A 144179-nucleotide genomic window follows, 5' to 3' on the forward strand; every position below is an offset into this window, starting at 1 on the left:
CAGACCCAAGAAGACTAGAGGCTGGAATCACAGCCAAAGTGCTTCACCTATGTACTGAGAACAGTGTCTGAATACTTGGGTCAGTGCAATATTTTAGTTTTTCATTAAAAAAATACAAAGATTCTGGAAAGTTGATCTCTTTACCCCTCCCACCATTCTTGCATAACCCTCTACTTCCACCAGGCTTTGACTCCCCCCTTAACATAAGGACAAATAAGGGTAGTTCAAAAATATACCACTTACTCTCATTGAACGGCATAGTAACATTCCCCACCCTTCAAGAAAAATATGACCTACCGCCTTCCGAAATATTTCATTACCTACAACTTAAAAAATTTTGTATCCTCTCTCCTCCGAAATAGAAACTCCCCAATAATCATAACTCCCTTTGAAAAATTCTGTCTTAAATACCCGCGAGCAAAAGGCCTTATCTCACAAATCTACTCGAAGCTAGTACATTCTTCGTACCATGCACAACTATCTAATGTATCTCGATGGGAACAATATATAGGCAATTCCTTAGAGGGGGACGAGTGGTCTCAGATATGGAGATCGACCAACTGTGGTGCCCTGAATACACTAATGTAATGTAACATCATATAAAATTCTACTGCGTTGGTATTTAGTTCCCACTAGAATAGCACATGCAGTTCCAGGCTACTCCAGAGATTGCTTCCGGGGGTGCTCCTCCCCAGGAGACTTGTTCTACATATGGTGCTCCTGCTCTTGAGTCAAAAGACTCTGGATTAGGACATATTCTCTAATTTATTCGGTAACCTATCATAACCTGGGGAAAAAAAACATGGGAAGCCCTGTTAAATGAGAGGATCGAAAATATATGCCCATCTTCTAGAAAACTAATCTCGTTCTTTTTTTTAGCTATGAAGCAAACTATCTCTAAATCTTGGCAAGGCTTCCCTGAGGTTAAGCGCTGTATGAACTGATATCTAATTAATGAAAAACTAACATCAATAACAGAAGACATGTATGATAGGTTCCTGAGCATTTGGACCCCACAGATAGATTATGCCCTCCCTGTAATGGGGGTTGGCCCAACAACCCCTCTATAAGTCCAAAACCCAAAACATAGTCTTACAGCTCCCTCCACCCCTTTTGGGTCGTCATCCTGAGAGAGAAGAATCCCCCTCCCTCCTCCTCCCCTCTGACCTTCATTGGCCCTGGCCAGACCATTGTTAACAGTAAATTGCTACTACTTGAAATACTGCAGAAAACTCTGGTTACATTGGAACACCAAAACTTGGTATTGTTTATCAAACCAGATCAAATATTGTTATGTGATAGCTTTTTTATAATACGCCAACATAATTTTTCATATTGCTATTTATTTAGGTAGATACATTTTTATTTAAAAAAATGAATAAATACAAAGGCTCCATATATAGTGGTTCTAGTAGTGCGCATGGTATGATGGTATTATTGGTAATATCAGTTATTATATAATGCATTTTGTTCAAAATCAATATGAAAGTAATATTTTATTCCAGTGTGGTAGTAATATTTACTCCTGGTATTTGATGTAATTTTTTCGTAAGACCTTAGCAATACCCCTGGAAGTACTAGAGTTCAGCGCTGCAGCACTCTGTGAGCTGCCTCCTGAATATCTTGAATGTGACTGTGTTGTTAATACAAAATTTCATTATTTGGAGCCCCATTTATAATTTTGCCTAGGGCCACAATTTGTCTAAAACCGACCCTGACTACAGAAAATGAGTTACAGACTAAGGGTGGATTCAGACGTGCGTGTTTATATGTGTACAATTGTGCGCACAAAACCACACATCTATTAAAACCATTGCTTCCTTATGGTGTATTCACATGTCCGTGTTTTACAGGTATGCAAACGCATATACCTGCAAAACATAGGCCAGCGTGCACCATAGGTCCATGGTGAAGTGTCAACATTCCCCACAGGGAGTCCCCTTGTCACTGAACACTGTGATCCTTCTGTCACAGTGTTCAGTAACCAAGGGATCCCCTGTCATAGCTGTCACGGCTGTGGCATAGGATTTCATCAACCCCGCAGGGAGTAAAGAATCCCCTGCCACAGCTGTGACAGTTATGGCAGAGGATCGCGATTTTCTTCCATTGCTTCTGCAATCCCATTGAAAGCAATGGGCTGCTGGCAAGCCCTGCAGAGATTTTCGGGGAAGGTCTTTAAATTTCAGCCCTTCCCTGAAAATCATCTATAGAATGTGTTAAAAATTTTAAAAAGTTATATTTACCTCTTCTCAGCTGCTGGGGCTCAGGCGCGTCAAGCCTGTCCTCTCCCTGCACTGATCTGAAGCTCTTTCAGCAGTTGGGGATTTCAAATCCCCACCTGCTGAAAAGCTGTATCTGATTGGCTAAGTGCTCAGCCAATCAGAGGCAACTCTCAGCCATTCATTGAATTCAATGAACTCAACAAAGTGGGATCAGAAACAAGTGGTATTTGATATAAAAGTCAGATTATATCACTTCTGACTTTTGAGACCAGAACCCCTTAAATGCAGTATGCCTTAGGGCTTATTTACACGAGTGTATATTGGCCGGTGTTTTCACGGCTGGCCGATATACGCTTGCATCTAAGCAGTTTCCACCCCTCACCAGATCTGCTATAGATGCTGAGGAAGCCCGGGCGTCATGCTAGTGTGGCACACTGTGGTAATGCAGGGCAATCCACTGCTTTACTGGTATGGGTTGGAATCCTATATAGCGTGACACACTTATCTATGGCTGACAGCTTTGGTATCAGTTCACATGTGCAGACTATTTTCTCTGCAGTCACCCCTCCTCCCATTTAGTTGAGGTGTGTGACTGCTTTTTAGCTTTTTAGTTTGCATTGAATAATTGCTCCCTCATATCACAATCTGGCTCTCTGCATGCTATCAGGGAACATGGTGATTGAGCCTGCCGTACAATGTATCAGGGGATGCTTGGCTTCTTTTTCTGTGAGTTATGTCTTTGTATATTTTTCTCTCACCTCTGTGATTTTATATTAAAAGCACAAAAATGTGAACACACCCAGCCAGGCAGCAAAGAATGACAGTGCAAATATCAGAACCTGATTTCTGCAGGACAGGTGAGGAGAATGCGTGCCACACCTATGGAGGAGGGGACATAGGATGGCAGCTGTGATTTGTAAAATACTTATTAAGTGCTATTTACAAGTAAACAAAGTTTAAAACTACTAAATCTTTAGTCTATTAATTCAAGCTGGTGAGTGGTTTCAATGTAGACAACATAGTCAATACTTACGATATGAATTAATACGGTTTTACGCATAGAATAGATGCATCATAACAAATTTTACAAATTGTTAAGTCTTACAATATAGCCCGCAACTGTGTGCATGTTTTTTTCAATGTTAAATAGCCCTGACCGAAAGAAGTTAGGTTCACCAATGAAGAAGCTAAGTTAACTGGAAACCAATCTCGTAGGGATTGTAATGGTGTCCATATAGTAACATAGTATGTAAGGCTGAATGAAGACAATGTCCATCTAGTTCAGCCTGTTTATCCTCCTATGTTGTGGATCCTGAGGCAGGCAAAAAACCCCAAGAAGCAGGAGCCAATTAGCCCATTTGGGGGAAAATTCCTTCCCAACTCCCTAATGGCAATAAGAGTAATCCCTGGATTAACCCCTAATAGTTCCTAGCTGCCTGTATACCTGGATTAACAATTGACCTAAGATTTATATTCCTGTAATATCCTTCCGCTCTAGAAAGACATCAAGTCCCCTTTTAAACTCCTCTATGGATTTTGCCATCACCACATCCTCAGGGTGCATTCACACGAACGTATATTGGCTCGGTTTTCACGCCGAGCCAATATACGTTGTCCTCATGTGCAGTGGGGGGAGGCTGGAAGAGCCCAGGAGCAGGAACTGAGCTCCTGCCCCCTCTCTGCCTCCGCCCCTCTGCACTATTTGCAATGAGAGGAGGCGGAACAGGGGCGGGGCTAAGTTTTGGGAATTAGCCCCGCCCCCGTTCCACCTCTCCCCATTGCAAATAGTGCAGAGGGGTGGAGAGGAGGCAGAGAGGGGGCGGGAGCTGAGTTTCTGCTCCTGGGCTCTTCCAGCCTCCCCCCCCCTGCACATGAGGACAACGTATATCGGCTCGGCGTGAAAACCCAGCCGATATACGTTCGTGTGAACGCACCCTCAGGCAGAGAGTTCCATAGTCTCACTGCTCTTACAGTAAAGAACCCTTTTCTGTGTTGGCGATGAAACCTGCTTTCTTCTAGAAAAGAGCATGCCCCTTTGTTACAGTCGCAGTTTTGGGTATAAACAGATCATGGGAGAGATCCTTGTATTGTCCCCTCATGTATTTATACATAGTTATTTGATCACGCAACATTGCTAGAAACGAAGGAAAGACATACCTAAATATATTAAAATAAAAAAAGGAAACTCAGACACTTCCACACTCACTGATTGGTGATTTTACAAAACAATGCTATGTCAGCGCATTATGATCACATTTCAATTATTGATTTACATGATGCTCAAATTCCTAAGGAGGGAACTTATAAAACAGTTTAGGGCAGAAATCTGGTGTAAAAAAATTGCACAAGCTCCACTTGCACAAAATTATGCAACTTTTCAGCATTTCCTGTCACTTACGTCACTTACATATTTACAATTTTTTTATAAACTCATCATTTACACCAGAAACTGGTATATATTATAACAGAAATCCATACTCCGCTTTCCCTGTTATAGATTTCAGCAGGTGAAGCTTAGGTAACCCAAGATGCGGCAAATGTTATAGCTAGTAACACTTATTACATTTGGCGGTACATCTTACTCCAGCGGTACTGATCTAAGATGGCGTGCGACCCTAAATCTGTGGGTTCATTTCAGGAGATGTGATAGTCAAAAAGAAAATGTAAAAAGGTGGTAAAATAGTCATTCAGCGTGCCTTTAGGTTTTTAAACAACAAAAAAGAAGAGTATTGAAAGAAATTGTCTATATTCTTTGAGATTGAACTAATGTATAAAAATATAAGAAACATGAAATTTTAGAACTCTTTACATCCCTCCTGATCACTTATAACTAGTATCAGATGCAAAATACAGAGCATGTCTACACTAGGTTACAGGATTGTATTATCAGCCTACTCTTAAATCACTTTCATGTTCGGTAGTTTACTATACAAACTCAGAATTGGGCAGTTTCTTTACTTATATGAAAAAACAAACTCCCTCAGCTCTTCGCAAGTTAATTGGTCTAATTAGACAGTAGGCAGGAGAAAAATAAGACGTGTCATCGGATTAGCATCTTAGCATCTGTTACCTCCCCTTGCATAGAGAGTCCTTACATTGTCCTGAATGGCACCAACTACTGCAGGTCTTTAAAATAAAATTATAGAAAACTGCAAGGAAAGAAAGTGACAATTCTGTCCTTGGCGATGAAGTATGTCTGGCACTTTACAACATCTTCTCTTTTGTCTCTGCTTCACATTTGCGTAGCAGGTAAGTGAAATTGCCTTATTTCCAACATGAAAAAGAAAAAGCAGAGACGCTCACAGAATAGAAAAGCTAATCTGTCTTCATGGAGCCAGCACATGGGAGGGGGGCAGCCGGTTACAGTTGGGGGCCCTGTTCTACACATTAGATTGTTTTCAAATTGGGATTAAAGGGAATTGATTCTAAAGTCGGTATGCAAATAGGAGTGCAAATAGCCTGCAGGGAACCTTCTAGCTCTGGTTCCGAATTTATGATGTTTCTACAAGATATTGATGTACTAACATGACTAACTAGCGGTTGTTTTCTATGTTTTGCTGTTAAAATTGTCTGCTAGCCTTTTCTGCTGATTCTGGCATTTGCTTAGTACTTTTAGCATGGCATAAAAGGAGTTAAATAATTTTTTTAGCATAAAAAACTGTTAAGTGGTAATGTTGTTAATATGTAATGTGAATTAATTCTCTGTTACTAAGCATTTTAGGCTTTCTAGTCTTATGTACTGTTTTTTTAAAAGACTAAATATGGGCCATATCATTCAAAGTGTTACATAGAAAATGGGAAGTTTGGGTTGTAATGCACCTTTACTGTGTAGTATTGCCGTTTTAGTTAGTCTTATATACTGTAGGTGTGTTTGTATACGCTGTATGTATTTTTGATGATATATACTCCCATTGACTCCTGTGGTAGCTCCGCTAACATTGGCACAGAGAAGCCAAAGGGACATAGGTCTTCATTATAATGATCTGTGAAGTATCAGTTTAGAGATTTCCACCAATATGATTTTATAACCCGGCTCTAAAGTGTGTCAATAGTGATTACATTTTGTGAGACTTACAGGTAGATAATGTATATTTCTTTATTTTGCAGCACAAACCAATTATGCCCCCTACTTTTATGACAATGGACCTACAAGCACCAATGGGAACATGGCTCTTCTAAGCTTGTCGGAAGACACTCCAGTGGGTCAGTACAGAGTTTTAACCATTTTCTTGTGATCATTATTAGTTAACCGCAATCAAATGACAATCAGTGATACTGTAAATGTGGGAATGAGGGCCTGCCATTACTTTCTATTACATTCGCAACTATATATATATATATATTAGTTGTCAGAGACTTTTGACTTGAACAGTGTTGTCATGCACTTTATACATCTTACATGACATGCATTTTAATGCATTTTGTTATATTTACTTTATGTCTCTGCTGACTTCTGTGGGGCTATGGCTGCACAGAATTTGGAACACATATGAGGGGGCTCCCATTCTGCCATTGGTTGAGGGTCCCAGAAGTGAGACCTGTATTTATCAGTCATTTACGTTAAATCATGCAGATAAATGTATAAGATAGGAATACCCTTTTAATATCCAATCTTTATAAAGATACTATATATGTTACAGATTGAGACTGCAGTATTGTTGGCCAGATAACTGCAGCCATCACACTTTTTAAAATGTGCTGATTCATTAGTTTCCTCACTGATATCTATAAAAACACGCGGCCCCCGTTTGCATGTTTCTGCCTGCAAATATTTATTTTTGGTGTTTTGTTTTTCGAAGGTGAAGTTATGTTTGTGGGTATTGCTTCAGCTTCTAACAATTGCATCACAGAATTTTTAGTTTGCAGTTTATATTTTACGGGAACCCTCCAGGAAAAATTGATATACTAGGAGGGGGGGCTACCAAGGGCTTATTTCTGTAAGAAAAAAAAGTCACAAAAATTGGCACACACCATTTTCACACAAAATGTGTGACTTTTTTAATTTTACACTGTTATTGGCATTTTTAAGAAATAGCTATGGTTTAACAAAGGGGACGCATGGCCTTCTGTGATCTGACAGACTTGCTATGAAGATGCCAGAGATTGCCATAAATTCTAGCACAAATCTATGCCATTTCATAGCTGTTATAGATTTCACTTTCTGGTGCATGCACAGCTAGAGATCTGCCCAATGAATTAGGCACATTTTATGACAATGAACTTCAGATGAAGACTATATAAAAATAGAATAAATTTCCCTATTGTATTATACGTAGAACAGATCCTCAAGGGGCAGTACATTCCTTCTGTCTTTCGTGTTCTTTGAATCTCTAAGTCACACATTGCCCTCAGACCCGGCACTAGACATGTTACAGTATACAAGTTTTTCATGAAATGTTCTTTTAAGATATATTCAAGTTTCTGATTAGTTTCAATACATATTTATTGTCAAAAAAAATCCTGCTCCTAGTAGGAGTTGTTGTTTTGCTGCAAATCTCTGCATGCAGTTATATCTCAGGCAGATATGCAAATGATTAGAGTTGTGGTGTGATTAGATGAATAATTTTGCCACCTAAGCTCCTAAAAGTGGTTTACCCTTTTGGCCTATAAAAGGCTCTCAGAGGCTCCCTGTGTGTAGTGACCTCTTCTTCCACTTGTGTAGAGCTTGTTGACCACTAGACGCCTCTACGATGCAGAGAAGAGATTTCACCCAGATGGCAGAGTTTGAAAGAGGGCGCATTATTGGACTGCAAGAAGTTGGATGGTCGTATCGATGAATTGTTAGCTCTTTGGGCCTTTCTGACCAGCATTCTAGGAGGTATTGGAAATAGTAGATGTGTGAGGGCATGCACACAAGGCGACCGGGCTCAGGACACCACCGACAGACCACCAGTAGAGAGGATTGTTTAATTATCCGACAAGCACAAGCAGCTCCAACTGTTTTGTTGTACACTATCCTGAGAAAGGTGGCACCATTGTTACAGAACTCAGTGTCTCACAGCACCCATTACATGCACTGCCTTTTACACGCAACTGCAATCGCCTCCGTTTGCAGTGGTGTTGTGAACAATGAAATTGGATGCTACAGAGTGAAATTGGGTTGTTTTCAGTGAAGAATCCAGGTTTTGTTTGGGCGCTAATGACTGCAATGTTTGTGTCTGGAGACCTAGGGATTAGCACCTCAAACCTGCCTTTGCTTTGGAGCGGCACACTTTCCCCTGCTGGTGTGATGGTCTGGGGGGGGGGGGGCATCACATATGGCAGTCAGTCACCCCTAGTAGTGGAACGAGGGACAATGACAACTCAGCGGTATGTTTAGGATATCCTGCAGTCACCTGTGTTGTCTCTATTGGAAGAGCTTTCAAGAGGCAGCAGAAAAATGCTCAGCCGCAAACAGGAAGGGTGTCACAAGAATGCCCCTACAACATGTAACATTTCCATGGACTGTTTAATTGTTAAACTTATCACCAATATAACATGTATGGGACTATCTGGGATGTGAACTTTGACAGGCTATGAGTTTACATGATCTAGAGGCTCAGTTACAGCAAATGTGGACTATACGGAACCTGTATGCCTCTATACCTCCATGCCCCTTGTATCACATCTTGTATCCAAGCTAGAAGCAGCCCAACAGGGTACTAGAGCCTCCATGCCCACCTGTATCACATCTTGTATCCAAGTTAGAGGTGGTACGACAGGGATCTGGAGCCTCCATGCCCCCTGTATCACAGCTAGTATCTAAGCTACAGGTGGTACAACAGGGTACTAGAGCCTCCATGCCCACCCGTATTACATTTTGTATCCAAGCTAGAGGTGGCCCAACAGGATACTAGAGCCTCCACATCTTGTATCCAAGATAGAGGCAGTACAACAGAATACTAGAGTCTTTGCCTGCCCATATCACATTTTGTATCCAAGCTAAAAGTGGCCCTAAAGGGTACTAGAGCCTCCATGCCCCCCTGTATCACATCTTGTGTCCAAACTAGAGGCAGTACAACAGGGTACTAGAGCCTCCATGCCCACCCGTATCCAAGCTAGAGGCAGTACAACAGGGTAATAGAGCTTCCATGCACATCCGTATCCCATCTTGTATCCAAGCTAGTGGCAGTACAACAGGATATTAGAGCCTCCATGCCCACCCGTATCACATTTTGTATCCAAGCTAGAGGCAGTACAACAGAGTACTACAGCCTCCATGCCTGCCCATATCAGATCTTGTATCCAAGCTAGAGGCAGAAGAAAAGGCTACTAGAGCCTCCATGCCTGCCTGTATCACATCTTGTATCCAAGCTAGAGGCAGTACAACAGAGTACTAGAGCCTCCATGCCTGTCCATATCAGATCTTGTATCCAAGCTAGAGGCGGCACAACGATGTTGCTAAAGAGTGTATATAATGTAACATATACATTTTGTATAAATAAATACTGTTGTGTACATGGAATAGAAGCATCATAACATTTTTTACAAATTGTCAGCTTAATTTGCAGTGGCAGAGTCTCATTCACACAATACTGCAACACAGCTTTTAAGACATTTTATGTTTTTTTCTTTTAAAACTACTTGTTGTTAGGCAGAGTTGCCATTGAGCCGAATGAGTAAGCTGGGTGAAAATTCCTGTGGGAGCTGCAGTGGCAGCCATACTGGTTGTTGCCCATCTTTGCAAGGAATACATCAAAGCAAACCTTTGAGTATAAAATAAATTAAATAAGAAAATACTTTAATTGTTAGTGCTTTAGAGTTCTTATTTGACAAGCTAAATGCTCTGTTCTTCACTGCTCTAAAAAATTAAGAGAACGCCTAAGTATAATAGTATGACCCCAAGATACTTAACTTCTCTTTTTTATTTTCATTTTTTCGTCCCTGCCTTCCAAGAGCCATTACTGTTTTATTTTTCCCATTATGAAAGCTTGTTTTCTTGCAGGATGAGTTGTAGTTTTAATGGTACCCTTTGATACACAATATAATGTACTAAAAACTTTTGCAAATTTTTAAATAAGGGTGAAATGGCAAAGATGCAATTGCACCATTTTTGTTTGTGGGGGAGGGCTTATTTTTTTCAGCATTCACTGCACAGTAAAAAGGATGTGAACTTTATTCTGTGGGTCACAACGATTATGGCGATACCAAATTTATTTAGTTTTTTATGTTTACCGACTTTTAAAAAGGAAACATTTTCTTAAGCAAACAATTGGGCTGAGTGAGGGCTCATTTTTTGTGAAGTGAACTGTAGCTGTTATTAGTACCATTTTGGAGTACATACATTTTTTTGATCATTTTTATTACATTTTTTGGGATCCAGGGTAACAGAAAAACCTGCATATTCTGGCCTTCTGTATTTTTTCTGTGGCGTTCACCACGCAGGATAAATAGTGCAACGTGCAGCCCGACACATCTATGTCCAGCAGAAAGAAGCAGCTTAGTGTTGAGAGCTGAGAGCACGACACATGAGAAGAGCAGCGGGTGCCAGATACAGAAGAATTTCTTGTGCCAGGGAAGGCAGAAGTGGTAACAAGTAACCACATGCAGCAGGTATTACATTCTGACCCCATTCGCTATCTACTGTAGCTAGTTGTGTTTACTTATCTATCGGATTGCCATCTTTCAGCCAGGATGGTTGGCACACGTGCATAGAAGGCTTAGGAGATTTGCTGTTTCTTTTAAATTCTGACACCTGTCAGTATTTATTCCATCTACAGTACATATAATACTTAGTACATACAGTCCTCAAGGTTCACAACCTACAGGGTCTCCATCAGCACCCCTCACCCAGGGAGTCTAGAGGCATCCTCCTCTGTTAGATGTGGACAGGCCCTCACTGGTCGTGCCAGACCTCAGGCTCCTAGTTCTTGATGCAGCATCTTCACACTGCCTCTCAATCTGGCTCTCAGCCAACTTCCACCCTGAGTGTGGCAGAAACTGATAATTTTATGTTGCTTCCTGCACACCAACAGGTGTTACCTCTTGTTTCCGCAGTCTGAATGCCTGTCTACCAACCCTCTGCAGCCCATAATGCGTACTGAACTCCTACACTACTTATTATCTGAGTGGAAACACAGGTGTCTGCATGTGCCCAAATTAAGGCCATCCACTGTAGCCAAGAGCTACACAAATTGCCTGCAAAATCATATGGCCATTGACCACTGCAAGAATGCAAGGTTTGAATGTATGCAGAGAGCTGCACTGTGTGACCACCCTTAGGCCTGTGTCACACAGCCGTACTTGCGCAGCATTTTGCGTGCGCAATACACAATGAATTAAACCCGTTGATTTCAATGGGTTTGTTCACATACGCGTATTTTGCATGCACATTTTGTTTGTGCAAAAAAATATATGCAGCAGTGTTTATGTTACTGTGCATTTGCACACAAAAGTAGCACATATTGAATTAATTAACTTAATTGCCCTATTGTAATCCATTGGAGCATGCCTGCATGTTATTTTTTTGTGCATGCAAGTACGAGCATGCACCAAAAATACAGTAAAACACACACACACAGGCATGCACAAAAATGCAACGCCTATCATGGAAATATACAGCAAAAATGTGCTTGCAAATGCGCTTGACACCGGCCTCTGGGTCTGTTCCCACGGAACAGATTCACTGCAGATCTTCCTTAGGGCTTAGTCACACGGGTGCATCAGCGCCCGTGTGATACTGAGCCCTTACTGCAGGAAGAAGACGGCCGTACTTCAAGACGGACGACTCCCCGCAGCGCTGAAGAAAGAAAACATGACCGGCAATGAAGCCGGTCACATGTTCTTTCTTCCAGCGCTGCAGAGAGACGTCTGTCCTGAAGTACGGCCGTCTTCTACCTGCAGTAACACGGGCGCCAATGCACCCGTGGGTTTAAGCCCTTAGTGGAAAATCCACAGTGAATCTGCTGTAAATCTGAAGCTGAAGTGGTGGTATAGTCTTTGTTGCAGGTTTCACTGCAAAATACAATGGATATGCCACAGATTTCACTATTTACATAAAAAAGCGTGGAATCCACAGTGAAAATCCACAGCAAGTGATTGACATGCTAGGGGTTTAAAATCTTTGTGAGATCCCCCCTTGTAAAGTATGGCCTATTTGATGCGCTGAGTCCAAGGCATCAGACAATCTGTTCATACAGGCTTTTCTACAAGCTGTCATGGTGAGACAGCCCCTGTAACTGCCTTGTCTAATTGGTGTCTGAAGTAGTGTTTAATCCACCTGCTGCACACGGCGCGCTCAGCTGCTGCTTTATTCCTCCCATTTGCTAGTTGTGATTATGAATTATAAGACTAATGGGACATCCGTGCGTGGAGGGTTATTACTATTACAGCAAGCACATAAGCCAGCTACCATTAATACCTTGTGATAATGACCCTCGGAACGGCCATATAGTGAAGCAAAACTAACAAACATGTCGTAAAAGTTCCCCATTATAAAAGTTCCTCGCTGCTCCAGCGGGGAGTTCTGGGTGTTTTACTGAACTGTTTTTAAGTGCTATTTCCTTGTATTCTAAGGAACATTTGGAATACATTGATAGGAGAAAAAAACACATTGGTTAAATCTATAGCGGCATTTACTGTTCAGACACCCTTTGCACATCCAACAGCCTGCATGTCTCATCATTTATGTCATATACTTTGATTAAAACTATTGTTGTTTTACCTCTGTAAATCAATATTGAAGAGGCAGCCACTAGGTGTCTCCTTTCCAGGTTCTCTGCAATCCACTGCCTGTTAGCTACTAAGCTTCTGTAGTAAATGGGATTTTTCTTAGCCCCTCCCCTACAGCTATCTTCACAGGCTCCTCCCCTGGGTTCAGAGGCTGACATCTGTTTACACAGTGTGTCTACAATCTCATTAATTTCTGCCGCTCCTGCTGTTACAGCTTCTATGTGTGTGTGTAAGGGGAAGGCACTACTTGCTCTCCCTCTTACAGAAGAGCAGCCGTCAGCAGCATGTTCAAAATCCGCCCCCTCCAGTTTGGTACTCAGCCAGTAGAGGGTGCGGGGAGAAGTAAAAAACAAATACTCCATATGCTGGTTGACTGCCAGGACACAACTGGAATCTCCCCCCACCCCTCCTTCCCACACACACACACACACACACACACACCCTTTTATTTGCTTTGCTTACATAGAGGTACTACTCGTCTAAATCGGATTCAACGCTTTTGAGCTACTGTATGGAAGACATGTACAGTGACCCTTAGATCTGATAACAGAATTCTTAAGAGCAGAATTGGTCACTCCAGAGGTATCAGTAATAGATTATGACATTAGGTTCTAAGCTAAGATGCAAACCATGAGCTAGTTCATAAGAACTTCGTTTAGGCCCGTGCCAACCAGATACAGTGGTATGACTGCAATATGAGAGAAAGGGTTTATGAAGTTGGGCCACAGTGTGGGTACTAGTCCTCATGACTCAAAATACATTACAGGCAGGGCTGTATTTCTCATTAGGCACTGCAGGGTACGAGCCTAAAGTGGCTGCTTACAGGAAAGAGCAGCCCAGTTGATGTTAAAAAAAAATATATGGGTTTTAAAAAATCTCCAGCCTTACTTCCGTTCAGCCTTGGAAGCATATGCTGGCTTGTTTCAAGGGATGAGGGACGGGATACATATAGAGGCAGCATGGTTTGTTCCACCATAAGAGCCTTTAGCTGAGCTGTCTGATTTCTCTGACAGCTTGAGAGCAGAAGAAGACTGCCTACATTGCTCCCGCTGCAGGCTTTGCCCACCAGTCCCAGGTGTCTCATACACCTACCGGTAGCTGTCTGCCTCTGGCCTTGTGTTTCCTCCACTGTCCTTTGTGTCCCCTCTCCCCTTTGTGTTGTAAAGGCATCTTGTGGTCAACAAGCTCTACACACCTCTAAGAAGAGGTCACTACACACAAGGAGCCTCCGAGAGCCTTTTCCATGCCAAGGGGGTAAAAACGTTTAGGGCCTCCAGTGACAAGACCGTTCATCTAATCACCACAACTCTCATCATAACATATCTGCCTGAGATGCAATTGCATGCTGAGCTTTACAGCAAAGCAACAACTCCTTCTAGGGGCTGAATTTTTTTTGACAATGAGTGTAATTAGTCTCAGCATGGTGATAATATCACTTAAAAGTATGGTGGTGTTACGCAGGCACAGATTGGTGGTCATTGTGGTACTGGTTTTATTGCTGATCTTCTCCTTTGCTGATTTTGAACAATTATCATTATGATGACCCAAAATGGAGTAAATCATGAGGTCAATTGGCAAATATAAGGGTAGCTTCACACGGGGCACATCTTCTGCGCGATTTCCACAGTGGAAAACCCACAGCAAATATGCAGCAAATTCACAATGGCTAAACTCACACCCAAATGGTGCAGATTTGGCTGCAATTTTTGTAGTGGATCTGCTGTTGATTGTAACCCTTGCAATCAAGGGTTGAACTCCACAGCATAAATAGGCATGCTGAGAATTTAGAATCTGCAGTGTTTCTCAAAAACATTGAGATTTTGAGGCAGAATTTTTTCACTCTATGTGCAGAAGATTTTAGACATCTCCTCCACATGGATTGTAATGTAAGTCCTGCATTATTTCTGCAGCAAAATCCACTGCAGATATCCTCTGCTTTTACTCCGTGTGTGAAAGTACCTCAAATGTACCTTTATTAGGGCGTAATCAGGTTTACTGCCTAGGCATCATGAGCTGGAAATACAGCCTTGACCACAAGCTACTTGGGCTGCATAGATTGTTTACCAATGCCAAAACAAAGAAAATACATGGTCAGGCATAGATCTTCTGCAAATCAATCTACCAAGCCATCTGTAAAAGGGGAAATGCTATGAGTTATGTTCTTATCTTTTATGAATTGTGTTTAGTTTTGATTGAATCAAATCCACATAAGATATCCCTGGACAGACATGAGGGATAATTACTTGTTATTAGCAGGATGTCCTTATCCAGGGGGATAACTAGTTTAATTTGCAAGTAAACACAAAAAACAAATTCTCCTTTGTGAGGGTCCCAGGACACATAGAGTTATTAACAAGTAAGGGTTGAATGCATCTAGTGGCTGACTGCTAGGCACCAACAAGTACACTATGTTCCAGAAGAGGACTATATGGGACAAAGGGAAATTTAATACTTCAAAGAAATACCTGTCATAATCCATATTTTAGATAACGCAGTTTTCTGTTTTATGATCAGGAATTCAGCCACTTTGTTTCTTGAGTGTTAGGATCTTTGGCCTCAGTGAACCGCAGAATTTAGTATTGGCTAAAATACTTAAAGGGGTTGTCTCGAGAAAGCAGTGAATTTTTTTTTTTCCCAGTCCCCCTTATTAAGCATTAGAGATGAGCGAATGCGTTCGTCCGAGCTTGATATTCGTGCGAATATTAGGGTGTTCGGGATGTTCGTTATTCGTAACGAACACCATGCGGTGTTCTGGTTACTTTCACTTCCTTCCCTGAGACGTTAGCGCGCTTTTCTGGCCAATTGAAAGACAGGGAAGGCATTACAACTTCCCCCTGCAACGTTTAAGCCCTATACCACCCCCCTGCTGTGAGTGGCTGGCGAGATCAGGTGTTCGCCTAATATAAAAGTCGGCCCCTCCCGCGGCTCGCCTCAGATGCGGTGTGAGTTAGATGAGGGACAGTGCTGTTTATACCGGAGCTGCTGTAGGGAAAGAATTGGTAGTTAGTGTAGGCTTCAAGACCCCCCAAAGGTCCTTATTAGGGCCACTGATAGCTGTGTGTTGGCTGCTGTTAGCAGTGGCATTTTTTTTTTTCTCAAAATCGCCTCTGCAGACCGTTGCACCTGGCATTAGGGACAGAAGTGCTGCATAGGCAGGGAGAGTGTTAGGAGTGAGTGTAGCCTTCAAGAACCTCAACGGTCCTTTCTAGGGCCATATTTATCCGTGTGCAGTACTGTCCAGGCTGCTGTTAGCTGTGCTGCATTTTTTTTGGGCTTCTCAAAATCGCCTCTGCAGAGCATTGCACCCTCCATTGATACTGCAGGGAAAGAATTGTATAGGCAGGGCCACAACACAGTTATTATTCATAGAATATACGCAGTGCTGCCTTTTGGTGGAAAAACAAGTGAAAACAAATCTATTTGTCCAGCCTCTGTCCGTCCTTACGGGCGGTGGAGACGTGTGAGCTGCGTGAAGAACAGTGCTAAATCATACGCACCCAGCTACGCTTTACTGCTGGCTTCGCCATTTGCTTTCCTTAATTGGGAAAAAAAATACCTGCTCTGCCAGAGTTATAATAACTCTGCTACCCTCACGTTCTGTGACACATAAGCAGGGACACAGCACAGTTATTAAACTTCTCATGTTCATAGAATATACGCAGTGCTGCCTTTTGGTGGAAAAACAAGTGAAAACAAATCTATTTGTCCAGCCTCTGTCCGTCCTTACGGGCGGTGGAGACGTGTGAGCTGCGTGAAGAACAGTACTAAATCATACGCACCCAGCTACGCTTTACTGCTGGCTTCGCCATTTGCTTTCCTTAATTGGGAAAAAAAATACCTGCTCTGCCAGAGTTATAATAACTCTGCTACCCTCACGTTCTGTGACACATAAGCAGGGACACAGCACAGTTATTAAACTTCTCATGTTCATAGAATATACGCAGTGCTGCCTTTTGGTGGAAAAACAAGTGAAAACAAATCTATTTGCCCAGCCTCTGTCCGTCCTTACGGGCGGTGGAGACGTGTGAGCTGCGTGAAGAACAGTGCTAAATCATACGCACCCAGCTACGCTTTACTGCTGGCTTCGCCATTTGCTTTCCTTAATTGGGAAAAAAAATACCTGCTCTGCCAGAGTTATAATAACTCTGCTACCCTCACGTTCTGTGACACATAAGCAGGGACACAGCACAGTTATTAAACTTAGATAATTCATTCACTAGAGGCAGTGGGGCCTTTCGTTTTCCAAAAAGGGCAAAAATTATATTTGGCCTGCAGTCTTGCGCCAATTTATTTCCTGCCTGTGAAATCAAATCACTGGTAATACAGCATGCTGAGGGGTAGGGGTAGGCCTAGAGGACGTGGACGCGGCCGAGGACGCGGAGGGCCAAGTGAGGGTGTGGGCACAGGCCAAGCTCCTGATCCAGGTGTGTCGCAGCCGACTGCTGCGCGATTAGGAGAGAGGCACGTTTCTGGCGTCCCCACATTCATCGCCCAATTAATGGGTCCACGCGGGAGACGGTTATTAGAAAATGAGCAGTGTGAGCAGGTCCTGTCCTGGATGGCAGAAAGTGCTTCGAGCAACCTATCGTCTACCCGCAGTTCTGCGCCGTCCACTGCTGCCAATCCGAATCCTCTGTCTGCTGCTCCTCCTTCCTCCCAGCCTCCTCACTCCACTACAATAACACCTGCTCAGGAGCGGGAGCACTCCCAGGAACTGTTCTCGGGCCCCTGCTTAGATTGGGCAGCAGCGGTTCCTCTCCCACCAGAGGAGTTTATCGTCACTGATGCCCAACCATTCGAAAGTTCCCGGGGTCCGGGGGAAGAGGCTGGGGACTTCCGCCAACTGTCTCAACAACTTTCTGTGGGTGAGGAGGACGATGACGATCAGACACAGTTGTCTTGCAGTGAGGTAGTAGTAAGGGCAGTAAGTCCCAGGGAGCAGCGCACAGAGGATTCGGAGGAAGAGCAGCAGGACGATGAGGTGACTGACCCCACCTGGTGTGCAACGCTTACTCAGGAGGACAGGTCTTCAGAGGGGGAGTCAAGGGCGTCAGCAGGGCAGGTTGCAAGAGGCAGTGCAGTGGCCAGGGGTAGAGGCAGGGCCAGACCGAATAATCCACCAAGTGTTTCCCAAAGCGCCCCCTCGCGCCATGCCACCCTGCGGAGGCCGAGGTGCTCTAAGGTCTGGCAGTTTTTCACAGAGACGCCTGACGACCGACGAACAGTGGTGTGCAACCTTTGTCGCGCAAAGCTCAGCCGGGGAGCCAACACCAACAGCCTCACCACCACCACCATGCGCAGACATATGATGGCCAAGCACCCCGCAAGGTGGGACAAAGGCCGTTCACCGCCTCCGGTTTGCACCCCTGCCTCTCCCCCTGTGCCCCAACCTGCCACTGAGATGCAACCCCCCTCTCAGGACACAGGCACTACCGCCTCATGGCCTGCACCCACACCCTCATCTCCGCTGTCCTCGGCCCCATCCAGCAGTGTAGTTCAGCGCACCGTTCAGCCGTCGCTTGCGCAAGTGTTCGAGCGCAAGCGCAAGTACGCCGCCACGCACCCGCACGCTCAAATGTTAACCGTCCGCATAGCAAAATTCATCAGCCTTGAGATGCTGCCGTATAGGGTTGTCGAAACTGAGTCCTTCAAAAGTATCATGGAGGCGGCGGCCCCGCGCTACTCAGTTCCCAGTCGCCACTACTTTTCCCGATGTGCCGTCCCAGCCCTGCACGACCACGTCTCCCGCAACATTGTGCGCGCCCTCACCAACGCGGTTACTGCCACGGTCCACTTAACTACGGACACGTGGACAAGCACAGGCGGGCAGGGCCACTACATCTCCCTGACGGCACATTGGGTGAATTTAGTGGAGGCTGGGACAGAGTCAGAGCCTGGGACCGCTCACGTCCTACCCACCCCCAGAATTGCGGGCCCCAGCTCGGTGCTGGTATTTGCGGAGGTGTATGCTTCCTCCACTAAAGCACCCTCCTCCTCCTCCTCCTCCTCTGTCTCACAATCAAGATGTGTTAGCAGCAGCATGTCGCCAGCAGTCGGTGTCGCGCGGTGTGGCAGCACAGCGGTGGGCAAGCGTCAGCAGGCCGTGCTGAAACTACTCAGCTTAGGCGATAAGAGGCACACGGCCCACGAACTGCTGCAGGGTCTGACACAGCAGACCGACCGCTGGCTTGCGCCGCTGAGCCTCCAACCGGGCATGGTCGTGTGTGACAACGGCCGTAACCTGGTGGCGGCTCTGCAGCTCGGCAGCCTCACGCACGTGCCATGCCTGGCCCACGTCTTTAATTTGGTGGTTCAGCGCTTTCTGAAAAGCTACCCACGCTTGTCAGACCTGCTCGTAAAGGCGCGCCGGCTCTGTGCACATTTCCGCAAGTCCCACACGGACGCTGCCACCCTGCGCACCCTGCAACATCACTTTAAGCTGCCAGTGCACCGACTGCTGTGCGACGTGCCCACACGGTGGAACTCTACGCTCCACATGTTGGCCAGGCTCTATGAACAACGGAGAGCTATAGTCGAATACCAACTCCAACATGGGCGGCGCAGTGGGAGTCAGCCTCCTCAATTCCTTTCAGAAGAGTGGGCCTGGTTGGCAGACATCTGCCATGTCCTTGGTAATTTTGAGGAGTCTACCCAGGTGGTGAGCGGCGATGCTACAATCATTAGCGTCACCATTCCTCTGCTATGCATCTTGAGAAATTCCCTGCAAACCATAAAGGCAGCTGCTTTGCGCTCGGAAACGGGGGCGGGGGAAGACAGTATGCCGCTGGATAGTCAGGGCACCCTCCTGTCTATTTCTCAGCGCGTACAGGAGGAGGAGGAGGAGCATGAGGAGGATGAGGAGGAGGGGGAAGAGACGGCTTGGGCCGCTGCTGACGGTACACTGGCTGATTGCCTGTCATCCTTTCAGCGTGTATGGCCTGAGGAGGAGGAGGAGGAGGAGGAGGAGGATCCTGAAAGTGATCTTCCTAGTGAGGACAGCCATGTGTTGCGTACTGGTACCCTGGCACACATGGCTGACTTCATGTTAGGATGCCTTTCTCGTGACCCTCGCGTTGCACGCATTCTGGCCACGACGGATTACTGGGTGTACACACTGCTCGATCCACGGTATAAGGAGAACCTGGCCACTCTGATTCCCGAAGAGGAAAGGGGTTCGAGTGTGTTGCTATACCACAGGACCCTTGCGGACAAGCTGATGGTAAAATTCCCAGCCGACAGCGCTAGTGGCAGAAGGCGCAGTACCGAGGGCAAGGTAGCAGGGGATGTGCGTAGATCGAGCAGCATGTACATCCCAGGCAGTGCAACAGTCTTTAAGGGCCTGGCCAGCTTTATGGCTCCCCACCAAGACTGTGTCACCGCTCCCCAGTCACGGCTGAGTCGGCGGGAGCACTGTAAAAGGATGGTGAGGGAGTACGTAGCGGATCGCACGACCATCCTTGGTGACGCCTCTGCCCCCTACAACTACTGGGTGTCGAAGCTGGACACGTGGCCTGAACTAGCCCTGTATGCCCTTGAGGTGCTTGCTTGTCCTGCGGCTAGCGTCTTGTCGGAAAGGGTGTTTAGTGCGGCTGGGGGAATCATCACAGATAAGCGTAGCCGCTTGTCAACCGACAGTGCCGACAGGCTAACACTCATCAAGATGAACAAAGGCTGGATTTCCCCAGACTTCTGTTCTCCACCAGCGGACAGCAGCGATACGTAAGCAATACGTAGGCTGCACCCACGGATGGAAGCTACGTTCTCTCTCACCATCCAAAACGGGGACATTTCTGCTTCATCAATCTGTGTCTAATATTCCTCCTCCTCCTCCTCCTGCTCCTCCTCCTGAAACATCACGTAATCACGCTGAACGGGCAATTTTTCTTAGGGCCACAAGGCTCACTCAAATAATTTTTCAGAACAATTTTTATAAGTTTCAATGCGCTTAAAAGCATTGGAACTTTAACTTGAACCAATTTTTCGTTACACTGGGCTGCCTCCAGGCCTAGTTACCACTTAAGCCACATTAACCAAAGCGATTAATGGGTTTCACCTGCCCTCTTGGCTGGCCATGGCCAATTTTTGGGATGTACATTAGTACTGTTGATACAGCAATTTTTGTGGGCCCTCGCCTACAGTGTAATCAAATTAATTTTTAGCCCACCTGCATTACAGCTGACGTTACCTCAGCTGTGTTGGGCAATGCAATGGGATATTTTTATGTACCGCCGGTGGGTTCCAGGCAGCCACCCATGCTGTAGGTGCACACTGAGTTTTTAATACATCTGTACACTTCTAAAGAACCCGTCTGACTGGGCCATGCAGTGTGGGCCGAAGCCCACCTGTATTACGCACGACATTACTACCTCAGCTGTGTTGGGCAATGCAATGGGATATTTCTATGTACCGCCGGTGGCTTCCTGGCACCCACCTAGGCAGTGGGTCCACAGGGAGTTTAACCTACATGTGTTCACTTGTAAAGAACCCCAGTCTGACTGGGGCATGCAGTGTGGGCCGAAACCCACCTGCATTAACCCTTTCCAGTCCACTGTGTGACCTGTGAAGACATTAGGGTTTAAGGCTGTACAGCTCCGTTGTTGGTAGACGTCCGTCGGGGTTCTCTTACTGTATATTGCCAGCCTCTCTGCTGTCGGAGCCTATCCTACGTGTCAGCTCATGCAGTACTGGCTTTAGCCAGCATATAACGCCGTTGTATAACGGCAGAAAAAGAGTAAGCCCCCTAGGAAAACCATATACAAATTGGATTGGAAAGGGTTAAGCACAACATTACTACCTCAGCTGTGTTGGGCAATGCAATGGGATATTTCTGTGTACCGCCGGTGGGTTCCAGGGAGCCACCCATGCTGTGGGTCGACAGGGACTTCACAATAGGGAGTTGTACCTGCCTGTGTCTATGAATTAAAAAGCCCGGTCTGACTGGGGCATGCAGACACCTTGACAGAATGAATAGTGTGTGGCACATAGGTTCCCCATTGCTATGCCCACGTGTGCAGCTCCTGATGGCGGTGGCACAGGATTCTATTTCTCATTGCTTCTGTACAGCATTGTGGGCTATCGCTCCGCCACTTTTAAAGAGGGTGGCTGCCTAGCCGTGCCAACCTCTGCAGTGTGTGCCTGCGGTCCCTCGTCATGGCAGACGCAATTCTAAATAGACATGAGCGTGGTGTGGCATGAGGGCAGCTGAAGGCTGCCCAGGGACACTTTGGTGTGCGCTGTGGGGGGGGAGGGGGGGCGGTTGGGCAGCATGTAACCCAGGAGAAGTGTCAGTGGAGTGTCATGCAGGCAGTGATTGTGCTTTGTTGGAGGTAGTGTGGTGCTTAGCAAAGGTATGCCATGCTAATGAGGGCTTTTCAGAAGTAAAAGTTGTTGGGAGGGGGGGGGGGGCCCACTCTTGCCGGTATTGTGGCTTAATAGTGGGACCTGTGAACTTGAGATGCAGCCCAACATGTAGCCCCTCGCCTGCCCTATCCGTTTCTGTGTGATTCCCATCACTTTGTTGAATTGCCCAGATTTTCACACATGAAAACCTTAGCGAGCATCGGCGAAATACAAAAATGTTCTGGTCGCCCATTGACTTCAATGGGGTTCGTTGTTCGAAACGAACCCTCGAGCATCACGGGAAGTTCGTTCCGAATAACGAACACCCGAACATTTTGGTGTTCGCTCATCTCTATTAAGCATACATTACTAAGCCCCCCTGTAAATGACTTTTCTAGCCAGTTTCTACTTACAGTTCCAGCGTTTCAGCAACTTATAAAAAGTTTCCCCAAGATGGCCACCAGCTCTTTTCCCGTCGCTTGCTGTAGCCCGACGTGCGCGCTCCCGAGACGCTACCAGCTGTGTCTCCCTGACAACCAGACGCCCCGCAGCCGCCGACCGGACCCACCGCAGCCGCCGACCGGACCCACCGCGGCCGCCGACCACGGCACACGCTCTTGGACCACAGTCACCCACCGCCAGGCAGCAGGTAACCGGCGCTAAGCCCCGGCTCCCCCGCGCTAGGCCCCGGCTCCCCCGCGCTAGGCCCCGGCTCCCCCGCGCTAGGCCCCGGCTCCCCAGCGCTAGGCCCCCGGCTCCCCAGCGCTAGGCCCCCGGCTCCCCAGCGCTAGGCCCTCGGCTCCCCAGCGCTAGGCCCCGGGGCCCAGCGGTAGGCTCCGGGGCCACAGCGGTAGGCTCCGGGGCCACAGCGGTAGGCCCCGGAGCCCAGCGGTAGTCCCCGGGGCCACAGCGGCAGTCCGTCACTCGTCACCCCCGTCAGTCCGTCACCCATCACTTACCTGGGCGGCTGCTGGGCTTCTCGGCTGCTGGGCTGGGCTTCTCGGCTGCTGGGCTTCTCGGCTGGGCGGCTCAACTTTCTGCACCTTCCTCTAACAGAGGATGGTAGCAGAATGGCCGCTCCAGCGCGCTCCCGAGAAGTTACAGCTCGTCTGCGCATGTGCAGAAGAGCTGTAGCGGCGAGCACACTGAAGCGGCTCGTGCTCAGAGCAGAAGACCGGACTGCGCAAGCGCGTCTAAAAAAGCAAGACGCCAGCGAATTTAGACAGAACCATGGAGACGAGGACGCTAGCAACAGAGCAGGTAAGTGAATAACTTCTGTATGGCTCATATTTAATGCACGATGTATATTACAAAGTGCATTAATATGGCCATACAGAAGTGTATAACCCCACTTGATTTCGCGAGACAACCCCTTTAATATTTCATCCTCATACTTGGTAAGTACAGATCAGAAAGAATATACTCTGGAATTTGATGGTCATATTATCCCACTAGGAGTTTCCTGCGAGAAGACAGAATTACATCTTGAAAACTGTTATTTTGCATGTAATTATCCATCCTGCTCCAATATGACCAGATGGAGGGTTAAGGGGTCTGGCTGGACCATTTAAAAAATCTCATACCAAGAGATACCCAGATTCAGGCACGTGGAGATACAATGCAGGTCTACAGAGCTGTGCAAGTTTCTGCAGGTCTCCTCACAAGATCTCTCGACAATCCAATTAGCAAAAGGTCTATTTAATTCTTTATTTTATTCCCTTTTATTTCTATCACCGTCCACCTTTTTGTAAGTCCTTTTATTTTGTCTTTGGTTTATACTTTTTGTAAGCACCACAACATTTGTATTGAAGCTTACAACTTTAATAATCTCAGTCCCTGTATGCTTTAAAGAATCCAGAGCCTATGAATGTTGGAACCTATGATTGCTGGAAAGCAGTATGTGTATTTGAGACTGCTTGCTGATTTCAGTGACTGGTGGAAACATATATCTGGGTTGTGTGGACTGTTTTGGAGTGTAATTTATGCTGAATTTGCAAGCTGAGTGGAAGGTGAGTGAAAGATGGAGTGAGTGGAAGTAGATTAGCCACTTGACATCACGTGCTAGGGATGGCTATGACAGAAAGGTGAATTGCACACAGTACATCAACATTTGCTGTATAGCAAGAGTGCCCACAGTGACCCTTGTCCACCATCTAAAGTGCCTACAATGGACACGTATGACAACTGAACCATAGAGCAATGGAGGAAGGTGGCCTAAACTGGCATTTTCTTCATATAGCAAGTGGATGGCCAGCCCTATGTTACTATTGTTTCAGACCAAGTAGACCTCCCCATAGCAGCTGTGGCTTATTCTAGCAGGACAATGTGTCCAGTAAAAAATGTGTAGGAATGATTGGAGAAACATGACAGGGTTATGGCTTGACATCCAAATTCCCCAGATCTCAATCTAATTGAGAAGTGGGATTGGCTAGGAATAAAAGTTCGATATATGAAGGTTCCACTTCACGACTCACAGGACTTAACCCCTTAGTGACCAAGACAAATTTTGGAAATCTGACATGTGTTACTTTAACATAGAATAACTCCGTAAATGTTTTGCATATCCAATTCTGACAAGGTTTTTTTTTTTTTGCCACATATTGTACTTCATTTAGGTTGTAAAAATAGACCGATAGAATTTGTGTATATTTATTAAAAATGCCAAAATTGGGAATATTTTTTTTCACATTTTCAACTGCAATATCTCACATATGTGCAAAGATACCGTACACATTTTTGATGAGATATATATTTCCAGCTGTTTACTTTGTTCTGAAAGCACATTGGAAAAATGTTAGGTTTTTTTTAACCATTTAGGAGACGTACAAATTTAACATTACTTATTAACATTTTGAGGAACATTTTGTTTCCTACACTAAGTCAAGATATACAGGCTCATAGTGATCAGAATGATAGATACCCCTACAAATGACCCCATTTTAAAGAATAAACATCTTAATGTATTTAATGAGGAGTGTCATGAGTATGTTGATCCAACAGTTTCTTTTCAGGAGTTAATGTAATTTAGAGGAGAAAAAATAAAATGTCATATTTTTGTAAATATGTCATTTTAAAGAAAGTTTTTTTTTCTATAGAGCACATAAAATCAGGATTTGCACCCCAAAATGCATACCCCTGTTTGTCCTGTGTTCAGAAGGACCTAATATTGTGACCATAATATTATGTCTGCATGCACAATGAGGCCCAAACCAAAAGGAGCAGCTGGTGGCTTTCAGAATAGACTGCTTGCTTGAAGGGGATTTAGGCCCCATTGCACACTTGTAGAGCTCTTGAGCAGCCAAAACAATGGAAAACACCACAAATGACCCATTTTGAAAACTAGACCCTGTAACGAATTTATCTATGGGTGTACTGCGTGTTTTAACCCCACAGTTTTTTAATAAATCTAAGCAAAGCGGAAGTAAAAAAAATAGAATTTTAATTTTTTTGGCAATGGTGTCACTTTAAAAAAAATTTTTGGTACAACACACATATGAATGAAGATTTGCACCCCAAAATGGATACCCCAGTTCGTCCTGTGTTCAGAAACATACTCATTTTGGCCCTAATCTGCTCACTGGACACATGGCTGGGCCTGTAATGGAGAGAACACGAATTGGATTTCACGGCTCAACTGAATAAATTCCAGGCCCCATTGCTCACTTGTGCAGAAAAAAAATTGACTCCCTAAAATAATCCCCCCCCCCCCCCCCTCCATGCCTTTTTGGCATTTCCTAAATCTTAAATAAAAGTAATAATGTAAACTGTGTGGTATGTGTGAAAACAGGGGTAATTACAGAGGCCTGGTTGGGATGGGCACTTGGAGCAATAAAACCGGGTATCCCGCGTCCTCTCATGCTTTCTGCAAACCCTAGATTTTTGTGGGTGGATTTCTTGACCTCATTAGCAGGTATGGGGTGTAAAAAGTGGCACTCTATGAGGCTTTGTAAGTTTGCTGAGGTGTGACAGTCTCAAGCAGAAGCCTTTCAACAAGCTGCTCCTGGAGCTGCAGGAAGGTATGCGTTCCCAGGGACTTCTTGTAAATGATGTATTACAGGTAGTGATCTAAATAATTGCTGGGCTCACACGGCTGTATGTGGAATCCGCTTGCAGAGGCCCACAGTGGATTCCAGCTGTGAGCTCGGCCATTGCCCTGCGTACAGCTGCATAATGTACTGTGCATAACTGCGTACTCACACCGGCGGTCATGCGAAGCACACCTTTTTTTTTTGTTTATTTCCCGTGCCATCACTTAGCGATGATGCGGGTACTCACAGCCCGTACACAATGTAGTTGGGGGTAAATATGCGACCATAGAGCACAATGCGCTCTATGTTATGGATATCTGCGGTAAAATAGAACATGCTGCATTCTGCTTTCTGCGAGTGGAGTACGTAATTCCGACCCACTAATATGAGCAGAATTGTGTAATCCAATGCATTTGACTGATCTGCGTATTACCATGGATCAAACGCATGCGGAATCCACAATTTCTATCCTGTCGTGTGAGACCAGCCTAAGGTAGATGGTCATCTTTTTATGACATGGCCGGGGACCACTCAACAAGGCCACAGGTCACTGCTCCAGGCTCTACGCTACCTTTGGTAGTCCAGAGTAAGGAGATTTTAAATTTCCCGGGCGGTCCCTGGTTCCTGCGCATGTGTCCAGCATTTTGCTGGTGGGCTCATGTGCAGATCCTCCGTGGAGGAGGATCGCTTCAGGGTTTAAATGTGGAGGCCACTGGTAATAAGTTTCATCTCCTCTCACCAATCACATCAGTGAGGGGAGATTAAACTTCAAGTTTTTTTTAACTGTTGGTTCAATAAGTTTTTATTAGGACAGATAATATTCTAGTATAACAGGGCATATGCAATAATTACACATCAATTTCAGTGCATTTTGACATAGGAACTTTTGCTTAGGTCGCCCCTCCTTCACCCGATTGTCCTCAATTTGTCCTCAGTTTTAAGATAACAATAATTTTCTAGACTCAAGCTTATGTTCTGGTACAACTACAAAATGAACTTCAGGGGAGGGGGGACAACAGTTAGAAAGAAAGAGAGAGGAGAAGAATAAGGGGAGGAGGGGTGCGTGGGGGGGGGGGATAGGACGGGTCACCCTACCTTTCTTGTTTGGCTATCTTGCTGTTTGGGTCTGTTGGCATTGGGGGGTCTCGGTGTGCAGGCTTCCCTGCTTCTTCACGTGGTGTATCAGACCCTCTCTCTCGGGTTTCGGCCAGGTGGCTCCCCGGGCTAGGAATCAAGTGAGAGAAGGGGCGGACCCTCTTGGTGTTCGGGGAGGCAGCAAGCCTCGGGTTGCCCACTCTGTGGCCTCAGTGGTGGATCTAAACTCCAGCCAGGGGCGCCAGAGCGCGAAGTAAGCTTCCATTTTCATTACTTCGCTTGCTCTCATCTCCTCATATCTAGCTAGTTCGTTAATGGCTTCGGCCCAGTGTGTCCTGGAGGGAGCGGCATCAGACCGCCAGAACCTCGGTATAATCTGTCTGACCGCCTGTACAAAAAAGCGCAAGAGGCCTTTCTTTACCCTGGATATGGAGCCCGGGAATATAGACAATACCCCCAGCTCAAGAGTGGGTTGCATGTCTTCGCCACTCAATTTGTTGTATAGACTAACTACATCTCTCCACAAGGAGGCTATCGGCGGGCAGTTCCACCAAATGTGAGACATGCTTCCGGTAGAGTTTGGGCATCTCCAGCACGCTGGGTTGAGTTGTGGGAGCATTTTGTGCAGCCTGGCTGGGGTTCTGTACCAGCGAGAGATTATTTTAAAATTTAGTTCTTGGAGTCTGGAGTATACCGACCCCTTGTGTGTCAGAGCAAAGGCTTTGACCCAATCAGTCGGCTGCAAGCGCCTTCCCAGTTCCTCTTCCCACACGTGGACAAAGTCTGGGGGACCGTCCCCCATCTCCCGCTCCAGCATCATCTTGTAAAGCACTGAAATTGGGTGGCTGATGGGGGCCGTGGACGTGCACAATTTCTCAAAGTCGGTGGGGTCTCCTGCCCCCCGGGGCTCGGGACTCAGGGTGTCTATCGCGCTCCTCCGCTGGAAGTATTCTAGCCACGTCCCTGGGGGAACGATGCGTCCTTCAAATAATTCCGTCAATGGTTTCAGTTTATCTCCTGTCATTACGTCTCTCAGTCGTGGCACGGGGTTCATTGACGTGGTCGCTAGGGTTTTTCGGTGTAGGAAGGCCTCAAATTGGGGGTTAGCTAGTAGGGGTGTAAGGGGGCCTGGAACTGAGATCAGCTCTGTATCTCTTGCGAAGCCCGACCAGGCTCTTGTTAGCTGGTTCAGCAGTGAGGACACTATTGGAAGGCGCCTGGTTAAGGTCGGCGGGATCCAGAATATTCCCTGAGTCTGCCTGGCATCTAGGTCATATTCCAGTTCGACCCAGAGCTTGGAGCTCCGGTTCCTGAGCAGGTTTAGCACGCAATTCGCTATGTTAGCTTTATAATACAGTGAGAAGCCTGGGAGGCCCAGGCCTCCCCTGGGTTTGTCTCTAGTCAGGGTTCTGTATTTAAGTCTGGGACTGCGGCCTCGCCAAATGAATTTTGTGATCAGGGAGCGGATAAGCTTAAAATAGGCTCTGTGCAGTTTTATGGGGAATGCTTGGCATATATAAAGGAACTTTGGTAGGACATCCATTTTGACCGCGTTTACCCTTCCCGCCCAGGATAGGAAGAGAGGGCTCCATTTCCCCAGGTCTCTTTCTAGGTTTGTTAAGAAGGGCTTAAAGTTTAGGTCGTGCACGTTTACGGGGTCTTCCGGCAGTTGTATTCCCAAGTATTTGAGGGATTTCGTTTGCCATTTGAGTGGGAAAAGTTCCTGTAGGGAGTGTGCTTCATCCCTTGGGTGGGAGATATTTAGCATTTCAGTTTTTTGCAGGTTGATTTTGAAGTTGCTAATCGCACTAAATTTGTCAAATTCCTGCAGTAGGACCGGAATCCCCACTCTCGGGCAAGATAGATATAGCAGGAGGTCATCCGCGAATAAAGAGAGTTTAAGCTCCCTCTGACCCAGTTTAACGCCTCTCATGGCATCATTTTTTCCTATGGCGTTGGCCAGGGACTCCATCGTCAATATGTATAAGAAAGGGGACAGCGGGCAGCCCTGGCGCGTTCCGTTTCGTATGAGGATACTATCTGAGAGGGCGCCGTTGATTCTGACCCTCGCCGAGGGATTCCCGTACAGCGCCATTATCCACTCCCTCATGCGGGGTCCCAGTCCCACTCTCCCCAGTGTGCCCTCTAAGAACCTCCATCCGACCCTGTCGAAGGCCTTTTCAGCATCGACCGCCATGAGGCACAATGGGGACCCCTCCTGTCGGGCATGTGAGATCAGTGACATGGTTTTTATTATATTATCCCTCCCCTCTCTTCCCGGGACAAACCCCACCTGGTCTCTATGTATTAGTTTCGGGATGTATGGCTGAAGTCGGGTGGCGATTGACTTGGCGAAGAGTTTAACGTCTACGTTTAGGAGTGAGATCTGTAACCACCGCACTCCGTAGCGTCTTTTCCCGGTTTGGGTATTACGACCAGGTGTGCCTGCAAGGCCTGAGTCGGGAAGGGGCAGCCTCTGTTTATTGCGTTGAAGGAATTGGTCAGCAACGGGGCGAATTCATTTTTGAATAGTTTATAGAATTTTGGGGACAGTCCGTCCGGGCCCGGGCTCTTGCCTACTTTTAGCTCTTTGATGAGGGCTGAGACCTCTGTGGGAGAGAAGTCCTCTTCCATTTCCGCGGACGCTTCCGGGTCTATAGGCCCAGGAGCGTGGCTGTCTAGGTATTCCTCGACATCACTATCCCTCGGGGTCTGAGCAGTGTCTCTCTCTCTATGTTATATAGGCTGCTGTAATATTCGCGGAAGACCTCAAGAATTTCGGTGGTTGAGTGGGCTACTCCTCCCTGTCGCTTTTGTATTTTTGTATTTTTATGTAGGTCAGGGGGGCCTTGGGGTGTAGAGTCTTTGAGAGCCATTTCCCACATTTATCTCCATACTCGAACGCGCATCTGCGCATCTTGTCTCTGAATCCTAGTGTCCTTTGGTTGAGTATCGAGAGGATTTGTTGGCATATTGTGGAGATTTCCATTTTCGTGTTCTCTGTGGGTCTACCTTTGTTTAGTCTCTCTTTTGTCTGTAATTCTTCTAAGAATCTTTTTAGTTTTGCTGACCTGTCTTTTTTTAAGCGGGATCCGTGGGAGATGAAGACGCCTCGTAGGACGCACTTCAGGGCTTCCCATTTAATGGGAGGGTCCGTGGCGTCTTCCCTATGTGTCTCCGCAAACGTCTCTATTGTTTTTTTGATGTCTCTGGCACAGACAGTGTCGTTAAGTAAGTTGTCGTTGAGTTTCCACTGAAATATTTTGGGAGGTCCTCCCATTCTAGAGAGACCCCCATAGATAGGGGCATCGTCTGACCATAGGAAGGGGCCTATGGAGCACGAGGGGCTATGGTCCAATAGTCTGTGGGATATAAAAAGATGGTCTATTCGGCTGTAGCTGCTGTGCGCAGCCGAATGGAAGCTATAGTCCCTGACCCCGGGGTGCAAAATCCTCCACAGGTCCACCAATCTCAGCCTATCTAGTTCTTTTTTGAGTGTGCGACGTGCTGTGTGGGAGATGGGGGACTTACCGACCGACGAGTCCAGTCCCGGGTCCATTACTAGATTGATGTCGCCACCCAGGATCACGTCAGAGCCATCGGCGAAGTCAGCCAGTTTTCTCAGGGTTGTCAGCCCGAAGGAGATCTGGTCCTGATTGGGGAAATAAATGTTAGCAAATGAGATTATTAAATTCATGACCTCTAGTTTTAAGAAGATGTAGCGACCCTATGGGTCGACCATTTGATCGATCATCACATGTTGGAAGGACTTGTGTAGTGCCACCGAGACCCCCCGCCCCCCACGCCTTTTTTGTTGGGTGCGGGCTGTGGACCCACGTGGTGTACAATTTAGAGGAAAGGCGTGGGATGTTGTCAGCTTTAAAGTGGGTCTCTTGCAGCATGGCTACCATTATTCTTTTCCTGTGTAAGTGGTACAGGACTTGGCTTCTTTTTCCTGGAGCATTCAGGCCTTTAACATTGTAAGGGCAGACTGTTACGTTGGCCATATCTCTGGTAATGGAGTGAGCGTGTTTTGGAGTGTTAGGTGACCAATCTTAGGGTGTGGGAGGGGGGGGAGGCGCAAGTGGGGGGGAAGGGAGGGGGGAGTGGAAGGACAGAACAGAAACAGACAGGAGAAAGAAAACAGAAATGGGGTGAGGCCCCATTAAATTTTCCTCAGTGCAGTTTAAGGAAAACACCTTACGTGGCAGCGCCCGGGCTGCACCCTCTGCTGGGGAACGGACGAAACCTGGCACCGGAGCTGTGCCCCTTTACAAGTTTTTTTTTAACTTTTATTGGATAATGACGATCACGTGACCTGGGGACCACTCACTGCGGCCCTCGGTCACTGCTCCAAGCTCTCTGCTAACTTTAGAAGCCAGAAGCAAGGCAATTTTAAATTTCTTGGCCCTCCCCAGCTTCTGCGCTTGCATGCATCATTTTGCCAACGAATGCATTTGCCGAAGCTGAGAAAAGGTCCACAGTTAAAGATCCCATCAGGGGACATTGCTGGAGGCCTTAGCTAAGTAATTTCACCTTCCCTCATGGATCAGAACCATAATGGGAGGGGAAACTAACTTTTTTTTACTTTTACTTTTACATGACGACGATCACGTGACCAAGGAACACATACTGAAATCTCCAGGCTCTCGGCTACGTTTGGTAGCCAGGAGCAGGGGGATTTTAAATTACCCTGACAATTCATGACTTTTGCACATGCGTCCACCATTTTGGCGATGTGCGCGTGTGCAGAAGCCAGAGTAAGGTCCATGGATAAATCTGTGGGCCTTAGATACATAATTTCATCTTCCCTCACGGATCGGAACTAAAACTTTTTAAACTTTTTTTTTCCTTAAATGATCGCATAGGATAATGGTGATCATGTGACTGGGAACTAAATACAGCAGTTCCCGGTAATAGCTCCCTGCTCTCAGCTACTCATGCTAGCCCGGAGCAGAGAGACTTTAAATCTCCCGGGCTGCCCGGCCTTCTGTGCATGCACCTGATGTTTTATGCCTGGCGCGCATGTATAGAAGGTGGCGTCAGATCCAGGAAGGACCCAAACGCCATGGGACATCGTGGAGGATGGAGGTGAGTAGCTTCAGCTCCCCTCATGGATCCAATCTGTGAGGGGAGCTGAAACTAACTTTTTTTCACTTTTTATTTACTTTCATGCGCTCGCTGTTCTCCATTGGATAACAGTGACCGCGTGACCGGGCGTTGCATATCATTGCCCCCAATGAAAGCTCCAGATTGTCAGCTACCTTGGGCAGCTGGCAGAAGAGAGCTGTCATGCTCACAGCCCTTGTGGCTTTAGTTCCCAGGATGAACTTGTTTTTACAGCCTTGGTGATTAAAGCCCCCTTAGCCAATACGTAAAAACACTATAGGGCGGTCACAAAGGGGTTAAAGATTTTGGGAACCTTTCTGCATAAAAAATAAATACACATATATCTTACTAAGGTCCTGTGGAAAAAAATTATGCACTTTTCAGTTTTTTAGCATTGGGTTTTCCTTCTTATGCATTTAGAAAGCCTTGTATTTAGTTTTCAATCTTTCTGTATTCGGCTTTCTTCTGGGAGGCGTGCTCAGCATTATTCAGCAGGTCTCTCTCATGAGTGCTACCTTTCCACTCTTGTTAATCGCTTGTATTATATCTATTTATATGTGATTTTATTTATTTGCTGATACTACTTTTTCCACTTTATTTTTCTATTCAGGTACATATATCTACACACTTAATGGAACTGATCCCGAAGGCTATCCAGTAATCTATGATTTAACCTTTGAACCTGGATCAAAACGCTATTTTTCCATTGACCCTATCCATGGAAATGTCACAGTGATTGAAGAGCTAGACCGTGAGGTAAATTTCTGAGTCATAAATATGAATGACCAACAATTAAGGGTAACAGGTTATGGGAAAGTTTTTATTTCTACAAGCAAACCATCTTCCTTCCATCTGTCCTATACTTCAAGCTACTATACAACTCCAATTTCAAAAACGTTGGGGTGCTGTGTAGAATGTAAAGAAATGTTCTGAAAAAAAGAATTCAATGATTGGGAAATCTCATCTAATCATATGTTATTAGAACATATAACACATATCAGAAAATGAGAGGGGGACATTTTTCCATTTCATTTAAAAATTAACTCCTTTAGAAATTGATTACAGCAACGCATCTTAAAAACGTTGGGGCAGGGGTAACAAAAGGTAGGGAAAGTAAGTGATACTAATGAAAAACAACTAAAGGGTCAATTTCCTGTAACATACTCTTTTTATATACAAGAAAAGAGCATGATAGAGAGGCAAAGTTCACCAATCTTTGAAAAACTGCATCTAAAAATTGAGGAATAATTTCACAAAAATGTTAAACATAAAATCTGAAATTACTTTGAACATCCTACCATCTACAGTGCATAATACAATCAAAAGATTCAGAGAATCTGGAGAAATTCACGTGAACAAGGGATAAGGCCAACTATCAATAATGGATGCTCAAGATCTACAGGCCCTCAGGCGGCACTGCATTGAAGACAGGCATGATTCTGTGATGCAGATCACTGCATGGGCTCAGGAATACTTCCAGAAATCACTGTCTGTGAACACAGTTCACCATGTAATCTAAAAATGCATGATAGAGCAGTATCATGCAAAGAAGACATATATGAACACAATCCAGAAATACCAAAGTCTTCTTTGGGCCAAAGCTCATTTAAAATGGACTGAGTCAAAATGGAAAACTGTTCTGTGGTCAGATGAAGACTCAAGAGGAGAAGGACCATCTAGCTTGCTCTCAGCACACAATCCACTAATTTGCATCTCTGTTGGTATGGGGTTGCATTAGTGCCATCATGAAAGGCACTATCAATGATAAGCAATTTATAGAGATTTTAGAACAACATATGCTCCATCTAAACAACATCTGTTCCAGGGAAGGCCTCACATATTTCATCAAGACAATGCTAAACAACATACGGCATCCATCAGCATGGTTTCACAGAAGATGAGTCCGGGTGCTGAACCGGCTGTCTGCAGTCCAGACCTTTCGCCAATAGAAAACATTTGGCACATTATGAAATGAAAAAAAACCAACAAAGAAAACGCAGGACTGTGGAGCGACTAGAATCCTACATCAGATAAGAACAGGAGAACGTTCCTCTCCCAAAACTCCATCAATTGCTATCCTCACTTCCCAGACATTTACAGCTTGTTGTAAGAAGAGGGAACGCTGCGCAATGGTAGACATGGCCCAGCCCAACTTTTGTGAGATGTGTTGCTGCCATCAATTTCTAATTGAGTTATTTTTTTAAAATGAAATGGAAAAATGTCTCCCTTTTGCCCTTCTAATATGTTGTATTTGAAATAAAATATGGTTTCATGAGATTTAAAATCATTGCATTCTTTTTTCTTAACATTTATTTACATTTTACAATGGTGTTCTAACTTTTTTCGAATTATACATTCAGTAGTAGAAGGGAGTATGGGGCTGTTCAGATTAGGATTCTCATGTACATTTTCCACCGACTGTAATATTTTTTATAAAGTATACATTTCCATAAATTTTTTTTTCGTTGTTCAAAAAAGTGTAGTATACTACACTTTTCCATCCCACAAAACAAAGGGTTCATATATGTATAAAAACACAGATGGTGCTCAGGAGAAGCCAATATCGCCAAAGAGATATTGATGGTAAATTAGTTCCCACTTACTTGAAAGGAGAGAATAAGTAGGTTCTCCCACCTATTTCTTCCACTTTGGATCCAGGAAACTCTCAGAAGTAATCAGCAGGTTCCAGGTTTTCTTCTTGGTGAAACCTCACAATTGTTTTATTACCAAAGAACAATACCGACATAAATCCTACTAGAGTATTATGGCCTTAGTGTTGCACTGACAATGTGTATTGGAGGTAAAACGATTCACCCTTTATCAGGCATCATTCAAATGGTATATCAGGGATACCATTTAAGGAGGGTATTCCCATATATGTACCTATAGACAAAGCTGTTCCAGCAGCTAGGTGTACCAGAGGGCTCTATCATAATCCTTCTGAGACACCAGGTGAGTTTATTCTGAGAATCCTTTCATAAGATTTTATTGAAGCGGGAGCTTCTAGAGCATTGATAAGCCTAATTTTGGTTTCTATTTGTGTTTTCAAATGTATAGGAGGTCAAACTTAGTCTAAAGTATGCATGTTTGAACTATGTTTGACTCATTCTAGTCTATGAGTACGTGAAGCATGTGGTTTTACACTTTTTTTGTTTTGTATGAAAATGTATGCAATTCATGGATTCTGAAATCCTAGTGTGCACAGCCCATACGACTGCGGGATGAGATTACTCAGGGTTTGTTTGCAGTCTGCAACCACACATCTATTTAGCACCCTGCAGACACCAAATGGAGCGACATATTTAATGAAGACTACTCTATTTCCATAGTTACTTCAGTACACAAACCTTACATGTGTTATTGTGAAGCAACATGTAGAGTATTTTCTGTTGTGATGTTGAAGGGTGGGTGGGGCTTTCATAAAGGACTTTTTTTCTGAGTAAACAAAATAGATTCTGCGCCACCCTGCAATTTAGGTAAATGTATTATTTATTCCATTGTTAGAATGTGAAGGTGGTTGTTTCATCTTCTTACCTACATAATACACAATTCCTTCTGCATAATTACAAATCTGCTTAAAACGACTTCATTTTTACTTTGTGTAGGTTTTAATGTTATTGGCTGTTAAATAAAAGAAGAATCTATTCCCTTTACTTTCCATTATTATTATTTTTCTTTTATGGCATACAGAAACAAGATGAGATTGACGCCATTGTCAGCATATCAGATGGAATAAATAAGGTAAGTGTAAAACTTAAAAGTTCCTCCTTTAACCCCTTGTAGACATTCTCCATACATGTACAGTGGATGGGTGCAGGGATTTATGGAGCTGGCTTGGGAGCTGAGTCAGCTCCATACTCAGTGACCGTTGGCTGTCTTCGACAGCTGACACCCGGCCACAGCAGTCGCAATCGGAAATAGCTCTCTCTCATTGGCTGCAGTGGTCACCTGATTTCCTGTGACAACAAGCACCAAAACAAGAACCAAGACCAGAACGGGGCAGCAGCCCTGGATCCCAGCAGCGGAGGGGTAAGTATAGTTACAGGGGCCCTATTGACGCGGGGTTGTCGGTAACCAGACAACCTATTTACACCTGTAGATCCTCTTCAATTAATACTTCAGTATTAAAATTAATAGAAAAGATAAAATATTATGTTATACTTAATTTTTCTGAACTCATTGCAGGTATCTGAGAGAGTACGAGTTCTGGTAACCGACGCCAATGATGAGAGCCCAGAGTTCCTGAATACACCATATATTGTGAGGGTGGCTGAGGTATGGTTAAACATTAACCACAGTTTTCTTGGTAGAATGGATCTAGGGCCTATTAATCAGGTGTTATCATTCTGAGGGCACCATATTTATAAAGAAATCATTGCCCCTGTCTACAGTGGTATTTTCTATAAGTCATTAGTGAGGAGGCAGGGGAAGGGGTGGGGGATTAAGAGTATGTTTACATGTAGCGGAGATGCTATGGAATGTCAGCAGCAGAAACTCCTTAGCAAATTCCACAGCTTTTTTGCATCCAATGGTTGCATCCAATTATTGGTGTGGATTTTGACTCAACATCAGCTGTATACCCAGGCTACCTTCACTCAGTACCTGGTGGCTTATACTGAGCACAGTCCTGCTGGTCAGGTGATGCAGATGTGACCATCAGCCCTGGGCTCAGCACAGGTCGCTGGGTGCCAGGTGAAGGAAGTCCTGGCAGCCAATAAAGTCCGAAATGGGCATTGTTCTGAAATAACCTGCGGGTACACAGCTGATTTCAAGTCAAAATCTGCACCAATGGTCTGGATTTTGACTCTAATTTGGATTTGGAAATGCTGTAGAATTTGCTGCAGAATGTGCACTGCGAACATTCAGCAACATGTAAACACACGCTAAAAGTAGCTCAAATCAACAAGAGCATTCATAGGGATCTTTCACAGTGGATGGAATATTCTCCAACTACTAACTTGAGGATTTTGGTGCGTATTAAAATAGCAGAATCCTGACAGCAATTGCATATCAAAATCCAAGATAGCCGTGCAGTTTTTTGTATGCAATTCTAAGACTGTGTAATACTCAATTCTGTTGCGGAATATTCTGTCCTGTGTGAAGGTCTCATTGGGTTTTTTGTCCCTGCACTGATTACATTGTGTGTAATGTTTTTGTGTTTTCTAGGATACACCTTCTGGAAGCAGCATTCTGCAGGTGGAGGCAATAGACAGAGACACAGGGTCTGGTGGAAGTATTACATATTTAGTACAGGTACATTACTTTGTCTCTTAATATAAATAGCAGTAGAGTGTATGCAGGATATCATTAGTTACTATCTGCAAAAAAAACTAAATCTCATAATTTCTTGCAGACTACCTAATAATCTGTACGTTTTCATCCCCCAAAAATGTGTTTTTATGTGAAGAACTATAATGCCTCAGTTAGGATAACAAATTAGTTTTTTTTTATTAAGTACTTAACAAATACAAATCCAATCATGCATTAGTGGCCTTTTTGTAAATGGTGTAATCTAATACATTTCTCAGATTTTTTTTGAGGATCTATTTTGTAGGCATTTTTATGTCACGGTGTGTGCCAACAATCACATGCTGCCACTACTGCCGTGGAAGGTCACCACCCCTAATCCCGTGGCAAACACTGCTCTGCTTCTGTACATGTTTCCTGGTCTTTGCCCATAGGGCATGCATGTGCTACTAACCGCCTACTTGAAGGGCACACTCTGCAAATATTTCCCCAGCCTATCATCTGTTAGCCCTGCTATTTTAGGCTTGCTTCTCCTAAGAAGGACATCTAAGCAACTTGGTTCCACCAGTTGTGTAAGCCTGTCCAAGTATGTGTTAGTGTGTTTTCCTATCTTCCTGTCTTTGAGCTGTTTAGTGCAGTTACCTCCAGTGATCACAAGTGATGTTTCCTCTGATTGACGCCTGCTTTAATTTTCTTTGCCTGAGCCAGGACAACTTTTTTAGCTACCACTTGTCTCTGCATACTTTCCTAATCCTTCTGCTACCATCAGCCCTCTCAATGCCCCATACACAGTACTAGTACCCCTGTTTGTGCCCCAGAAAGTAATGATGCCCCCGCACTGTAAAGTTTTCCCCATTCTGCCCAACACAAAATAATAGTGTATCTTTATGCCTTACAGTTATAGTGCCCTTTTTGGTGATCCTGCACAGAGATAATCTCTCTTTGGGCCCCCAAGGTGATACTGCCCCCTTGGTGTGCCACAGTTATATTGTGCCATTTGTGTCTTCCACAAAGTAATAGTGCTTCCTTTGTACCTCCTTAAAGTTAATAGTGCTCAGGTGCCTTTGCTGTGCCCCCACAAGTTATCATTGTACCCTCTATGACTCAAATAAAGTAACGCTGTCTTCACTGTGCCTTCCCATAAGGTGACAGTGCCCATTTTAGTCCCCAACAAAGAAATAATGCCCTCTTGTGCCTCGCAGAAGATAATACTGCCTAAGTGCTTCACAAGGTAATAGTGCCTTTTTTTATGCCCTCACAAATAATGGCCCCTTAATTCCCCTTTTATGTCCTCATGAATAGTGCCTCTTATCTGCCCTCCACAAAGAAATAAAAGCCTGTTTATTTGTCTCCTGCGCACACACAAAGTAAGACACACTAGCGTTAGTGATTTCCTTTCCTCTGTTCTATCTTTGGAACAGAGAAATGGAAGTAAAATAGGATGAAACATTTATGACTTTTTCCTCAATTATTTCAGGGGGTTTAAAAAAAAAAAAAAACAGAAGTGTTCCCATTTGCTTCTGTTGTGTTTTATTTTTGTTTTTAAAACTACAAATAGTACCGCAATCTGCACTATTTGTTCCATTTTACAAACAGAAATTAAACAAAACAGAAGCAAACAAAAACATTTCTGACATTTAAAAAAAAAAACTAATTAAAATCAATAGGGAAAAAAGAAACATTTATTCCAGAAACGGAACAGAGGAACGGAAATTACTAATGCTAGTATGAACAAGCCTTAATACTACCTCCCTTACCATCCCCACACTCGGCCACAGGTTCAGAACTAGTACTGCACTATCAATATATTAGGTGATTAAGCAAAGTTGCTATTAACTAATGTTGCTTGTTTTGATCAGCTGGGCAATAAAGTCATTCCGATTTTTGTGAAATTAAATTGGTTAAGTCCGAACCAAGATTTTGCAAAAGCAAAGAAAATTTGAATTTCCCATAATGCCTTCTGTAGGGGTCAGTGTTCAGCCAATCAGGAGCCAGAGTGCATTACTAATGTCATCAAATGTGTCCTCCATCTTGCATATCCAGCAGTTTCATTGGACACCTGCATCACATGATGTAGCCATATGTAACACTAGCTGATATACCCGGCTTTGCCCAAGTTAATTTGGTACAGGTGTTTACCTGTTGTTCGCACGGAAAATTTTACGAAGCCGTGGTTACTTTAGAGGAAACGAGGAATAAGATATGTATACACAGAAAGGAGCGTTAGATGCTCCTCAGGCTGCATGTACCGATGTCCCTCTGCAGAATGTGCTAACTCTCCCACTCTCCTTATTTAGGACCTAAAGAATGCTTGTGCCAAATTTCACGCCTGCACGACACCCGAAAGTTACATTACATAGGGGTGCACTTACTTTTGCAATTAGCATTCAATAATCGAGTTGTGACCCCTTTACTTTTCCTATTTCGGACCTAAAGAATGTTCGTGCCAAATTTCACGCTTGTACAACACTGGGAAGTTGCATTACATAGGGGTGCACTTAGTTTTGCAAATAGCATTGAATAATTGAGTTGTGACCCCTTTACTTTTCCTATTTAGTAACTGAAGAATGGTCGTGCCAAATTTCATATTGGTACGACATCGGACAGTTAGAGAATTAGATTAGGTACATTACATAGGGGTGCCTATACATTTGCACTTAACATAGAATAATCAAGTTCTGACCCCTTTACTTTTCCTATTTAGGACCTAAAGAATGGTCTTGCCAATTTTCATGTTTGTATGACACCGGGAATTTAGAGAATTAATAGCGAGTCAGTCAGAAGCTTCATTACATTTATATTCCTGTACAACACGTGCTCTGTTGTTAGGTCCAGATATTCTACAAAGGATATATTGCTGGTGGTGTGAAAGCTTGCATAGCAGCAGAGAAAGAAGCTGCATAATGTTTATATACCTCTATGAAATGTAGTTTATACATTGGGATTGGGTATATTTCTTCTGCAGTCAACGTATATAGCAGCAAAGCAGACAACTCATCTATGCTTTAGTGTGGGGAATATTGCATTTCTATCATTGTGGCCTCCAACATTGTGACCCTTGGAGGACAAATTAACGAATCTGATTTTTGCTACTATTGACTTTAATGGATGTCGGAATTGACTGTTCCAATTCATGATGATTTTCGGGAAATTGGTCTGATAATAATACAAACCAATTATTCCACTAATCGCTCATCACTACTATTAACCACTTAAAGAGACTCTGTCACCTACTTTCAGCCCATAAGCTCAGCTCATAGGACTAAAAGTAGTTGACAGAGTCTTTAAGGACATGGCTTAATTTGGCCTTAAGGAACAAGCCTTATTTTTCAAATCGAACATCTGTCACTTTATGTGGTTTTAACTCTTGAATTCTGTTACTTAACACAATTCTAAGATAGTTTTTTGTGACATATTGTAGTTTATGTTAGTGGTAAATTTTTATCAGTAAACTTCATCCTTATTAATTAAAAAAATGTACAGAAAATTTAGAAATTCACAATTTTCTAACTTTTAGTCTTCCGTTTTTCAGACAGATAGTCAAACACCACCGTATAAGTTTAGCAGTAATTTTTCCCATTTACTAGCAAATTTCAAAAGCTGATTTTGTTTTAATGACCAGTTCAGTTCTGACATGGATTTTAAGAGCCTCTCTATCAGAAAACCACCATAAATCACCCCATTTTAAAAAATTCAACCCCTCAAAATATTCAAAGTGTTTTAATTCTTTAGATGTTTCATAGGAATTAAAGAAAAGTGCATAAGAAATTAAAACAGTTCAATATTTTTGCAAATTTTCAATCTAAATCCATTTTACTTTAACAGAGTAGGAGTTAGAGAGGAACAAAATTCAAAATTTATTACCCAGATTCTGCAGTTTTCAGAAATGCTACATATATGGACATAAACTGCTGTTTGGGCACATGGCAGGGTTCAGAAGGGAAGGAGCGCTATTTGTCTTTTAGAATGCAGATTTTGCAGCCCCTGAGGTATCAGTACATTTGAAACCCACAAAGTGACTCCATTTTGGAAACTAGATGTCACATTTGACCCGGGGCGCAATGCACACCTCATCCAGGACAGACACAAGACTGTGTCAATACTGGACAAATAGGACATGCAATGCTGCAGTATTCAGCAAAGAAAAAATAAGAGGGAAAACTGACCCTGCACCCAACTGGGAAAGGTCTTTACCTGCAAGCAGATTGACCGCTGTGATAAGTGCGAACCTGCCTACTACCTGACCATAACAGGGAGCAGAGAGATGATCAAACCACAGTATGAATAACCAAGAGTGAGGGAAATAAACTCCAATTTAACTGAAAGATGCACAGCTAACTGCAGGAGGACTTATAAACTACTCCAACTGAACTGCAATAAACAGCAACAAGCTAAGGGAGGGGTGTGAATTAGAGATGAGCGAGTATACTCGCTAAGGCTAACTACTCAAGCGAGTAGTGCCTTAGTCGAGTATCTGCCAGCTCGTCCCTAAAGATTCGGCTGCCGGCGCGGTTGATAGGTGAGTTGCGGGAGTGAGCAGGGGGGTGAGAGGGAGAGAGGGATCTCCCCTCCGTTCCTCCCCGCTCTCCCCCGCCGCCAGCAGCCGAATTTTTAGAGACGAGCGGGCAGATACTCGACTAAGGCAGTACTCGCTCGAGTAGTTAGCCTTAGCGAGTATACTCGCTCATCTCTAGTGTCAATATAAAGCCTCCCTACCTGCTGATAGGTTGACCAGCAAAGAAACCACACCTAATAAAATCTTTACCATAAATAGAGAGCCATGACATTTTTATTCTTCAGACTACAGAGCTGCTTGAGGGCCTATTTTTTGCAGGAGAAGTTGACGTTTTTATTATTACTAGACTGACCCGATGTTCGTTACGTAAACATAACAAGCTTGGAAAAATGGTTGTAAATGTTTTAAGAATTGTTGAGACCAGGATTCGGTTTGAACAGTTCACAGTCCGCAGTCCACGGCTTGATCTTCCATGTTTTGGGTACATGAACACAGTCAATTAGTGTATATTACATGTCGGTATGTTACACCACTTAGTATAGTACATGTTACTGTGGAGCCTCCAGTATATTTGGTGTATCCTGCTGTAATATCTTTTGTCTCTCTCTATCTTTCTGTCTCTTTCTCTCTCTGTCTTTCTCTCTGTCTGTCTCTTTCTCTCTGTTTCTCTCTCTATATCTATCTCTCTCCCTGTGTCTCTCTCTCTATGTTCCTCTCTCTCTGTCTCTCTCTGTGTCTGCCGTGGGTGTCTCTCTCTTTGTCTCTCATGTGTCTCTCTCTCTCTCTCTGTCTGCCATGTGTCTCTGTGTTTCTCTCTGTGTCTGCGTGTGTGTCTGTGTCTCTCTCTTTGTGTCTGCGTGTGTGTCTGTGTCTCTCTCTCTGCCATGTGTGTGTCTCTCTTTCTGTGTCTGTCATGTGTGTCTCTCTGTCTGCTGCGTGTCTGTGTGTGTGTGTCTCTCTCTCTGTCTGCCATGTGTGTCTCTCTGTCTGCTGCGTGTCTGTGTGTGTGTGTCTCTCTCTCTGTCTGCCATGTGTGTCTCTCTCTGTGTCTGCTGTGTGTCTGTGTGTCTCTCTCTGTGTCTCTGTCTGCCGTGTGTCTCTCTTTCTCTGTCTCTCTCTCTTTCTGTGCTGTCTGTCTCTCTCTTTCTCTGCGTCTCCCTCTGTCTGCAGTGTATCTCTGTCTCTCTGTGTCTGTTTCTGTCTGCCATGTTTGTCTGTATCTTTCTGTATCTCTCTCTCTGTCTGCCGTGTATGTCTCTCTCTCTCTGTGTCTCTCTCTGCCTGCTGTGTGTCGCTCTCTCTCTGTCTCTCTTTGCCTGTCATGTGTGTGTCTATCTCTCTGTGTCTCTCTCTATGTCTGCCATGTGTGTATCTCCCTCTCTGTCTCTCTCTGTGCGTCTTTCTGCATGTGTGTGTGTCTCTCTCTATCTGTCTCTCTCTGTGCCTCTCTATGTCTCTCTCTCTGTCTCTGTCTGCCATGTGTGTTTCTCTGTCTGCCATGTGTGCTCTCTCTCTCTGTCTCTCTCTCTATGTCTCTGTGTGCCGTGTGTGTCTCTTTCTCCATATGTCTCTTTCTCTGTGTGTCTTTCTGTGGGTCTTTCTCTGTCTCTTTCTCTCTGTCTCTGTCTGCCATGTGTACTCTCTCTCTCTCTGTCTGCCATGTGTTTGTCTCTCTCTCTCTGTCTTTCTGTGTGTGTATGTTTCTCTCTCTTTCTCTGTGCCTCTGTCTGCCATGTGTGTGTCTCCCTCTCTCTCTCTGTGTCTCTGTCTGCCTGTGTGTCTGTGTCCCTCCCCCATGCAGCCTCATTGTTTGCCAGCTATGACTTACAGCCATTAATTGAATGACAGCTGAGCGCTGCCTCTGATTGGTCATAGCTAGAGATGAGCGAACACCAAAATGTTCGGGTGTTCGTTATTCGAAACGAACTTCCCGCGATGTTCGAGGGTTCGTTTCGAATAACGAACCCCATTGAAGTCAATGGGCGACCCGAGCATTTTTGTATTTCGCCGATGCTCGCTAAGGTTTTCATGTGTGAAAATCTGGGCAATTCAAGAAAGTGATGGGAATGACACAGAAACGGATAGGGCAGGCGAGGGGCTACATGTTGGGCTGCATCTCAAGTTCACAGGTCCCACTATTAAGCCACAATACCGGCAAGAGTGGGCCCCCCCCCCTCCCAACAACTTTTACTTCTGAAAAGCCCTCATTAGCATGGCATACCTTTGCTAAGCACCACACTAGCTACAACAAAGCACAATCACTGCCTGGATGACACTCCGCTGCCACTTCTCCTGGGTTACATGCTGCCCAACCGCCCACCCTCCCCCCCACAGTGCACACCAAAGTGTCCCTGCGCAGCCTTCAGCTGCCCTCATGCCACGCCACACTCATGTCTATTTAGAAGTGCGTCTGCCATGAGGAGGAACCGCAGGCACACACTGCAGAGGGTTGGCACGGCTAGGCAGCGACCCTCTTTAAAAGGGGCGGGGCGATAGCCCACAATGCTGTACAGAAGCAATGAGAAATAGAATCCTGTGCCACCGCCATCAGGAGCTGCACACGTGGGCATAGCAATGGGGAACCTATGTGCCACACACTATTCATTCTGTCAAGGTGTCTGCATGCCCCAGTCAGACTGGTAATATGCACCTTAACAGTAACCGCGTTGGTGGTAATGTGGTGGTGACTGCGGACCTAGTAGCACGGTTGTATTTTGTTGGTTTTCGGAATGCGGCCAGGATTAAGTGGGCCGTGGCGGGGGGGTGGTGTGGGGGCTCTCTTGTTGTGTCGGTAAAGGTGAAATTCTTGGACTGCCACCAGACGAACCAATGCAAAGGCATTTGCCAAGAATGTTTTCCCTGTTGGAGGAGGAGGGGGATGTTTTTGAGGCACTACGTATCCTCTCCACGTGTCCGTGGTTATATGCACCTTAACAGTAACCGCGTTGGTGGTAATGTGGTGGTGACTGCGGACCTAGTAGCACGGTTGTATTTTGTTGGTTTTCGGAATGCGGCCAGGATTAAGTGGGCCGTGGCGGGGGGGTGGTGTGGGGGCTCTCTTGTTGTGTCGGTAAAGGTGAAATTCTTGGACTGCCACCAGACGAACCAATGCAAAGGCATTTGCCAAGAATGTTTTCCCTGTTGGAGGAGGAGGGGGATGTTTTTGAGGCACTAGGTGTCCTCTCCACGTGCCCGTGGTTATATGCACCTTAACAGTAACCGCGTTGGTGGGAAATGGCCTCGCCGCCATCATGTCTTTGGGAAGCCTCTGTTTCCACACCCCAGAGACATACCATTAGCAGCGGTATAGGCAGAGCCCAGAATTCGTAACATTTCAGCCGTAGCATTAGGACAGGCCCCACTAACATATCAGTAGCAGCATTATAGGAGGAGCGCAGTCTTCGTTCCATGTCAGCAATAGTAGCACTCAAGACAGGCCCCAGTAACAATTCCGAAGCAGCAGTATAGCGGGAGCGCAGTCTTCGTTCCATGTCAGCAATAGTAGCACTCAAGACAGGCCCCAGTAACAATTCCGAAGCAGCAGTATAGCGGGAGCGCAGTCTTCGTTCCATGTCAGCAATAGTAGCACTCAAGACAGGCCCCAGTAACAATTCTGAAGCAGCAGTATAGTGGGAGCGCAGTCTTAGTTCCATTTCAGTAGCCTTAGTATAGCCAAGGCCCAAGTTACATTTATGTAGCTAAAGTGTAGGCCAACCCCACACACCTTTCTGTACCATGAGTGCAGGCGAAGAACATACAAATTGCTATGATTACACTGTAGGTGAGGGCCCCAAAAAATTGGTGTACCAACAGTACTAATGTACCTCAGTAAAAATTGGCCATGCCCAACCAAGATGGCAGGTGAATCGCTTTGGTTAATGTGGCTTAAGTGGTAACTAGGCCTGGAGGCAGCCCAGTGTAACGAAAAATTGGTTCAAGTTAAAGTTCCAACGCTTTTAAGAGCATTGAAACTTATAAAAATTGTTCAGAAAAATTATTTGAGTGAGCCTTGTGGCCCTAAGAAAAATTGCCCGTTCAGCGTGATTACGTGAGGTTTCAGGAGGAGGAGCAGGAGGAGGAGGAGGAATATTAGACACAGATTGATGAAGCAGAAATGTCCCCGTTTTGGATGGTGAGAGAGAACGTAGCTTCCATCCGCGGGTGCAGCCTACGTATTGCTTACGTATCGCTGCTGTCCGCTGGTGGAGAACAGAAGTCTGGGGAAATCCAGCCTTTGTTCATCTTGATGAGTGTTAGCCTGTCGGCACTGTCGGTTGACAAGCGGTTACGCTTATCTGTGATGATTCCCCCAGCCGCACTAAACACCCTCTCCGACAAGACGCTAGCCGCAGGACAAGCAAGCACCTCCAGGGCATACAGCGCTAGTTCAGGCCACGTGTCCAGCTTCGACACCCAGTAGTTGTAGGGGGCAGAGGCGTCACCGAGGATGGTCGTGCGATCGGCTACGTACTCCCTCACCATCCTTTTACAGTGCTCCCGCCGACTCAGCCTTGACTGGGGAGCGGTGACACAGTCTTGGTGGGGAGCCATAAAGCTGGCCAGGCCCTTAAAGACTGTTGCACTGCCTGGGATGTACATGCTGCTCGATCTCCGCACCTCCCCTGCTACCTTGCCCTCGGTACTGCGCCTTCTGCCACTAGCGCTGTCGGCTGGGAATTTTACCATCAGCTTGTCCGCAAGGGTCCTGTGGTATAGCAACACTCTCGAACCCCTTTCCTCTTTGGGAATGAGAGTGGGCAGGTTCTCCTTATAGCGTGGGCCGAGCAGTGTGTACACCCAGTAATCCGTTGTGGCCAGAATGCGTGCAACGCGAGGGTCACGAGAAAGGCATCCTAACATGAAGTCAGCCATGTGTGCCAGGGTACCAGTACGCAACACATGGCTGTCTTTACTAGGAAGATCACTTTCAGGATCCTCCTCCTCCTCCTCCTCAGGCCATACACGCTGAAAGGATGACAGGCAATCAGCCGGTGTACCGTCAGCAGCGGGCCAAGCTGTCTCTTCCCCCTCCTCCTCATCCTCCTCATGCTCCTCCTCCTCCTCCTGTACGCGCTGAGAAATAGACAGGAGGGTGCCCTGACTATCCAGCGGCATACTGTCTTCCCCCGCCCCCGTTTCCGAGCGCAAAGCAGCTGCCTTTATGGTTTGCAGGGAATTTCTCAAGATGCATAGCAGAGGAATGGTGACGCTAATGATTGTAGCATCGCCGCTCACCACCTGGGTAGACTCCTCAAAATTACCAAGGACATGGCAGATGTCTGCCAACCAGGCCCACTCTTCTGAAAGGAATTGAGGAGGCTGACTCCCACTGCGCCGCCCATGTTGGAGTTGGTATTCGACTATAGCTCTACGTTGTTCATAGAGCCTGGCCAACATGTGGAGCGTAGAGTTCCACCGTGTGGGCACGTCGCACAGCAGTCGGTGCACTGGCAGCTTAAAGTGATGTTGCAGGGTGCGCAGGGTGGCAGCGTCCGTGTGGGACTTGCGGAAATGTGCGCAGAGCCGGCGCGCCTTTACGAGCAGGTCTGACAAGCGTGGGTAGCTTTTCAGAAAGCGCTGAACCACCAAATTAAAGACGTGGGCCAGGCATGGCACGTGCGTGAGGCTGCCGAGCTGCAGAGCCGCCACCAGGTTACGGCCGTTGTCACACACGACCATGCCCGGTTGGAGGCTCAGCGGCGCAAGCCAGCGGTCGGTCTGCTGTGTCAGACCCTGCAGCAGTTCGTGGGCCGTGTGCCTCTTATCGCCTAAGCTGAGTAGTTTCAGCACGGCCTGCTGACGCTTGCCCACCGCTGTGCTGCCACACCGCGCGACACCGACTGCTGGCGACATGCTGCTGCTAACACATCTTGATTGCGAGACAGAGGAGGAGGAGGAGGAGGAGGGTGCTTTAGTGGAGGAAGCATACACCTCCGCAGATACCACCACCGAGCTGGGGCCCGCAATTCTGGGGGTGGGTAGGACGTGAGCGGTCCCGGGCTCTGACTCTGTCCCAGCCTCCACTAAATTCACCCAATGTGCCGTCAGGGAGATGTAGTGGCCCTGCCCGCCTGTGCTTGTCCACGTGTCCGTTGTTAAGTGGACCGTGGCAGTAACCGCGTTGGTGAGGGCGCGTACAATGTTGCGGGAGACGTGGTCGTGCAGGGCTGGGACGGCACATCGGGAAAAGTAGTGGCGACTGGGAACTGAGTAGCGCGGGGCCGCCGCCTCCATGATACTTTTGAAGGACTCCGTTTCCACAACCCTATACGGCAGCATCTCAAGGCTGATGAATTTTGCTATGCGGACGGTTAACGTTTGAGCGTGCGGGTGCGTGGCGGCGTACTTGCGCTTGCGCTCCAACAGTTGCGCAAGCGACGGCTGGACGGTGCGCTGAACTACACTGCTGGATGGGGCCGAGGACAGCGGAGATGAGGGTGTGGGTGCAGGCCATGAGGCGGTAGTGCCTGTGTCCTGAGAGGGGGGTTGCATCTCAGTGGCAGGTTGGGGCACAGGGGGAGAGGCAGGGGTGCAAACCGGAGGCGCTGAACGGCCTTCGTCCCACCTTGTGGGGTGCTTGGCCATCATATGTCTGCGCATGGTGGTGGTGGTGAGGCTGTTGGTGTTGGCTCCCCGGCTGAGCTTTGCGCGACAAAGGTTGCACACCACTGTTCGTCGGTCGTCAGGCGTCTCTGTGAAAAACTGCCAGACCTTAGAGCACCTCGGCCTCTGCAGGGTGGCATGGCGCGAGGGGGCGCTTTGGGAAACAGTTGGTGGATTATTCGGTCTGGCCCTGCCTCTACCCCTGGCCACCGCACTGCCTCTTGCAACCTGCCCTGCTGATGCCCTTGACTCCCCCTCTGAAGACCTGTCCTCCTGAGTAAGCGTTGCACACCTGGTGGGGTCAGTCACCTCATCGTCCTGCTGCTCTTCCTCCGAATCCTCTGTGCGCTGCTCCCTCGGACTTACTGCCCTTACTACTACCTCACTGCAAGACAACTGTGTCTGATCGTCATCGTCCTCCTCACCCACAGAAAGTTGTTGAGACAGTTGGCGGAAGTCCCCAGCCTCTTCCTCCGGACCCCCGGAACTTTCGAATGGTTGGGCATCAGTGACGATAAACTCCTCTGGTGGGAGAGGAACCACTCCTGCCCAATCTAAGCAGGGGCCCGAGAACAGTTCCTGGGAGTGTTCCCGCTCCTGAGCAGGTGTCATTGTAGTGGAGTGAGGAGGCTGGGAGGAAGGAGGAGCAGCAGACAGAGGATTCGGATTTGCAGCAGTGGACGGCGCAGAACTGCGTGTTGACGATAGGTTGCTCGAAGCACTTTCTGCCATCCAGGACAGGACCTGCTCACACTGCTCATTTTCTAATAACCGTCTCCCGCGTGGACCCATTAATTGGGCGATGAATGTGGGGACGCCAGAAACGTGCCTCTCTCCTAATCGCGCAGCAGTCGGCTGCGACACACCTGGATCAGGAGCTCGGCCTGTGCCCACACCCTGACTTGGCCCTCCGCGTCCTCGGCCGCGTCCACGTCCTCTAGGCCTACCCCTACCCCTCAGCATGCTGTATTACCAGTGATTTGATTTCACAGGCAGGAAATAAATTGGCGCAAGACTGCAGCCAAATATAATTTTTTCCCTTTTTTGAAAACGAAAGGCCCCACTGCCTCTAGTGAATGAATAATCTAAGTTTAATAACTGTGCTGTGTCCCTGCTAATGTGTCACAGAACGTGAGGGTAGCAGAGTTATTAACTCTGGCAGAGCAGGTATTTTTTTTCCCAATTAAGGAAAGCAAATGGCGAAGCCAGGAGTAAAACGTAGCTGGGTGCGTCTGATTTTTAAACGTTGCACACGCAGCCGACACGTGTCCACCGCCTTTAGGACGGACAGAGGCAGGACAAATAGAATTATTTTCAGTTTTTTTCCACCAAAAGGCAGCACTGCGTATATTCAATGAACATGAGAAGTTTAATAACTGTGCTGTGTCCCTGCTAATGTGTCACAGAACGTGAGGGTAGCAGAGTTATTAACTCTGGCAGAGCAGGTATTTTTTTTCCCAATTAAGGAAAGCAAATGGCGAAGCCAGGAGTAAACCGTAGCTGGGTGCGTCTGATTTTTAAACGTTGCACACGCAGCCGACACGTGTCCACCGCCCTTAGGACGGACAGAGGCAGGACAAATACAATTATTTTCAGTTTTTTTCCACCAAAAGGCAGCACTGCGTATATTCAATGAATAATAACTGTGTTGTGGCCCTGCCTACACAATTCTTTCCCTGCAGTATCAATGGAGGGTGCAATGCTCTGCAGAGGCGATTTTGAGAAGAAAAAAAAAATGCAGCACAGCTAACAGCAGCCAGCACAGTACTGCACACGGTTAAATATGGCCCTAGAAAGGACCGTTGAGGTTCTTGAAGGCTACACTCACTCCTAACACTCTCCCTGCCTATGCAGCACTTCTGTCCCTAATGCCGGGTGCAACGCTCTGCAGAGGCGATTTTGAGAAAAAAAATAATTGCCACTGCTAACAGCAGCCAACACACAGCTATCAGTGGCCCTAATAAGGACCTTTGGGGGTCTTGAAGCCTACACTAGCTACCAATTCTTTCCCTACAGCAGCTCCGGTACAAACAGCACTGTCCCTCATCTAACTCACACGGCATCTGAGGCGAGCCGCGGGAGGGGCCGACTTTTATATTCGGCGGACACCTGATCACCCCAGCCACTCACAGCAGGGGGGTGGTATAGGGCTGGAACAACACAGGGGGAAGTTGTAATGCCTTCCCTGTCTTTCAATTGGCCAGAAAAGCGCGCTAACGTCTCAGGGAAGGAAGTGAAAGTAACCCGAACACCGCATGGTGTTCGTTACGAATAACGAACATCCCGAACACCCTAATATTCGCACGAATATCAAGCTCGGACGAACACGTTCGCTCATCTCTAGTCACAGCCAATCAAACGCATCACTTTCAGGGGCGGGGATTTTTAAATCCCCGGCCAGAAGAAAATGATGAAGAACACTGCCGGAGAGCCAGAGAGAAGAAGCGTCGGAGCCCCAACAGTGCTGCTATATAATGTATTAATTTTTTTCCCCCTTTTTCCTTCAGCTAGGTCTTATATTCAGGAAAGGGCTTATATTTCAAGCCTTTCCCCAAAAATCACTGCGGCGAGTTGCCAGCATCGCATTGCCTTCAAAGGGGCGTCAGCAGCATCGGCCCCAATGAATGCATTGGGAGAACATTTCAATCCTCTGCCACAGCTGTGGCAGGGTATTCTTCCATTTCCGCTGCAGTCCTATCATCACTGAACACTGTGACAGTGCTGTCATAGTGTTCAGTGATGAGGGGACTCCCTGTAACACCACACAATGTTATTCGCAGCACGGACCTTACCGGCGCACGCATGTCCTATCTTTTGCGGGTGCGAGTATTTTGCGCCTGTAAAAAAAACGCACATGTAAACACTTCATAGGAAACCAATGGTTCTAGCAGACACACTTTTTTTTGCATACATAGGTGCGCAAAAAATAAACGCTCGTCTGACCGAGCCCTTAAGGAGCAAGCGCTGTAAATATACGGCGCTTGGTCATGGGCTTTAGGTAGTGTCACACGGGTGAGGGCGATATATCGCACTTTCCACTATGTGAAAACAGCCTCACATCACAGCAAGGAATCCCTTCATCCCATTGCTTTCAATGGGGCTGGCGGCAGCGATGGCCCCATTGAAAGCAATAGGAGAGCAATGGGAGCCGCATCTGAAGGTATTCCCCACAGGATGAAGGATTCACCTGACGTTGCTGTCACAGAGGATCGCGGAGTTCTTCCATTGCTGTCAATGGGTTAACACTGCTGTCGCCAGCCCTATTAAACAAAATGGGCGATATCGCAGGAAAATAGAACATGCTGCAATGTGTTTCTCGTATAGCATCACATTGCGGTGCCATGTGAGAAAACTTCACTCGTGTATGTACCCATTCAAATTAATGGGGTTCATATTTGTGCGAGATTTGTGCGACTCGCAATGCACAAATCTTGCACGATTTTGTCGCCATTTTAAAATCAGCTTTAATCCCACCCAATAGCAGAAACATGACACAGGATTAAAGCCTATGTTCCTGCAAGCAGGAGCAGGTCGGGTCCTCAGCTGTCAGACACAGCAGAGGACCCAGAGAAGAGGGAACAAGCGGTTTTTAACCACTCCTGCCTTCTCCTTTGCTGGCTCTCAATTAGAGCTATGTACTAAAAAGTGAAAGTGAAAGTATTACTTTTACTATGCGACCCAGTGATGATGTGACCGCTGAAGGCCCTCTGTCACAGCAAAATGGCAGGGTCCCAGTAGACCCTGAGCAGCTCTGCCAGTGACTATTGTCACTACAGGGAGATGTTTTACCCTTAAATGGGCTCCTATGAACGCTGCAACTACAGTGGAAAAGTGTGAAAAAAAAGAGAATGTGAAAGACCCCCAGAGGTTATGCAACGTCACGGAGGTCATAAATGGTAAAAATAATTGTTACAAAAAAAAGTAAAAAAAAAACCTAATAAAATAAAAATATATGCATAAAAAAAAAAATGACCCAAAGCCGACACGAACCAGAACTGTCGCCGTATGCGCCCTGTAATCCCAAACTATACATATTATATATCAAAACGTCTGAAACGAAGTGAGGAACCCATTCATGTACTTTATTTTAGCGTAAATATACTAATTTAAAAAAATACAACTATAAATTTTAAAAAAAATCATTTTTAAGCTTTTTAAATAAAACTAAAAAAAAGTCAATTAAAAAAGATATAAAAGAACAGCCCTTTTCATTACAGAAACAAAATGCGGCAAAAATAATTTTGGTAGCTGCAGGGAAATAATATGACAGTAAAATCTCTTAAAAGTGTCTGGTCCTTTAGGTACAAAACAGCCTGGTCCTTAAGGTGTTAAAGTGTGTGTAGGAGGCTGATGGAAGAAGGGTGCGTCCTTGATTAAAGCTGCAAAGCAGCAGTGAGTTAGAGGTGCATTGTAAGAAACTTAAAAATGTTGTTGAAAAGTCCTCGACTGCAGACATATGGCCCCAATTGCGGTGTGATGTTCATGTAATGCACTCATCCAGCGACCCAGATGCATCAGTAAACTAGATTCGTGTCCAGTTTAGGCACTGCACCTCAAGTATCGATTGCGTTCTATGAAGTCTGTCTAATGTCCTCTAGTATGAAGAAATTAGACATTTACATTGAATAAGAGGCACTGCCTACATTGTTCAGGTTTTCTCATTTCTGCTAATAGACGCTGGAGTTAAGCAGCTTCCAGCAAGGAAGATTAGAACATCTTAATTGTACTTACTGTAAATGAAGCAGAGTTATTTTCAGCAGCGGTTTCCTGAGCAAAATACAACACTCTATAAAAAGATCATTTATGACACATTTAACACCTTTATTTTCAGGATTCGCATAGCGCCAAATTCACAGTGGATCGTCATAGTGGTGTTCTTCGTATTAAAGCTGGGGTGTCGTTGGACTTTGAAAAATCAAGAACTCATTTTGTCACAGTCCTAGCAAAGGTATGTACATTATTTTATTAACACAATTAGGGCTTTTACCCACTAGCGTTTTTTTGCGATTTTTGTGCGATGTGATTTTAACATTAGAAGGTCCCATTGTAAAAATCGCAGCGATATCGCAGCGTTAAAAAAACCTTAGTGGGTAAAAGCCCCTAAAGGGGTTGTCCAATTATTCAAGGAAACAACAAATATCCTGGAATAAAAGAAAGCACTACTCACTTTTTAAATCCTCCGTTAATCCAGCGCCGTTGTTTACATGCTGCCAGTGATGATGTATCATGCCAGCGTGTAACCACTGAAGCTAATCACCAGCCCCAGTAGTCTTGTGCATTATCTTATATTAAGACATTTTCTGCTTCTTTTTTGTTTTTTGAGGAATTGGACAAATATTTCTTAGTTTTATACAAATGTCTTTTGTTACTTTCAACTTTCAAAACTCTATATATAACAACTCTTTCCGGCTTCTTATATTGTAAAGGTCTGTACTCTGCTCCATACTCTAGTAGGGACTGATTTTGCAAAGTTTGATAAAGAGAAAATTATTCATGCTTTAAGAAACAAATTGACTTACTGTACAGAATGTATAACCCAGGGGTGTAGTTAAATGTTGGTATATGGGCCATGTCACTTAGCTAGCCTGGGAGGGGTAACATCTCTCCTTAGGGAGAGCACCAAGAAGGTGAGTGAGGAGACTTATAAGGCCATCCATGCTCCTAGGGAATAATATTATAATAAAGAAGATGGAACAATAACTCTGCAGCGCCACCTATTGGATGGCAGCATTCCTTCATAGTGAAGGGACACAAAATGCAGCCCTCAGTTCCTTCCCTGCTCTTGTCCTCCTTTCTTTCCTACTCCCTCCTTCTCCTGACATGGATTTATTTTGGGGTCCACGGCGTAATCAATAGGAATGTTTGCACCCTTCCAGGTTTATGTTCAGAGATTGTGCGCATAATGGCAGAGATCACACGGAGACAAGACTGTCAGAGTAGAAAGTCTTCCTGACTCTGTTTACTAGTAGGCGTATAGCATCTTATATAGCATGATGCGTTAATTGCCCTTTATGGGCAGCAGGAAGCAATAAGTGGTTGGAAATCAAAGGATGGGATTGGGTGGTCCAAATGTGGTCTTTTTATATTCAGTCCTGCGTGAGTTGCTGTCGTCATGGACGTCCGACATCACGTGGTTTCATATGAAAAACCAGTGCCATCTTTTCGTGTTCGATGGAGGGGGCAGGGGCAGGAATGAGCAATGTGCCGACAAATGACACCTGAGGGTTATGTGCAGGTAAAAAATGTGCCCTGAGGTTATGAGCGTGTGATTCTATCAAGCTGCATATTCTGATAACGGTTAGCAGTACAGGATGTGTCCGGCACATTTCATTCCGCTGGCTCAGATAGTGAAATAGACATTTCACCTTGTGTATATATATGTATGTGTGTGTATATATATATATATATATATATATATATATCCTCCTCACTCCAATTTTTTCTTAAGCTGGCAGCCGCTCAGAGCCCTCAAAAGGAAAGGATAGGAAGGAGCAGGAGGGATTCTGCAAACAAGGGGGGGCTTTACAATCCAGGAAACTGCCTTCTACACTCCCCAGGCTGCCAGCCTGAGGCTCTTAAACATCGTATATGCATACATATTAGAGTCTATCCACCAGCGGGATTCTATTTTTCTTTTTTAGTTCAATAAAATAGCATTCAATAAGAATCTCAACTTGGTGTGCCGTTCGGTTTTTCTTCTTCTGTGCATGAACTGTGTGAGAAATAGTCCAGTCATCAGGAACCTGCACCTATGTAACCCCATCTTGAGAGTTGTGTAGCCTGAACATTTATACTGTCTTTCCTGCACTAAAATAAATCTAGTTAAATTTAGAATATCTGATGTAACATATTGTGTAATGCTGAAAAAAGACATTTCTCCATCTAGTTTAGCCTATTATCCTGTACTGTTGATTCATAGGAAGGCAAAAAATCCCATGAGGTAGAAACCAGTTTTCTTCATTTACTGGAAAAAATGCCTTCCTGACTAAAAATCTGGCAATCAGAATAATCCCTGGATCACTGAACCTTCTGAAGTAATCAGTGACTATAATATTACACTCAAGAGAGACGTCCAGACCCCTCTTGTACTCTTTTAGCAAGTTCGCCATAACCATGTCCTCAGGCAGGGAGTTCCATAGTCTCACTGCTCTTACAGTAAAAAAAAAAACCCTCTATGTCGGTGTAGAAAATGACTTACCTCCAGACGTAGAGAGCGCCCCCTTATTACAGTCCTGGGTATAGATAAATCTTAAGATAGATCCCTGTATTGTTCCCTGATATGTTTATACATAGTTATTCGCTCGCCCCTAAGCCTTCTTATTGTCTTATTTCTAAGCTAAATAACCCTATTTTGATAACCTATTGTAGTCCACCCATTCCATGTATTAATTTTGTTGCCAGTTTTTATACCCATCCAAGCTTTGATATGTCTTTCCTGAGTACCAGTGCCCAAAACTGTACACAGTATTCCATGTGTGGTCTGACCAGAGAATTGTAAAGCAGAAAAACAATGCTGTCATCATGTGCCCCCATTCCTCTTTTGATGCACCCCATGATCTTATTTGCCCTGGCAGCAGCTGCCTGACACTGGTTGTTACAATTAAGCTTACAGTTAAGGCCGCCTGTCCACGGGAAGTGTGATATACCACCACAGATTTCCACCGTGGGAGCTGCCACCAGGAAGCACTTTATCATTGCGATTTTCCGCGATCATGGCATGCCGCGATTTTTAGACGCGAATGGAAAAATGCAAGTGATTTTCCGCTCATGTACATTGGGCGGCACTTTCCATAGTTATCCTATAGGAAGCGTTCACTGCGTTAACCACGTGCGGATTATCGCCGAGGGTAACGCAGTGAAATATCGCTCGTTGACAGGAGGCCTAACTAAAATTGCCAAGTCCTTTTCCATATCCGTGTTACCCAGTGGTTTCCCATTTAGTGTGTAATAGTGACATGTATTTCCTCTGTCCATGTGCAGAACCTTACATTTATCAGTGTTAAACCTCATTTGCCACTTTTCTGCGCAAGCCTCTAACTTATCCAGATCCATTTACAACCTCATTCTATCCTCTCTAGTGGTAATTAATTTACACAGTTTTGTGTCATCTGCAAATATTGATATTTTACTGTACAATCCTTCTACCAGGTCATTAAAAAAAAAATAAAAAAAATATATATATATATATATATATATATATATATATATATATATATATATATATATATATATAAAAGAATATGGCCCACTACAGATCCCTGTGGTACCCCACTAGTAACTGTGACCCATTCAGAGTATGTACCATTTATAACCACCTTCTGCTTTCTATCACTGACCAGTTACTTACTCACTTACAGACATTCTCACCCAGACCAACCATTCTCCCTTCACATACCAACCTTTTATATGGCACAGTATCACACGCTTTGGAAAAGTCCAGATACACAAGATCCAATAACTTTCCCTGGTCCAGTCTAGAACTTACCTCCTCGTAAAAGCTGATCAAATTGTTTTGACAGTAGGGGGCAACAGTTCATAAACCTATGCTGATCAGGAGTTATACAGCCCTTTTCCTTGAGGTATTCCAGGATAGCATCTCTTAGAAACCCTTGAAAGATTTTACCCACAATAAATGTAAGACATACTGGCCAGTAGTTTCTTGGTTCACTTTTCCACCCCTTTTCAAATATTGGTGCAACATTGGCAATGCGTCAATCCAGTAGATCAGATCCTGTCACTATAGAGTCCTTAAATAAAAGAAACAACAGTCTGTCTATCACATTACTTAATTCCCTTAGAACCCGGGGGTGTATGCCATCAGGACCTGGCGATTTGTCTCTCTTAACCCCTTAGTGACGGCCCCATCGGGAAACTACGTCCTGCCTGAGTGGGCTTTAATCCTAGAGGACGTAGAATTATGCGTCCTCTTAAGATTAATGCCCCTCAGGCTCTGGACGTGTCATCCCCCGGCAATGCGATCAGCGCTATCCAATCGATAGCGCCGATCGCATAAAAGTAAAAAAAAAGTTTAAAAAAAGTGAAAGATTCAGCTGCCCTCATGGATCGGATCCATCAGGGCAGCTGACATTACTCAACCCCGTCTGCCGCACTGCTCCCTGTGGTACTGGTCCTCCGGGCCCTGAAGCCGGCCTTCTGCGCATGCGCGCCAGGCGACATTACGTCAGCCACATGCGCAGAAGGCCTGGAGCCACGGGAAATTTAAATCTCCTGGCTCCCACCTCCTGTAGGTAGTACGATCGACGTTATCCAATGGATAACAGCAATCGCGGAAAAGTGCACAAAAGTTTTTAAAAAAGTAAAGTTTCACCTCCCCTCATGGATCGGATCCATGAGGGGAGGTGAAAATACTCACCTGGGTCCTCCCCGATGTCCCGGGACCCGAAGTCCCCTTCTGCGCATGCGCGCCCGACGTCAATCATCGGGCGCGTGCACAGAGGGGCTCGAGCCCCGGGAAATTCAAAATCCCTCTGCTCCTGGCTACCATGTGTAGCCAGGAGCAGAGAGATTATACCGGGGACATGATCACTGTTATCCAATGGACAACAGTGATCATGTAAAGTAAAAAAAAAGTGTATGTAAGTACGTAGTTATGCGCAGTACATTACGCAGCCGTACGCAGGGTCACAGCCGGGCTCACAGCTGGGATCCGTTGCGGGCCTCTGCAAGTGGATTCCACCTACGGCTGCGTGAGCCCGTCGTTATTCAGACCGCTACCTGTAATACGTATTTTTAATGTCACCGGCCTTAGTGGAGAGTTTTTCTTTATCAGTGTGCATTTTTTTATTTTCTTGAGTGAATACATTGTAGAAAATACATGAGGGGAGGTGAAAATACTCACCTCAGGTCCGCCGATGTCCCCTGTGTTTCGGGACCCGAAGTCCCCGTCTGCGCATGCGCGCCCAATGATTGACATCGGGCGCATGCACAGAAGGGCTCGAGCCCCGGGAAATTCAAAATCGCTCTGCTCCTGGCTGCCATGTGTAGCCAGGAGCAGAAAGATTTCACCGGGGACATGATCACTGCTATCCAATGGATAACAGTGATCATGTAAAGTTAAAAAAAAGTGTAAAAAAGTAAAAAAGTTAAAAAAAAGTTTTAAAAGGTTTAAAAAAAGTTTTAAAAGCTTACGTTTCATCTCCCCTCACGGATCATATCCGTAAGGGGGGATGAAAGTACGTACATAAGGCCCCCGGATTTATCCACGGACCTTACCCCAGCTTCTGTGCACATGCCTGTCGCCAAAATGGCGGACGCATGCGCAAAAGCTGTGGATTGCCAGGTTAATTTAAATTCTCCCTGCTCCTGGCTACAAAACTTAGCCAAGAGCCTGGAGCTTTCACGGGGGGCCGTGGTGAGCGGTTCCTGGTCACGTGTTCGCCGTTATACAATGGATAATGGCGGTCACGTAAAAGTTTAAAAAAAAATTGAATTTTCATCTCCCCTCACCGATGCGATCAGTGAGAGGAGAGGAAACTTTTTACCGGAGGCCTCCGTATTTGAACCCCGACGCAATCCTCCTTCATGAACCTTGCCGGATTCTGCACATGCGACTGCCGGCAAAATGCCGGACACATGCGCAGGAGTCGGGGAGCCCAGGAAACTTAAAATCTTCTGGAGCAGTGATGGATGGCCTCGTTGAGCGGTCCCCGGTCACGTAATAAAAAAGTAGCAATCTAACATAGGTTGGTCTCACATGACCGGATAGGAATTAGATTCCGCATGCAGCTGATCCACGGTAATACGCAGATCAATCGCATTGGATTACACAATTCCGCCCACATTAGTGGGTCGGAATTGCGTAATCCACTCGCAGAAAAGAGAACACAGCAGCTTCTATTTTACTCCGGATATCCGCAACGTAGAGCCCATTGTGCTCCATGGTCGTAGATATACCCGCTGCCCATACGCAACTACGTTGTGTACGGGCTGCGGGTACCTGCGTCATCGCTAAGCGACGGTGTGGGAAATACAAACAAAAAAAAAAAGTGTACTGCGAATGACCGCCTGTGTGAGTAGGCAGTTATGCACAGTACATTACGCGTCCGTACGCAGGGTCACAGCCGGGCTCACAGCTGGGATCCGCTGCGGGCCTCCGCAAGCGGATTCCGCCTACGGCTGCGTGAGCCCGGCGTTATTCAGACCGCTACCTGTGATGCGTATTTTACAAGAAGCCCCGGAAATGCTTGCCTTCCTGCAGTTCCAGGAGCAGCTTGTTGAGCGCCTTCTGTGCGAGACCGCCGCACCTCCGCAAGCTTACGAAGACTCACAGAATGCCACTTTTTACACCCCATACCCGCCACTGAGGTCAAGAAATGACCCCCAAAAAGCATAAGAGCAGGGGGATACCGGTTTTATTGCCCCATGTGCCCATTCCAACCAACCTCCGTAATTACCCGTCTTCGGAAATACCACACAGTTCACATTATTACTTTTATCTAAGATTTGGGGAACGCCGAAAAGGGCGCGCGGGGGGGGGGGGGAGGGGCGATATTTTTAGGGAGTTAATTTTTGTTCCATACAAATGAGCAATGGGGCCTGGAATTTATTCAGTTGTGCCCTGCAATCCAACGGGTGTTCCCTCCATTATAGGCCTTGCCATGGGCCCTGTAAGTAGATTAGGGCCACAATGGGTATGTTTCTAAACTCGGGACAAACGGAGTATCCATTTTGGGGTGAACGTCTTCATTCCTATGTACGCTGTACAAAAAAAACTGTTTTTAAATAGAAAAAATTGCCAAAAATAGTAAATTGAAAATTTTTCTTTCTGCTTTGCTTAGATTCATTCAAATACTGTAGGGTCAAAATAAGCAGTACACCCCTAGATGAATTTGTTAAGGGGTCCAGTTTTCAAAATGGCGTCATTTGAAGGGGTTCCTTATCGTTTTGGCCGCTCAATGGCTCTATAAGTAGGCGATGGGGCCTGGAATTTGTTCAGTTGTACCCTGAAATCCAACGGGTGTTCCTTTCATTATAGGCCATGTGTCCTGTAAGTAGATTAGGGCCACAATGGGTATGTTTCTGAACACGGGACAAGCAGGGGTATCCATTTTGGGGTGAAAGTCTTCATTTATATGTGTGCTGCACAAAAAACCTTTTTAAATTGACGCAATTGCCCAAAAAATGAAAATCGTAATTTTTTCCTACTGCTTTGCTTAGATCAATTCAAAAATTGTAGGGTTAAAATACACAGTACACCCCTAGATGAACGTGTTATGGGGTCTAGTTTTCAAAATGAGGTCATTTGTGGGGGTTCTCTATTGTTTTGGGCGCTCAAGAACTCTACAAGTGGGCTATGGGGCATAAAAGGACTTCAAGCAAAATTTATGTTCTAAAAGCCACCGACTGCTCCTTTTATTTTGGGCCCTGTTGTTCATCCAGACATAAGATTAGGGCCACAATGGGTATATTTCTGAAAACAGCACAAACAGGGGTATCCATTTTGGGGTGCAAATCTTCATTCACATGTGTGCTGTACATAAAAAGCTGTTTTTAATGTGACAGAATTGCCAAAAAAATGAAAATCACAATTTTTTCCTTTTGCTTTGCTTGAATTCATTCCAAAACTGTGGCATCAAAATAGGTAGTACACCCCTAGATAAATTTGTTAAGGGGTCTAGTTTTCAAAATGGGGTCATTTGTGGGGGTTCTCTATTGTTTTGGGCGCTCAAGAACTCTACAAGTGTGCTATGGGGCCTAAAAGGTCTTCAAGCAAAATCTATATTCTGAAAACCACCAATTTCCCCTTTCATTTTGGGCTCCGTTGTGCACTCAGATATAAGATTAGGGCCACATTGGGTATATTTGTGAACACAAGACAAACAGGAGTATCCATTTTGGGGTGTAAATTCTTTTTTTCATGTAAACTATAGAAAAAAAATATGTCTTTAAAATGACATATTTGCAAAAAAATGAAATTTTACTTTTTCTCCTCTAAATTGAATTAATTCCTGAATAAAAACTGTGGGGTCAAAATAATCATGACACCCCTCAATGAATACATTAAGGGGTGTAGTTTTTAAAATAGGGTCATTTGTGGGGGTATCTGTTATTCTGACAGCTATGAGCCTTTGCTATCTTGGCTTGGTGCAGGAAAATAAAGTGTTCCTCAAAATGCTGAAAAGTAATGTTAAATTTGTACATCTCCTAAATGGTTAAAAAAACATAAAAGTTTTTCAAATGTGCATTCAGAATAAAGTAAATAATGGAAATATATATCTTAGCAAAAGTTTGTACCGTATGTTTTCACATAATGGATATATTACAATTAAAAATGTGAAAAAACGATAATTTTTTCAAAATGTTCCCAATATTGGCACTTTTAATAAATATACACAAATTATATCGGACTATTTTTACCACCTAAATAAAGTACAACATGTGGTGAAAAAACAATGTCAGAATCACTTGGATATGCAAAATCTTTACAGAGCTATTCTATGTTAAAGTGACACATGTCAGATTTCCAAAATTTGGCCTGGTCATTAAGGCGCAAACAGGCTTGGTCACTAAGGGGTTAAGCTTGCATCCTAGTTTCCCGAAATTGTTTTTCAGGACCTTCCACCTACATCTAACTCTGTCATTTTTACCGATATGCACCATGACTCCTGGGTCCTCACCAGCCCCTACCAGTAATCTGTCAACCTGATCAGCGATATGCTTAAATTCTAGCACCAGGAAGACAACATACTGCTTGATGATCCAAGTCTTTGTGTCAGATTGTGTTTTTCTGTACCCTAATAAATGAGTCGTCTTCTTACTGGAGCAGACATTCCCCTGGCGCCACTTTTGACTTGTGAATGGGAATTTTAGCAGAGTGGCTGCATTTCATGGGAAGGGTACAGCAGGCCAACATTTTGCAGACAGAACGAGGAAGTTCACAGATCTCATATGGACACTAAGACTTAAAAAGTACAGATTTTTACATCAATATGACCTTTTCTATTTAAATGTATCCATGTAATCCCTTTTAAGTGATTGTCAAAAGATGTGATCCATTAAAACCCACCTCACTTGACTTGCCTCTTACTGCCTCACAGTCCTCTGCATCCACAACAAATCTATCTGTGATCAGCTGGCTACAATAAAAGATAATAGAAGACTGACTTCAGGCTTCAATAAACAGGCTTCAGAAACTTGGTGCTCTACTGCTTTACACCATGTTACATATTAATTATATGTATTAGTAGGGTGATATTTTCACAGGAGGGAACATGTAGAACTAAAGCAACTAAAATTAATGTATCGTGAAAGGAAAGAATAAATGATTACATAGAGAGAAATATATCTGAAACATCTCAGTGTGTGAATCCTAAAGTTACACCTGAAAGGTGCTGTGAAGGTATTGAATTATGCATATTCTGCCTCGCTTTAAAATCGGAGATTATTGATTGGAACTAGGGCCGTTTTAGCACATTGGTGGGCCCAGTAAAGAGTTTCATGAGCAGACTCCCTACTTTTAAGCATGTTATGATGTATAATTGAATGTCTAGATATCATAAGACAATTGTCTTGCAATATCTACACATTAAAGAACATTCTATCCACTACAATTTAGTCTCAATTGTGGCAAAGGTTTGAATTCACGTGTGACGTCTTCTCTGATTGGAGTTGTTAACTCTCTGTTTTCTTATCTGCTTGGCTCAGACCGCTATGATGACTCTTTCCAGCTATGATTCAGTATCGCCCCTGAAAACAATCATGTCAGATAGTGATAGTAATAGTGCCCCACAGAGTATAAATAACCATGTTTGATTTTTATAGTAACAGTGTCCACTTAAAGCGCCAAGCACAAATACTAAGTGCCATTATAAATAAACAAAAGATACTTTGCATGACCTCCTTCCCATGAGAAGCAGTTTGACTATTGATGCCTGGCTGCTTGTTTTGTTAGCTGCCCAGAACGTGCACTGTAGCACATCAATGTAATTTTACCTCTTTTGCTGGGTTGCTAAGAGTGCAGTGCACAATTACCCAGGAGCCATTGATTCATAAACTGGAAAGTAAGGGGCACCAGATTTAAATACACACTGTACATAATAAATGTTATATTAAAAAAAAACATATTGGGGCAGATTTATAAAAACTGGCTAAAAGAAAAACTGTCTTAGTTGTCCATATCATCTAATCACTCTGCAGCTTTAATTTTCTAAGATCACCATAAGAAATGAAAGCTATACTGTAATTAGTTGTATGGGCAACAAAGAAAGGTTTTTTTCAGAGTTTCTAAAATCTGCCTCATTGTGCGTGCGCATTGGCCCACATCTCCCTCTTCCCTCTGATTCCTGTCTAGCTAATGTATAATACATGCAACATATACACATGATTCAAAAACCTGCATTCACTCAACAAAAACACTCCTCACACCTTCATACTCTCTGCGCACCAACATATACTCATACACACTCAACTTCATTATATACACTCAGCTCCATATACCTAAATACACTCCTCTTACATAGTCTGTTAGGCTGAAAAAAGACATATGTCCATCCAGAGCCCATTGATGTCAATGGATTTGATCACATTTATGTATTTTGCATACATTTCAGTCGCACGAAAAAAATCATCATGCTCTACTTTTCTGCACGTTTAGGCACCAAAGTTCCCCATAGAAGTCAATAGGAGGTGTGCAAAGGCACACACAACATGCAGGGAGATGCGTAATACAATGTGTAATTCCACTGGAAAAAAAAACACATCTGGAACTCATTAGATGAATTAGCCATTTCAATCAGTGTGTGATTGCCGTGCTCAAATCAACATGCTGATACATAAAATATGCCAACACATGTGCAAAAAAGGCTCATTGAGTGTGCAAAAAAGTTGTGCTGAGGTGCGGACAAATGTGCGTATGCTGGTGTGACGCTGGCTTTAGGCCAGGCTCACATGAATAAGTCGGATTCTGCATGCAAATTTACACAGCAGAAGACCTACGGGAAAAAGCAGTAAGGCAAGAAGATGTTGCTTAACATTAGCGTCCAGCGCCATGCTATAAAGAGAGATGGTTATGGTACTTTGTGCTATTTAAGGTTATATCATTAGTCGACTCTTTAGATAGCATTTGCATCTATGTAGGAGTAACTGCTCTTTTGAAAAGTCCTCACGCCTGTATGTTCTCGTTAAATTAAAGTAATAGAGTATATTGCCTCTTGAAGGATGGTGGTGGAAAACTACGTGGCAAGTACCAAGTATTTACATCAACTACAACGGTGACCATCAACGTTGAGGACATCCAAGACTCACCGCCAGTGTTTGTAGGAACACCCTACTATGGTTATGTCTATGAGGACACTATACTGGTAAGGTTTCTGCCTCTTTATTTTTCCCTTAATCATGCATACCGCATTAACAAATGCGTTTTCAGTGTTCTTAACCTAAATAATTCAAATATTAACTATATCATCAGACTCATACATGTATGACAGAAGTGACCATAAATCTGATTTTATTACCTGAGAGAATATTTATTATCTTACTAGGGATCAGAAATACTTTCCGTGGTTGCTTTTGATGGAGACAGAGGAAATCCGAACACTATACAGTATTCACTTTTTGATGGTAAGAAAAAAGTTGATCAGCAAGGGTTCGTAGATTATGCCTTTTTCATGAAGGAATAAAACACCCCTTCCAGAAAATATCAGGTACCCTCCATTTGGCCATTGAGTTGTGTCTGCCGGGCACGCTGAGCCTCACCATGGACGATTTAGATCCATCACCTGCAGTTCTCACGCAAATGCGCACATGGACCACCAATGGACAGCAAACTGTAGAACTACCAACAGGACTTGGGGAAAGACATAAACCAAAGACTTGCAAAACGACGTACAGGACTTATCCATAGCATACCTCCTGCATGACACAGGTAGAGTCTGTTACGTCCAACCTTTCTTCCACACTCAAAACATGAACCAATAATACCCGCACGCATAACCAGATAGAATTGCTATAATAAGTACAAGGTATTAGTTTGTGGATTGACCAAGTCTCTTAAGCCCGCAAGCCCACTTCAAGGGTCCTCGTTATCTCGTGGTCCCTACTCTAATGAGTTAACTACCCCCAGGAAACCTGCCTGCAAACAGCGTGATTGTCCCGATAAGGCCGACTCTGCACTGGAACCTAAGGACCTAACTCGCCCAGGGTGGAAAACAATCCACAACAGGACAGGACACAGTTCACAGTAACATACTAGGAATAGCGTGCAGCCCAGAACAGGACTGTTCATACCTAATGTCTGGCCACCTGCACCGTCCCACAGAACACATCACTGTTCACACACATATACACTGAACATGCCTGTTCACACCTGATGTCAGGCCACCTGCACAGACATTGAACATGACACTGTCCACACCTATACACACACAACACATAACAGGCATGCAAGAAAAACAAACCCTAGAGTGAAGGTATACCAGCTTTCTCTTGCAGATGGACTGGTAAATCTATGCAGCAGACCAGTGGAGATTGGAAAACACCCAGCAAGCACAAACATGCCACAACTGTGAAAATGTACTCCTGGAAAATCATAGTACTACAGGTCCCAAAAGCACAACCTAACACCTTGCAAATGCTTATGAAGAAATTTTGGTTCTGACGCTTTTAACCTGCTCCTCTCGTTAACTAAACCCAGAAAAGCTGGTACTACATATAGAGTAACTATTCACACCAGTACAATTGAATATTGACTTCTGCATAAGTATGGTGGTGGACATGCCATACGAGTAACCCATGCAGCTGCACGGGGACTGAATAGATAATAGAGCCCACTGACACCTTCAAAGCAGTTTCTTATTGTCCATTGGACTATATGTAATTAATTGGACTAATGAATTTCATGTGTCCGAATTACAGAAGAGTTTTTAGAAAGGTATAAGGTGCTTTTCTAAAATGATAATATTTAAGACCAAGAGGTCCAAGTACCGTTTTCACTGGGCGATGTATTTTCTGTGTCCTCCCCTGATGTCACCCATTGGCTGCAGCCTTTGTTGCTAGGTTTTAGGCCACCTACACACGGGCGGGTTGGACCCTGAATGCAGGATTCCTGCAGTGGAGTTCGACCTGGTGCCCGGCCGGTGACCCCAGCTTACCTCTCCGCCATCTTGTCCTCAGCTGCTGATGTGCCAGCCGGTGCGCAGGCGCACATGTGCAGTACAGGGGACGCCGCACCATTGCCATGGCAATGTTGCGGTAGCCACAACCATTCTGCAATGTTGATTGCAGAATGGCCACAGGATGGACGGCTTCCATTGACTTCAATGGAAGCCGGACGTACGTAGCCTGCACAAAATCGCAGCATGCTGCAATTTCTTTCCCACAAGTGGAAAAGTGCTTTGGGCAGGAAATCATGATTTGCCATAGCATGCAATGCAAATCCGCCCGTGTGCAGGAGGCCTTATCCTTGCCTGTTAATCAATTTATGATAATTGGCATTCTTTTAAAACATCATTCCTGCCATTTCAACTATTTTGTATTAGAAGTAATAAACAAATTATGAACCAAAATATTGAAGACAAATTGTTTTGTTTACTACTTTTTTTAATTTTATTTAAATTAATTAAACTAATTACATTATAAATGACTTAGTGAATGTAATATTGGTTGCCATCTGTTAGTTTTTTAGCCTGTTCTATTAATAATGCACTGGTTTCTGAGAGGCTAAAAATACCACATATGACTATACTTTCTGCTGTCACTTTTTATAAAAATCGACTGCCACATTAAAACAGTTCGGCTGGTTTCACATCTGCGTCAGAACCTCCAGCTGGAGTTCTCCTTTTCTCTGAACGGAACAGAAAGGTGGAATCCCCAGCGCAGATGTGAAAGCACCCTAACATCTTTATACCTAGAGAACAATAGAATGAACAAACTTTTTTCTTATTGTTGACAGGTTCTGATGGAGCTTTTGATATAAACAATGCTACTGGTGCTGTCACTGTCATTAAAAATCCCAATGAACTGAAGAAAGAGGTTTATGAGTTGAAGATCCAGGTACGGATGGTTTACTCTTTAGCTTGACTCTTAGGCTTTATTCACACAAGTGCATATATGCTACATTTTTACACCCGACCGATATACATGACCATCTGATGCATTGATTTCCAATGCATTCGTTCACACAAGTGCATATATGGCACGTAAAAACATTGCGACATAAAAAATGGAACATACGCGACCAAAATATGCGACGGCGCTTATATGGATGACTGAAAAGATAGTTCTGGTTCTAACTTTTGACCTATGGGAGCTGGAAAAAAGGGAGGAAAAAGGTATTTTAGCAGCGTCCAAAGCTGCGAAAAGCTTACAAGTGCCTCTAAATAGGCATTTGAAGGCATCCCGAGGATTATTGCCGAGTGAGGGTTTTCTGGCATGCGACATATTTTTTTGCTATAAACGCCGCTCATGGTCATGTGAATGGACGAGGAAACGCTAATTATAGCCATTATCGTGGACCATCGTCCAATTATGCAAATTTACGGCGCGGACGAGAAAATGTAAAAACACATATGCTCATGTGAAAGAGCCTTTAATGCGATCTGATATCAGCACTTTCAGCAAATAAATTAAATGGGAAGGTACACATAAGCCATAGCTGCAGCAAATACAGTAACAGAAACCCTACACATTTAATATCTGAATAATATTGCACAACTGTTGTTTATAGTGTTCCCCAACTCCAGTCCTCAGGGCCCCCCAACAGGTCATGTTCAGGATCTCGTATACTAAGAACACCTGTGGCAATGTCTGAGGCACCGACAATAATTACATCACCTGTACAATACTGAGGAAATCCTGAAAACATGACCTGTTGGGGTGCCTTGAGGACCGGAGTCGAGAAACAATAGTTTATACTAACCACATAAAAATGTAATATTGCATATTTGGATGAAAACATATGAGCCCATCTGCCACGTCTACGATAACCTTATCAGATGCATTTGTAACTCAAGAAGACACCTATCTTTGGGCAAAAACCCTCCGATTGGACTATGGGAAAGTAGGATGCCAGGCTGTATAATCTAGTTAAAAGAACTGGAACAGATGAGTAAATGGAGTGCACGACAGAAGTGAAGGCAGCCACCCTTTCGCAAATGCAGTAAAGAAACAAACTCAGCACTTCCAGTAAATTTAATGTGAAGATGCACATGAGCCATGGCAACAAGTAAAAGGAATTGAACAAAGATTTACTAAGAGAAATGCTGCAGAACTCTGTATTAAAAAGGTTGTCCGGGATTGCGGGTAGTTTTTCTGTCATCAACAGATGATCGGCAGGGGTTCACCACTTGGGATCCTTGTCTATCAGCTGTCAGTACGTACAGCGCATGAAGCAGATTGCACCGTCCATACTGCAGCTGCTCAAGTTGGTAGTGCAGGTGCAGCTTCCACCCAGCATGATCTGTTTTAAAGGGAACCTGCTATGTTCTCTATGCAGCCCTCATGGAGGGCAGATAACGTAGACATTGATTCCAGAGGTCTGTCCCTTATGGGGTTCTTTCATAACTTGCATGTCTATACAGGAGCCCCAAGGCAGAGAAAACCCTGCCTGTCCACCATGCTTAACAGCTTTCTAGCTATTACAGTGCATACTATAAATAGAAAGCCATTAATAATGGTGGGTGGCTGCAGGCTTCTGTGTAAACATGCTAGTTATGAAAAAAACACAGCCCTTTACCCAATAAGGGAAAGACCACTGGAATCAGCATATCTGTCAATGACGGCAGCCTAGAGGAAGTGACAGGTTCCATTTAATTTCTTCCAAAAATTGGTGTACATACACTTTTTGTGGCACATCTGGGAAGGGTGCATGGTTTTCAAGGGTATAGGCATGGGCCAACAAGGACTGGAATGGCTTTGAGATATGACAGTGTGTGTCAAAAATTGAGTGTGAAACACTGGTGAAAGGTAAATCAGCCAAAAGGAGATGTAAAGTTAGAAAAAATAGTCTGAAGATGCATCAAACTTATTATCCAGCCCTAACAGCTTAACCCCATTTTTTGTAGAAAAAGTACCAGTCCCGTGCAGTCAACCCATGTCAACCCTTTAAAAGGGGTTGTTCAGTGAATAAAGTATTTTCTAAACACAAGGAATGCACTAAAGTATTAAATTAATCTATACTTACCTATTTAATTATCCTACTGCATCGGCACCATGGTTTCACTTCCCAACAGTTGTCATTTATTTCCAGGCAGCTGATCATGTAGTGTCTCACAGTGACCACTGGCCTCAACATTGGCATCAATCATGGGCCTCAGCACTGGACAATGCATGCACTTCTACACCTACAATTTAAATTCATTAAAATGCAGTATGTACTAATGTATGTTTGCTTGTTTAGGTGTCTGAACTTACTCCTGCGGGTGAGATCGTGGGTCAAGCCTTTACAGTTGTTACCATAAGAGTTGTTGACCTGAACAATCACCCTCCAACATTCTATGGCGAAAATGGACCACAAAATCGATTTGAACTTACGATGTATGAACATCCCCCAGAGGGAGAGATACTGAGGGGACTTAAAATCACTGTCAATGATTCAGATCAGGTTTGTATATTTGTTTTTGTCCTTTGGTTTACATTTACTTATGTGATTTTATATTTTTTTCTTGCACTACTTGTTTTTACAATTTTAGGGGGCAAATGCCAAATTCAACTTGCGTTTGGTTGGACCTGGAGGAATGTTTCGTGTAGTGCCACAAACTGTATTAAATGAAGCGCAAGTGACAATAATTGTGGAAAACTCTGCGGGAATAGACTATGAAAAGTTTCATCTGTTAACGTTTAAGGTATGACTAATTCTACAATTATCTTTATTTACTTTTTGTAATCTTGCAAACAATTCTGTAACGTAGATATAAATGTTAGCCCTGTGGATATACCTAAACTGAACTAATGGTACATATGTTGAAAACTAATTGCTTAAAGGAAAAAAATCAATTTTAACCCCTTAGGGAGGGCTTGGTCAGACGGGCATGGTTTACACGCTGCTAAGCAACGTGTAAACCACGCTGCTGACATGCAGGGATTATGCGCATGAATGGGCTGCCCCTAGCTACGCGAAGCAGCCCGCTCGCACGTCTGTGGTTCGGATAGACTGCCTTCACCACGACTCTCATAGCAGCCTATGGTAAGCACCCTGGACAGCACGCACCACAGAGCAGACAGGCGAGTCGGCCCTCGCTGTCCGTTCTTTTTTAGAAGCACAGATTCTGCACTTTCTAACAGGGTCTGTGTGAGCACTTCCTTAGCAACCTATTGGTTGGTATAGAAGTGTGTGTTACACGCTGCTGTAGCAGCATGTAAACCATGTTCTTCTGACTGAGCCCTTAAGGACATTACCTATTTTTGGGGACATTTATCTCCAGTGTTCAATAGCCATTTTTTCTTTCGACACGGCCATATCAGGGCTTGTTATTTGCATGACAAACTGTAGTTATTATTGGTACCATTTTTGGGTACATATAATTCTAATTTTAGAGAGCAGGGAGAGAAAACACATTAATTCTGCCACAATTTTTTTCAGCATTCGCAGCATAAATGGCATAATAAATTGTTTTCTGCAGGCTGGTTCAATTACAACGATACCAAAAATATTTTTTTTTTTTTAGCTTTTTCCACTTTTGCAGAATAAAAACCTTTATTTTTCTTAAATTATGATTAGTTTTTGGGGCATTCAAAGTTCCAAAACTTTTTTTACGCATTGACATAGCTCTGTGAGTGCTTGTTTTTTGTGTGACCAGCTGTAGTTTTCATTGGTACCATTTTAAGGGTAAATACGGCTTTTTTGATCACTTTTATTGTAATTTTTGGGATAAGCATTTAGTTTTTTTTAAATGTTTTTTGCTGTGCAGGATAAATAGTATGTTCAATTACTATGCTAGTCGTGACAGATACGATAATACTAAATTTGTGAGATTTAAAATTTTTTTTTATACAATCGGAAATGTACGCGAAGAAGATTTTTAAAATTTTTTTTTTAACTTTTTTTATGTCCCTGTAGAGAACTTGAACCATAAATGTTATGACTTCAATGGTAATGCATTGCTTCTCACAATAATGATCATATGGCAGGCTGCGACACCAATGTCTGCCATCCGGTTGCCATGTCAACCTATCGGCTCTACGTGATCACATTGTTGAGGTTCGAGGATGTCACAGAGGGAACGCGCTCCCCTTGTGAATCCTTTACATGCCGGAATGTACGTTGATTGCTGCATGTAGGGGTTTAACAGCGAGGATTGTTGTTTTCATTGATCCCTGCTGTTGCAGTACAGTTGCTTCTCATTGCAGGATGGCACAGTCTCATTTCTGAGCCCCCGCCATCTACAGTATGTAAGCTTCCGTCCCGTTGCATTACGTATCATAAGCCCAGGAATGAAATACAATCAGAATACCGTTTTTGACCCATTACACAATATACATTATTAATATTTATTAATAAGTGGCTTCTTCATACTTAGTACAGTCATACAAGGAATTTTTAAGTGCATGTATAGGCGTGTGAAAAAAAAAATCGCACTTTGCGTGTAGAAAAAAATCGCATGACCGGGTCCATTGCCACCCGAGATATGTTATATCTTTTGCAGGTGCAAATTTTTCGCGCATGTAAACAATGCACATGGCCGCTTTCATTGGAAAGCATTAGTTCTATGTAGATGGGATTTTAAATCGCGATTATACATGTGCTTAAAAATCGCTCATGTGAATGCACCCTAAGGCCTCGGTCAGACAAGCGTGTGTTTTGCGCACGCATAATGCACACTTCTAAAAAAACCAATGGGTTCCTATAGAAGCATTCATATGTGCATATTTTGAAGCGCAAAACAACGCACATGTAAAAAAAGATAGGACATGCACTGTTCTGCGCGTTTTACAGGAGTTTCCATTGATTCCTATGGGAGCAGAAGTTAATGGAAAGTCCTACGCACAGAATAGCTTCCCTGCTGCCTACAGCAGGGAATTCAAAAGGTGCTTCTGGCTAGTTAACCCCTTTGTCCCCGCGGGGATGAGGGCACTCCCGGAGGGTTCCGTTAATCCCCGCCGGGGCAGTCCCCCCATCGCTGAACACTGTGATAGCACTGTCACAGTGTTCAGTGATGATGGGACTGCAGCAGGGACGAAAGAATCCACTGCCACAGCTGTCACAGCTGTGGCAGAGGACCCCAATGCTATCCCATTGCTTTCAATGGGGCTGGTGCTGCTGCCGCTCCATTGAAAGCAATGGGATGTAGGCAACCCCCACAGTGACGATTTTCAGGGGATAGGGGAGTTAAAATATGGGTCTCACCCCAAAAATCATAGCTAGCTGTAGAAAAAAAAAACTGTTAACTCACCTGGAAGCTCTGTCCGGCTCTTCTTGCTGTCCCCGGTAGTCTTCTTCTGCATTCTGGTGGCAAAGATTGAAAAATCCCCACCTCTAGAAAGTGCTGCCTTTGATTGGCTGAGCGCTGTGACCAATCAGAGGCAGAGCTCAGCCATTTATTATATGACAGCTGAGCGCTGCCTCTTATTGGTCACAGCACTCAGCCAATCAGAGGCAGCAGTTTCTGCAGGTGGGATATTTTTCAATCCTCGGCTACCAGAATACAGAAGAAGACTGCTCGGGATGGGGAGAAGAGCTAGACAGCGCTTCTAGGTGAGTTCACTCTTTTTTTTCTCCTACAGCTAGGGATGATTTTTGGGGTAGGGCCTATATTTCAAGTCCTCTATCCCCTGAAAATCATCACTGCGGGGGTTGCCTACATCCCATTGCCTTCAATGGGGCGGCAGCAGCACCAGCCCCATTGAAAGCAATGGGATAGCATTGTGGTCCTCTGCCACAGTTTTGACAGCTGGGGTAGGGGATTCTTTCGTCCCAACTGCAGTTTCATCATCACTGAACACTGTGACAGTGCTGTCACAGTATTCAGTGATGAGGGGACCTTCGTGGAGCAGCTGCTCTAATGAATGGGCAAAGTTTCATGCACAAACTCTGACTGTTCATGCGTTTTCCATAAAAGGGAGCGCAATTGTTTTGCACACATAGGCATGCAAAAAAGAAACGCTTGTCTAAATGAGGCTTAATAGTGGTTTTCCCAGAGTACATTTAGTTATGTTAGACTTCTTATGTCTAGCCCATGGATGTTGAACTCATACAAGAAACTAAGATTTGCCTTTCCTGCACCCAGCATTCTGTTCTAGAATTATTACATACACTGCATTTGGACATGCTTGTCAACGACAACAGCATTTTTTAAAGTGACCCTCCAGACCTGGAGAAACAAAAATGACGGAATCATTTCTCCGACTACATAATGCACATTGTGCATAGTTTACATCGGTAGTCTAGGATATTACCAGGTAGTCTAGGATATTGCTCTAATTGGTCAGCACGGCTCATGTGGACGGCACTGGTTAATCAGAGTAGGTGCAGTGTCTTAGACTAATGATGCACAGTGTGCCTCGGGCAGTTAGCGAAACTGGTGTGGCCATCTTTGTTTCTCCAGGCCCAGAGAATCACCTTAAAGAGTTCATTGCAGTTCTCTTAGGCATATTTGCCATAGATCATATGTACAGTAATGTCTGGGAAGTGAGAAAGCACCCTAAGCATAGTACTGCAGTAAAACCACTTTTTTCCTCTTCTTCATTCTTGCTGTTGGTCAAAAGTATCAAAGATCACATTTTTTATGGATGCTTTTCATGTTACTGGTATGGTTGGATACTTTGACAACTCAAAAAGTTGAATATTGTGTTCAAATGATCTCTTTACTTTAGAAATACAGTACATCCTAATTTTCAAAAACCCATGAAATGCTCACTGTATTGTTCATGAACATTTTTTTTTCTCCTGTATATTTTTTTTCTTCCTATACTTTTAACTGACCATATTTGTCATTTGTCTTCTAGCTTCTTGCCATTGAGGTCAACACACCCGAAAAATTCAGTTCAACAGCTGATATAACTATCAACCTTCTTGATATTAATGACAATGTCCCAAGGTTCTCTTCTGAGTATTACGTTGCTAGAATACCGGAGAACTCTCCTGGGGGCTCCAATGTTGTGGCTGCAACAGTAAGTGCTCTTGTTAATTCCATAGAATACATGTCTACCGTCCTATTGAGTAAAACCAAACTGGTTTTTGTCTATATCTTTGTTAACCTGTTAATTACAATACCTGAATTGCACTTGTAAGCATGCAGCTTGAAAATAACCCCCCCCCCCCCCCCCCCCCCCCCCCGCTCAGGGAAAGTTTGCTCCTTCGCAAACTCTCAGAGAATGGGCAAAGCACTCATGACTTAGAGGACTGATTGGCTGTTCAATTACAGCTGCACCATCCTCCTTCTTCTTTCTCTGCACTGACCCCTAACTGCTTCACTGACTATTAGCAAAGGTTTGGAGGGATGTGACTTTACATAATTTTTATTCTAGTGGTACTTTACATTAAAAACTGTAAGGTCGAATTCACATGGCCATATGCATTTTAATGCAACTTGCATCGGAAAACAAACTCCCCTCTCCCCCCTTCCATTTGCTATCTGATCTCCACAGACCCTGCACTTTGCACTTTTCCATTCTTCTCTAGTGAAAACGATTGAAAATAAGACATGCATGTTTTTTGTTCACATGGATCATCGATCCATGTGAAAAATCACCATCTAAATAGGCTATTAAGGAAATGTGTGCTGTTCATGGAATGCATAGGTGGCACACAGCCCGAAAATGTGAATGACCCCTAATACTTGTACTACTGCAGTTTATTTGGAGGTGAAAAAATTGTCCTTCAATGGAAGTGTTCAAACAAAGGCTGGATAAATATCTGTCTGGGATGATTAAGTGAATTCTGCACTGAGCAGGGGGCTGTTCCAGATGACCCTGGAGGTACCTTCCAACTCTATCGTTCTATGAATTCTGTATAAAACCTGGTGCTGAGAGGTTGGTAGTGGATTTGAATCTAGTGGCATTGATTAGACTGCCTCCAGAGAACAGACTATCCAATGGAAATCAAGAAATTGTAAGGATCACAGGGCAAGAACTTTCCTTTGCTACTATAGAGGTTCTATACTGAAGATGTTGTCCTTGGCAATAAAAAATATTGATTTACTGTACTGTAGATATGTTATATTTAGCATATTGAAATATTGCTTACTAGTAGAGATGAGTGAGCATACTCGCTAAGGACAAATACTGGGGAGGATTGTCCTTAGCAAGTACCTGCCCGCTCGTGTGAAAAGATTCGGGTGCCGGCAGGGGTGAGCGGTGTGTTGCGAGCGTGAGCAGGAGGGAGCGGGGGGAGAGGGAGATCTCTCCCCCGCCGCCCCCCGCTGGCACCCAAATCTTTTCTCACGAGCGGGCAGGGACTCATTAAGGACAATACTCGCTTGAGTATTTGTACTTAGCGAGTATACTCACTCATCTCTACTTACTAGTATTTGAAGTGAATATATGTACTTCTAGTCTTATTACCATACATGTAAAATTCATCCTACACAAAATAAGGACAACAAAGTTCAATACAATCAAATTATTAATTAGCTTTCTGTTAAGAACAATTGTGGGACAAAAAAAAACACAAAACATTTACAAAAAATAAAAAATATCCCAGCACCCCTACCTTAATCTCATTTTTTCCTTTGATCACATTTTGCTCATATTACATTTAACCCTTTCCAATCCAATTTGTATCCTGGTTTTCCTAGGGGGCTTACTCTTTTTCTGCTGTTATACAATGGCGCTATATGCTGTCTAAAGCCAGTGCTGCATGAGGTGACACGTTGGATAGGCTCCGACAGCAGAGAGGCTGTCAATATACAGTAAGAGAACCCCTAATGGATGTCTTCCAAAATAGAAGCTGTACAGGCTTAAATCATAAGGTCTTCAGAGGTCAGACAGTGGATTGGAAAGGGTTAAAAGAGAGATATACCTGCACATAAAGAAAATGTTCTGTATGTTGCAGGAGTTTAACCATGTGCCCCCCCTACTTGTGATCATGTGACTTGTTGTAAGACAACTGTCTAGAGCAGTAGACACCCCCACCCCGACTTGTATGCAAAGCCCCTCCCCTTTACTAGGAGCCACCCATCCTGTTTACGGACAGCTAAAAATAGAACAGATCAACAGGAGATTAACTCCGTGTTCTCAGCAGGATTTTTTTAAGGCTGTTTGTTTCAAGAAAATGCAAAACCTTCTGCAGACTGACAATCTTCGAGGGCCACTCTATTTTTTGTTTTACTTTTACTTTTCATTTCTAGGTTTAGTGTCCCTTTAAAGGTGCCAATAGATCTTAAAAAATGTCAGCTGAAGCTAATGTGTATGGGGACAGCATGAATGTCACTTGGTAAGGAAATACAGGACAGTTGAATTTCACAATACTTTATCCTTTGTTCCCCTGGGAGATAAGCCGCAGCTAGAGATAACAGTCCATCTCTTTCTTCCTATCACAGTAAACATCCGCATCTAGATGCAATCGTGTACATTTATCAGAAAGTTAGGAGATAATGTGCTTTGAAAATTGTATCAGTGCATTTAGTTCAGCGTTCTAGTGGCTTTAAAAGTGAAAAAAGTTGGTTTCACCGGTGGAAACATTTCTGGATTGTCATATTTATGGATCGGATGGCAAAAAGTAAATATTTAAAATTGATCTTGTCATTTTTTTGCACTATTTATTTCTTGCATTATTCTGTTATTTTAAGCCATTGAATTATCATCATCATCATTGTTTTGTGACATTGCGACTTTGACAACACGTTGTGCATTTAGAAATATGTGAACCTAAAGATTTACTTTTTTCAAATCAGCCTTTTATTTAAACATAATGGTCTATGCCCAAGGGATTCTATCAGCCGCAGAACTACCGTTCTCTAATAAGTCAGATTCTCGGTTCAGACACCACATGACCTACTTTCCATTTGCTCCCGTCACCTGATAACTACCTGCTCTACTTTTCTATAGAATAATGTCATTTAAACATGTTACGCACCAGCAGCAGTATCTTTGCAGAAGTCTGCATGTGTTCCTTTCGGATATTTCTGGTTTTCAATGTGGCTTATTGTTTGGAAATACTAAAATGAACTTATCTTTAATTTTAAAATAACTTTCTTTCCATAGGGCAGTAATGGTTTAATCTTGAATGAGCTGTAGGCAATGCTTTTTATCGCAGATTAGAGGATATATCTCTTAAGCCTTAAAGCGTAAGACAAAAATCCTTTTAGTGTCACTGTCTGGACAAGACTACTATTGTACATCTGCCTGATTACTCTTTAGGGAGATGTCTCTATTAATCTATTTTCCACTGAAACTTGATACTTTAAGAGGTTGTAACAGAATATAAAGTTATCTGCTATCCATGGGATATTCACAGAATAGGGGATAACTTGCTGATCGCTGGGGTCTCACCGCCGATCTGGAGAATGGGACTTCCTCGCTCTCCTGTCACTGTGGGGGTCACTTCTCCTTCCCACCCCCGCAGTAACATCACTGTGGTATGCTAGCTGAGCATGTGCAGTCAGCACTCCATTCATTTCAATGGGAGTAGTAGAAATACCTGAACAGGTGCCATTTGGGTATTTGGCAGTCCCATTGAAACTGAATGGAGCGTTGGTACACTTGTGTGACCAGTTCTTTATTCAGTCTCCTCCTCACTGCAGGGGTGCAATAATCCCACAGTGAGGAGGACAGAGGACACATGACCCCGATTCTTAAGATCAGCAGGGGTCTTAGCAGTGAGACCCCCACTGATCAGCAAGTTATCTCCTATCCTGTGGATGGGGGATAACTTGCCATTTTGGTACAACCCCTCTAATACAAGAAAGGCTCAAAGTCTGCCAAAATGTGAGCCACTCTTAAGGAGCAACTCTCCTTTGCAGATCGTAGAGGGGTGTCCTGAGCAGGGAATCCTGCTCCATTATATTTTAATAGGTTTGCCTGATCTTGTCTGCTTTAGAAATCCATTTTCTAAGGCTATGTTAGGGAATTCTGAGTTAATATGGGGGCATCCCTCATTCAAAGCCTCCATGAATTAGCTAGAGCAACGCTATTGTACAAAGATTATCTTTTTTTGCAGTACGGATATGTCAGGTACTTCAGATAGTGATCCTCTTTATACGATAGATTTCTAAACCAGACAAGATAAGGCAAACGTATTAGGGTATTTGAATATAGTGAAGTGGGGTTCCCTCTTCTCTACTTGTATTACAGCTAGAGATGAGCGAACGTACTCGTCCGAGCTTGATACTCGTTCGAGTATTAGCATGTTCGAGATGCTCGTTACTCGAGACGAGTACCACGCGATGTTCGAGTTACTTTCACTTTCATCTCTGAGACGTTAGCGCGCTTTTCTGGCCAATTGAAAGACAGGGAAGGCATTACAACTTCCCCCTGCGACGTTCAAGCCCTATACCACCCCCCTGCAGTGAGTGGCTGGCGAGATCAGGTGTCACCCGAGTATAAAAATCGGCCCCTCCCGCGGCTCGCCACAGATGCGTTCTGACATAGAGGAGGGAAAGTGGTATCTTGGTGGAGCTGCTATAGGGAGAGTGTTAGGAGTATTTTAGGCTTCAAGAACCCCAACGGTCCTTCTTAGGGCCACATCTAACCGTGTGCAGTACTGTGGAGGCTGCTTTTTGCAGTGTTGCACATTTTTATTTTTTGGTATATCGGCCGTGCAGAGCATTGCGCCCTGCAGTAATACTCCAGGGCCAGAAGCGCTTAGGCAGGGACAGAAGACATATTGATTATTGATTGAATATAGGCTGTGGGCCTTTGCAAATACATTTGGGGAAAAAAATCTATTTGGGCTGCTCAGTGTTCTGGGTCTGTGCTGGGTGTAGTAGTTCTCCAAATTCATACGCAGCCAGCTAAGTGTTACAGCAGGCTTGCGCAAAATTATTTCCTGGCTCTGTCTAGGCTGTGAAATCACCGCTGTATTGCAGTCCACAGTGCAACACTCTGCAGTTCTTTGACATACTCCAGGGCCAGAAGCGCTTAGGCAGGGACAGAAGACATATTGATTATTGATTGAATATAGGCAGTGGGCCTTTGCAAATACATTTGGGGAAAAAAATCTATTTGGGCTGCCTGTGAGTGTCCTCAGTGTTCTGGGTCTCTGCTGGGTGTAGTAGTTCTCCAAATTCAAACGCAGCCAGCTAAGTGTTACAGCAGGCTTGCACAAAATTATTTCCTGGCTCTGTCTGGGCTGTGAAATCACCGCTGTATTGCAGTCCACAGTGCAACACTCTGCAGTTATTTTACATACTCCAGGGCCAGTAGTGGTGAGGAAGGGACAGAAGACATATTGATTGAATACAGGCAGTGGGCCTTTGCAAAAAAATTTGGGGAAAAAAATCTATTTGGGCTGCCTGTCACTGTCCTCAGTGTTCTGGGTCTGTGCTGGGTGTAGTAGTTCTCCAAATTCATACGCAGCCAGCTAAGTGTTACAGCAGGCTTGCGCAAAATTATTTCCTGGCGTTCCATAAGCGAAGTCAGCCTCCAACCACAGGCCAATAAGCGGCACATTTAATTACAGCGTTATGTTTCTGCACTACTGGTAATACAGCATGCTGAGGGGTAGGGGTAGGCCTAGAGGACGTGGACGCGGGCGAGGACGCGGAGGCCCAAGTCAGGGTGTGGGCACAGGCCGAGCCAGTGCGGTGGCCAGGGGTAGAGGCAGGGCCAGACCGAATAATCCACCAACTGTTTCCCAAACCGCCCCCTCGCGCCATGCCACCCTGCAGAGGTCAAGGTGCTCTACGGTGTGGCAGTTTTTCACAGAGACGCCTGATGACCGACGAACAGTGGTGTGCAACCTTTGTCGCGCCAAGATCAGCTGGGGAGGCACCACCACCAGCATGCGCAGGCATATGATGGCCAAGCACCCCACGCCTCCGGTTTGCACCACTGCCTCTCCCCCTGTGCCCCAACCTGCCACTGAGATCCAACCCCCCTCTGAGGACACAGGCACTACCGTCTCCTGGCCTGCACCCACACCCTCACCTCCGCTGTCCTCGGCCCCATCCACCAATGTCTCTCAGCGCAGCGTCCAGATGTCGCTAGCACCACTGTTTGAGCGCGAGCGCAAATACGCCGCCACGCACCCACACGCTTAAGCGTTAAACGTGCACATTGCCAAATTGATCAGCCTGGAGATGCTGCCGTATAGGCTTGTGGAAACGGAGGCTTTCAAAAGCATGATGGCGTCGGCGACCCCGCGCTACTCGGTTCCCAGTCGCCACTACTTTTCCCGATGTGCCGTCCCAGGCCTGCACGACCACGTCTCCCGCAACATTGTACGTGCCCTCACCAACGCGGTTACTACCAAGGTCCACTTAACAACGGACACGTGGACAAGCACAGGCGGGCAGGGCCACTATATCTCCCTGACGGCACATTGGGGGAATTTAGTGGAGGCTGGGACAGAGTCAGAGCCTGGGACCGCTCACGTCCTACCCACCCCCCGAATTGCGTGCCCCAGCTCGGTGGTGGTATCTGCGGCAGTGTATGCTTCCTCCACTAAACCACCCTCCTCCTCCTCCTCCTCCTCCTACGCAACCTCTGTCTTGCAATCAAGATGTGTCAGCAGCAGCACGTCGCCCGCAGTCAGTGTCGCGCGGCATGGCAGCACAGCGGTGGGCAAGCGTCAGCAGGCCGTGCTGAAACTACTCAGCTTAGGAGATAGGAGGCACACGGCCCACGAACTGCTCCAGGTCTGACAGAGCAGACCGACCGCTGGCTTGTGCCGCTGAGCCTCCAACCGGGCATGGTTGTGTGTGACAACGGCCGTAACCTGGTGGCGGCTCTGCAGCTCGGCAGCCTCACGCACGTGCCATGCCTGGCCCATGTCTTTAATTTGGTGGTTCAGCGCTTTCTGAAAAGCTACCCACACTTGTCATACCTGCTCGGAAAGGTGCGCCGGGTCAGCGCACATTTCCGCAAGTCCAAGACGGACGCTGCCACCCTGCGGACCCTGCAACATCAGTTTCATCTGCCAGTGCACCGATTGCTGTGCGACATGCCCACACAGTGGAACTCTACGCTCCACATGTTGGCCAGGCTCTATGAGCAGCGTAGAGCTATTGCGGAATACCAACTCCAACATGGGCGGCGTAGTGGGAGTCAGCCTCCTCAATTATTTACAGAAGAGTGGGCCTGGTTGGCAGCCATCTGCCAGGTCCTTGGAAACTTTGAGGAGTCTACCCAGATGCTGAGCGGGGATGCTGCAATCATTAGCGTCACCATTCCTCTGCTATGCCTCTTGAGAAGTTCCCTGCAAAGCATAAAGGCAGACGCTTTGCACTCGGAAACGGAGGCGGGGGAAGACAGTATGTCGCTGGATAGTCAGAGCACCCTCATGTCTATATCTCAGCGCGTTGAGGAGGAGGAGGAGAAGGAGGAGCATAAGGAGGAGGGGGAAGAGACAGCTTGGCCCACTGCTGAGGGTACAGATGCTGCTTGCCTGTCATCCTTTCAGCGTGTATGGCCAGAGGAGGAGGAGGAGGAGGGGGAGGAGCATGAGGAGGAGGGGGAAGAGACAGCTTGGCCCACTGCTGAGGGTACAGATGCTGCTTGCCTGTCATCCTTTCAGCGTGTATGGCCAAAGGAGGAGGAGGAGGAGGATCCTGAAAGTGATCTTCCGAGTGAGGACAGCCATGTATTGCGTACAGGTACCCTGGCACACATGGCTGACTTCATGTTAGGATGCCTTTCTTGTGACCCTCGCGTTACACGCATTCTGGCCACTACGGATTACTGGGTGTACACACTGCTCGACCCACGGTATAAGGAGAGCCTTTCCATTCTCATTCCCGAAGAGGAAAGGGGTTCGAGAATGATGCTATACCACAGGGCGCTGGTGGACAGACTGATGGTAAACTTCCCATCCGACAGCGCTAGTGGCCGAAGGCGCATTTCCGCGGCCCAGGTAGCAGGGGAGGCGCAGAGATCAGGCAGCATGTACAGCGCAGGCAGGGGACCATTATCCAAGGCCTTTGCCAGCTTTCTGGCTCCCCAGCAAGACTGTGTCACCGGTCACCAGGCAAGGCTGAGTTGGCGGGAGCACTGTAAAAGGATGGTGAGGGAGTACGTAGCCGATCGCACGACCGTCCTCGGTGACGCCTCTGCCCCCTACAACTACTGGGTGTTGAAGCTGGACACGTGGCCTGAACTCGCGCTGTATGCCCTGGAGGTCCTTGCTTGTCCTGCGGCTAGCGTCTTGTCAGAGAGTGTGTTTAGTGTGGCTGGGGGAATCATCACGGATAAGCGTACCCACCTGTCAACCGACAGTGCCGACAGGCTTACACTCATCAAGATGAACAAAGCCTGGATTTCCCCAGACTTCTCTTCTCCACCAGCGGACAGCAGCGATACCTAAACAATACATGGGCTGCACCCGCGGATGGAAGCATCGTTCTCTATCACCATCCAAAACGGGGACCTTTTTGCTTCATCAATCTGTGTATAATATTCCTCCTCCTCCTCCTGCTCCTCCTCCTGAAACCTCACATAATCACGCCGAACGGGCAATTTTTCTTAGGCCCACAAGGCTCAGTCATATAATTTTTCTAAACAATTTTTATACGTTTCAATGCTCATTAAAGCGTTGAAACTTTCACCTCAACCAATTTTTATTTTTACTGGGCTGCCTCCAGGCCTAGTTACCAATTAAGCCACATTAACCAAAGCGATTAATGGGTTTCACCTGCCCTCTTGGTTGGGCATGGGCAATTTTTCTCAGGTACATTAGTACTGTTGGTACACCAATTTTTGGAGGCCCTCGCCTACAGTGTAATCCAATTAATTTTTAGCCCACCTGCATTACAGCTGACGTTACATCAGCTGTGTTGGGCACTGCAATGGGATATATTTATGTACCGCCGGTGGGTTCCAGGGAGCCACCCATGCTGTGGGTCCACAGGGAGTTGTAACTGCATGTGTCCACTTCTAAAGAACCCCAGTCTGACTGGGGCATGCACTGTGGGCCGAAGCCCACCTGCATTAAACATGACATTACCTCAGCTGTGATGGGCAATGCAATGGGATATATTTATGTGCCGCCGGTGGCTTCCTGGCACCCACCTATGCTGTCGGTCCACAGGGACTTCACAATAGGGAGTTGTACCTGCCTGTGTCTATGTATTAAAAACCCCGGTCAGACTGGGGCATGCAGTGTGGGCCGAAGACCACCTGCATTTAATCGTACGTTACCTCAGCTGTGATGGGCAATGCAATGGGATATATTTATGTACTGCCGGTGGCTTCCTGGGACCCACCCATGCTGTCGGTCCACACGGAGTTGTAACTGCATGTGTCCACTTCTAAAGAATCCCAGTCTGACTGGGGCATGCAGTATGGGCCGAAGCCCACCTGCATTAAACCTGACGTTACCTCAGCTGTGCTGGGCACTGCAATGGGATATATTTATGTACCGCCGGTGGGTTCCAGGGAGCCACCCATGCTGTGGGTCCACACGGACTTCACAATAGGGAGTTGTACCTGCCTGTGTCTATGAATTAAAAACCCCGGTCAGGTTTGGGCATGCAGTGTGGGCCGAAGCCCACCTGCATGTAATCTGACGTTAGCTTTGCTGTCCAGGGCACTGCAATGGGATATATTTATGTACCGCCGGTGGCTTCCTGGGACCCACCCATGCTGTCGGTCTACACGGAGTTGTAACTGCATGTGTCCACTTCTAAAGAACCCCAGTCTGACTGGGGCATGCAGTGTGGGCCGAAGCCCACCTGCATTAAACCTAACGTTACCTCAGCTGTGCTGGGCACTGCAATGGGATTTATTTATGTACCGCCGGTGGGTTCCAGGGAGCCACCCATGCTGTGGGTCCACAGGGACTTCACAATAGGGAGTTGTACCTGCCTGTGTCTACTTATAAAAAACCCCAGTGTGAGTGGGGCATGCAGTGTGGGCCGAAGCCCACCTGCATTTAATCTGACATTAGCTCTGCTGTCCAGGGCACTGCAATGGGATACATTTATGTACAGCCGGTGGGTTCCAGGGAGCCACCCATGCTGTGGGTGCACACGGAATTCCCATTGCGGAGTTGTACCTGCCTGTGACTATTTATAAAAAACCGCGGTCTGACTGGGGCATGCAGACACCTTGACAGAATGAATAGTGTGTGGCACATAGGTTCCCCATTTCTATGCCAACGTGTGCAGCTCCAGATGGAGGTGGCACAGGATTGGATTTCTCATTGCTTCTGTACAGCATTGTGGACTTTTGCCCCGCCCCTTTTAAAGAGGGTCGCTGCCTAGCCGTGCCAACCCTCTGCAGTGTGTGCCTGCGGTTCCTCCTCATGGCAGACGCACTTATAAATAGACATGAGTGTGGCGTGGCATGAGGGCAGCTGAAGGCTGGGCAGGGACAGTTTGGTGTGCGCTGTGGACACTGGGTCGTAGGGGGGGGGGGTTGGGCAGCATGTAACCCAGGAGAAGTGGCAGCGGAGTGTCATGCAGGCAGTGATTGTGCTTTGTTGGAGGTAGTGTGGTGCTTAGCTAAGGTATGCATTGCTAATGAGGGCTTTTCAGAAGTAAAAGTTGTTGGGAGGGGGGGGGCCACTCTTGCCGCTATTGTGGCTTAATAGTGGGACCTGGGAACTTGAGATGCAGCCCAACATGTAGCCCCTCGCCTGCCCTATCTGTTGCTGTGTCGTTCCCATCACTTTCTTGAATTGTCCAGATTTTCACAAACGAAAACCTTAGCGAGCATCGGCGATATACAAAAATGCTCGGGTCGCCCATTGACTTCAATGGGGTTCGTTATTCGAAACGAACCCTCGAGCATCGCGAAAAGTTCATCTCGAGTAACGAGCACCCGAGCATTTTGGTGCTCGCTCATCTCTAATTACAGCACTTTAATTTACATGGGTACCCTGCAGTGCTACCTGTGCCCTGAGGAGGCAAGGTAGAGAAATTGCACAGTTGCAGCTAGGCTCTCCCGCAGATTGTAGCTAATCAGCAGGGGCCCCAGCAGAGGTATCGTCTATGATTAGTTTATTTTCAGAAGGCCTATCTAATACTAATGAATTGCTTAACCCTTTCATCACCAAAGTTCATTGAAGCATCTGTGTCCAAGTCACATTCTGCAGTTCTGAAATTCCCAATTTCAAAACATCATAACTTTTTTATTTTTCAGGTGACATATCCACATTTAGGCCGCCTGCATACGGCCGGCTTGGGTCCCACTGTGAGAATTCTTGCAGCGGGATGCAACCCGTGCCCCGATATTTGCCCACGTATTTATACTCACCCATCCGGTGTCTCTCTCTCTGCACTGCAATGTGCTGGTTGCCGCCCAGCCTGCACATGCGCAGTGCAGAGCCGGCCCGTCACTACTGACGTTTCTGTGCAGGCCTCTGCGAGGCTTGCATAGAAAAAGGACATGCCGTGATTTGTTTTCCGTGCAAGTTTTCACGCCGTCAAATCGCGTCTGTCTGTATAGTATTGCATTATCTGATGCAATCCTAAGGCAGCATGCACGAGCGGAAAATTCTGCGGGAAATCCCGCCGTGGAATTTCTGCCTGTGTGCAGGAGGCCGAAGGCTTGTTTTTTTGTTGGACAAGTTTTATTCTTCAACAGTACCATTTAAAGCACCACATAGTAACACTAGTTTTAAAGATTTTAGAAAGTTTCTAAGTAGGGCGAAGTGGGAAATAAACGACCATTGAACTACTTTGAGGGCTCAGTCACAGCGTTTTAACGTGCGTTTTTCGTGCGTAAAAAAGATCGCACTATTTAGAATGGCAGCGGTCACATGTGCGAATTTTACATGCGAAAAAACGTTTGCGGCAAAACTTATAGGACACCGTTTGTTAAAACGCAGGTAACTCTGGCATCGGTGTTTTTTGACTGTGAAACCCCTGGATGTGACCTTGCAGCGCCAACCACATTGAGAACATATAGTGATGATCGCGATCCTCTGGCACAGCTGTGATAGTTGTGACAGAGGAGCACGATGTTGTACCGTTGGCTGAATCAATGGCTGAATTGAATGAAAGGGTGAGTGCTGCCTCTGATTGGCTGAGCGCAGGGGCCAATCACAGGCAGCTCTCAGCTGTCATTCAATAGCTGAGAGCTGACTCTGATTGGTCAGAGTGCTCAGCTAATCAGAAACAGTCCTTTCAGCAGGCAGGGATTTTAAATCTTTGCCTGTTGAAAGCTCTTCATAACAGTTCAGGAGAAGACCTGGCTAGACGGGCTTATATTTAAAGTTCTTCCCCGAAAATCACTGCAGGGCTTGCGAGTAGCTCATTGCAGCCCATTGAATTCAATGGGAAAACATTGCAATCCTCTGCTACAGCTGTGACAGCATTGTCACAGTGTCCAGTGACAAGGGGACCCCCTGCGGAGATGAAGAAATCCTCTGACACAGCTGTCACAGCTGTAGCAGAGGATCTCGATATTCTCTGTATGTCAATGGGACTGCCGCCGGCCCCATTGATTACAGGTGAAACCCCTGGATGTGACAGCATCCAGGGGTTTCACATCGAAGGAATCCCCTGCTGCGGCTGCTGCGGCGGCTCTATTGAAGACAATGGTCTGCCGACACCCCTGAATTGTTTTTCATGGAAGAGCTTTACAAGAATTTTAGTGTAAAAAAAAAATAAAATAAAAAAAAAAACTTACCTGTCCGCCGCTTCCGTGTCCCCCCACGGGCAGATGTTTCCTTTATCCCCACTAGTTAAAAGAATTCTCTGCTGCTACATCTGCCACATCTGTGACAGATGCAGCAAAGGAATTCTTCAATTCTCTACCGCAGCTGACACACATGACGGCTGCAGTAGAGGATCCTGCTGCCGGCACCCTGTCATTGTATTTCAGAGAATGGCTTTAAATATAAGCCCTTCCCTGAAAAAACAATAAAAGTAGTGTAAAAAAATTTAAAAAATAGATACTCACCTTCCTTTAGCTGCCAGGCTCAACCGTGTTTTCTCTGCGCTGTCCCCGGCTCTGTAGTGCTGTTCTTTGAGCAAGCGGGGATTTAAAAGCCCTTCCTGCTGAAAGAGCTGATTGTGATTGGCTGAGGCAGCTCTCGCTTGTCATTCATTTTATGCAACATACGACATTTTGATTTTTTATTCAATTTTTTCTTGTGGATGGAAAGACTTAAAAAAATGCAATCCTGCCATTGTGTATTTTTTTCCTGATGCAGTTAATCAAGTACGATTACCAATGTGATATTTTAAAAAATGACCTTTATGGATTCATGATACTAATTTTTAGAATTTTTTTACATTTTTTTATTTTATAGATGTGTTGATTGGGATAAGTTAATTTCCTTAAGTTTTTACTTTTTAAATCATAATTTTAAAAATCTTTATTTTTTAATTATTTTACTATTGGGGATTTGAACCTGTAATTGTTTGATCACTTATATAGCATATAAAAGTATAAATACTATGGTATTGCATTCTAATATATTTTTACAAACTGCCTAATAAAGACATGACACAGTCACATCTTTAATAGGCAAATGATCATGACAGTCCTGGGGACTTTCAGACTGCCATGACACCCTGCCGGCTCCCCTGTGATCTTGGTAGGGCCATTTAGGACATCTACATCCAGGTTGGGGCATTTAAATGCCACTGTATGTACTGACAGCAGCATTTAAAGAGTTATCAGCCCTGATCAGAGTTAGCTCTCACAATCATTTACTTTTCATTCATTGTAAGCAGCATAAAAATCATCGGTGACTCGTTCACTAACGGTTCAGCTTAAATACCGATCGTTCGTCGTTCTCATTCACTTATACGGCAAATATGAATAACTGCACGATTTTTCATTTGAGCATGCCAATGATGTATCGGCTGTATAAACAGGCTGCATGAGTGAACTCAGATAATGCTCGATTGTTCAAAAGAAAAATAGTTTGGTGTAAACTGTCCCTTGCTCAGAATGTTGAACCATTTGAAACATGTTCTCAAGATTAGACAGGGGCGTAACTATAGAGGATGCAGGGGATGCGGTTGCACCCAGGATCGGGAGCCTCAGGGGGCCCATAAGGTCTCTATTCTCCATATAAGGAACCCGGTACTATAAGTAAAGCATTATAGTTGGGGGCCCTGTTACAAGTTTTGCATCGGGGCCCGGGAGCTTCAAGTTACGCCTCTGAGATTAGACAACCTCTGTTTAGTAATATTTGACATTTAATTGTTTAGAATAAGTTTTGTAATTAACTACAGTTATTATGTGTTTTAGGCTACAGACCTGGACTCAGGACTTTGGGGTGAAATAAAGTATTCAATTTATGGTGCTGGATCTGATCCGTAAGTAAAATCACTTCCATATATGTGATTAAGAATATGGGATAAACATACGTTAAGTGTATAACTTCCGATTCTCCATTGATTTTACTTAAGTTGTTACTTAAGAGTTGTCCAATTGTAAACTGTTGATGGCCAATCCTTAGAACATCAATAGTAGATTGGGGAGGGTCGGGTGCCCAGGATACCTGCTGATCAGCTGCTCACTAGCTTTGTGCACTTAGCTCATTTCTGCAGAAAGCAGACAGCTCCATTGCCACTGCAGTGGCCAAGGTTGGTATTACAAGCAAAGTGAGAAAGGAGCTGTCTGCTTCATGCAAAAATCAGCTCAGTCCACAAGTGTACCAGCCTGGCTAAGAGCTGATCAGAGAGGGGCCCCAGACAGTTGCCCCCCGCAAATCCACTATTGGCCTGTCCTAAGGATAGGTTATCAGTTTAAAATTTGTACTGGCTACTCTATAGCTGTTGTTGACATTAGGTCGTAGTAACATAGCATGGTTTCTAAGACTAAAAAATACATGCTTTCATCCAGGTCAACTAATTATTGTGCATTGTTGAGCTAGAGAAAGTAAAAAAAAAACAGCTGCGGATCCCTACCGATGTGATATTGATCTTGGCATCCTAGTCCTGCAAAACCCCTTTATATATTATTCCCATAAAGTTCCCTTTAAATAAACTGTGGGAATAAAGTCCAACCGGACAAAACTTGAAAGATGTTCAGCACTCAATCCTGCAAAAAATATCTATACATCCACCTGTGCATGAGAACATTTCCAGAACATAACTGCCCCACAAGGAGAAATTCATAGTGATTAAAACATGCTTTGGCTTTCTTACGAGCACTTGTACCACAATGCTATTCACTGGTGACTGAAATTTATTTTCTCACTAAAACCTTGGAACAAGCTGTTAATTGGATTGGTGTGGGGGAGGGCTGTCTACACAGCTGGAATGCCGATAACTGAATATGACAGCTGCTCCAACTGCATACATGGAAGAGAAGAGCAAATAATCGTGGCAATTTATTCTGATTTTCTCACTTTTTAAAGGTGGCAAAACTAAATATAGACATGCTGCTTTTTTTCTTTCGACATCGAACATTGTGTTAATGTAATTTAGCATGCTCAGGAAGTCAGGGGAGGGATGAAGCATCTGCAAATTTCATACTTATTCTGCATTTGCAAAATGTAATATTTAACTATTTGCTTTTAACAGCATTTTGCATACATTTCAAAACGAATAATGTACGCTCATTGGATGTGGTTCACTTGGCCGCATAATATGGAGGGCTTGGCCATGCTTGCATCTAGACCAGAACTTCCCAACTCTAGTCCTTAAGGCAACCTAATGGGTTATGATTTGAAGATATCCTGTAGAAAGAACACCTGCAGCAATGTCCGAGGACTGACAATAATTTAATCACCTGTACAGTACTGAGGAAATCGTGAAAATATGACCTGTTGGGGTTCCCTGAGGACTGGAGTTGGAAAACAGTGATCCAGACAATTATTACTTCACCCCTAACTAGAGATGAGCGAGCACCAAAATGCTCGGGTGCTCGTTACTCGAGATGAAATTTTCGCGATGCTGGAGGGTTCGTTTCGAGTAACGAACCCCATTGAAGTCAATGGGCGACCCGAGCATTTTTATATAGCGCCGATGCTCGCTAAGGTTTCCATTTGTGAAAATCGGGGCAATTCAAGAAAGTGATGGGAATGACACAGCAACGGATAGGGCAGGCGAGGGGCTACATGTTGGGCTGCATCTCAAGTTCCCAGGTCCCACTATTAAGCCACAATAGCGGCAAAAGTAGCCCCCCCCAACAATTTTTACTTCTGAAAAGCCCTCATTAGCAATGTATACCTTAGCTAAGCACCACACAACCTCCAACAAAGCACAATCACTGCCTGCATGACACTCCGCTGCCACTTCTCCTGGGTTACATGCTGCCCAACCCCCCCCCCGCGCACAACCCAGTGTCCACAGCACACACCAAAGTGTCCCTGCGCAGCCTTCCGCTGCCCTCATGCCACGCCACACTCATGTCTATTTATAAGTGCGTCTGCCATGAGGAGGAACCGCAGGCACACACTGCAGAGGGTTGGCACGGCTAGGCAGCGACCCTCTTTAAAAGGGGCAGGACGATAGCCCACAATGCTGTACAGAAGCAATGAGAAATATAATCCTGTGCCACCGCCATCAGGAGCTGCACACGTGGGCATAGCAATGGGGAACCTATGTGCCACACACTATTCATTCGGTCAAGGTGTCTGCATGCCCCAGTCAGACTGCGTTTTTTTATAAATAGTCACAGGCAGGTACAACTCCGCAATGGGAATTCCGTGTGCACCCACAGCATGGGTGGCTCCCTGGAACCCACCCGCTGTACATAAATGTATCCCATTGCAGTGCCCTAGACAGCAGAGCTAACGTCAGATTAAATGCAGGTGGGCTTCGGCCCAAACTGCATGCCCCAGTCAGGCTCGAGTTTTTTATAAGTATACACAGGCACGTACATCTCCCTAATGGGAAGTCCATGTGGGCCGACAGCATGGGTGGGTCCCAGGAAGCCACTGGCGGTACATAAATATATCCCATTGCAGTGCCCAGCACAGCTGATGTAACGTCAGCTTTAATGCAGGTGGGCAAAAAATTAATTGGATTACACTGTAGGCGAGGGCCCCAAAAAATTGGTGTACCAACAGTACTAATGTAGCTCAGAAAAATTGCCCATGCCCAACCAAGAGGGCAGGTGAAACCCATTAATCGCTTTGGTTAATGTGGCTTAATTGGTAACTAGGCCTGGAGGCAGCCCAGTTAAAATAAAAATTGGTTCAGGTGCAAGTTTCAACGCTTTAATGAACATTGAAACGTATAAAAATTGTTTACAAAAATTATATGACTGAGCCTTGTGGGCCTAAGAAAAATTTCCCGTTCAGCGTGATTACGTCAGGTTTCAGGAGGAGGAGGATGAATAGAATACACAGATTGATGAAGCAAAAAGGTCCCCGTTTTTGATGGTGATAGAGAACAATGCTTCCATCCACGGGTGCAGCCTACGTATTGCTTAGGTATCGCTGCTGTCCGCTGGTGGAGAAGAGAAGTCTGGGGAAATCCAGGCTTTGTTCATCTTGATGAGTGTAAGCCTGTCGGCACTGTCGGTTGACAGGCAGGAACGCTTATCCGTGATGATTCCCCCAGCAGCACTAAACACCCTCTCTGACAAGACGCTAGCCGCAGGACAAGCAAGCACCTCCAGGGCATACAGCGCGAGTTCAGGCCACGTGTCCAGCTTTGACACCCAGTAGTTGTAGGGGGCAGAGGCGTCACCGAGGACGGTCGTGCGATCGGCTACGTACTCCCTCACCATCCTTTTTCAGTGGTCCCGCCAACTCAGCCTTGACTGGGGAGCGGTGACACAGTCTTACTGGGGAGCCATAAAGCTGGAAAAGGCCTTGGAGAATGTTCCCCTGCCTGCGCTGTACATGCTGCCTGATCTCAGCGCCTCCCCTGCTACCTGGCCCTCGGAACTGCACCTTCTGCCACTAGCGCTGTCGGATGGGAATGTTACCATCAGTTTGTCCGCCAGGGTCCTGTGGTATAGCATCACTCTCGAACCCCTTTCCTCTTCGGGTATGAGAGTGGAAAGGTTCTCCTTATACCGTGGGTCGAGCAATGTGTACACCCAGTAATCCGTAGTGGCCAGAATGCGTGTAACGCGAGGGTCTCGAGAAAGGCATCCTAACATGAAGTCAGCCATGTGTGCCAGGGTACCTGTACACAACACATGGCTGTCCTCACTAGGAAGATCACTTTCAGGATCCTCCTCCTCCTCTTCCTCCTCCTCCTCCTCTTCAGGCCATACACGCTGAAAGGATGACAGGCAAGCAGCATGGGTACCCTCAGCAGTGGGCCAAGCTGTCTCTTCCCCCTCCTCCTCATGCTCCTCCCCCTCCTCCTCAATGCGCTGAGATATAGACATGAGGGTGCTCTGACTATCCAGCGACATACTGTCTTCCCCCGCCTCGGTTTCCGAGTGCAAAGCATCTGCCTTTATGCTTTGCAGGGAACTTCTCAAGAGGCATAGCAGAGGAATGGTGACGCTAATGATTGCAGCATCCCCGCTCACCATCTGGGTAGACTCCTCAAAGTTTCCAAGAACCTGGCAGATGGCTGCCAACCGGGCCCACTCTTCTGTAAAGAATTGAGGAGGCTGACTCCCACTACGCCGCCCATGTTGGAGTTGGTATTCCACTATAGCTCTACGCTGCTCATAGAGTCTGGCCAACATGTGGAGCGTAGAGTTCCACCGTGTGGGCACGTCACACAGCAGTCGGTGCACTGGCAGATTAAACCGATGTTGCAGGGTCCGCAGGGTGGCAGCGTCCGTCTTGGACTTGCGGAAATGTGCGCTGACCCGGCGCACCTTTCCGAGCAGGTATGACAAGTGTGGGTAGCTTTTCAGAAAGTGCTGAACCACCAAATTAAAGACATGGGCCAGGCATGGCACGTGCGTGAGGCTGCCGAGCTGCCGAGCTGCCACCAGGTTATGGCCGTTGTCACACACGACCATGCCCGGTTGGAGGCTCAGCGGCGAAAGCCAGCGGTCGGTCTGCTCTGTCAGACCCTGCAGCAGTTCGTGGGCCGTGTGCCTCTTCTCTCCTAAGCTGAGTAGTTTCAGCACGGCCTGCTGACGCTTGCCCACCGCTGTGCTGCCATGCCGCGTGACACCGACTGCTGGCGACGTCCTGCTGCTGCTGACACATCTTGATTACGAGACAGAGGTTGCGTTGGAGGAGGAGGAGGATGGTTTAGTGGAGGAAGCATACACCGCCGCAGATAGCAGCACCGAGCTGGGGCCCGCAATTCTGGGGGTGGGTAGGACGTGAGCAGTACCAGGCTCTGACTCTGTCCCAGCCTCCACTAAATTCACCCAATGTGCCATCAGGGAGATATAGTGGCCCTGCCCACCTGTGCTTGTCCACGTGTCCGTTGTTAAGTGGACCTTGGCAGTAACCGCGTTGGTGAGGGCGCGTACAATGTTGCGGGAGACGTGGTCGTGCAGGGCTGGGACGGCACATCGGGAAAAGTAGTGGCGACTGGGAACCGAGTAGCGCGGGGCCGCCGCCGCCATCATGCTTTTGAAAGCCTCCGTTTCCACAAGCCTATACGGCAGCATCTCCAGGCTGATCAATTTGGCTATGTGCACGTTTAACGCTTGAGCGTGTGGGTGCGTGGCGGCGTACTTGCCCTTGCGCTCAAACAGTTGCGCTAGCGACGTCTGGACGCTGCGCTGAGAGTCATTGCTGGATGGGGCCGAGGACAGCGGAGGTGAGGGTGTGGGTGCAGGCCGGTAGGCACTCGTGCCTCTGTCCTCAGAGGGGGGTTGGATCTCAGTGGCAGGTTGGGGCACAGGGGGAGAGGCAGTGGTGCAAACCGGAGGCGGTGAACGGCCTTCGTCCCACCTTGTGGGGTGCTTGGCCATCATATGCCTGCGCATGCTGGTGGTGGTGGCTCCCCAGCTGATCTTGGTGCAACAAAGGTTGCACACCACTGTTCGTCGGTTGTCAGGCGTCTCTGTGAAAAACTGCCACATCTTAGAGCACCTTGGCCTCTGCAGGGTGGCATGGCGCGAGGGGGCGCTTTAGGAAACAGTTGGTGGATTATTCGGTCTGGCCCTGCCTCTACCCCTGGCCACTGCACTGGCTCGGCCTGTGCCCACACCCTGACTTGGGCCTCCGCGTCCTCGCCCGTGTCCACGTCATCTAGGCCTACCCCTACCCCTCAGCATGCTGTATTACCAGTAGTGCAGAAACAGAACGCTGTAATTAAATGTGCTGCTTATTGGCCTGTGGTTGGAGGCTGACTTCGCTTACGGAACGCACAGCAGAGCCAGGAAAGAATTTTGCGCAAGCCTGCTGTAACACTTAGCTGGCTGCGTATGAATTAGGACAACTACCCCCAGCAGAGACCCAGTACACTGAGGACGGTCACAGGCAGCCCAAATGGATTTTTTCCCCAAATGTTTTTGGAAAGGCCCACTGCCTATATACACTAAATATGTCTTTTGTCCCTGCCTCACCACTACTGGCCCTGCACTATGTAAAATTACTGCAGACTGTTTCACTGTGGACAGGAATACAGCGGTGATGTAACAGGCAACACAGAGCCAGGAAAGAATTTTGCGCAAGCCTGCTGTAACACTTAGCTGGCTGCGTATGAATTAGGACAACTACCCCCAGCACAGACCCAGTACACTGAGGACAGTCACAGGCAGCCCAAATAGATTTTTTTTCCCAAATGTTTTTGGAAAGGCCCACTGCCTATATACACTAAATATGTCTTTTGTCCCTGCCTCACCACTACTGGCCCTGCACTATGTAAAATTACTGCAGACTGTTTCACTGTGGACAGGAATACAGCGGTGATGTAACAGGCAACACAGAGCCAGGAAAGAATTTTGCGCAAGCCTGCTGTAACACTTAGCTGGCTACGTATGAATTAGGACAACTACCCCCAGCACAGACCCAGTACACTGAGGACGGTCACAGGCAGCCCAAATAGATTTTTTTTCCCAAATGTTTTTGGAAAGGCCCACTGCCTATATACACTAAATATGTCTTTTGTCCCTGCCTCACCACTACTGGCCCTGCACTATGTAAAATTACTGCAGACTGTTTCACTGTGGACAGGAATACAGCGGTGATGTAACAGGCAACACAGAGCCAGGAAAGAATTTTGCGCAAGCCTGCTGTAACACTTAGCTGGCTGCGTATGAATTAGGACAACTACCCCCAGCAGAGACCCAGTACACTGAGGACGGTCACAGGCAGCCCAAATAGATTTTTTTTCCCAAATGTTTTTGGAAAGGCCCACTGCCTATATACACTAAATATGTCTTCTGTCCCTGCCTCACCACTACTGGCCCTGCACTATGTAAAATTACTGCAGGACGCAATGCTCTGCACGGCCGATATACAAAAAAAAAATGTGCAACACTGCAAAAAGCAGCCTCCACACTACTGCACACGGTTAGATGTGGCCCTAAGAAGGACCGTTGGGGTTCTTGAAGCCTAAAATAACTCCTAACACTCTCCCTATAGCAACTCCAGCAAGACAGCACTTTCCCTGAACTATGTCAGAATGCATCTGTGGCGAGCCGCGGGAGGGGACGATTTATATACTCGGGTGACACCTGATCTCGCCAGCCACTCACTGCAGGGGGTGGTATAGGGCTTGAACGTCGCAGGGGGAAGTTGTAATGCCTTCCCTGTCTTTCTATTGGCCAGAAAAGCGTGCTAACGTCTCAGAGATGAAAGTGAAAGTAACCCGAACATCGCGTGGTACTCGTCTCGAGTAACGAGCATCTCGAACACGCTAATACTCGAACGAGTATCAAGCTCGGACGAGTACGTTCGCTCATCTCTACCCCTAACCAAAGGCAAAAATCATTAAAATTATGACAATCAAAGGTTCTGAGAAATCAAACAGTCGTAAGCCTGAAGTTTTAATCCAGACGTGCTTCTAGATGACATGGCCTACATACACCTCCGCCCTTCCTAGGCACACATTTAAGAAGATATTTCCTTTCATTAAAGGGTCATACACTCTTCATCTCAAGTGTCCTTTGTCAATCCATCCCAGCTGACATCTCTCTATTGCTGTGTACTTGGTGGCTGTTCTGCAGAGAACTCTACCTCTACCACAATGGCCCCAGAGCGTCAGCAACCTAACCCAATCAACCTGAGCTTGCCAAAGGCATCATCTTCCTGGGAATATTGCACTTAATCTAAGGAGCTCAAGAAAAATAACATAAAAATCTAAATTTTACCCAAAGCAGCTTAATGTACACATGTCAGGATCCCTATTTGCCCTCATTGCTCCCCATGCTCACACCCCTGGCAACTACCTCTGCTGGGGCTATTTGCAAAGCTGTGCCCTCTCTATCAACTCCGCCATTTAGCCCTGTTGGTAATGTAGAGTTTGGGAGATTCTGTAAACTCTTTGGGTCCGTGTCAGCATATGATTTCTCATTTGAATAAGAGAGCAATGTCAGAGTTCGCTCGGGCAGCCTGTTTATACAGCAGATATATTGTTGGCTCGTTCAAACGAGAAATTGTTCAGTTGTTCACCTTCTCTGTATAAGTGATGAGAACGACTGAACAATCTGTATTTAATATAAAAAAGCCTACAGGCTTTTTCTTGCACCACACTTTGATCCCTTTGCGTAACCTTTGGTGGAAGATTTTGATTAGATTTGTGACATCCTCATCAGCACTGTAAAAATCATAAAATTTGAGTTTGATACATTAAGTGAGCTGTTAGGCTGGGTCAAAGTTCCTATGTAAAGTCTAGCGACACTGCTGTGCTTCAGCCAACAGCGCCACTAAGAAGGGTCAAGCATTGCTAATCGACATTCATATCAAGTGCTTACCGGTTTGACTGTTGCCGTGTCCCCAAAATGTGGGAGACCAAGCTGAATTATTAAGTTTAATAAGTTTGTAATAAGCACATTGCCAATTACGACTTGCGCCTTCTTGTCCCGTCCTGTCAGTCATTTCCTAATGCGGCTTAATCCAGCTAGCCAATCAAATGCTCACATTTTAGCATCGGCAGGTACTTGACCTTTGCTGGATCTTGATATCAGCACAACAGCAAGTTATTAAGGAAAGCAAACTAGCTGATCACCTGAATCAGTGGAATAACTATGAAGGTGAAATTTTGCAGCACACTTTTGATACATTTGATTATACTAGCTGATACACCCGGCTTCGCCCGAGTTAATTTGGTACTGGTGTTCACACGGAAAATCTTATGAAATCGTCGTTACTTTAGAGATACCGAGGAAAAAAATATGTTCACCATTTTGCATGGTTCTTTGCGTTACCCAGGAAACACCACGTGGAAGTAACCATGTGACGTTTCCTTTATATAAAATGACATCAGGAAGTGAGAGAATTAGATTCCGTACGTAAAATTTGGACGCTAATTCTTTTGCACTTAGAATTGAATAATCGAGTTGGGACCCATTAACGTTTCCTACTTATGACATAATCAATGCTCATGCCAAATTTCAAGTTTATATGACATTGGGAAGTGAGAGAATTAGATTACGTACATAAAATTTGGATGATAATTCTTTTGTGCTTAGAATTGAATAATCGTGTTTGGACCCATTAGCTTTTCCTATTTATGACATAATCAATGCCCGTGACAAATTTCAAATTTCTATGACATCGGGAAGTGAGAGAATTAGATTCCGTACGTAAAATTTGGGTGCTAATTCTTTGGCGCTTAGAATTGAATAATCGAGTTGGGACCTATTAACTTTTCCTATTTATGACATCATCAATGCCCGTGCCAAATTTCAAATTTCTATGACATCGGGAAGTGAGAGAATTAGATTCCGTGCGTAAAATATGGACGCTAATTCTTTTGCGCTTAGAATTGAATAATTGAGTTGGGACTCATTATCTTTTCCTATTTATGACATAATCAATGCTTTTGCCAAATTTCATGTTTCTACGACATCGGGAAATGAGAGAATTAGATTCCGTACATAAAATTTGGATACTAGTTCTTTTGTGCTAGAATTGAATAATCGAGTTGGGACCCATTTACTTTTCCTATTTTGGACATAATCTATGCTCGTGCCAAATTTCATGTTTCTACGACATCGAGAAGTTGGAGAATTTTTGGCAAGTCAGTCAGTGAGTCAGTGAGTGAGTCAGTGAGGGCTTTCGTCTTTATATAAATAGATTAATTATCACATTTTGGTCAATACTCAAAAATTTAAATGGGAAAAACTCTTTAAAAATGGATGTAACAACAATTTGCCTATATTTTATAATGTCATTGGGTCAGGGCTAATGCTTGTGTGCTGTATGGAGCTTTTCTCCATAATTAAATAATTTTCACCAAATCAGCCACAAACGCGAGCATGGTGATAAAGAAAGACCTCCCTAAAGGAAAGATATAGATTGATTTCTAAGTCTATTTTATGGGGGGAAAAACACAGAAAGGTGAACTGATCCATATACCATAAATCAGAAACAACAGCAAAATAATGCAGATAAATTGCTCTGCTGAATGAGCAATGCTCCTTGGAATCACAATTGACAGGTTAAATATGTTTTATATTTTTTGCCCTGCAGCTTTCTTATTCATCCATCTACTGGTATAATTTATACACAACCTTGGGCCATCCTGGATGCTGAAGAAAACTCAAAATATAACTTTTTTGTCAAAGCTGAGGATACTGAAGGGAAGTACAGCTTGGCTGAAGTGTTTGTTACTGTTTTAGACATTAACGACCATTGCCCAGAGTTCAATGAAAATATTCAGGAAAGGACTATGGTTATTGGTTCCCCAGTAAAAATAGAGGTAAGTGTTTTGATTTTTATGTTTTTTTAATCCAGGTTTCTTATTCATAAATAGTAAAAGGGTTTTCCTATTACATGTTTAAAAAAAAATTTGCCCTCCCTCCTTACCGTACCCACTGACCCATTGATCAACTGACCTGAGCACAGCTGCATGCAAACATTGCATTAAAGGGGTTGTCTCGCGAAAGCAAGTGGGGTTAAGTACTTCTGTATGGCCATATTAATGCACTTTGTAATATACATCGTGCATTAAATATGAGCCATACAGAGGTTATTCACTTACCTTCCCTGCGCTGGCGTCCCCGTCTCCATGGCTCCGTCTAATTTCAGCGTCTAATCTCCCGATTAGACGTGCTTGCGCAGAGGGTCTTCTCCCATCTCTTTGGTCCGGCTCGAGCGGCATTCTGGCTCCGCCCCCTTCTACGCGTCATTGCGTAGCTCCGCCCCCGTCACATGTGCCGATTCCAGCCTGAAATGTCGTATAAGAAAAAAAACCAAAAACATTATTTTCAGTGCCTATTCGCATGGGCGGCACCCCCCGGCTACATAAAAACGTGTGAACGGGCGCACAAATCTAATGTTTGTGTGACCGTTTAGACGGCCCTGGCCCGGTGAGCCCCGTTTGGCGGGGGAGACAGTTTAACTCTGCTAAGCTGTCTCTCCCTTCCCTCCCCCTCGTCGTCTCTCGGCAAGGGGAGGAGGCGGGACAGGGTGGGAGCTAATGTGCTAAGCTCCCGCCCCCTCTCCAACCCTTGTTGACAGCCAGCAATGGGAGGGGGCGGGACTGGGCGAGAGCTTAGCAACTAGCTCCGCCCCCACCCTACCCCCTCCCATTGCAAACATCAGGCAAGGGGCAAAGAGGATGAGAGAAGGGGTAGGGAGTTTAGCAGTCATGCTGCTAAACTCCCTCCCACCTGCCTTCTCCGGCAGCTGTTATAGGCTCCCATATGAGTCTATGCAGCCGTCGATGTATTCCAGCCAGAAAGATAGTTCCAGGACTATCTTTCTTGTCCGGCGCTATATTGGCCGGCCCGGCGCTTTTACGCAGCGGGAATACGCCCATCTGATGTAATGCATTGGAATCCAATGCATCAGATGGTAGCATATATCAGCTGGCCATGAAAACGGCCGCCGATATACGCTTGTGTGAATCCAGCCTTATGTCAATTCTCACAGCCCTCCTGCGTGGATGCTGCTGTAGTCCCTGCTGGTCTTTTATTTTCCTCGAGCAATGACATGCTGTGAGAGTCAGTGAAAATGCATGATTATGAAACCAATGAATTTAAATGGTTTCATTCTGATTTGCGAGGTTTTCACTCCTGTAATGCTGTGAGGAAAAAAAAATTGTAGCATGTCCCTTTCTGTGATATTGCCCATTGCAAGCAATGGGAGAAGATTGCAATCCCCTGCTGTAACTGTGACAGCTACAGCAAGGGATTCATTCATTCCCGTGGGGGGTCCTCTTATCACTGAACACTGTGATAGCAGTGGCAGGAGATCGCAGTGTTCTCACTATGTTTTTAATGGGGCCGGCACTGCTGCCGCCAGCCCCATTGAGAACAAGGTAAAACCACTGGATGAAGGAATTCCCTGCTACAGCTTCCTTTCCTGAAAAGCGCTAAGCCATTCATTGAATTCAATAAATGGCTGAGCGCTGCCTGTGATTGGCTGAGCGCTGTCACAGGCAGCGCTTAGTTGTCATTTAATGAATGGCTGAGCGCTGCCTGTTGTTTGCTGAGCACTTAGGCAATCAAACACAGCCCTTTCAGTAGGCGGGGATTTTAAATCCTTGCCTGCTGAAAGAGCTTCAAAGCAGTGACGGGGACCAAGCAACTTGACGCGCCAAGCCCCGGCAGCAGCGGAGAAGTAAGTATATATACATTTTTATTTCTACACAAGATAGGCATGATTTTAAGCCCTTCCTCAAAGATTACTGCGGTTGGTGCCAGCAGCCCATTGCTTTCAACAGGGCCGCTGGCAGTAGCGCTGACAACATTGAAAGCAATGGCCATGGAGCTTCGTTCATGTGTTTTTTTTGCACATCCGTGCAGCGCTGCTTTTTGTGCAGCATAGATGCGTGCAGAACAACGCTTGTGTGAACAAGGCCTCAGTCTGCAGTTTTAGAACGCCCTGTAGCTTCTGGAGTCCCCTTCCCCTCTCTGCTTCATTGAAGCCCCTGGATCTTGCTACCACAAAGCTCTACAGATGAGAGCCCATGAACCACTTGCGCTGTCTTTGACAGCCATGAGATGCCCAGAGACCACGCTAATTGTCTCCAGGCATGTGATCGCTGTGACAGCTAGTCACAGCAAGCACAAGGAAGTTCTCTTGTCCCTTCTGCATCGGAGCTCCCTAACCCTGCTGTCCTAAATAAGACAGCTGAGATCACTGAGCTTTGCCTGTAAAAATAATAATTTCTAAAAAGTTTTTCTATCTCTCCATCCTCACACATTGTGGAATTTTTCACTGCAGATTTTGGTATTGCTCTGCACTAAAATCCATATTTGTTGCATGCAGCTTTTGATATGGATGTCACCATATACATACATAAAATATAGTTTGAAATATAGTGAAATATAGTTTGAGTAGAAAAAGGCCATGTGCATACAACCATTCAAATGAGTGGGTCCTATTTCCTGTTTTTTGGACCGATTATCGGACAGAGAAAGCATTTGTGTGCATGTACCCTTAATCCTTTAAGGACCAGGCTGTTTTGTACCTTAAGGAGCAGACACTTTTTAGGGATTTTACTCATGTGGTGGTTTTAATGCCCTATCTTTTTTCATCCAGCGACCAAAATCATTTTTGCTACGTTTTTTTTCCCTTGACATATAGGGCTATTTTTTAAATATCTTTTTCACTGCCTTTTTTTCAGTTTCTTTAGTTTCATTGGGGGTAAAAAGCTACAAAAAAGTGTTTTTTTTTAACATTTAGATTTTATTTTTTTAATTAGTATATTTACGCTAAACTAAAAAGTATAGGAATGGGTTCCTCATTTTGTTTCAGACATTTCGATATATAATATGTATAGTTTTGGATTATAGGGTGCATACGGCAACAGTTTTGGTTGGCGTCGGTTTTGGGTTATTTTCTTTTTTATGCACATATTTTTATTTTATTCTGTAATTTTTTTTATTTATGTATGTAATTATTTTTTTTTTTATTATCTATGTTCCCCATAATGTCATATAAGACCTAAGGGGGACATTCACATGTTTTCTGTTTTTTTTACTTGACACATTTCCACTGTAGCTGAGGCATCCATAGGAGCCCCAGTTACAGGAAAAACATCCCCCTTTAGTGACAATAGTAACTGGCAGAGCTGATCAGGGTCTGCTAGGACCCTGTAGCTCTACTGTAGCAGGGGATCCCAGCAGCCAGCTCGCGTAGTGGAAGAACAATTTTCACTTTCACTCTTTAGTACATAGCGCTCATTGAGGATGAGATTTCATGAACTTTGATTCAGAATGCCTGTACTGTAAAATTCTGCTGGTTTTCCATAGCCAATTACACAGTTTACAATTTGAAGCATTTGTAAAAATTATTTCAGCAATATTTCGAAAAGCCAAATAGCGCTCCTTCTCTTCTAAACCTTGCCGTGTGCCCAAACCCATGTATAGGCCATTTCTGTATTCAGGAGAAATTGCATAGCAAATCATGAGGTGATGCTTCTCCTATTGCCCCTCTTGAAAATTCCAAATTTTTAAGGCCTAATAATAACAAATTCTATGAAACACCTGTGTGATCAAAATAGTCACAACAACCCTAAATGAATTCCTTGGGGGGTGTAGTTTTCAACAAGTGGTCTCTTCAAGGGCTGTTCTTATCTTATAAAATCACTTGGCCTCCACTAGCCTGAAGTGGTGCATAGAAAAAGTCCTAATAAAAGGGAAGCTTGAAAATTCCCAAGATGTTTTTTTCATTTTTTAAGTCTGTGTTTGTCACGTTGTGTGTTAGGGCCACATTTGGGATGTTTATAAAAACTGAATAATCTGCTGTGTTACAGATAAATATATGGAAAATCTGCAAAAAAAATGAAATATTTAAATTTCACTTTCACTTTACTTTAATTCCTGTGAAACACCTAAAAGGTTAAATTCTTCCTAATTCTTTTTTTTAAAATAGATGGTTTTAAAAAAAACATCTCTTGATTTTGATGGCCTCCCGCAATTTCCGCAGCAGTGAAGCATAGTATTCCCCAGTAATCGTGGTACCCTTTGCTAGGAAATTCATCAAGACTACTCTGTGCTGGTCCCAAAAGACTGTGAGCGTGACCTTGCCTGTCGAGGGTTGGGCATGTACCTTCTTTGGAGACGATGAGTCCGGATGCTTCCATTGCATCGACTGGACTTTAGTCTCCGAATTATAGTTATGGACCCAGCTTTCATCCTCTGTGTTCAGTCTGTTGAAAAAAGTTCTCCTGGTTTCCTTGGCACATCATCCAAAGAGCCCGGGAGCATTCGACTCATTCCTGCTTCTGGAAAGGTGTGAGCAGCCGAGGAACCCAGTGAGTGGATACCTTATGCATATGAAGATGGTCTTGGATGATTTTTTCCACAGACCCCACACTAATCTTGACATTTTGGGCTAGATTGAGAATGGTTACGCAGCGATTTTCCAAAATGGCATCCTCCACTTCCTGGATGATGTGTTCACTAATAGCGGAGGGCGCCCTGGAATTAGAGCCGTTTCCACCGAAGTCTGACCACACTTTAATTGACAATGCCAGTTCTTGACTACATCATATCATTGGAAACCTCCCCATAAACCTCTTTATCTCATAGAACGTTACGTCTCCCTTGGTGTGCGGCCTTTCAAGCAAAGGAACTTGATGACTGCTCTGTATTCCACTAGGTCCATTATCAGACCTCGCACCACTTCAGCCCCTGTAGAAGAAAGACCGTTATCAGTTCAGAATTGCAAGTTGGCACGTAACCTATAGAGACTTATATCCTCACTAATGTGCAGTTTTAGCTTCCTGCAGTAAATAGAAGTGGGTCAGGGAAAATCTTTAATGAACGGCCCTTGTATGAGGGTCCATTTTTCCCCAAAATATTCAGAAAAGTAAAGTTCTTGGTTCATCAGCACTTGCATTGCAGGTTTCTTTTTTCCTATTTGCTTACACTTTAGGTTCCTGCTCCAAAATATTTTTTTTTTCTTTTAATACTGCTTTTTGGATATTCAGAAAGGAGTATAAAGTAAAACCTAAAGCCATTATAGTACAGCATTATTCATCTAAAATGAGACTAATTGGATGTGTAAAATAACATGTCGATAGATAGATAGATAAACTGATATATAGATAAACAGACATGAGATACATAATTAGATAGATAAACAGATGTGTGACTGATAGATAGATAAATATGAGATATATATACAGATGAGATGGATCGATAAACCGATATATAGATAAATAGATAGACGTGAGATAGATATATATGAGATAGGCCGCCCGCAGACGGGCGGGTCGGATCCGACTACGAGGATTCTTGCTGCGGGACCCGACCCGAGCGCCTTCAGAGAGCAGCGCGTACTCACCCGCGCCAGCGGCTCCGGCTGTTTGATGTGCCGGCTTGCCGGGCAGCCGGCGCATGCGCAGAGCGGAGCCGGAGGCCGTACAGTGACGTTTCCGTGCGGGGCTCTGCGAGCCTCGCAGAGAGATAGAGCATGCTGCGGATTGTTTGCCGCGCGAGATTTCACGTGGACAAACCGCAGCCGTCTGCCTAGGATTGCGTTTGCCAACGCAATCCTATGGCAGCTTCCAAGGGCGGAAATTCCACGGGAAATCCCGCCACGGAATTTCCGCCTGTCTGCAGGCGGCCATAGTTAGATAGATTGATATGAGGTAGATTAACATATAGATAGATGTGAAATAGATAGATAGATAAACATATATATAGACAGATAAACAGATATAAGATAGATAGATTAGAAATAGATACATATAAAATAGCTATTTTATCTATCTATCTCAAATCTATCTATCATATATCTGTTTATCTATCTATTTATCTATTTCACATTATCTATATGTTAATCTACCTCATATATATCTATCTCATGTCTATCTATTTATCTATATATCTGTTTATCTATCTCATCTATTTATCTATCTCATATTTATCTATCAGTCACATATCTATCTGTTTATCTATCTAATTATGTATTTCATGTCTGATTATGTATCTCATGTCTGTTTATCTCTCTATATATCAGTTTATCTCTCTATCTATCTAATATCTATCTGTCTATCTCATATCTATCTATCTATCTATCTATCTATCTATCTATCTATCTATCTATCTAATGTATATTTATTTTATCTGTTTATCTATCTACATATCTCAAATCTATCTCTGTATCTATGTATGTATCTATCTATCTATCTGCTGATGATTTTTTTTATCTTTTTCCTGCTAAAATCAATATTCTCCTTTTAGGCCACAGACCAAGATGCCGAAGAACCAAACAATATTGTAAATTATGCAATTATGCAAGCTGATCCAGATAATGTATTTGAAATAAACCAGAGTACTGGTGAGATAAAACTCAAGCCCTATATTAGGTCTCTGGATGTCATTCAGAACATTACTCGTAACAAAAATTGCAGGTGGTCGGTGGTTGTACAAGCAAAAGACAGAGGTTCTCCATCATTCAGTACCACTGCAGTGGTCAAGATAGATGTAACTGAAGAGGTAAGTTCTTGATGGCATTATATGTTTGATATATAGAGTAAAATATAATGCCATCCAATAGTTTAATGCTTGTTTTAGCAGAATTAAGTGAGCTATCATTATCTAATTCATGTGACTGTGAATTTTGATACTCTTGTTAAAGGGTCACTCCGATGAATATTGTTTTCATTCATTATGTAGTTAGCCCCTACTATATATATGTTGGCTAGCATTACTTTGGTTAGTTTTTTCTTTTTGACTGAAATTGTAGTCAATTTCTTAGGTGCTCACGTGATTTCAATTCTGACCAGCTCAAATTTACTTGGGTTAATATATTTTCAAACTACAGATAGTCCCCGACTTGCGAACATTCGAGTTACGAATTTCGCTAGATACGAACTATCTGTCCTGCACAGTATGATGTAATGCTATGGCATTACATCATACTGTGCAGGGACCGGACAGGCTTCTATCAAGCCTGATAGAAGCCTGTCCGGTCACATCGCGGTTGCTGGGCAGCCGGGGGCCTTCTGAAAGGCCCTGGGGCTGTCTATGCAGAGCGCCTATCAAGCCGTGCGCTTGATAGGCACTCTGCATAGGCAGCCCTGGGGCCTTTCAGGAGGTCCGCGGCTGCCTAGCAACCACACAGCGTCCCGCGATCTCATCGTGGGACGCTGTACGGGCCCCCTGAACGTCCGCTGCAAGCTGTTTCTTACAGCGGGCACCCGGCGGCAGCAGTTCCGACGAGCCGCGCCGCTCGTCAGAACTGTTAACACTTTAAATACCGCTGTCAGAGCGATATTTAAAGTGTTAACAGTTCCGACAAGCGGCGTGGCTCGTCGGAACTGCTGCCGCCGGGTGCCCGCTGTAAGAACAGCCTGCACCCGACGTTGTATGGAACGGGATCCACCCGCGATCCCGCTCCATACTACCATTTGTTCGACTTGCGAACAAAACGGACTTGCGAACGGGCTCCCGGAACGGAACCTGTTCGCAAGTCGGGGAGCACCTGTAATCAGTTTTGCAGTTAGTATAATTCCCATGATGGACCCTATCACACACACTTTCTTTAGAGGAGGACACAGAAACTCCTATTATAGTTGCTACAGATGATTATAGGCTCCTGTCAAACAGTTATAATACAGGAGATCAAAGCTCATCCTTCTGACTGTATATTTATGGTCTATAGCCTAGTTAGATGAATACAGAAAGTAATAGCAATGTACCCTGAGCAGGCAGAGATCGTACAGGCTGTAGCTGGTGATGTTGCGCTGGTGCATCCTGGAATTATTGACAGAGAATAATGAAAGAGAGAAGAGAGAGAAATTTCAGCATCAAGATGGTGCCTGATAAGCATCAAGGCTGCCCTTGATGGAAGTGACTGCAATATACATAGGAGATGTTGGAGTGTCACAGGCAATCCGGTGAGGAGGGTAGGGATGGAAAAATGTGTTTTTGCCGGAGTGGCCCTTTAAAAGGGTTATCATGGAGATAAACTGTTGGTAATAGGTCACCAACAAAGGCTAGGTCACCAATAGAAGATTAGTGGGGTCACACTGCTTGGGACCCCACTAAAAAGCTGATGAGAAGCTGTCTATAGTGTCGAGGCCAGCTTAGTATTAAAGCTCAATCCCATTTACAGAAAATCCACAGCATCTACAGTTCGAGCCATGGAAATGACATGTAACAAAGATTGTGCACACAGTGCAGAAAAATTCAGCACAGAATGGATATGTGCTGTGGAATTTATGTCAACAGTATGTCAATGGTTCATTGTGGATTTCATCTTTTGCAATGCAAAGGGTGAAATCCGCAACAAATCGGCACAATAATCTGCATCATTTGTGGATATTGTTGCTGCCAAATATCTGCAGATATGCTGTGAATTTTCTGCTGTGGAAAATCGGCAGCAAATATGGCCAGGTGAATATACAGGGGGTGGACAAAGATATGGAAACACTGCACAAAATCCTTGCCTTAAATTACATGGGATTATAAATCACATTTCATAATACTACTAGTATCTTTTAACTATATCAAAAGGGCAGCTCAGTGCTAATGATTAAAATCCCATGCGGATCCCTCCTAATGGTTCAAGATTAGAGATGAGCGAGCACCAAAATGCTCGGGTGCTCGTTACTCGAGACGAACATTTGGCGATGCTCGAGGGTTCGTTTCGAGTAACGAACCCCATTGAAGTCAATGGGCGACCCGAGCATTTTTGTATATCGCTGATGCTCGCTAAGGTTTTCATTTGTGAAAATCTGGGAAATTCAAGAAAGTGATGGGAACGACACAGAAACGGATAGGGCAAGCGAGGGGCTACATGTTGGGCTGCATCTCAAGTTCCCAGGTCCCACTATTAAGCCACAATAGCGGCAAGAGTGCCCCCCCCCCCCTCCCAACAATTTTTACTTCTGAGAAACCCTCATTAGCAAGGCATACCTTAGCTAAGCACCACACTACCTCCAACAAAGCACAATCACTGCCTGCATGACACTCCGCTGCCACTTCTCCTGGGTTACATGCTGCCCAACCCCCCCCCCCCCCGCACGACCCAGTGTCCACAGCGTACACCAAAGTGTCCCTGCGCAGCCTTCAGCTGCCCTCATGCCACACGCTGGCCTCATAGCCACACCACCCTCATGTCTATTTATAAGTGCGTCTGCCATGAGGAGGAACCGGAGGCACACACTGCAGAGGGTTGGCAGGGCCAGGCAGCGACCCTCTTTAAAAGGGGCGGGGAGATAGCCCACAATGCTGTACAGAAGCAATGAGAAATCCAATCCTGTGCCACCTCTATCAGGAGCTGCACACGTGGGTACAGCAATGTGGAACAGATGTGCCACACACTATTCATTCTGTCAAGGTGTCTGCATGCCCCAGTCAGACCGGGGTTTTTTATAAATAGTCACAGGCAGGTACAACTCCGCAATGGGAATTCCGTGTGCACCCACAGCATGGGTGGCTCCCTGGAACCCACCGGCTGTACATAAATGTATCCCATTGCAGTGCCCTGGACAGCAAAGCTAATGTCAGATTACATGCAGGTGGGCTTCGGCCCACACTGCATGCCCAAACCTGACCGGGGTTTTTAATTCATAGACACAGGCAGGTACAACTCCCTATTGTGAAGTCCGTGTGGACCCACAGCATGGGTGGCTCCCTGGAACCCACCGGCGATACATAAATGTATCCCATTGCAGTGCCCAGCACAGCTGAGGTAACGTCAGGTTTAATGCAGGTGGGCTTCGGCCCATACTGCATGCCCCAGTCAGACTGGGATTCTTTAGAAGTGGACACATGCAGTTACAACTCCGTGTGGATCGACAGCATGGGTGGGTCCCAGGAAGCCACCAGCAGTACATAAATATATCCCATTGCATTGCCCATCACAGCTGAGGTAACGTCCGATTAAATGCAGGTGGTCTTCGGCCCACACTGCATGCCCCAGTCTGACCGGGGTTTTTAATACATAGACACTGGCAGGTACAAATCCCTAATGTGAAGTCCCTGTGGACCCACAGCATGGGTGGCTCCCTGGAACCCATCGGCGGTACATAAATGTATCCCATTGCAGTGCCCTGCTCAGCAGAGCTAACGTCACATACAATACAGGTGTGCTTCAGCCCACAGTGCATGCCCCAGTCAGACTGGTAATATGTACCTTAACAGTAACCGCGTTGGTGGGAATGTGCTGGCGACTGCGGACCTAGTAGCACGGTTTTATTTAGTTGGTTTTCGGAATGTGGCCAGGATTAAGTGGGCCGTGGCGGGGGGCTCTCTTGTTGTGTCGGTAAAGGTGAAATTCTTGGACAGCCACCAGAGGGACCTATGCAAAGGTATTTGCCAAGAATGTTTTCATTGTTGGAGGAGGAAGGGGATGTTTTTGAGGCACTACGTGTCCTCTCCACGTGTCCGTGGTTATATGCACCTTAACAGTAACCGCGTTGGTGGGAAATGGCCTCGCCACCATCATGTCTTTGGGAAGCCTCCGTTTCCACACCCCAGTGACATAGCATTAGCAGCAGTATAGGTAGAGCCCAGAATTAGTAACATTTCAGCGGTAGCATTAGGGACAGGCCCCAGTAACATATCACTAGCAGCATTATAGGGGGAGCACAGTATTAGTTCCATTTCAGTAGTATTAGCAGTCCAGACAGGCCCCAGTAACATATCACTAGCAGCAGTATAGGGGGAGCACAGTCTTAGGTCCATTTCAGTAATAGTAGCAGTCAAGACAGGCCCCAGTAACAATTCCGAAGCAGCAGTATAGGGGGAGCACAGTATTAGTTCCATTTCAGTAGTAGTAGCAGTCAAGACAGGCCACAGAAACATTCCCGTTGCAGCAGTTTAGGGAGATAACAGTCTCTTTCACATTTCACTAGTTGCAGTATAGACAAGGCCCCAGTTACATTTATGTAGCAAAAGTGTAGGCCAACCCCACACAGCGTATATTATGTATACTGTTTCCCTCTGGCGCTATGACGGCTGTGATGTAACGGGCACAGCAGAGCCAGGAAACAATTTTGCGCACGCCTGTAGTGAGACATAGTTGCGTATGACTGAGCTAGTGGAATTCACAGCGCAGAAGCAGTCAAGTGGCCAAAGGGCAGTGGTAGGCCTTAAGTATTTTGCTTCAATTTTTTAAAATGGTGAGCTGAAACACCAGACAGATACTGTATGCAGCGTATATTATGTATACTGTTTCCCTCTGGCGCTATGACGGCGGTGATGTAACGGGCACAGCAGAGCCAGGAAACAATTTTACGCACGCCTGTAGTGAGACGTAGGTGCGCATGACTGAGCTAGTGGAATTCACAGCGCAGAAGCAGTCAAGTGGCCAAAGGGCAGTGGTAGGCCTTAAGTATTTTGCTTCAATTTTTTTAAATGGTGAGCTGAAACACCAGACAGATACTGTATGCAGCGTATATTATGTATACTGTTTCCCTCTGACAATATGACGGCGGTGATGTAACGGGCACAGCAGAGACAGGAAACAAGTTTGCGCACACCTGTAGTGAGACGTAGGTGCGCATAACTGAGCTAGTTGAATTCACAGCGCAGAAGCAGTCAAGTGGCCAAAGGGCAGTGGTAGGCCTTAAGTATTTTGCATCAATTTGTTTAACTGGTGAGCTGAAACACCAGACAGATACTGTATGCAGCGTATATTATGTATACTGTTTCCCTCTGGCGCTATGACGGCGGTGATGTAACAGGCACAGCAGAGCCAGGAAACAATTTTGCGCAAGCCTGCTATAACGCTTAGCTGCGTATTAATTAGGACTACTACCCCCAGCAGACACGCAGTACACTGAAGACGGTCACAGGCAGCCCAAATATAGTATTTTTCCCCAATTTTTTTGAAAAAGCCCACTGCCTATATAGACAGTATATCTCTTTCACCTTTCCCACTGTCCCTGCCTCACCAGTACTGCCCCTATACTCTGTACAATGACTGCAGACTGAGGACGCAATGGTCTGCACGCTCGATATACAAAAAAAAAAAAATTGTGCAACACTGCTAAAAGCAGCCTCAACAGTACTGCACACGGTCAGATGTGGCCCTAAGAAGGACCGTTGGGGTTCTTGAAGACTAAAATAACACCTAACACTCTCCCTATAGCAGCAGCAGCATCAACAGCACTTTCCCTGATCTATGTCAGAATGCATCTGTGGCGAGCCGCGGGCGGGGCAGATTTTAATACTCGGGTGTCACCTGATCTCCCCAGCCACTCACTGCAGGGGGGTGGTATAGGGCTGGAACGTCACAGGAGGAAGTTGTAATGCCTTCCATGTCTTTCTATTGGCCAGAAAAGCGCGCAAATGTCTCAGAGATGAAAGTGAAAGTAACTCGAACATCGCGTGGTGCTCGTCTCGAGTAACGAGCATCTCGAACACCCTAATACTCGAACGAGCATCAAGCTCGGACGAGTATGCTCGCTCATCTCTATTCAAGATCCATACATGTGTACTACAGTGGAGCTAGTAGGCGGTGCGGTAGTTGTTAGTAGGCAGTGTAATAGTTGTTGCGTGATGCAATGCTCTGTATAACAGCGCCAACAAATAGTAAGCATTATTTATCTTCGAGACAGCGTCCTGCACAGTTGTGGGGGAATCATGGCAGAGCTGACTGAATTTCAACACGGTCAAATTGATGGGGCCTGTATGGTGGGCACCTCTGTACCAAAGGTAGTTGAAATTTTTTGCTGTATCACAAGGCACAGTATCCCAGATTATTGACCGCATACAGTAAGACTGGAAAAACTGCATCCCACAAACACCAGCATGGACAGAAATGTGTGTTCAGTGACAGAGACAGACAATTATTGCATAGTGTTATGATGAAAATAAAGAAAGAATATAGCTTTGGTGTTTCCATATTTTTGTTCACGCCCTGTACCTTTCATAGCAGATCTTTGTTCTATCCTATTAATGAGCTCTCCAAGCATAAATGTCCTTTTGGGGTTCTTCTCACGAGACATTTGAAAATGCTTCACTTAATGTCTATACAAAGTAACACTGTTGTGTGCAATCATTTAATTTATTCTGTTTGAAGAATTTAAACTATAGCTATAAAAGATATTTAGTTTACTGCAAGGCTACGACTCCCAAGCTTTCAAGGCTAGGATCTCAGATAAATGTATCAGCAGTCTACCTTTTGGTTAATTCTCACTAATAATGTGGTGAACTTACATTTGGGTTCTTTTGGAAAAATGTTTCATCCGATTGACACTGCCTCTATGGTGACTACACCCTTTGCCAGTTCTGAAATGTCTCTGTGCATATACAATCTGTCTGTCTGTACCTAGAAGTATTTTCCTCTTTATAAATATTCCTTAACTCCTTAACGATACAAGACGTAGATTTACGTCCTGTGAGTTTGAAGTTTGTATGGAGCGGGATAGGGAGTCGATCCCGCTTCAAACAATGTTTCTTCACAAGTTCAAGTCCCCTATGCGGACAAAAAAATGTAAAAGTGAGTAAATAAAACCATTTACTACTTATTAGAAAAAATAAAAAGGAAGTTAACGTTTAAACAAAAAATCTTTCCCTATATGTATAATCAAAAAGCCAAAACAATAGACAAAATCTATGGTATCGCTGAGTCCATAAATGTATGATCTATCAAAGTAATGCATTATTCATCCCACATGGTAAACATCATCAGATAAGAAAATACGCAATGCCAGAATTGCTTTTTTTTGCCACCCCATCTCCAAGAAAAAATGTAATAAAAAGCAATCTAAAAGTCGTATGTACTCTAAAATGGTACCAATAGAAACTGCAGGATGAACTTATGGTGGGCAGAAGATGGTGGCAGCAAATAATTTTTTTTCCCAAAGATATTTTGTTTTCTAAAAGTAGTACAGCAAAAAAATATATAGTAATTTGGTAGCATAGTAATCGTGCTGACCCATTAAATAAAGTTATCATGTCATTTTTAGTAAGTGCACCATAAAAATAAGACCCTCCCAAAGATAGTGGAATTATGCTTTTTTTTTAAATTTCACTCCACTTAGATATATTTCAGTTTTCAGTACATTATATGGTACATTAAATAGTACTATTGAAAACAAAACTAACCTTCGAAAATCTATGTCAAAGGATAAATAGTGGTTCTTTTACATCTACGGCGGGGAGCAGAAAAAGGGAAATCCCCTGTCTGAATGGGTCCATCTTATGATGAAACTGAACAGTGCCAAACGGACCCTATTGACTATTATTGTTCACTTTCGCTTGTTTGAATGATTTTTTCAGCAATAATCATTCAGTGTAAAAGGGCCTTAACTCTCACACTTGTTTTTGAGTTTTCTTTTGCAATTTAATTTATTGCATTGAACTTTGATGAGCCCCCTTCCATGTCCTCACAACCTATGTTGCATACAGATGTAGCAAAGCTGAATTTGTGATTTAACTGTAATGAATTTCTTTTGTGCAACATACTGCAACTTTGAATAACATCTCATTTTAGATCCAATTTTGTAGGAGGTGCGGCTAAACATTGTGTTTTTGGGGTTAGGCACTGCCTCGATTTTGTTCCTGCGCTCCTCTCATCTACTCAAAGCTATTTTTAAATAGAGCATAACAAAGCTGGTTCCTTTCTACCCAGACCTTGTAGACCTTGGCTCCAGCAATAGAAGTGTCTCTTGTTGTATAAGTACAGTGTTGAGTGTAGAAACCTGACTAAGGTCACCTTAAGGTGATCAAAATTTCTATATGCTTTTGGGGCATATGGATATCATACAGAAGGTCCCATATTCAAGACACGTGATACTATCTATATGAGCCTGAAAGAGCATTTCTCACACTGAAGGACTTGGTGCCACCGTGTTGTTATGGTCACATACTGGGATGTGGATTCTAAAAGCTGCAATCTATTTGACACTCACTAGACTGAGTTGGAGAATCTAAGGAATCCTCTGGTTATTACAGCCCTCAAAATAGCATTAATTGTCCAAAAGAGGTGAGAAAAGTAACCCATCCCGCAACACTTAGAACCCCCTTTATAAGATGCATTATAATCTGTGGGGCATAGATTTCCTCCTTCATAATTCAAAACCTTACCTCGGGGCCATATCCATTGTAGTCAACCAAGTAATAAAGTATTCCATGCGCTCTTTTACAGTCCAGAGTTTTCTTGACTTTGAAAATTACAGAGGACTGTTGATGACCAGAGGTCGAATAGCAAAGACATGGAAACTGTTGGGAATGAGGCAACTCCAGTAGAAGTTATAGTAACTTTATTGACTTGCTTGGCCACCTAGAAGCGTCTGATGAAACAAGGGGCAAGACAAACCCTCTCTCTGGGAGATAATATGGGACAAAGTTGTCAGTGTTTTCACAAACTCTCTTGGGCTTCGTAGCAGCAGATATCCTGGAAATTCTCACAAATAACCACAACAGCTAGTTCTTGAGACTGTGCAGTAATGGCAAGAAACAAAGTAGGACATCAACCATAGAGTATCTCGAAGGGACATTTACAGGATGTCCTGGAAGTATGAATGTTATGGGCAAACTCAGCCTAGTTGTTACGAATTCTCTTGATGGAACTGAAAAAGATTGGAAGGAACTGCTTGAGAAGCTCATTGATTTCCTCCATCTGACCATTACTCTGGGGATGCTAAGCAGAAGAATAATTCAGGGATATCTTCAAGGCTTTGCATGACGTTCTCCAGAGCTTTGATGTAAAGTGCACTCCCTGATCCAAGACAAAACATATTTGTATGGAACTATTGTCAGACATTGCATATAAATACAGATGTAGCAGTGCTGAATTTGTCAAGACTGCATTGTTGGTGTATTGTTACTTACCAAGTTATCTGCTGTTCTGTGCCACAAAAAAACACTGAAATTATGGTGAGTTGTGACATACTCAGCACTGCGGCATTTTATGATAGTATGATTAAACCCCTTACCTGCTGATAGGAAAGGCATTACACAATTTCTGCATTTGGACTTCGACAGGAACAAAGTTTGTTTTTGCTCACTCAAGTGAAAGCAGATCTCCTTGGATTAGATCTGAGCCAAAAGTGGTGCACAAAGTAAATCAGGCAACAAGTAAAAATGCATCATTTTCCAGAAGCAATCCACCTCCATCCAGATGGTTGTAAAACCCTGAGCAGGTAGAACATTTTTGATGAAATCCATGACATCTCAATCTGAGACTTAGTTGGAATAGATAGTGGTTTGAGGATACTTGAAGGTACATGACTGGATGGTTTAAACTGTGCACATACAGTACAAGAGGTGACATTTTGTTTCCAGACCAACAAACGCAGAAGATGAGTTCACTCCTGTGCATGACTCCTGGATAATGTGACAGCAGAGACTAATGAGCTCAGGACAACACTTTGCAATGGAAATCAGGGAAAAAAAGGATTGTCCTCTTAGTTATCTCTCCAAAGTGATATTGGTTAAGGTAAGTATAAAGTTTGAGTGCATGATGTGCCAAATCTTCTAAAAAACGAATTAAAGGTCATTGAAGAACCTGGAAAAGACATCTACCCTACAGTTCTTCATTGCTGAATGATACAGTAGGTGACAGCAAGCTCATTTGCGGCTTAAGGCAATGCGGGGTTAAAGAATCTAAGACAAATTTTGGATGAATTGCCCGTAATAATTTACAAAGCTCAGAAATCTGTGAAGGGTAAGTCCCACGGGTTGTGGTCAATTCAGAACTACAGAAACCGTATCTGGATCCATGACCTCCAGAAGTAATTTAGCCTAGGAAAGGTTGCTCTTGTTTCTCAAATAGATATTTCTCCACTTTGGCATACAGGAAATTATCATGAATGCTCTGTAAAACAGAATCGTCATGCGGTCAAGGGCTCTTCAGGTCCCTGGGGTAGTTAAATATATCATCTAGACAGACCAGGACATATTAGTTATGATATCCCAAAAGATCCTATCAACAAACTGTTGAAAAACAGCAGAAGCATGATAACAACCATAAGGTATCACTACATGTACAAAGTGCCCAACATGAGTATTAAAATCAGTCTCCCATTCATCTACCTCTTTAATCAAAATCAGATTGTATACTAAATATAGATCAAATTTGGACACATAGCGGGCTCCTTTAATGTGATCAAATGGTCCCAAGATGAGAAGAAGTGGGTATCTATTCATGATCAACTAGGACCCTAAAACTTTCTGAATGTAGCCAGGAAGGTGATCAGGTTGACAAAATCAGTATACAATTTCCTAAAAACAAATAAGCCCCCTTAGGAACTGTGCTTGGGAGCAGGAACTCGTCATAGGAAACTGGAAGCATTGAGTAACAAATGTTCTACACTGACTGCACAGAGCCTTCACGAGCAATAAGAGGGTTTGTCATTGTGTAATTAGTTGGAACTATCCCTTTTAATGGTAGAACTTTGGTTGCAATCACTAGGTGTCTACGGAGCTTAATGCTGTCTAATTTATGTTTCAATGGAAGCTTTATAAATTTTTATGCAATTTTATAAAATGGCTGCAAGCAGTTAGAGTTTTATCATTTAAGGCCGCTCTCACACAGGACGCTTTTTACAGCGATTAGTGCGGTGCCCCGAGCACTGTGCTAACCGCGGTAGAAGGCCGCTATTGATTTTAATTGGGGCCTTGCAGACCAGCGCTTGAGCATGGCGTTTCTAGCACCGCAATTCTCTAGCACTGTCTGCTCTATTTTCACACATTTTAGCACTTTAACACGTCTGATCACCCATCAGTGATGGGGTGCGTTAAAAACCGCTGTCAAACACTGTAACATGCATTCCAAAATGTTACACAAAATTGTGTTAAAATGCCACGGTTCCACGCAGCTTTTTCTGCATGCGTGTGTGAGAGCAGCCTAACTCTATGATGGGGGGTTCGTAATTCTACATCAGCAAAATTGAGCTCCAACCCTTATAATGAACTATAATGATTAGAGATGAGCGAACGTACTCGTCCGAGCTTGATGCTCGGGCGAATATTAGGGTGTTCGGGATGTTCGTTATTCGTAACAAACACCACACGATGTTCGGATGTTCGGGTTACTTTAACTTTCTTCCCTGAGAAATCTTTTCTATATGCGCTCAATGGGGCCGGCGGCAGCAGCGCCAACCCCATTGAGAACATATAGAAGACAAATCCTTCTTCTCTGCCACAGCTGTAACAGCTGTGACAGAGAAGAACGATGTTTGCCCATTGAATTCAATGGAACCGGCAATACAGCCGACTCCACTGAATGCAATGGGCTGCCGGCGATCGCGGGATGAATTGTCGGAAAGGGGTTAAATATATAAGCCCTTTCCTGCAATTCATCCAGAAATGTGTAAAAATAAAAAATATATATATACTCACCTGGTGCCGACAGACGGAGTTCAGCGCGGCAGGCTGCAGTTCTCCTGAACTGCTCTGAACAGCTGTGAGTAGTATTCAGCAGCCGGGGATTTAAAATCCCTGCCTGCTGAATAAGATGCCTCTGAATGGTCACAGCCTGACCAATCAGAGGCCAGCCCTCACTCACACCCATTCATGAATTCATGAATGGGTGAGTGAGGGCTGCCTCTGATTGGCTCAGGGGCAGGAGAGCTGCCCCTGAGCCAATCAGAGGCAGCCCTCACTCACCCATTCATGAATTCATGAATGGGTGTGAGTGAGGGCTGGCCTCTGATTGGTCAGGCTGTGACCATTCAGAGGCATCTTATTCAGCAGGCGGGGATTTTAAATCCCCGGCTGCTGAATACTACTCACAGCTGTTCAGAGCAGTTCAGGAGAACTGCAGCCTGCCGCGCTGAACTCCGTCTGTCGGCACCAGGTGAGTATATATATATTTTTTATTTTTACACATTTCTGGATGAATTGCAGGAAAGGGCTTATATATTTAACCCCTTTCCGACAATTCATCCCGCGATCGCCGGCAGCCCATTGCATTCAGTGGAGTCGGCTGTATTGACGGCTCCATTGAATTCAATGGGCTAACATCGTTCTTCTCTGCCACAGCTGTTACAGCTGTGGCAGAGGAGAACTTGCTGTGTCGTTCCCATCATTTTCTTGAATTGCCAAGATTTTCACACATGAAAACCTTAGCGAGCATCGGCGAAATACAAAAATGTTCCGGTCGCCCATTGACTTCAATGGGGTTCGTTATTCGAAACGAACACCCGAACATCGCGGGAAGTTCGTTTTGAATAACGTGAACCCGAACATTTTGGTGTTCGCTCATCTTTAATAATGATCTTTAATTCGCATTTAATTGTGAAGCTAAAAGGAAATGATGATCAGAGTTGTAATTATACTTCAATCTAATTCACTAGTAATACATTAATATTTGCAAAACATTGTAACATATGACACTTTGATAACGCTTACTGCATTCCTCCATTCCATTATACCACAATGAATGGAGTTTAGCTTTTGTATAAATTTAGAAATATTCGTAATGATATTAATCTGAACAATTCTTGATATACTATAATATGCTCCCCTAGTCCATATTTACAACCATTTAATTATTAGGTTAGGTATAAGTTGTTTTCATATCCATTAATATACATTATTCAGTATCAGTTAATATATAAATGCATTTGTGCAACAAATACAGTTCCCACATTGAGAGCTTGGGACGGTCGGTCCTCTATGCAGAAAACTGCATAGGAACTGTAAGCAGGATGGAACATATGTAAGACGGGGACCCCTACAGTCTCCATTTCACACAATGTCCATTCCTGCACTTTTTTAAACTGGATAACAAAAGTGTTTTCCAATTTAAAAGACTGACAGGGCTGGAAACTATGTAAAATAGAGGCCACATATTTACCCCTATAGTTCCATCCTGAATTTTCTGTGCTTTTCTATCCAGTTTAAAAGTTTGACAGGAATGGAAACTATGTAAGATGGAGACCAAAGAGGTCACCATCAAGACCTCTATGGTTCTGTTCTTGTTCGGTCCTGCTTTTCATCTTGGCCGGGACAGAACTCGCACTGGATGGTAAAACATGATGTGAAAGAGCCAAATAAGAACACAACTCGCATTCCAAATGTAGAATCCTAGACTTTTGTCGTAGCATTTGTATTATTTGCTTTTAATATCTGTTTTGTGTTGAAGGATTTAATAAATTGGGGCACAGTATAACTTGAATATCATTCTGTCTACTAAGTTAAAACAGACAATAAATTGGCAAGTGAATGGCTACATAAAGTCCCTACAATAGTTAGAAGCCTTAATATTGTACTTTGTGTAAAGCCTACAGAGGAGAAAAAATGTCATGATGTGCCAATTGATATGCTCATTTGATATGATCTTGTCTTTACCTATTTGAAATATCTAACTAGTCAGTTGTTGCACAGAACAGTAAGTTTGGACATCTGATTCGTACTAGGCCAAGTAGGTCAGGGATGCTCATACCTGTTTCTCACCACCTTTTTCCATTTCACAGAGTCTATGTGCTGGCAGCTGAAATCATTATTTAGCTGTTAGGTTTTACTATATTATTCTTTGTTCCTTCCAAATTATTTTTTCATTGTTTCCCTGTTTCCAACAACTTTTCCATTTCCCACATTTCTGTAAGTCTTCTCATGTTTGCCATTTCCAGATCAAATCAAAGGTAAAGGCCTATGTTTTGAGTCTCAGAAAACGACCATGGATGATATTTGGAATTTGCTTGAGTACAGTCCTCTCCAGCATTTCTATAACTATGGTGATTTCCACCATCATGTACTGGAAAAGTGTGAAAAGATCAAAAATCCATCCTAGAGGCAGGGTCAAAAAAATTACAAGGGGACCACCAAAACGGGCCTTTAATTAGCTGAACCAGTTTTTATGTGCTTCCAAGATGCCAAATGACCATAACTGAAGTTGGTCTGCATTAATGTAGTTTAATAATATTTCATTATAGAACTTTCTTGTCTGTAAAAGAGTACAAGAAAACAAAAGGTAGACTTTTGTTAGGTAGGCTTCTTATATAACAGAGATAATATAGATTTTAGAATTAAAAGAACTGTGTCTTCTTACCTTCAATAAGTGTGATATTCATAAAAAATTTCAGAATGATGAAAGATAAGCACATAACTATAAAAAAGGACATTTACTTTGGGGTCAAGTGGCAGACATACAGATAGGGTAGTATGTATGTCACATGTTATCTTTGTACTCTTTTACAGACTCTTCTTCACAAGGGGCCTGTGGCTGCCTTTTTGATGCAAAGTAAAGATAACCCCATGAAAGCCTTAGGGGTGCTAGCTGGTGTCATGGCAATTATGGTGGTCATTACAATATTAATATCTACAGCCATGTTCTGGCGCAACAAAAAGTCTAATAAAGTTTTGCCCATGAGAAGGATAATTAGACGACGAAGACCAGACCATCATCCAAGTACGATTAGGACTGAATGGTTGAAGTTCAAGAAGTCCATGGGTTCAGCTGAGAAGTTCACTATGCAAGATGTGGAAGCGGATCTTCAAAATGAAAATGGAAATAACAACAGTCAGTTTACTCCCTTACCACCAAATGCCCCCTCTCCTCCACCACCCCCTCGTCTAATACACAAAGCCAGTAAGAAAGAATGGAGGCTGCCTACTGTGTCTGGGACACTTACACCAAGGATTATTGATGAGCAAATGAAAGAGAGAGTTCCGAGTGCTAGCGCTGCCCTTGTATCTGAACTGAAACTGATGCTGGAGAAGAAAAATGTTGGAAGCTCAATATCTTTTTATTAGCTCATCTTAACTCTAAAATGTGAAGGAAATCTCTATGAAACAGCTCTGTTAAGTTACACTATGGATCTTTAAGCAGTATGTAATGTCTGAAATCAATGCAGTGATCTGACATGACTTTAAGATGTACTATAATGTGCAAATATATATAGGTATATAACATACTGTACTATTCAATGCATTCTATTATAAAGGTAGCCATACTTACCATGTTCTCTAAATTTAAACCTGGCACAGTGAGATGTCTTTTTAGTGGCTACAAGCTGCCAAAAGTATGAACACTAAGGCTCTGTTTGACTATATTATACCTCTGCGCATGAGCCATATATCTAGTGCCAATGATAGAATTGGATCATGAACTGTGAGATTAAAGGGGGTTTTCCAAGATTTAAAGAATTTCCTAGCCTTAAAATTGTGTGAGATAAAGAAATAATACATACTTCAGAGATTCCCTATCCAGTACTGGAGCCCTGGTGCCCGCTGCTCAGAACCTAACGTGTTTTTATAAACCGTATATTGTGTATGTGACCACTCAGCCAATCACAAGCTTCAGTGGCCATGCAAGAATTGCCACTGAAGTCCATGTGTTTAAGGAACAGCATGTGAGTGCTAGCCTACTTCTTCCAGGTTCCAGGCAACAAGCATCGGGGCTCCAGAACTGACTGGGGAGCCTCTAAAGCAAGCGAGTATGCATTTTTCTTTATTTTACACAAGTTTAAGCCAAGAATTTTCTTCAAGTCCCAGAAAATCCCTTTAAGCTTTGCATAAGTCTTTGCTGGCCTGCCTTGGCTCTCAACCTGGCTCATGCATTGAGCTGTAACACTGAGATGTTTGAGACCCAAAGAGTCATTTGCCATTTGGTCATTTTAATTATTTTTATTTTTTCAGGCTGTTCATTACTTCCTAACTATATTATCTTAGTTATTGCCTTTTTGGCAGAACACCTTTCACATAGAAGGGTTAATTAGCTAATGTGCTCATTGGTTTGAGGTTGTATGGCCAGAAATTCACATAAAGGGTTCTTTACGTCACTGTAAATGATGGGTTCTGTAAAATATGTTCAGACTTTACAGATAAACATTTAATATGAGAATGTAAATAACTTGGAAATACAGTTATACATTTAACATTCAATTTGAACATACAATAGGTTTATACTCTAGCAATGCATTTACGTGTGTTTTCACTTCTGTGTACCTTTTGCAAAAAAAAAAAAAAAATTGAAAATTGTATTTTAGAGAATACAAAACTTCTGATAACTAATACTCATCAAACTTACAGAAGCACCAACAGAGACAAAGATGTAAATAAGACATTTCCGCCAAGTGTAAAATAATTGCTTCCATCTGCCCAAGAACATCTTTTTAGTATTGGTGTAAATACAGTTGCACTTAAGCAGCTGGTATAGCTTAACATGGAAATTGATTGGTGTAATAAAACTTAATTACTACAAAGGTTTTCATGTTACATTTTAATGTAAATAGTTAAAGTGGTGTTCTGGAAATAAATATGCATTTTTATTAAATTCTTAAACATACAGATGTGTTTATGAAGGCATCAACTGCCCCCGCTCCCATAGGTCCCAAACTCCATAAACAATGTACTAGGCAGCGTATTGTTCAACATAGAGTCACATGACCTCATTACAGAACCATTGGGTGAAGTAGCCACATAGTAACTAAATGTGTTTTCACAATGGAAGGTCCATCATCCCTAACCACACTGTTTCCTTGTATCTCCAAATATTTGTTCACACGATCAGGAGAGTAAAAATGTTGAAGCATTAGTGGCTTTGTTTGTCTTTTTCTTTTTCTAAAGATAATGTTTATGAATTTAATAAGAAGCAGCATATTCTCAAAAAACTTTGAAAAGCCCATGCTCACCCTTGAACATCATTTTACGGTCTACATATATTTCATCTGCATAATAAGTTGAATAACATTTCATTAGTTGTTCTGATTATGATCTGCAACTTCTATTATAATCCAGATCTGTATTCACAATTCTAAAGACTTCAGAGCTGAAATCGATCAGCTTTCCTTGTTATCTCAATGTCTGTGCAGAGCTTGTTCTGATAATTTGCATTCTAGGTAGTCTTTCCACTAGTCACTGTGCAGTCATTAAAAAAAACAGTAATGGCACCTTACAGTCTAATGTTTTCATATCAGTATAGTCTAGATTCATAATTTTGGGCCACATTTATACAGGGACTTTTAAAGGGGTATTATATTATGCCTCGTATATGCCATAACATTATAATTGGTGGGGATATGAGCTCCATAAAATGAATGGACTGAAATCCTTCCTCCATTTCTCTTGGATGGCAGCACTCCTTAACACTAACTGTGTGGGGGCTGTAGCATAGATCTCATTTAAGTGAGCTAGTGCTTGTTCATTGCGTATCATGCATGGAGTTTCCAGCATTCTGACCATCATTGATCAGCAAGTGATGGCACATCCTAATAATAAGTTGAAAACCCCCTTCAAAGGTGATGTAAAGGAATTTACAAAAAATGTTTGCTATTCTCACAGCCTGTGAGAAACACATTCTACAGTGTAACTCTGAACTGGAGGGGGACAAAGCCAGGCTGTATACTAGGCGGAGCCTAACGTCACACTGTCAGGCTGAATGATAAATCTAACAGGGATGAACAGTGTGGTTTTAGGTTGTGCCTGTTAATTCAATTAAGTACTTCACAACAGCAGACATTGATGCAGTCTTCTTGGTGTGTGCTAGCTTTATTACATGTTACATTTTTTATATAAAGCTACAAAATTCTGCATTCTGTAGGAGCCCTATTTTCTTGGTAGTTTTGCACGTACAGTTGCATAACAAAAAGTTATAGGAACTGCATGAAAACTAACACAATTGCAAACATTCAGGTTTCAGTGCAGACAGGAGTGATAAGATCTACAACAAATTATTATAAAGTACAATATAAGTGAAGGGGGTTTTATGAAACTCCATCCCCCCCCCCCCTTTAAAATATCTGCATGGACTTTAGACCATGATACAGATTTGAAATGTACAAATTTCTATTGATATAAGGCCATATCTACAGCCAAAATTGTATGTTGTGTGTAGATATAGCCAAACAGCCAACCACTTAAATGGCTAATTTTAATATACAGTATATGCTATGGCTGAATAGTATCAGACAGGAGTTAGAAAATGTGTGCAATAACATTATGGATTTAGGTTGAGATGACTGTAGTTGAGATTACGTAGATAAATAATAACATTTAGTTTCAAGCTCTTCTACATTGTTTTTCATGCTTTGAAGTAAAACTCAAAGCATGAAAAACACAACTCAAATCAAATTCATTTCAAAAATATGTCTTCTCATTTACTAACCATCCTGTGACTTTAGCTGTATCTTTGCATTAGTAACTATGTGGAATGCATACCAGAATTACGTTGAAAGAGTATCCCCAATTTCTACTGTTAAATCTGTGTACTTTTTCCATGTAGTTGAATGCAAATATTAATTCAATAATATAAATGCCATGGATGTGCTGTGGAAATATTCTGCTATATATCTGTATCATTTTTACCAATAAAACTCAATAAACTTTCTGAAACCATTTTAAATGTGTTCACTGTATAAGTATGATTTGTGACCAGAGAAAGTCTAAATAACAACTTATTCCACAGGTCATATAACCATGAATTCCAAAGAAGTCGGACTGCTGTGTAAAATGTAAAGACATGTAAACAAAAAAAAGAATGCAATTTGCAAATCTCATGAAACCCTATTTTATTCACACTGGAACATAGAACACATATTATAGGTGGGAGGGGAGACATTTTTCAATTTCATTTAAAAAAATTAAGTAATTTAGAAATTGATGGCAGCAACATATCTCACAAAAGTTGGGCAGGGCAATGTCTTCTTACAACAGTCTGTAAACATCTTGGAAGTGAGGAGACCAATTGCTGGAGTTTTGGGTGAGGAATGTTGTCCTTTTCTTGTCTGATGTAGGATTCTAGATTCTCAACAGTCTTGGGTCATCTTTGCTGGATATCTCATTTCATAATGTGCCAAATGTTTCCTATTGGTGAAAGGTCTGAACTGCAGTCGGACGGTTCAGCAGATCACTCTTGCTGTTAGTGTTGTATTATACTATGATTGCCTTGGACACCAACCAAAAGAGCTAGTTTTTCCCAGTATTGCAGTTTTCCATTACAACCCCAATTCCAAAAAAGTTGAGACACTGTAAAATGTAAATAGAGCTAAAGAAAAAAGGAATGCAATGATTTTGAAATCTCATCTAATCATATTTTATTCATAATAGAACATAGAACACATATCACCCTTCACAGATATAGATTAAAATTAATAAATTTTATTATGAAACAAATTTAAAAAATAGGGACACATACAACACATAACAAACATGGACTAACAACATAAACTGTAATCGGGTAATGTGGGGGTATCAATCCCCTATATATTGGGACTAGGTTTCCAGTCTGGGATAAATTACACCGCCGGAACATCCTCAGCTGGAGGATTGACACTTTTGACCTTCTACGAAGCGTGACCTTCTCTCCCAGACTAGTGACCCAGTCCCCCGATATCGTCAAGGAGTTCAACAAGACTGGAAACCTAGTCCCAATATATAGGGGATTGATACCCCCACATTACCCGGCCACTTGGGTTAATAGAGTACAGTTTATGTTGTTAGTCCATGTTTGTTATGTGTTGTATGTGGCCCTCTTTTTTAAATTTGTTTCATAATAAAATTTATTAATTTTAATCTATATCTGTGAAGGGCGATTTACATATTATATAGATTCGAAATACCACTGTGATTCCTATAGAACACATATCAGAAGGTGGAAGGGAGACGTTTTTCAATTTGATTTTTAAAAAATTAACTCATTTAGAAATTGATGGCAGCAACACATCTCACAAAAGTTGGGCCGGGCCATGTCTACCATTGTGTAGCATCACCTCTTCCTCTTACAACAGTCTGCAAATGTCTGGGAACTGAAGAGACCAATTGCAGGAGTTTTGGGAGAGAAATGTTTTCCCATTCTTGTCTGATGTAGGATTCTAGATTCTCAACAGTTCTGGGGCATCTTTGCTGGAGTTTTCATTCCATAAGGCACCAAATGTTTTCTATTGGTGAAAGATCTGAACCGCAGGTGGCTGGTTCAGCCCCTGAACTCTTCTTCTGTGAAGCCATGCTGTTGTGATGGATGCAGTATGTGGTTTAGCATTGTCTTGCTGAAATATGCAATGCTTTTGCTGAAAGAGATGTTCTCTGGGTGCAAGCATACGTTGTTCTAAAACCTCTATACACTGTTTAGCATTGGTAGTGCCTTTCAAGATATGTAAAGCTGCCCATGCTATAGGTACTAATGAAACTGTAGTGGCCCAGAGCACCATCCTGGTCCCCTCCATAAATGTCATACATGTTTTGTCTCACGTGGATACACTGTGCAAAGCTATCTTGTCATTTTATGTATGTGTGTTGCACAGCCACAGCATCTGAAGGGTTAACTTTAATAAAATCATTGCATGCCTGTAAATGTATCAGTTTGTCTTGTCATGTGGTATCAGTGAGGTTATAAATGAGAGAGATTGAGAGCGGGAAGGGAGTCCATCTTCAGGAGGTGAGTATGCTAACACAGCGCCACATAGAAGCACATTTAGGTTCCATGCAGGTGAAGATGGAGGAAGAAGAGCGACATTCCGTAGCATTTGGAGTGTGGATGTGAGGAGGGAATCCCAGCAACAGAGAGAGAGAGCGTGCACTACCCCAATTTCTGAAATAGGTACCCGTTCACACCTCAGGCTTTTCCATCATTAGGATCACCACCCAGAGGTACTTTATTGAGACACCCACACATCTGCCGTGTGGAGTGTATATTGACTAAGCCTTTCTTTATTTATTGTTTGCCAGAGTATATGCGGCATGACCCCTACCCATCTTCAAGGACCCGGTGACAAACAGATAACGTGGACTGTAGGGCCGTATTTATCCTGTGTATCCTCCCTACCTCTTAGCTATAGACTGTAACTACTTAAAGTGAATGGTACCTGCATTATCTGTTATGCAAATCTATTACCAAGTAAAAGTTATACTGGGCCCTAAACATTCCTAGGGACCCGAGGTACTACACACAAGTCTCCCGAGGTACTACACACAATAGAATATGTGTGGAACAGTGGCATCATGAGTGATAAGTACCACTACTCCCCCCATCCCCTTTACTCGCGCTCCCTGCCAAAGGAGTGTCGAAGCTGGCCTGCGATCCTGCTCTGGCCTTGGCTACATGTCATCCCTCAGAGACCAGAGCCTGGTAAGTGCCACTGTGATGAGACAGCACTTATCCCTCCCATCTCTTCACGTTTGCCAAGTACCCAGGGTCCCCCCTCTTGGGTGTTGCACAACCCCATATCATCAGAGATGCAGATTTTTTTGAACTGTGCTTTAATAACAGGCTGGGTGGTCCCTCTGCTTTTGAGTCCGCAGGGTACAGCATCTGTAGTTTCTAAAAAAAAAAACTTAAAATTTTGTTGCATCTGACTACAGAACCATTTTCTATTTTGCCTCATTTTATTTTAAATGAGCCTTGGCCCAGAGAAGATGAAAGTGTTTTTTGATAATGTTGCTGTATGGCCTCTTCTTTGCAGCCTTATATTGTATTTGTGGATTGCATAGTGAACTCTGTTCACAGCCAATGATTCCTGGAAGTATTCCTGAGTCCATGCAGTGATCTGCATTACAGAATCATGCCTGTTTTCAATGCAGTGACGCCTGAGGGTCTGTAGATCTCAAGCATCCAGTATTGACCGTCTGTCTTGTCCATTGTATACATAAATTTCTGCAGATTCTCTGAATCATTTGATGATATTATGTACTGTAGATGGTGGGATATTCAAAGCTTTCACAATTTTACACCGAGGATCGTTTTTCTAAAGTTTTTCCACAATTTTTAGACGCAGTTTTTCACAGATTTGTAAACCTTTGACTATCTTTGCTCCTGAGAAACTCTGCTTCTCTAAATGCTCTTTCTATACACAGTCATGTGACTTAGTAGAAAATTGATTCTCCAGCTATTTTTCATAGTACCACTTACCCTGTTCCAACTTTTGTAAGATGTGTTTTTGCCATCACTTTCTGTACGAGGTGATTTTTGTGAAACAAATAGAAATTTGTCTCCCTTTCCCCTTCTGATATGCGTTCTATGTTCTATTGTGAAAAATATAGTCATATGAGAATTCCAAATCATTGCACTTTTTTTTTCTAACATTTATTTACATTTTATTGAGCATCCCAGCATTTTTGGAATTGGAATTGGGGTTGTATCTGTTTAGAACTCCAAATAATTTGTGGTCTGTACATCTTACACCCTAGTAGATAAAACATAAATTATTAGGGAATGATAAACTAATGGAAATGTAGAGGAGTAGAGATGCTTTTGCCCTGAAGCGCTAAAACATCCTTCAATATGTCAAATTGTACATCTTTCTCTTTCCTGCCGAACAGCTATTTTAAAACTGGTGACCAGTCACTCTGGATACTATGGACTTCATGTACTTTTGGCCAGTGGCAGTGGACACCAATTTTATATTTTTTTCTTGAAGCCTGTACAGTACTAACTTTACATAATCAGGAGCCCAGAAAATCTGTAGTACATGCATAAAGATTGTGCTGCTTCCCTATCTCCTACATGCATACTTTAAGGCTTGCATCATACCTTGGTAGTCCACCTAGTAGACTACATTATTTATGGAAAACAAATGTAAATGAAAGTAAGGCTGCCTGTCCACAGGCGGGTTTGAATTGCGTTTCCCGCGGCGATAATCCGGCCGCAGGAACTCAGTGAAAGCTCTTCATAGCGTTGCTATGGAGAGCGCTTCCCCCCTGTTCATGAGCGGAGAATCATTGCGATTCCTTGCTCGCGGGAGGTAATTCACAGCGATTCTCCACCGGCTCCTGCTCCCGGGCGGCGGTTCCTGCAGTGGAGTTACCGCAACGCCCGTGTAAAGGCAGCCTTACTCTTTAACCCATTATTGATCTGTGACATAAAAAAAATAAAAACAATTGACAAAGATGAACAGAATTCATATTGCCTTAACCATAAAAGTCCAAAATATCAAAATCCAGAGAGGGTGCAGAGAAGTGGAGATATTCCAAAGTCGCTAAGTCAAACAGGATGTGATAATATATATCTAATAGGTGTAACTGTTTAAATCCAAGGTGCTATCAGCACAAAAATACACCATAAGGCCTTTTTCAGATGGGCGTTTTTCCGCGTGATTTGCGCATGCACATGTGTGTGGCGATTTTATAAAACCATTGCTTTGCAATGATATCGGACACATGAGCGCTTTTTATGCGCTCGTCCGATAAATTATAGAACAGAAATCGCAGATCGCACCTATGCGCGATCTGCGATTCCTGTTCTCTTCTCTATATGCGCTCAATGGGGCCGGCGGCAGCAGCGCCGACCCCATTGAGAACATATACTAGACAAATCATTCTCCTCTGCCACAGCTGTAACAGCTGTGGCAGAGAAGAATGATGTTTGCCCATTGAATTCAATGGAGCCGGCAATACAGCCGGCTCCATTGAAAGCAATGGGCTGCCGGCGATCGCGGGATGAATTGTCGGGAAGGGCTTAAATATATAAGCCCTTCCCTGCAATTCATCCAGAAATGTGTAAAAATAAAAAAAATATATATACTCACCTTGTCCCGGCAGACGGAGTTCAGCGCGGCCGGCCGGCAGTGGGTGAGAGTGGGTGTGAGTGAGAGCTGCCCCTGATTGGTCCCTGCGCTGAGCCAATTAGAGGCAGCACTCACACTCATTCATGAATGAATGAATGAATGTGAGTGCTGCCTCTGATTGGCTCAGCGCAGGGACCAATCAGGGGCAGCTCTCACTCACACCCACTCACACCCACTGCCGGCCGCGCTGAACTCCGTCTGCCGGGACAAGGTGAGTATATATTTTTTATTTTTTTTACACATTTCTTGATGAATTGCAGGGAAGGGCTTATATATTTAAGCCCTGCCCGACAATTCATCGTGAGATCGCCCGCAGCGCATTGCTTTCAATGGAGCCGGCTGTATTGGCGGCTCCATTGAATTCAATGCGCTGGACAGCTCCGGCCCGTTTCTATTGAAACGCGGCTAGGAGCAGTTTTTTCGGGCGATTTTTCGGCCCCGGTCACGCGATTTGCGGATGCGCATCCGTCATGCGATCCGCAAATCGCGGCAAAAACGCCCGTGTGACTAAGGCCTAAGTCATACAATGCAACTCTATTAACGAATTACAATTAGGCTAGAGAAGTAACATGACTCCACTTTATTCACCAGCCTATTTAACTCGTTTTGAAGACGCAACCCCTTCCTCAAAATAGCTGGGTTAAACACAGCTCAAGATAAGTTAGATGTATGAGCGTGTTCAGTTGTAGAGGTATTGTCAGGTAGTGAGAGTTATAACAGAAGCCCAATTGTTCACCCTTTTCCACATGCCAAAATGTCAAATTATTTATCGTGATTGGTGAGCAAAAAAGGAAACAAATTGCAGTTTTTTCAGCATCCTACAACTCTAATGAAAAATTGGATAAAAAGGGTCAAAAAAGGTTATTCTTACTCATATCGGTACCAATAAAAACTAATGTGTGCTCTGCAGAAAACATGCCTTGACACAGGTCTATAGATGGAAAAAGTACTGAAACATAATAAAAACTATATAAAATTGGCATTGCTGACTCACTCAAAGAATAAAGTTAGCATGTCAGTTTTACCAAACTGTGAACACCTTAAAAGCAATCCCTCTAAATCCCTCTAAAGTGCTGGCCTCTAGAAGACTCTTTTCCTACTAATTTGCTGTCCGCTATTGTCATGTGAAATCTGTCTCTACTAACAGAAATAACAAGTTGGAACACAAAAAGGGGAGGAGGGTGATGACTCATGCTGCTCATAGATAACTATGGGAAGAAGAGGGAGATGGAGGAGAGAGAGAGAAGCATGGATTCACACAGATGTGGCTGCTAGAGCTAATGGTTAGTGATTTACTATCCCACAGCTACCAACATCACATCTACACTGCTCAGTATGTCTCCAGTGTCCTTCCTGATGCAAATATTTGTGTGTTAAAATACTTTTTGCACAGAGTGATTTATTGTTCGCACGAACAAACTAATAAATAATTACAGAGTTTGCTTGTGCAGCTTGTTTACACTCGTTTGCTTGTAAATCTTCAATCTTTCCCATTCACTATACGAGTGAGTGTGAATGACTAAATGATTTCTGTCTGCTCATAATGACGTGCAAAGATTGTTTCCATGCCTTCATAAAATGAATGATGAACGAAAAGGAAACAAATTTTCGTTATGATCAAATTCTTGTAACACCATTAGGATTCTAGAAAAGTTGGTTTAACAATGATTCTAGAAATTATGATGCAGATGGTTCTATGGGGTCCTATAGAAATCTAGCTGCTGCAACTGAGATGGCTCTAGCCTACTTTCAAGGCTGGAGACTACGCTAAGGGCTCTTGTTTATTATTTTGGTTCTTTGACCACAAAAACTCTGTTCATGCAGCAAGTACCTGTCTGGAATTATTATATCCAGGCCAATGCATTAAAATAGGCTGGTGCTGCTGCTGTTCATTATAGAAGCAAAAATCTCGAGTCAGTGGTTATTATATCAAGATGAAGATCTCAAGTCAGTGGTTATTGCTACTCCTTAATTTCTAACCTGACAATTGAAAAAACTTCCAATTGTGTGTCTGAACTTGAACTGGCAATAAGAACCCGAACCTAGCAGCGGAGAATTGTCCTTTATCTTTATGGACATTTATTAAGATCTTTGAAATTTCTTTTGGGCTCTAGTTTGAAAATAATTAGCCTTTGGGGTCTAAAGTGATCCATCCATAGGGGCAACCCTGTATGGAACAAGAGTTTCAAGCGCATAAAGGTTCCTAATGAGTCGGTAGCACGACTGAAACTTGTCGAACCTGCTAAACCTTAATTTGCGGGAATTATCCTGAACTACATTTAGGATATAAAATTATATTGCAAAATTACAAGTTATCACCCTATAAAGCATGTAACTTTCACTACAGCTTTTTTAACTATTCAACTTAACAGAAATATTATGGTTGAACATTAGTTAATAGACAGTTGTGTTTTAAAACTTTTATTAAAGGTGTCCTATTAATTTCTTGTTAAGAGGAAATCCTAATATACTGACTGGTTTGTATCCTGTATTATAGTCATATTCTTCTCCATCTTTCTGCTAACTCTTAGTTATATTTGGTAGGTTACCTGCTCCGCTGTCTCCTCCGCCCTGCTATGTGCCGGCTGCCATGCAGCCGGCACATGCGCAGAGCAGAGCCGGCGGGTCAGCCGTGATGTTTCTGTGCGGGCCTCTGCGAGGCTTGCACAGAAGTAGGACATGCCATGATTTGTTTACCGCGTGAGTTTTCACGTGGTCAAATCATGGATGTCTGCATAGGATTGCATAAACTAATGCAATTCTATGGCAGCGGGCACGGACGGGTCAGATTACACATAGTTCATTTGTAGTATGTTACTATGTAAGCTTATAGTTTTGCATAGGAGATGTAGATGGTAGCAGGATTTCCCCATTATGCTACAATAATTTTGCCCTCTATTATTATTAGCCTTATAGAATCAGCTGAACAGTGTGATCTGAAGCAGCAACCAGAATACTTTATGGCGCAGGTTTTAGATTTTTTATGGTGTTTGAAATATTGTTTTGTACATTGTTTTTTTTGCCACTATACCCATGCAATACCACATTTTAGCCATTGTTGTTTTTTACTACAGTGGTAAAATGTAAGTTTGTAAAAAAAAATATAAAAAAACAGGAGTAAAAGAAAAAATCCATTTCATACAATGAGGTGAGCGAACTTACTCGGTTCGGGTGTTTTTGGACCCGAGCACCGCTTTTTCCGAGTAACTGACTACTCGGACGAAAAGATTCGGGGGGCGTCGGGGGTGCGCAGGGGGTTGCAGAGGGAAGTGGGGGGTGGGAGAGAGAGAGCTCCCCCCTGTTCCCCACTGCTACCCCCCCCCCCGCTCCACCACGCTGCCCCCGACGCCCCCCGAATCTTTTCGTCCGAGTAGTCAGTTACTCGGAAAAAGTGGTGCTCGGGTCCAAAAACCCCCGAACCGAGTACGTTCGCTCATCTCTAGTTAGAAACCTTCCAATTTCCCTGCCCATAGAAGTTTTGTTATGGCTTTGTATTAGGTGGGGATATGCATGTGATTCTAGTAGTGTTGATTTATGTGTTGGAACAATGAGGGTGAATAGTTATGCAATATATTTCTGTCTAATAACTGTAATGACTGTGCATCACATTGTTGCAATTTGTTTTCATGTTGATACTTAAGTTTCTTTTTTATTAATAGAGATTACAAGAACCTCATTCAAGGGTGTCTGACACCATGAAACATTTCCTGAACTACTATAATATATGTATAGCTGAAGAGACATAGATTCCAAAGATGTAATTTGTGTCTTTAACCTCACTCTCACTCTCCTGCAGTAAGCCTGCAAGCAGCCCCCCCCCCCCTTCCCGCTCTGTATGCTAGTGAATCATCTACAGCTCCGCTGTGCTAATTATCTGATTTTAGGAGTCCTAGGAACACATTATGGTTCAGAGCACAGGCCGTTTTCTAGTTTACTGCAAGAAAGGGATGTGAGATTATATCTTTGGAATCTGTGTCTCTTCAGCTATTCAAGTATATAGTAATTCAGAAGGGGTTTATAATGACAGATTAGCTTTAAATTCTGTTATTAATCAATAAAGCCAAAAAAATATAAAGAGTAAAAGGATGTAGATATTTAATTGAGTCAACAATGTACTCTTCTTTCAGAAAGAATGCATTTGTTGATAGCATAATAAAATATATTTATTGATTTGTTTGTAATAAAAACAGAGAAAATACAAAAGTAAACATAAAAAAATATAGCAGCACACAATAATATACAAATACAGATGCATTTATGAATACAATGCGATTTTCATAGAGTCGCTTATTTAGTTTCTCTTCAAATTAAAATTCATGTCCTGGTCATTGAAGAAAAAAGTACATCAGCTACTGCACAATCAATGGGAGGGTGCTTAAATCATTTGCATCTTTATAAAGTATACGTTTCTTCATTCTTCAAGCCTTATTTTTGTGGTAAACATGTCTTGCACCACTCAAATTTATAGCATTTCATGAAATCTTATCTACTTCTTTTTTATAGACTATTCTAGGATCTTAAAAGCCATTGTTCTATCGTTCCCCAATAACATCAGTTTTATTTACTAGAGCGTAAGAACTTCATTGTTACTTGCACACACTATCCATCTCAGCAGAGTTGAATGAGTAATTCACTGTAAATGAGTGATTTGAACTATTTCCAACACCCCCTTGCAACACTATAGAGACGGAAAGCGCTTGCTTGTCCTGCTCTGAAGCCAAGAACAGTGGCTAAGGGCCTCCTATTCCTGGCATCAGTAGATTCCCAGAGATCACACATAGGGCTCCTTCACACTGGCCAGAAAATGGGGTGAGGTTCTTGTACTACAAGGGTGAGTGAAAACACATGATTATGAGACCAATGAATTTCAATGCGATGTTTTCACTGCTGCGTCACAAAATAATCACAGCATGTTCTATCTTTTTGTGATATCGACCATTGTTTAGAATGGGGCCAGCGGCAGCAGCATTGGCCCCATTGAAAGCAATGGGAGAAGATATCTCTCTCGCCAGTGTGCAGGAGCCCTTAAACCAATCTTAGTTCCAGAACTTGCCTGATTGATAGCTTGTAAAAGTAAACTAATTTTCATGACTTGTTTGAACTGGTTTATGAGGTTTTAATTAATTGTCTGCTTTTTTAGCCTGAAACTGTACATAGGGTGCTTCTGGTATTAGAGCTCAGCTGCATTGATTGGATTGAGATGGCATGGTTTCTGGAGGCCTGGAAGATCCAAAGCATTGGTATTTTATTTGTAGACCAATGTGGAGATATAGTCCTTTTTAGCCTTGTATGGCTGCTATTATAAGAAGTTCCATTTATAGATAATACAGAGAATGATTACAAGCAAAAGTATGAATTCTGTAGAAAAAAACTTACTGTACCTTAAGTACGTTTATTCTTTCAAATTCCTGCAAGTTAATTGAACATCAAAGTATTTAATTTTATCATCATGCTACTAAAATGCCAATAAAATGTAATAGTCACAAGGTAGGATTTTATTGTATGGCCCAATATGAATACTAGTGAGCATCATTTTCAATTACTGCGAGCAATACTGGAGGCAAAGAGCCCTCCAAACAAGCAGAGTTTGCCTGTGGGCTGAAAAATTAAGGCAGTTAACAATTACAAAACATTTGCAGATTGTAAAAACCGCAAAATCCAGTTTTATGTAAAGATTGTATCAGCTTGTTCCAGAAGATTGCTTACCAGTACAGTCTTCTCCCTGCATATTGTCCCCTTGAGTCTTGTCTCTGATATTTTATATCCTAAAGCTGCATGATTCTTTTTCCTATTTTCTTATCCTTTCTTCTACAATGCGGCTAGAAGAGTCTAATAATGCATGCCTATCTGCTATAGATCTGAAGCATATTTGTTATAGCAGATAGAACTTGCCACTTCTCTATAAGTAGCACAAGTATGAAAATGGCAGTGACCTAAACTAGATAGCAAAATAGTCATTATGAAGTACCACAATCTGCAGAATCTGAAAGAAGAGAAAGGGAGTCTTAAAAGGTTAGTAATACTATGTAGCTACTTTAGTGTAGTGCTATATCTGTTCACATAGTTTATGTCCTCTAACAAGAAATGCAATATGTATCTATAATATATAGGGGGAAACCTGGGATCCCCAAGACCAAGTAGGGATGTACATACATCTGAAGTATAATATGAAATAATCAATGTTCTAATATTTACAGACATCATTGATGAATTACTTAAGAATGAAGGGTTGCAACAACTTCTGATGAAAGTTAGCCACGAATTTTAGGGTCAGCTTCTTTACTTCCACTCCCTATTGCTATAATTTGCTTATCAGGGAAGTATTAGTTGATTACTATAGCTGAATGATCAGTTGGTATCTATCACATGTCTGTGGCAATCTTGACACGGTAATCATAAAAAGTATGTGTACTTATAGTTGGCTAAGTGTAGTGAAACCTGCAATAGGTGATTTAGTGTATGACTCATTTGTATAATACAAAAATTTGATCCAATAAGTAAACATAGTTTTACCACTGCATGTGGGTAACCTACAAACTGATAGTGAGAAATGCTAAGGGTGGTTCCACATCTCCGTCAAAACCCGCGGCTAAAAATACCAGAAGAAAAGGCCGGGCAGCTGGGCAGAAAGCGGGTGAACCTGCTGGGGGTCCGCCTGGAACTATTCAGTTCCGCCCAGAGACATAACCTTTCAGGTGCAGGGGTAACCTTTTTCTGTTCCCCGAACAGAGCAGGAAAGCGGAATCCCCAGTGCAGATGTGAAAGCACCCTAAGAATGTGGAAGTCAGTTCTAGTGTGCAAATGTGATGCAAAGTTTTCCACCATTGTAACTAATCTAGTACATACATCTGCATTACCTCATACCACTTTCCATTGATATCCAGGGTTTGGCCCAATTTTACTTTACTTTCTAAATCACACTTTATTTCATTTGCAGCAGTATTAGGCAACAAGGAACACTGTTTTAGTACAGTTCAGCTGGGTTCTTGTTCTCTGCCTTAGCCTTATTAACCTTATCCTCCGAACATCGTCGCCGTCGGTTTTCTTCATTGCCTTCCCTCTGGCACAGTCCCTCTTCACTGCTGGCCTGCAAACTGTCAAAAGTACTTTCTTTGGCATTATCCTTCTTCAGGTTTTTCTGGGCTTTACGTCTTCTCCGGCAAAGCCCTAAGCATTTCTCAATGCAGTTAAGTCTGGTCTCTGTAGTGCATGCATACATTCCAGCTGGCACTGCTAAAACCATGGCACATACAATAACAATGATATGGATAAGTTTTTCCCTCTGTTCTAATTCACTGATATCACTACCAGTCACAAATACAATGCATTGCCCTTTCCGAGGTTTTTGACTTTTTAATGTGATACAAACCTCATATTTAGTTGCTGGAAGCAAATCATTTACTGAATATGTGAAAATTCCGGGACCGATATTTATGATATCTTTTTCCTTGTCATCATACTTACTAAAATAAATAGTATACCAAGTTTCACTTGGATTCTCCGTCACGGCAAACCATTCTAAAGATATTCCATAAACTGTCTGCTTGGTAATTCTTACATCTATGTAGACATTCTCATCTGAGGACATTGATGGACTGAAGGAGTATGAAGGAAACATTGAGGGATCTCCTGCCCTTGGAGGCTGGACATGTACAGTAATTGAAGAAGTAGAGTTGCCTAGGAAATTTTTGGCTAAACAGTTGTAGACTCCAGCATCTGCAAGATGAACTACCGGGATCACCAGCTCAGATTTTACGGTCTCCTCATCTATCAAAACAGTGGACACTGTGAAAAGAAGAAAATCATTCACTGTATTGGTAAATGTCAAAAATGATCACTAATGCTGAATACAGCTGACATATCTTGCATTCGCATTCTGTCAGAGGTAACACCTGTGTGTTGTCTAACTTCTACACATTTCCAGATTTGGTTTTTAATCGAATGCCTCTTTTTAATACAAAATATATATCTACATGTCAACACTATTTTCAGTACTTGTGGCTTATCTGTCACCACTTTTTAAATACATTTTACAAATGTTGCACCAATCCATATGGGTAGAAAAAACACTATATATTTCTTAAACTCTTTTTATTTCGAATATTATTTTATATTAAAAATCGTTGTGACAGATAACTCACATGTACCCTACTTTTGGGTTACATATAGAATAGAAGTAATCTACATAAAAGTTAAGCACCATTGCATTGCAGACCTTGAGTTACAGCATGAAGCCCAAAGTTACCTTCACAATTCTGCAGATTCAGAACTGAGATCAGTATTTTCTGTCCGCTCGATATCCGTACAAAGCTTGCACTAGTGATTTAGCATTCTGGGATAAACCTTACGTAATGCTTTATACAGTAACCTGATGTAGGGAAAACTAGCTGCTCCACAGTATGGGAGCTGTCTATACTTTCCATTGACAACCAGCAAACTGACTGCAGCTCTGAGCTCTATGTTACAGACTGTAAGACAGTGCAAGATATGTAATATAATAAATTGCCAAAGTTTTATGTAGACTCTATTGTATAGAAACTGTATAAAGTAATAAAATAATTCTGAAAAGTAAATGTACACTTAAATGAACTTTTTCTAATATAAATTGTCGGGGACAAGCATCCCCAGCAAGTACTAAGTAAGAGTTTCCTATACCTCGGAACTCGTTTACAAGCTGGTTCTTATTAATAAATAAACTAATATGTATTTAGCAAAAGCATATATGAGAGTCATCTTTGTCTAAAGGTTGTGCCATATTCACTCCTCCAAAATGTTTTCATTCTTTCCAAAAAAAAAACACCACACCTGTCCACAGGTTGCATATAGTATTGCTGATTAGCTTCACTCATTGCAATGGAACTAAGCTGCAAAATCAGGAAAAACTAATGAACAGGTGAGGCGATGTTTCTGGAAGAAAGCAGCCATGTTTTTCTAGCCTTGCACAACTTTCTTAGTAACAAACTCCTACTATACCTTCCCATGGTTACAGTATTGACAGTGCATTACACAGTTCTAGATAGATTTACGTCATATTGACTTTAGTCTGTATAATGCAACCTAGCTCAACAACCTTTTTTAAAATGATATCAATAAGACAAATTACAATTCAGGTTGAGTTAGGATTGTTTACTGTGTGATGATTAATCACATAGCTGTCCCTAAGATTTCAATATTTGGCTAATTTAGGGCAAGCATCCATATCTGTAGATTGCTTTCATTTTGTTTGCAGCTGAACTCCCAGCATACAGGCAGTGCGATAGCTCAGTGGTTAGCTCTCTTGCCTTGCAGATGCAGGGCAAGCTTTCTTAGTGCCCAACAGAAGGCTATTCAGAATGTACCCATTACCCTCGGTCCCTTAATCTTAGTATGCTAACTATTGGATTCAATCCTTTATTTCATTGTTTGCTGTCACCCTTACCCACCAGTCTTTATCATTCGTATTTATAATACAGACTCGCCATTTCCCTTCATCCTCATCCACTGCTGACAATGCAGGGTTGGCTGGCCATGCTCATCCTACCACTTGTAGTAGGGTCCTCCAGCAACTACAGCTCCTCCCCAGGCTCCATTACTCATATTTGTTATATTTTTAATTAGCCAGCAGGGAGGCTACAGGGAGGCATTGTTTAATTAATTTCATTTTACACTTTGCAAGGCCGGGAAATGTGTTTATAAGTCATATTGGGAGCATGCATGTCAATGATGAAACACTGTTTAAACAGTTATTTTCTGTTTGCACGAACCAGAAAATGGCTAAAATCTAAACTTATTTAAGTCAACTTACCATTATATGCTTTGATATTTGCTGTTTTTAATCCATGGGTCCATAAGATCGAGGGTGTAGGACTTGCTGTTATCAAACACCGCAGTGTAACATTCAATCCTACCTGTACAGTAATGTTAGACACTAGTGAATTGGTGATTGGCTTCATGCAGTTTTTTAACTCCAGTTCATGAAAGAACTTGCCAGCTCTAGACTCTGGACTTGCACAGGTCAAGTATGAATTCATCAATATAATGGGTGGGCTGACAGCTTTCACAAAATTGACAAAGCCTTTAAGACGACAATCGCACATCCAAGGGTTGTCGTTTAAGGCCAAAACCACATTGGTAATTATTTCAGTTCTCTCTAATTCTTGGGCTTTTAGATACAAGGGCCAGTTTGTGAAAACATCTTTAGAGATGATGGTAAGCTGATTGAAGGATATGTCTAAGTAGGTCAGGTTGGACAGAAACTTCAGTGCATGCTCTGGAAGAACATCTAATCTGTTGTGCTTGAGGTCTAAAATCCTTAAAATAGGGGTATCTTGAAATGCTGTCCATGGAATTGATCGCAGTTTGTTTCCTTGTAGTCTTAGTTCCTGTAAACCTTTAAGGTCTTCCAAGCTTTTCATATGCATTAGAGTAATGTTGTTAAAATTAAGCCAGAGGTATTCTAAAGAGTTAGCCCTACCGAACAACCCCCGAGAAAGTTCAGTGAGGTGACACTTTTCTATTCTTACTTTGCGAATATCTGGAGGGATGTCATCTGGTATTTTATTTAGAGATGATGTCATGCAAAGTAGAGTCCTATAAAGTGGACAAAAAAGAAGAAAACATAAGAGAAGATTTTCTAATACCTTCATAAAAATACCTGGATAAAGTTTTTCTTCCATTGATTATACATGTGATCCTGCTACAACATTGCTATTTCCCCTTATTAGCATCTGTTAACAGCTTTCATCCAGAGTGTCGCCCCTCCTCTCCCCATCATGATTGTGATGGAAACTAATTTGATGCTTTTTTTTCCAAGCACTGAAGAATTGCATCAACTATTTGGATACTGGAAAGCATACAACTAGTATGTACATGTATATTATTATTATAGGTTGACATACTGAAAACAAAGCTACTAACTAATGAAGTTTTGTTATTAAAGATTTTTCTACATAAATGGAATTTTTTGTCTGTGATCGACGCACATCGATTGGCACTTGTTTAATTTTCCTCTTACCCCTGCAGAGTATCAGCTTAGGGGAACAAATAGTCATAATTATGATTATTTGCCCCTATAGGCTGGCTATACCTCATCCTGCTCATATGAGGAGATGTACAGCCGTTCAGCAAGTCTGTTTATGTTCGCTGAAAAGGAATGATAAAGCTGACGAATGACATGTTAGCTCATTTGTTGGCTGATCGTTGGTCCTTTTACACAGCCCAATTCTGGGGACACAAGCATTTTTGGGCCCAATGATTGGCCTGTGTAAAAGGACCCTTGTGCTGAAGGAGGCCCAGTGTCTAGTCTTCTGAAACATTGGAATTTAGATTGTGTGTATTGGGAGACAATCTCTAGTGCATTGCCTTTACATTTTTGCCGTATTCCTGGAAATTTTGAGATGTGGTATTATTGATACAGTAGTTTTCCTGCATACAGATGTAGCAGTTGTTAAAATGACTGGCGCATCATGTCAACTCAATTTACCACATTGTAGTTGCATTATCATAATATGTTAAATGTCAAGTTAACCTTTGCTATATCTATTGCTCTAAATGTTACTTGTATAGACAGCATTAATGCATTATCAACAGACATACAATAAAAGCCGATACATTTTAGAATACAATGTTGCCATGGTCCATCCAAAGAAAAATTGGAAAAGGGCTTTCAAAATCTACATACAATACCAAACTTACATATAGCATGATGGTTCTAAATAAATCCAGTAATTTTATAGTGAACAGAGCAGTTATTAATTGAGACATTTTAAGAGTTATAATATGTAATGTTTTAGGGCTTTAAATCAAGTCATTGGTGGTGCTAAAGATCTACCAATTAAATGCCATTGTTAAGGAAATGAAAAGAAATATTTAGATGACAGATCTCCTATTCTATGTTGTTATCTACCATCTTCTAATGAAGATCTGCAATAAGGATGTCTATTACTCACCGCCCAAAAGTGTCATTTGAACAGGAGCATCCAGTTACACATGACAGAGACACCAAGCCAAATTCTGAAAAGAGAAGTAGCAAAAGAATGAGGTGCCAAGCTGCATCCATATTCTTTCTTGGGTAAATACTCTATTCTTATACTGAGAGACAAGCAAACAGGTTCCAAGTAGCAAATCCTATTAACAGTAATCTTCCTTCAATCAGAGCATGTTGAAGGCATTAATACAAATTTAAAGTGAAGGTTCAATTTTGTACTCAAACATGTTACTTTTAGTCATGCAATAGAGTATCTAGACATTTAAAAGAACTTTTATTTCATATTGACATCTACCTTTTCAAGATAGTGCCTTAGGAAAATTCAAACTTAGAACTCAGTGGGCACTTTTTAGTGATATGTGCCACAAATCACCCTCAAACCACCACCTCCCTCCAGTTGAGGGATCCATGTCTTACCACAGTGTGCTAATTTGGACAGATACTACACATTCAGCACCTCCCTTGTTGTGTGAAATGATCTTCAAAACTAATCCTCCTTACTTCTTTTCCCCTCTCCCCCATTCTTGGCTATAGTGTTTCTACAGACCTCTCTATCTCCATGTTGCTAAGATGGGTCTTCACGGTCACTACATCCTATATAAAGCAGTATGGGCCAGGTAGCCTAAAAGCAGCTTCTACTGACAATATCTGACTACAAAGGGGTTGTTTGTAGTCAGGACATTTCAGTACACCGGTAATAAATACACTCAGAAGGCATGCAGAACTAAGGAAGTTAAATACATAATAATTACAAGATGGTTGACTTTTAGATTGTATAGATATTGGGCCCAACTTGTGTTTTAACTTTAAAATTGTAGGCAGGAGAGGAGAGAAGCACATTGCAGTGATTTTATTTAAGAATCTTCACATTAATTGTATTGTTCTTTTATTGTCAATGTTTCACATTTAAGAACTTTTCTTTCTATACTGATTTTAACTAGGAGCTGCACATTGGTATGTCCTATAAATTTATAGATGGGTATTTGTGGACAATTGCTTTTGATTATTTATGAGAAGTTTTTTTCAATTTATTTATGTTTCATTAATGTTATAGAGCTGGGCAGATTGATGTCTAGTTTTGTAACAAAGGTATTCATGCCATTAAGCCAGACTCTGTAGCTACTATGGGGACCTGTGAAAAAGAAGCGAACTATCCCAAGTTTGCTGGATTCTCTGTTAAGTTTGGCAAGATCCTGTGCAGCAATCCTCTCTCCACAGGTTCTACAATGTTAGTAAATAAGGTTATGGGGAATTAATCAAAGGATCATGGAAAATTCATGGGGCAAACTGCTACCAAGTCCTGGCTGTGTCAGGGTGTTAAAATGTTCATCAGGGCCAGGTAGATGCCCAACTTTAAATCTTAACAGTTCTCTTTACAAACTTTTGACATGTCACAACAGCATGCCAAAAGCTGTTACCAGAGAAACTAGTGGCTTGGCTGCTGAAGTATTGGCTGTCTGAGTGCAGAGCTGCTGAATCACCAGGGCCCTATAGCAAGTTCACATCAGTTCATCTACAGCTACACTGGCCTTACCTGCTGCCTTCACATCCAGGATGCCGTGGAAAGAAAAGCAGTTGACCGCCAGAGAAGATAATCAATTTCTACTTTTTTTCAGTCACCAGAGCAAAGTGGAAAGTGATCTGGGGAGCATGCTGGCCAAGGAATCACCTGGACACTTTGCAAAGTACACCTGCTGGTGTTTGCTGTGTGAGACCACGTGATTTCATGCTGGAAAATGGAATTAGGTATGTCTTGAAGACATGGTCATGTGACAGGCTGTAGTACATCATTAACATAACAGCGTGCCATCATAGTGCCCATGATTCGTACTAGAGGGGATCATGTGTTGATGCTGATGAGACCTCAAACCAGGACTCCACATTGAAGAGCTATGTGGTTGTCCAAAATGGTAGAGATATCAGCCCAATTGCCATGCGCCATTTATCACAGCAGATCGCTCTAGAGAGACATCACTGTAACCTTTCATAAGAAGGGTCAATATTTGCAACAGATGGATTGATCACAATCTACACAAAACTGTCATTGTCATTACTGCAGCACCCAAATCTATCTATACACTTTGTAAAATGTTGCTGGCTATGGATTGTGGAGCTGCTACTCCATGACACTGGATGGGTGTTGTGACATTCATCTTAATG

At 43.8% G+C, this 144179-nt stretch overlaps 2 protein-coding genes across 2 annotated transcripts; one reads left to right on the forward strand and one right to left on the reverse strand.

Annotated features, from left to right (window-relative positions):
• Positions 1-5407: 5407 nt before the first annotated feature.
• CDHR1 (cadherin related family member 1) lies at positions 5408-121310 on the forward strand. The gene is made up of 17 exons (XM_066598732.1): positions 5408-5471; positions 6330-6425; positions 33054-33199; positions 36134-36184; positions 36629-36718; positions 37610-37696; positions 53641-53757; positions 64985-65128; positions 65309-65387; positions 67717-67817; positions 70162-70365; positions 70454-70606; positions 74706-74870; positions 89004-89071; positions 99223-99451; positions 105894-106148; positions 120756-121310. Exons 1-17 carry the CDS (start codon positions 5408-5410, stop codon positions 121308-121310), a joined length of 2604 nt encoding a protein of 867 aa, XP_066454829.1.
• Positions 121311-137018: 15708 nt separating this feature from the next.
• On the reverse strand, positions 137019-142025 carry LRIT2 (leucine rich repeat, Ig-like and transmembrane domains 2). Its single transcript, XM_066598733.1, has 3 exons — positions 141982-142025; positions 139839-140623; positions 137019-137839 (listed from the first exon to the last, which is right to left on the reverse strand). The coding sequence occupies exons 2-3, from the start codon at positions 140608-140610 to the stop codon at positions 137019-137021; spliced, it is 1593 nt and encodes a 530-aa protein (XP_066454830.1). The 5' UTR covers positions 140611-140623; positions 141982-142025.
• Between the last annotated feature and the right edge of the window lie 2154 nt (positions 142026-144179).

This window comes from Eleutherodactylus coqui, chromosome 4 (genome assembly GCF_035609145.1).
Source record: "Eleutherodactylus coqui strain aEleCoq1 chromosome 4, aEleCoq1.hap1, whole genome shotgun sequence".
Taxonomy (NCBI): domain Eukaryota; kingdom Metazoa; phylum Chordata; class Amphibia; order Anura; family Eleutherodactylidae; genus Eleutherodactylus; species Eleutherodactylus coqui.

Bases quoted from the DNA above. Each gene is read 5' to 3' on its own strand.
- CDHR1 (XM_066598732.1), top strand. From the start codon at position 5,408: ATGAAGTATGTCTGGCACTTTACAACATCTTCTCTTTTGTCTCTGCTT. The intron at 37,697-53,640 runs GTACATTACTTT...CTTTATTTTCAG, and splicing joins GTATTACATATTTAGTACAG to GATTCGCATAGCGCCAAATT. The intron at 74,871-89,003 runs GTAAGTGCTCTT...TATGTGTTTTAG, and splicing joins CCAATGTTGTGGCTGCAACA to GCTACAGACCTGGACTCAGG.
- LRIT2 (XM_066598733.1), bottom strand. From the start codon at position 140,610: ATGACATCATCTCTAAATAAAATACCAGATGACATCCCTCCAGATATT. The intron at 137,840-139,838 runs GTAAGTTGACTT...TTCTTTTCACAG, and splicing joins AAATATCAAAGCATATAATG to TGTCCACTGTTTTGATAGAT.